This window comes from Pygocentrus nattereri, chromosome 9 (genome assembly GCF_015220715.1).
Source record: "Pygocentrus nattereri isolate fPygNat1 chromosome 9, fPygNat1.pri, whole genome shotgun sequence".
NCBI lineage: Eukaryota > Metazoa > Chordata > Actinopteri > Characiformes > Serrasalmidae > Pygocentrus > Pygocentrus nattereri.
In genome coordinates this window covers 22,874,348-23,018,526 of record NC_051219.1, presented here as the reverse complement: position 1 = coordinate 23,018,526, position 144,179 = coordinate 22,874,348, and the positions used below count along the sequence as shown (strand labels likewise).

Sequence of the window (144,179 nt, the reverse complement as noted above, 5' to 3'; positions counted from 1 at the left end):
AGGACAGGTGACTGTTACTATGAAGCTCACCACTAACCACAGGCACAAGTTCTACCCAATGAAGACAACGTAACGGAGTTAAAAATCAGCAAGCATATTACCGAAGCGAGCATGAAAAATGGATCATTGGTTTATGGACCATTTATATCTTACCTTTGATGGCACATTGAAGAATACCTTTACTTTTGCATTTTTTTTATATTCCTGGGCCAACATTCCTTGGCCACACCACCACCACGCCTTTTCCAGGGGACATCTTTTTTTTTTTTTTTTCACTTTGCTATTTATGTCACAACTCAACGTTTATTAATGATCATATAAATATATGGTGATGTGGCAGTACAACCACCCAACACTCCTCCAGACACCACCCCCACCCCCTCACCCACCCCCTGCTTTGAATGAAACAAAAAACTGAAATAACAGACACAAAATAGAAGAAGTAAAGAGAAATGATGAAATAACAGTAATAATAATGATAATAACAAGAATGATAACAATAACACTGAACACTTTCCCCTTTTTTTGATAATATTTTTACGTATATAAACGTGGGGAGTTATCAAATACTATGTAGGTGTTTTAACCCTTTCCTGATGAGTTTGGAATGGGAAATCAGCTCTCAATACATTGTAAAAAATTCAATCAGATGTTGAAAGTGAGGAAATGTCATTAAGTAGCACTACAATGGGACATAAAGGGATGACACGGCCCAAAATCTCTGACAGCCTGTCCATGACTTCTGACGAAAACTGCTGGATCGGGGGACAATTCCAGAAAGCATGATAGTAGTTGTCTGTTAAAGCTGGACAATGTTGGCATTTATCAGTGTGACTGAATCCCATGCGGTGTGGTTTAGAGGCTGTAATATATATTCTGTGAAGGGTTCTATTTTGAATAAGGAGTTTTGAAATGCTGGACAAAGAGAACATCACTTGACTGGATTTTTTTTGCCAGTTGACATTGCATGTTTCTTTTATATCTGAGGTCCATTTTTCAATTGGGAGTGAGATAGTGTTGTCCTTTGAGGCTGTAATATGTTTGTGATAACATTTTCTGAGGTTTAAGGGAGTGTAGTTTTAAGTAGAGGGGGGAGTGTTGATTGCAGACATTTTCACTATTAACTGCTTTCTTTAGAACATCTTTGAGTTGTATATACTGAAAATGACAATTATCTGGTATATTGTATTTTTATTTGATGTCATCAAAGGTCAGGAGCAAGCCATCAGAGAACAACTGTGCCAGGCTGGTTATTCCTCTCTGTTTCCAGGCTGAGAATATAAAAGATTAGTTATTTATTAAAAAATGGGATTATTCCACAGAGGAGTTTGACCGGGGGGGGGAAGTGTCTGTAAGTCTTGTAAGTCGCTCTGGATAAGAGTGTCTGCTAAATGCTGTAAATGTATTTAAGAATTTTGTTTGAATTCCACCACGCATTCAGGGTGGTACTTATTGTACTGTATTTATAAACTTTTGCTTTTGTTATAGCTTTGTCTATGAATGGAATACTGTCAATATCCTGTTCTTGAAATAAACTTTCCTCAATGTCTTCATAGGGTTCAATATAGGTACTTGTCCAATGTGTAATGTAAAGCAATTGATATGATAGAAATAGTAGTAGAAATTTGGGGCTCCAAGTCCTCCAAGATGTTTAGTTTTCTGGAGGGTGGCTAACTTGATTCAAGGTGCCAAGATTCATTGGTGCCTCCAATAGAACTTAATAACTGCATTATCAAGAGAGGAGAACCAGCCTGATGGTGAATAAAAAAACAGATAATTGATTTTAGGGAGGATATTCATTTTAACTGCTGATATTCAGCCTATTAAAGTTAATGGTAGTGTATTCCACCTTTCTAGATTTTCCTTTATATCTTGCACTAAAGGTATGTAGTTGAGTTTATACAAATTGTTTATATTAGAAAAGACATGAATACCAAGATATTTAATAGACTGTGTGATATGTTGATATATCATAGACCTTGTCATCCCAGTTGAATTTACTTACAGGCAGAAACTCAGATTTGAAACAATTAATAGAATAGCCAGACACTCTGCTATACTTGTTTATCAGATCATGAACTTTCAGAGAAGCCACAGTGTGATCTGTGAGTCTCTGAAAAGTTGGCCATTGATGTATAATTTGTCCACAACTAGTGAGACATGTTTGCCAGAGAGTTGTGTTCCTTCATAAGGGGATATAACACCTTGCACTCATTTATCTCCCAAGGAAATTGGTCATTGATACCAAAAGTTGTTCCTTTTAATTCTATTCCATTGCTTTTTACAAGCTCTTTCTGTTTATAGTGTTTGAATTTAGTGATTATCCATTAGGGGTTATCCATTTCGTTTTCAGGTATTCCAGAAAAGATGAGATTGTCTGACATGTTTCTAGTCTGAATGTCAAGAATAGTTTCTTTCATTTCTTTGTTTTCCTTTTTGATGAGCTCGACTTGCGAGGTAAGTAATGCCACAGAGTTTTGAGTTCTTTGTTATTTTATTGGAGGTCGTTTATCTGTTCTTGAGAAAATTCTAATCTGGTTCATAGGTCTTTCACATCCTGATGCAATATTCCTAGTACACTGGTGCTTGAAAGTTTGTGAACCCTTAAGAATTTTCTATATTTCTGCATAAATATGACCTTATACATCATCAGATTTTCACACAAGTCCTAAAAGTAGATAAAGAGAACCCGGTTAAACAACTGACACAAAAATATTATACTTATGAAAATGATCCAATAGTACATATTTGTGAGTGGCAAAAGTATGTGAACCTGTAGGATTAGCAGTTAATTTGAAGGTGAATTTAGAGTCAGGTGTTTTAATCAATGGGATGACAATCAGGTATGAGTGGGCACCCTGTTTTATTTAAAGAACAGGGATCTATCAAAGTCTGCTCTTCACAACACATGTTTATGGAAGTGTATCATGACCCAAACAAAGGAGATTTCTGAGGACCTCAGGAAAAGAATTGTTGATGCTCATCAGGGAAAGGTTACAAAACAATCTCTAAAGAGTTTGGACTCCACTAATCCACAGTCAGACAGGTTGTGTACAAATGGAGGAAATTCAAGACCATTGTTTCCCTCCCCAGGAGTGGTCGACCAACAGAAATCACTCCAAGAGCAAGGCGTGTAATAGTCAGCGAGGTCACAGAGGACCCCAGGGTAACTTCCAAGCAACTGAAGGCCTCTCTCTCACACTGGCTAATGTTAATGTTCATGAGTCCATCATCAGGAGAACAACAATGGTGTGCATGGCAGGGCTGCAAGGAGAAAGCCACTGCTCTCCAAAAATAGCTCTGCAGTTTGCTAAAGATAACGTGGACAAGCCAGAAGGCTACTGGAAGAATGTTTTGTGGATGGATGAGACCAAAATAGAACTTTTTGTTTTAAATGAAAAACGTTATGTTTGGAGAAAGGAAAACACTGCATTCCTGCATTCCATCTATGAAACATGGTGGTGGTAGTATCATGGTTTGGGCTTGTTTTGCTGCGTCTGGGCCAGGATGGCTTGCCATAATTTATGGAACAATGAATTCTGAATTATATCAGAGAATTCTAAAGGAAAATGTCAGGACATCTGTCCAAGAACTGAATCTCAAGAGAAGGTGGGTCATGCAGCACGACAATGACCCTAAGCACACAAGTCGTTCTATCAAAGAATGGTTAAAGAAGAATAAAGTTAATGTTTTGGAATGGCCAAGTCAAATTCCAGTCCTTAATCCCATCAAAATGGATCTGAAACGAACAGTTATTGTGAGGAAACCCACCAACATCCCAGAGTTGAAGCTGTTCTGTTGAGAGGAATGGGCTAAAATTCCTCAAAGCTGGTGTGCAGGACTGATCAACAGTTACCGGAAACTATAGCAGTGTGTACAGGATGACCCAGAACCAAACTTAAATATCCAAGGAGTCGGATGAGGGCCACAATTTTGGGCCGTAGCAAACTTCTTACTGTCTAGCAGCAGGACGAAGCCATGTTGGATTCACCTTGGATTCACCTTCACATCGGATTCGGATGCTGCTTTCACATTTTGACACAGCCTATTTGGGGGACAGTACCAGTTGCTAAGTGGTGATTGGAGGGCTGGGAAAATGTGACAGAGCTTGAGATTGGTCAAGTGGATTATGGCTTGCACATCAAGAATTATGTGGAGAGTGTAATGATTTTGATTAAGAAAATGGTTCTATATAGACGCAGTAACATTCAAGGTACACTTTGTATGATTAAAGGGCTCTTTGCATTTTGAAAGGGTTCTCCAGACTGATAGAGAATGTGCTGAAAATTGTTCTTTTAAGCTTGTAAAAATAGCAGAACCCTTTTGGTGCTATATAGAACGCTTCTCACATTCTCCATCAATCTGAAGAACCATTTCATAATGCAAAGAAACCTTTAAACATGCAAAGTGTTCTTGAGTGTTCAGGGTTCCTTATAGAACCATTTGTTTTCATTAAAGAACCCTTAAAGAACAATTTCTTTTTTGGTCTTGTTATATCAACCAGATCCATTGGACACATGTTGGTAATTTACAGTGTTTATTAACCCGAGCTGCAGATACTTTTAAGCTGTTAACCTTTAGGGCTGACGCATAGCACGATCTGATCCTCCATGGGATGCACCACTGATCCATCCCAAACAGCTTATAGAGCTAATTTTGGAGCAAGTTTACTGCCATTGGACATAACATTTCACTGCAGACATTTCAATTACCTTTGATGTTCCAATCACCTTTGATCTTCCACACAAGCAAACCAGTGAAAGAATGTGGAAGAAGCTATTTGTGGCTTTCAGGGAAAGTTTCAGAGGTTCAGGGATTCTGGTTTGGCCTTGTGCTGTCGTTTCCCACAGACATTTATACTGTTATTGTCAAAAAAGGTTCACATGAGAAAGTCCACTTTCAGCGAGTCCATGCCAGAATTGTTGAAGATTACTCAGGGAATGTAATCCATAACTGATTACAGATTATATGGCTACAAATGTCTTGAAAAACAATCGTATATAATTAACAAACTGAAATCTAATCTGATTACATCTGGGTTAGAGTCTTCTGATATACAACCTCATTTTCAACAAAGTGGGGACGCTATGCAGAACGTAAATACAAATAGAATGCAATGATATACGAATCATGTAAACCATATTTTTAAAGGGAAATACTACAAAGGGAACATATGAAATGTTGAAACTGAGAAATGTTATTGCTTTTATTTATTTATTTAATATATGCCCATTTTAAATTTGATGCCAATAAGACATTCCAAAAAAGTTGGGATGGGGTCATGTTCACCACTGTTTCATCACCTCATTAGTGAAAGTGTTTGGGAAGTGAGGAGACCAGTTGATGTCCTTTTGAAAGTGAAATGTTTTCCCATTCTTGTTTTATATAAGATTTAGGCTGCTCAACAGTTCAGGGTCTCCTTTGTCATGTTTTTAATTTCATAATGTGCTGAATGTTTTCAGTGGGTGACAGGTTTGGATGAATACTGGCTTTTGAACTGTGCACTGATAACAAGCTGAGTTGTCTTTAGCCCGGAGGACACAGTGTCCATGATTTCCAAAAAGAATTTAAAATATTGATTTGTCAGACCCCCCGCGACCCTGAGGGAGAAGTAGCTTAGAAAATGGATGGATGGATTTGTCAGACCCCCCGCGACCCTGAGGGAGAAGTAGCTTAGAAAATGGATGGATGGATTTGTCAGACCACAAGACACTTTTCCACTTCCCTTCAGTCTATTTCAAATGAGCCCAGGCCCAGAGATGGTTGCAGCATATCTAGATACTGTACATGTATGGCTTCTTCTTTGGATTGTACAGTTTAAACTTGCCTTTATGGATGCAGTGACAAAGTGTTTTTATATGCAATGATTTATATGCAGCGATTTCCACTATGGAATCATATCTGTTTTTGATGGAGTGTCATCTGCGGGCCCAAAGATCATGGCTAGCAAATACTGGATTTTGGCCTTGTCCCTTGCAAACAGAGATTTCTTCAGATTCTCTGAATCTTTTAATGATATATGATTGTACCATGGATGATGAAAAGCAAACATTCTTTGCTATTTTATGTTGAGAAATGTTATTTTTGAATTGTTGCACTATTTGCCCACACAGTCTTTCACATAGTGGTGAATCCCTCCTCATTTTTACTTCTGAAAGACTCAGCCTCTCTGGTATGGTCTTTTTTATTCCCAATCATGTTGCTGACCTGTTGTCAATCAACCCCCAGAAGTTTTAGCATTACATGACTTTATCAGCCTTTTGTTGCCCCATCCCAACTTTTTTGGAACACGTTGTTGACATCAAATTCAAATGGGCATATATTTTTCAAAAAACAATTTTCAACATGTTGTCTTTATAGTATTTTCTTTCAAAAATATGGTTTACTTGATTTGCACTTCATTGCATTTTATTTTTATTCACATTCTGCACAGCTTCCAAACTTTTTTGGAAATGTCCTGAAATATTGTTCCTTACTTTGGTAGGAACTTTTACAGATGCATCTCAGTCTGCATGCTCTGGATGCTCAAACTGGATTTCAATGTCTTTTGCATTACTTAGAACACACACAACAATGATGATGTCAAATTCAGAGTGACGGAGGTGCTGAGATTCAAAAAGAGCTCCAAAGATTTGAGATTATGAAGAGAATTCTGAAAAGTTTGGAGGGCAAGATGATGCTCGTCCACTTCTCCTGCATCCACATTTGAAATCCGTTTCCAACGTTTAAGTAGTTAAATAGTTAATGACACCTACAATGTTACCGTGGCAACCCATGCAGACTGGTGATGTCTGGACTCACAACTCTGATCACAGAGCTCCTGCAGAAGATCGGAATCGTTTGACCAGCTCCCGCCAACAAGCAGCTCCATCAAGGTGAACTGACATTCGATATCTGACACTGCTGAAATAGCATGGCAGTCATGGTCATCAGGCTCATTGTAAGTAACTTCCTCAAATGCCATTTATACACCACTTAAACACAAAGCTAGAATTAACCAAAAATGGTTATTTTGGGTGTTTTGCTGGGCAGCAATACATATATATATATGTCTGTGTATGTCTGTGTATGTGTGTGTGTGTGTGTGTGTGTGTGTGTGTGTGTGTGCACTTCATCCAGCCCCCGCTTGCAGTGGGCTGGTCGTCTGCCCACTCCCATGCACAAAGTAATTCCTGCGCCACAAGATATTGTGGTGAGAATAGACCTCTAACTCACATGTCAGAGACTCAAGACTCTGAATGTGACTTGTGAACACCTCTGATAAATAAAAAATTAATGTACTGATTTATTCACGTTTTCTAATCAAAAATATTATGCTTAGTATATACATAGTCCATACATAGTCCATAAAATGCATTTAATCTGTTTACACATTTTCAGAAGTTTCCTACATGTACCTAATACTTTGTAACAACATTTTGCAGTCCCGACCATACACTGAAAAAAATGGTGCTTTGAATTAGCGTGATTTTTTTGCACATGAATAAAATTACCAAAACAAGTAAACTTAAATAAACCTTGTTGTTGTGCATGCAGTTTAGTACTGACCCTCTACTGTAAGTACCAAATACATTTAAAACAATTACAATGACTATTATCTGAGAATGCCTTTTAGGTGTGGACAGGTCCAATGCCAGTGCTACAGCACATCATCAAGAAAAAAAAGGTACTTGGTTTGAGATGAGGAAATTGTAACTGTCAAAAATAATTAAACATCAATTTAACTAACTTCAATTTTGCCCATAGTAACAATGAGATGTAGCATTCCAGAAGTAGCACATCTAACACTAACAGTCAGAGCCTGTGTAAACCTTGTATGAACACGTGTTTGTCCAGATTCTGTCTGAATAAACTTCAGCACGATTCAGTTTCACTTAAATGCGTCCCCAGTGTGATCAGATTCTGTTGGACTTCTCCAGCATAAAAAAACTATTTCTTCCATTTTACTTTTGTTTGCCTTTTTCTCTGTTACCCTAGTTAAGTTAAGCCTGACTTGGTTGTTCTCATCAGCCTGGAGTACATGAAGGCTGTTGGTTTGGGGAATGTTGCATATCCTCTGTCTTTTTTTTTATTTATTAACTTCTCAACTGTTTGTCAGCACTCAGTAGATACATTTCTGCTCACATAATAGTATATAGACAATGAAAGAACAAGCCTTGTAACACCTTATAACCTGGGATAGAACAACCACCTAAGAACACCTTTACTACTGCCTGGGATATCATAGTAATTGTCTAGCAACACCTCATCAAATGCCTGGGATACCTTAGCAATGGCTTAGCAACACTTTAGCAATCTGTTCATCTGTCCACAGTATACACATTTCTGCTCTGATAATTATATATGGATAATGAGAAACAATTGAGTAGCATCACCTTAGCAACACCTGACAACATGTTAGCAACCATCTGGAATAGAACACCAACCACCTAACAACACCTTAGCTATCATCTGAGATACCCTAGCAACTACCTACGAACACCTTAGCTACTGCCTGGGCTACCATGCAACTGCCTAGCAACATCTAAGCAACTATCAGAGTTGCCTTAGCAATAGCCTAGCAACACCTATGAAATGCCTGGAATACCTTAGCAATGGCTCAGCAACACTTTAGCAATCTGTTTGTCAGCCTTCAGTAGACATAATTCTGCTCACATAATTGTATACAGATTATGTATTCTTGGACTAGTAACATCTTAGCAACCTCCTAACAACACATTAGCAACCATCTAGGATAGTACAGTAACCAGCTAACAACCACCTAGCTACACCTAGGCAAATGCCAGGGATACCACAGCAACTGCCTAGCAACACCTTAGCAACTAATAGGGATGTCATAGCAATGGCCTAGCAATACGTTAGCAACTTGTTTGACACAAGAGACACATTTCTGCTGACATAATTGTATATGAATAATGAATTACAACGGACTAGCAACACCTTAGCAACCACTTAACAACAAGTTAGCATCCGTCTAGGACAGAGCACCAACCAGCTAACAACACCTTAGCTACCACCTGGAATACCATAGCAACTGCCTGACTTTAGCAACCTGTTTGTCAGCACTCAGTAGACACATTTCAGCTCACGTAATTGTATATAAATGTGGTGAAGATCCGTCTCTGACCCCAAGATAGAGGTTTGAGTTATCATAACCCGATCATAGTGTATCCTGGGGGTGTTTACATCTTTTTAATATGATCAAATGCAATCTGAACATGATACAGTCACCAAAAACATGTTATCGCACAATATAAACAGAATGTCAGATTTTTTTTTTTTAAGACTTTTGAAGAAGGCATCAATCCCACAGCCAATTGGGGGTTACTTTAAAATTTTTCTGTTAGCTACACAAGTTAAGCCAAAAATTAAGCCTGTCTAACAGGAGATATGCTGTCTGCATTGTAAACACATTCATGTGATGGCTTTAGTAACAAACTATATTACATGCAATATCATGAATTAATTAATAATCCATAGAGTTATAATTCTAAAAGTTGTTTTTCTTTTGGTATTTTTTTTTTTTCGGTTATATTATTTAAGTCTTCAGCACAGGGGCCTCTAAGCTGGAGGATGGTAAACATATGGAGGCTCTTGGCCCCAGGTTTAAAGGTTAAAATTACTGAGCTCGCAGCACTCCTTGCATAAACTAACAGTGGGAGGTGGGTTTATAGAGGAATCCTCTATGCTTACGATGATACTGGATACAGTCGCTCATGTGAACTTTATTAAAGCAGTCAGGCCATGAAGTATCATTCTCATGATATGTAAATGTGTAAATAATGACTTTTTATTGTACAAAAATGCCTTTTGCCAAAATGGCAAAAATGGAATTAATTTTCCTTAGTTAAACACAATAAACATGTTGGCCTAAGGTATGAACACTGCATACTGCTGAACATTTCCAAGCAAGGTTTACTTTAAAATGTAGACACATTCTGAAAACTCAGGAGGCCTGAATGTAATAAGATCTTTCACGTAAAAAGTTGCAGAAAATCTACTATAGCTCAACTTTAGCCAGCATAAACAAACAGTAGAAAACACAAAGTTTATGTCAAATAATCTAGTAGCCCATTGAGGACCATAGTAGTGAATGACTTAAGAAAGCTTTCAATTTAAATATGTGTAACTTTCACAGCCCTCAATACAAAAATCATATTTATATATTAGGGCAGCAATTATGAAGTATTTTGACAATAGTTGTTACAGTATCCACAGTGAAACAACATGTTCATGTTCTTTGATATGTTTTTCTTCTTATTATTATTCTATGCTATTTTGGTGCCATTTGCATGGGTTGCAGTTTTCCAGCAAGAACCACAAAAGTGCAATCATAGAGCCTAAACATGAATAGTGTGCTTGTGGTTTTGGGACCAACTGGAAGTGCAGGTTTCATGTAGCAAACAAAAATGATATCACAAAAGACTCTTTCACCATGCTCCTCAGATATTACATATTAGCGCACATGTATTTACACACATACTTGACACCATCTGGCATAGTATAACAATGACCTGCCAACACCTTAGTAACCACCTGGAATAACAGCAGCCTAGCAACACCTTAGCAACTACCTAGCAATCAACTAGGATATCTAAGCAACAAGCTATCAATGCCATAGCAACCACTTCGGATATTATAACAACAGTGTAACAATGCCATAGCAACCACCTGCGAAACCATACCAATATCTGAGCAACACCTTGACAACCAATTATGATACCATAACAATGACCTCGCAACATCTTAGCAATCGCCGAAGATACCATAGCAAAAGCCTAGCAGCACCTTAGCAACCACATAAGTTACCATAGCAACAGCTGTGGTACATTGTTAATAAACCAGCTCAAATGGTCCAGAATTACTTGAAAAAAATGATATACTGCCTTTCATCACAAGTAGAGAATGTTTTTTCCTTCTCCTGATTTATAGCTAGCTAACTTACAATCTGCAATGAAAAAACTGAGAAATTTTTGGAATTTGATTGCAGCAATACATTTCAAAAAAGGTTAAGATGGATCAACAAAAGGCTAATAAAGAACATCTCAGAGTGGCTGAGTCTTTCAGAAGTTAAGATGCAGAGGGGTTCACCACTCTGTGAAACACTGTGTGGGCAAATAGTGCAACAATTCAAGAGTAATAACTGGGGGATTTAATCAAACACAGCACAAAATATCATTAAAAGATTCACACAATCCAGAGAAATCTCTGTATGCATGGGTCCAGGCTGAAAACCAGTTTTGGTTAGCAATGATCTTTGGCCCCTCAGGAGGCACTGCATTAAAAACAGATTCTGCACTACACATTCTGTAAAGGAAATCACTGCATTGGCTCAAGAACACTTCCGAAAACCACTGTTTGTGAACACAGTTCATTAGTTCATTCAAGTTAAAAGTCTACTATGCAAAGAAGAAATCATATATATACAAGACTCATGCTGCCACATTCTCTGGGCCACAGTTCATTTGAGATGGACTGAGGCAAAGTGAAAAGTGTCCGGTGGTCTGACGAATCAAAATTTCAAATTCTTTTTGGAAATCATAGACACTGCATCCTCTGGGCTAAAGGAGATCAGCCTTGTTATCAGCTCACAATTCCAGTATCTGTGATGGCATGGAGGTGCATTAGTGAACATGGCATGGGTTGACTGGCACATCTGTGAAGGCACAATTAGTCCTGAATGACATATACAGGTTTTGGCAGCACATCTTGCCATTCAGGCATCTTTTTCAGGGAAGGCCTTGATTATTTCAGCAAGACAATTTCAAACTACATCCTGCACGTAATAAAACAGCATGGCTCTATATTAAAAAAAGCCTGCCTGCAGTCCAGACCAGTCATTCACTGAAACAATTTGGCACTTTATGAAATGAGAAATACAACAAAGGGGTCTCTAAGCAGCTGAAATCACACATCAAGTAAGAGCAGGAAAACATTTCACTCTCTAAACTGCAGCAGAGTCTCCTCAGTTCCCAAATGCTTGCAGAGTGTTAAAAGAAGAGGTGATGCAACACAGTGGTAAACGTGACCCCGTCCCAACTTTTTTAAAATGTGTTGCTTGCATTAAATTCAAAACAGACATATATATTTTTCAAAAAACAATAACATTTCTCAGTTTCAACATTTGATATGTTGTCTTTGTGCTGTCACCAAATGATCATTGCATTTTGTTTTTATTTTGCACAGCATCCCAACTTTTTCCAAATGTGGTTGCACTTAATCCAACAATTTTTTTTTTTTGGCACATCATGCTGATCTTACACTGAATCAGTTCCCTGCTAAAAAAAAAAAAAATCATTAAAAGTTCATTAAACGTTTCTGTTGTTTCCTTGTAGTGTCTCATAGTAACTACTGGAATTTTCTGTTTGTCCTGATGGGTTAGCATCACAGTAAGTTCACTTACTTGCACTTAATAATCCGATAAGTGCAGTATATCAGATTTTGCCAGTAACACACTTGTTTACACACAATGGAGTAACCAGTTAATGGTAAAACTCCTGGTCTACATGAATTAGACAGTAATTATACTTCTGCATCTGCCCAATAAACTCACAGAAGAAGACGTGACATTAACGTAAAGCCATGCCACAGCTTTAAAAAAAACATTTGACAACTTTATGTATAATATGAATATACATCATCTAGAAGATGAAGAATATTTAAACCCTTCATTTTGTCAAGCATGTAGTCAGTTTCAGTGTTGCTCTAAAAGTGTCTTGCTGTGTCTCATGGCAACACTGCTTGCTTATCGCCGTCTGTTTTCACACATGCGCAGACTGAGAAATCAGAGGAAGAGTTTACATCCACTGAGAAATCTAATTACTGAGCTAAATCTAGCCTCTTTATCGGATTTCTTAATCTGTTTTCTAGACCTTATTCTGATCTAATAAAGTAGAGTGTGCTGTTTACATGAACTTTTGCATAATCAGTAAATGCAGAGATCCAATTATGTTCAGATTATTGAGTGCATGTGAAGCCAACATGCGTAACCATTAAGCCAATTCCCATTGGAAAACAAAACCACCAGGTTTTAATTGTAATAGTTCTAATGGTCTGTTTTTTTAGCAGGGCTGTTCTAACATTTATTTTCTTAAAACTTTCATATCTTCTCACATTCCAATCTACACCTAGTCGACTTCCCACGGAGCTTCGCGTCATTGATATGATGTGAACTGCGAGCTAAAGTAGATGTTCCAAAACTCCTTGAACTGATTTCGAAATCTCAGCCATCTTTTTGAAACACAGGCGTTTCGAAACTGCAGGATATATAAGATCACTGGACTTCAGCTTCGCTATAATCACTCACAGCTGCATTGATTCTCTAAAGCACAGATCATATAGTGCACATCCTCAGTGCTGGCACAGATCAGGACTTCGTTCTTCATTCTTCTCCACTGGAGAGAGTTTTAAAGAATGACAGACACTTATGTTGATTTATTCGGACCCCAAAAAGCCCGAGAGTGCTAATTTGACTCAAAAAATTTTATGACTAAACAAAACATCCTGATTAAGGAAATTAACAGCAGCTGTGTGATTGCTTTCTCTCATAGCTTTTTGAAAAACCTGGATAGGACAGAAAGTCAGGCTTCAAGGCAGCTGCTATTGGTTTTAGCTATGCCAATGCACTTCAGTCTATATTTATAAATATCTGTCATACTGGGTTGGAAACTATGTAAAGTGTATGAGTGTATGAGATACTGAACAATAACATAGGTTATGATTTAGACATGCAGTTAGCACCAGGCTAATTGGTAGGGTATAACCTTCCATCACATGTTAGCTACATTGGTCTCATAGCATCAAAGGAGCAAACTTCACACAAGAGACACGTTCTGGCAGATTGACTACATTTGAGGACCAATTTTATGACTAGTATCCTGATTCAGTATGCTCTTCAGTAGGTCCGGGTGATCAGATGTAACTGGAAATCAGTGATGATTGAGTGGAAATCCATACTGATTAAGTGTTATGAACAATTAGGATAAGATAGAAATTTCAAATCCTGCCTTCCGCCCGAAGACTGCTAGGATAGGATCCAGCTTCCCCCGTGACCCTGACGGAGAAGCGGCTTAGAAAATGGATGGATGGATAGAAATTTCAAAATATAACCCCCCCCCAACATCACATGTAATTGTGGATGTGGCTTACATGTATATATACATGTATGTTTAGTAGTCTTTCACTGCAAAAAATAGTATCTTGTAAGAGAAATTATCTTAATTCTGGTTGATTTACTTAATATTTCTTATTTTGAAATGATTGTGCACTCATTATAAGATTATCTAGCTTTTATTAAGTAAAATTATGTCACCCTATTGCCAGATAATTTTGTTGGTTTCAAGCACATTTCTTGAAACAAGCTAAATTATCTGCCACTTTAGTAAGAAGAAATGACTTAAAATGACATAAAACAGGTAGAAATGGTCAGAAATAAGTTAAATTACCTTTAAAAAGCTCACTTGAAATGATATAATTGTCTTGCAGTGTATGTACTCTGTGTGCATCATTTAAAGAGAAGAAATGGCTGTGAACCCACACCAGCAGGAGCTCACAAAGATATGCTGCTTTCAAAACAAGTTGTGAAAACATTTATTATAAAAGCTGCTGAATTACTCAGAATAAAGATATGTAATTAATGGTTTCATCAAAGGTTTTCATTGATTCCGTTAATACACAACACAATGGAATAAATGCTTACTATAGCATAGAAAGTAAGCCAATAATCTCAATATTTTAATAGTTATAATATGGTATGCTAATTGGTTTTAGATCCTCTAGACTCACTGTTTTGTTATAAGGCTGGTTTTCTGGACCACGATACACCTTAATCTTAGACGTTTCAATGTTAAATTGTAACCATTAATGTTACAGTTTAGTCCTGTTCAGGCTCCTCATAAAAATGGGATTTCCATTGTGTCTTCACTGGGGTAAAGTAAAGGACAGGCCAGATTCCTAGTGACCCTTTGGAGAAATCTACAGAGCCTTTTTATGGAGCAGTCCCAGCACTGAAAGCTGGAATGTCCAGGAAAGCACCTGCACAAGCTCAACACGGCCTACACTTTCATCCATTTCTTACACTGACAACTGCAGGCCATTTTGCAGAACAGCATTTTCACAGTGCAGTGTGTTGGACAGAACCTTCAGCTGGCGGCTTCACAAAGCTTCAGCCAATCACAGCACTAGAAGAACCAGGGCTGCTTTCCATCTGTTGCGTGGAAATGGATGGACGCCAGGGTCACCATGAAAACTTTCACTGGCTCCACATCACCATCTATCCTTGGAACACTCTTCAAAATTGAGGGTTTTTTGGAGGGATACTACAGATGAACCACATGTGTTGCCAAACTTTTCAATGGACCATTATTTAACAAACCTGTGACTGAAATGACAGTGAAAAAACTTTTGAAGAATCGTCTACTTAATGTAAAGGAAAGCCAGCATTACCACAGATTAGATATCAGTCATTTAGAATGAGGTGCTAAAACACAACCTCCAGTAAGAGAAGCAAGCTTGGAATAATGATACAACCAATAAAACTACTAAACTACATATTTCAGAAGTGCTCAGTTAGGAGGCAACACCTTCAGCAACAGAAGAGCTAAGCTAAACTACAAGGCAGATAACACAGGCCTTACACCTGTTTTAGCAAAACTCATTGGCAGCAATGCAAAGGATACATGCATGTGTAAATGTGGGAGTGTGAATCTGTGTATAAGCAGGCTCAGTGATGAGGAAACATGAATTAGGTATGTGAAAAAGGGAGTGGTTCTACCCTATGTATATATATACAGCTTATTATATATCTTTACAGCTTACATGTCATAAAGAATTGCTGTGAGGTAAATGTATCAAAATATAAAACTTTATGGTTTCATACAAGCACCAAATTTCAGAATTCGTCTGGAAAACCGTAAAACACCAAATATGTAAATGTGGATGTGGCATTGGAACTCACTCATATATGTCTGTAAGATAGCACAAAAAGTAGGTCTTAACTGTAGTAGGCTGTGTTTTTGCAGTGGGTATGGGGCAATATAATCAATAACCTCAGCATTTTAATAATAAAATATCACGCTAATGAGCTTTAGATCCTAGCTTTCATAGGGCTAAGTTGAAGATGAGCAGGAGTGATCCAGGACTGACCATCCAATGTCAGTACTTGACCTCACTAATGCTCAATCAAATCCTCACAGCAATCCTCCAACAAATAATGTAAAGCCTTCCCAGATCAACTCACAACTAACACCTGCAACAGTTCTGAAACAGAGAACATGAAGCCTTTCAGATGTTGATACCACGTAAGCAAATCTGTATGAGATTACAATTCCACACAGTTTGAGGCTTAGACAAGCAGTTAGCACCATGCTAATTGGAGACATATAGGCTTACATTATTTGCTAGCTACATTAGTGCCCCAGAGCAAAACTTAAAGAAACTCCAGATACTAAACCGCATTGACTGGTTAACTAGAAGCATGCATGTCCTGAAGAAAATGCTAAGTGTTTTGAGAATGGTTGCTATGGAGTTGCCAGGTGGTTATGATGGTATTCTACTATGCTAGGGTGTTGCTAGGTAGTTGCTATGGTATTCCAGGTGGTTGTTATGGTGTTGCTAGGACTTTGCAAAGGTGTTGCTATTCAGCTAGTAAGGTGTACCAGGTAGTTGCTAAAGCGTTGCTAGGTGGTTGCTAAAGGGGGCTAAGCAGGAGGTGTATGTGTTGTTTACCGAGTGGCTGTTTGGTGGCTGTCAGCAAAAGAAACAATTATTTGTGTTGAGGTGACAATGAATGGGAGTATACGTGAGGAATGAAGCATGAAAAACACAAATGATTGTGGATCAGAACAACATTAAATTCGTGCTCTGGGACCTATTCTGAGATATTGCATATGCAAATTGGTGTCTTTTGGTTGAGCAGAAGTATGGGGGAAGGCGTAATTTATTAAAGATTTCATGAAAAATGTACATTGGATCAAAAAGCTGTACATAAGCATATGCCTTGGCTGGTTTTTAATGTTTGGGATAAATGGTGGAAACTGGGTTAATTTGATTTTTTATCAAACTTTCACATTCAGGAAACCAGAATTTAACCACAAGCTACACACCACATGCAGCCTTTTTACAGTTTGACAGTTGGAATGCCATGCAGATTAGCTAGTAGAGAAGCAATGACTCGCTTCTAAAGCATGGAAGAATTCATGCTGATGTCACAGTGTTGGAATGAGTCACATTACACACAACCACAATGAATGCATCAAAGGACATAACTCTGTTCCTGTTCTCTGAGCTGGGCTGGCACAGTGCACACCAGTAATACACAGATCTCACTCTTCTTTTATACAAGCTTTCTGTCTAGAACTCCCAGATTTGCCCTGGTATAACCTCCATCACCATGCTATGGGTAATCAATGTGTAGGGCTGGAATCTTTACAAGCCAATAAAATGAATGAACATAGCCATTTTTAGTATTCGGTGCGTTCATTAAGGAAATGCATAGACGTCATCCATTAAACTTGAGTGCCCACTGAAAGCTGCTTCGGAACACCTAATGTAAGCTTCGCCTAGCATAAAAGCTACAATTGGATAAGATTTATGGAGTTGCAGTTTGGTAGATGGGGAGATTGCAGATTATGAAACGCTTTAAAGGACTTCCTATTTGACAAACATCACAGATAACCAATCAAAACAATCATAAATATAAACAAACTGATTACATGGAAATATGCTGAGGTGAACTGCAACACTTGCTCACATGCTCAGGCAGTGAATGTCAACATTCAGTTATAATGTTATTTCTGTTAGACTACTACTAATAGTGCTTTGGTGCTAAGCTAACACTGGCACACATGGACATTTTTGGTTATTGTGGATTAAACATTGACAGTTGAAGTTTTAAAAGACATTCAATATGTTTTATCTGAAGGTTTTAACAGACTTTATTATGTATCTGAGCTTGTATGTATCAGTTTTACAGAGAGTCTTTCAATAAAGAGTCCTGACATAGACCTGCTGCCACTGTTTTCCATTCCTAACAACTAACCAGAACCTGCTTAGACTACTCTCAAAAAATGATTTATGGCCATCAAAAACATTAAGCAAATGTTTTACATAAAACTTACTCAAAAAACATAAAAATATACTTGTCAAGGTGGATATGAAATGGCTATTTTTATTTTTACAGTCTCCTGCCATCCTTTGTTATACAGTGCAACTGCAATGAAATAGTGAAACACATTAACATAATTTGTGTTTTTAATGTTTTTGACAATATATTCATGTGTCATTTTGCTTATTTTGAGAGATACTCTAGACAATGCCAGTGAACTAGTGAGCTAGCAACCTTGCTAGGTCTGCTAGCATTTATTGTGAAGCAGAGTAAAGATGTATTCGGTTTTTGTAACTGTAGGTGACCTCAACATATTAGCATAGAATTAAGTGACTGATAGCGTAGACTGATAGCTAGCTATGTTACATGATGATTAGCATGAAGGTTGCACCTCAATAGGAATGTTGTGCACATAAACTTTTGCTTTAATTAGTAGTTTAGTTGAGAGTGAATAGAAATTCTAAAGCAGGGAATTTGATCACAGCTGAAATATATAAAGTTGTGTTTATTTCTTTCACTGTTATGATTGGCCTTTCCCAGTCCTGCCCACATGCATTTGTTTTGTTTCTTCCCGGTCCTGCCTTCTTGTTTCCAGAGCCTGCCCCTGATTGTTACCACCTGTTATCCACCTGTCCCTCATTATCTCTGTTGTATTTAAGCTCCTAGTTTGTCCTGGTTTGTTGCTGGTCTTTGTTTGAATTGTTAAGCAGTGTCTGAAGTGTATTGTCTGTTGTGTTTATCCTGTGTTGTTTATCATGTCTGTACCCCAGTCTGTCCATGTTGGCTTACTGACCCTAGAATGTCTTGACCCGGAGTATGGATTTGCCCATAATAAATCTCTCTTGTCTTCGCACATGCGTCCGCCTCCTCATCTCTCCACAACGTTACAGAAAGACCAGCCGACCAAGGACACAGCGAGAAAGCAAGACTCTGGTATGTGGTTGTTTGGACGAAAGCGGACGAAACTCTGGCTGTTTTCAAGCAGCCCGAGTTAGACATGTCCCAATGCCTTGGTGCTGAGGGTACAAGAGTGTCTTGTTGTTCCCATAAGAAAGCTAAGGACAATCCCATCTTGTATTATGATGACGAGAGCTCAGGTAAGTGCCTTGGGTTCACTCGTCTTAAGCAATGCTGCAGGGAGGAGCCACCTGTAGCGTAAGACGAGGTGATGGATGAAACATGCAGAAAACCCTTTTTACGGCACTCGGCTCATTCTCAAGCACTACTGCAAGCTTCCCATAGCTCGAGTGAGCCTTGGGAGCGGCCGAGTGGGTTCAGTTTCTGCTTGTTCCTCCAGGTTGTTGCTGCAGTCTGTTCCTGGCATTGTGGACGCCGCCTGAGTTCCTGATACTGTGGCTGCAGCCCATGGCATGCTGTTCCCGTGGCCACTACCCACGGCATGCCAGTTCCAGTGGCTGCACCCCACAGCACTCCTGTTCCTGTGGCTGCTACCCGCAGCACGCCTTTTCCCGTGGCTGCGCCGCGGCACGTCTGTTCCACACCTCCAGACCTGCCGCCTGTCATCGCTGCCTCCGAAGATGTCACAGCAGGCCCACCTGCCTCCGAGGATGTCCCTGCAGGCCCGCCTGCTTCCAAGGACATTGCTGCAGGCCCACCTGCCTCCAAGGACATCGCAAAACCCTTTGTTCCTGCCCATCCTGCCCTTGCCTGTGTCTGCTGCTCCCCGTGGGCCTCCTGTTCCACCTGTGTCTGCTTCTGTGTCCCCTGTTTTTTCTGTTCCTTCGTTTTTGCCCTCCTCTGTTCCCTACTGTTGTGTCTGTGACTGTGCCTGTTCCTGTTGTGTTTCTGTCTGTTTGTTGGTTCCTGTGCTTCTGTCTGTTCTTGTTCCTATTTTTTTGTTTGTCTTTTATGTGGTGTGTGTTGTGTTCGTTTTCCTTGTCCTGTTGTTCCTTCAGTCATCCCTCGTTCAGTGTTTTCTGCTATTTCTCCTCGTCCTCCTTCCCGGCCTTTGTTTCGTCCTCAGTCTGTTCGTGTTTCCTCTCTTCCTGTGTCTGGTGCTGTCTTTCCTCTCCGGTTTCTGTGACTGTGCCCTTGGCTCCTGTTCTGCATTCTCCTCCTGTCTCTGCTCCGGTGTCTGTTTCTGTTCCGTCTGTTCCGTGTTCTGTGTCTGTTTCTACTCCTGTTTCTGTGTCTGTGCCTTTGGTTCCTGTTCTGAGTTCTCCTCTTGTGTCTGTTCAAGTTTCGGTGCCTGTGCCCATGGTTCCTGTTCCGCGTTCTCTTCCTTTGCCTGCCCTGTTTCCTGTGCCTGTTCTGTCTTCTGTTCCTCATGATTCATGTCCTGTCCCTGTCTAGTTCTGTCTCCGATTTTGGTCCCTTGTATCTGTTTGCTTACATTCACATTAGACTTTAAAGTCTACATGTGTCTGTTTAATACATTTTGGATGACAATAAATGTTTGTGAATTTAGCATGTCATTTAATACATTTACACAGTCTAAATAATAGTGCTGTGAATACAGAAAGTTCTATTAAGTCTTTAGAAATACATAAATGTTATGTAAAAGAATTGCATAAGTTCCACAAGTACTTCTAATTTAAACATTATTTAATTCATTCAGGTTTGTTGAACATGATGTAGAAACATAAATTATAATACCATTTTTTACATTGGATTCATATATTTAAATTGAATGGAAAATTAACATGTAATTAAAATACATAAGTTTTAACCTTTGGGCTTAAATATTTTTTGCATGCACGACTCGTGTTCAAGGCCAGTGTTGATATTTTTGGTCCCACCCAAAGTTAATGAAAGCTTGATTGGTTTATTCCTCTCTCACTTCCTAATTATGCTGGTAGTTAATCTATGGCATAGGGCCTAGAAGGCTATTGGAAAACTGTTGCAAGGTTGAAATAGTTTTATAGAACTCTCTAAAGATCCTTTTCAAGTGTTTGTTGAAAATGCATTTAGAGGTTTTTGATGCAGCTAAAATCTACGTAGCTTGACTTTAATGATAATGAGCAAGGCAGCTTGGTCTTACATTTTCTGTTTTGGCTATAATGCACAAAATGCAATGGTGCAAATGTTGGCAGATTTCAAACATGCTACAGGGATTAGCAGTATAGGCTACAAAGTTAGCCTAGCTCGCTATAATGAAATAGTATTTTGTTTGTTATCAGATGAGCTAGGGCTCTGGTGTCTCTCTGTTGTGTGAAATATTGTTGAGCTGTAAGTGAGCTGTTAAGGTGAGTAATGAAGGGTGAAAGGGGAGGGGTGGGAACCCCCTGCTGTGAAAAACTATTCTCCATGCTGAGATGAAACAGACAACTGCAGCTTTTTAAGCCTTTAAAGACAATAACAACACTTTTATGAATGCTGACCTAGGAACTCGCCTACAAAGAAGAAAATCTTTTGCTCTGGTTTTTCACTGCAATGGCCCTTCATGCCCTCTTATGAATCTCTGCTGCTGTACTGAATCAGTGCCTCTACTATATCACTCCTACACGTCACTTTATACATTATCAGTATTAAGATCTACACTTTCTACCTTGTACTTATTCTGCTGTGTTTCATGCTGCTGTAATTTGCACCTTACCATTTATTGTTTATTGTTCTTGGGAGTTTATTGTTCTTGGGAGTTGACTGGACCTTGAGTACACTATTTCATTCCACCTCATGTACTACGAGTGATGTGAATGACAATAAAGTCTTATCTTAATAAATTTTCATGAAAATATATTCCATTGTACTTGGAATTCTTATTAGCAAAAAAATCAGTGTCTCTGTTTATTAAATGATCACATTGGCTCAGCATAAAAGAAGAAAGTGCACATCAAAGTAGTGCACTTTGATTAACATAGAAGCAGGAAAAACCCACCGCTTAGTTCTATACTGAAGGCCAAGAGAGCAGGCAGGTCATTGATAACCACACACATCAACAGGAAGATAGGCACAAACACTGCACAAACTATCTCATAACCCAGCACAGAATAACACGACAGCCACAGATATACAGCGTGTAAGCCACAATTACAAGTCTCTCAACACTGCTATAGTGCACTGCACTTACTGCTCTTCATGGCCACGTCTCCTGCACATTCATAGCCGAAGAAGCCGGTAGTGGGATGCTACAAAACATAACTGGTTCAATCCAAATATACAACATCACAACAATGGCTATTATTCTATTATAACATTATTTACTTTGAGCAAACTACTGTAATAATAGCTAAGTCAGCTGCAGTATTGGAATGGGATGCGATTTCTTCAGGTTCTAATATTAGCCCTTTAGATGAACCCCTTTAAAACTCACCCAATACTTATTTTTCGGAACTGTTGTCACAGTGACTTTATCTGTACTTTTACTGACTAATGTTTTGACTGTATTTATTCATGTTTGCCTGCATTAGACAGGAAAGCTACATCATCTGTTATCACTAAAAAAGTTGATTGTCAAAAAATTTTATTGAAGAAAAAAATGCATAGCTCAAGTGTGGAACCTCCAAAAGAGATGGAAATTGTATTTTATGGCAAGTTGAAATACATCAGGATTAGTCATGGCTCTTCTTTTAAGAGGTTAAACCTTCAAGTTTCCTATAAAGCCCTCATTTACACACCCACACACTACACATAGTTTTCATAATGTTTAAAGTTCACACACAGTTTACATTAACACTGAGACGAAACCTTTGATATTTACGCTCCATGTGTTCCATCCGCTGGTCTGAGCTTATGTAACAGGACTGATGGTTGTAAAAACCTACACAATCTCATTTGTACTCTTGTTTGAAGCAACATACAACTTCATTGTGACCGATCATGAACAGTTTTCCTGATCACAGACTGCTGTAAAAGTCTTAGAGGATCTGACCATTGGTCCTGAATCGCTTACATAGTCCAGGGAACACATCCACCGCATCAAAGCAGGGCTCATCTGTTAAACACATGTAGAACATAGAGCATCCATCAGCATGAAGTCTCAGGATGTGAACACTTTCACTACTGGAGGTTTAAAATTCTGCCCAGGTCAAGGGTATCTAAGCCTCTTGAGTTATTTCTTAAACTACCTTTTAAAGAAAACAAGAAAATATATTTATGGTCATATTCTCTCAGTACATGCAGGCTTACGGTTTGTGAATTTGTGACCTTATTGGTCTTTCTTCTGTAAATAATAACTACCTGAGCATGAGTGATACCATCTGAGAGAGTTGCAAATGGAAATTCCATGATTTTTTAATTATGATCAGAGTGGTTTGGTGTGAAATGGTTCCGGTGGTAGTGGTAGGAGGGCCAACACAAATATAGCCAGTTTTATATGGAATGTTGACTATGGGAAAATAGAACCACATTCACCAATGGTTTGTAATGGATTAACCGATGATGTAGAAACATAAATTATAATACCATTTTTTACATTGGATTCATATATTTAAATTGAATGGAAAATTAACATGTAATTAAAATACATAAGTTTTAACCTTTGGGCTTAAATATTTTTTGCGTGCACGACTCGTGTTCAAGGCCAGTGTTGATATTTTTGGTCCCACCCAAAACCATGTTCCCCAGCGGGTTTAAAAGATCAAGGCTTGCTAGGAACATGTTCCCCCACAGAATTAAAAATTCCAGCTTTGCTAGAACCATGTTCTCTAACGGGTTTAAAAGGTCAGGTCTTGCTACAACCACATTCTCCAACAGGTTTAAAAGGTCAGGTCTTGATCAAACCATGTTCCCCAGCAGGTTTAAAGGGTCAAGGCTTGCTAGGAACATGTTCCCCCACAGACTTAAAATTTCAAGCCTTGCAAGATACCTTGTTCTCTAACAGGTTTAAAAGGTCAAGTCTTGCTGGGACCACATTTTCCAACAGGTTTAAAAGGTCAGGTCTTGCTAAAACCATGTTCCCCAACAGGTTGTAAAAGTTAGGTCTTGCTAGGACTATGTTCCCCCACAGACATAAAAGGTCAAATCTTGCTAGAACCATGTTGCCCAACAGGTTTGAAAGGTCAGTTCTGCAATAGGTTTAAAAAATCAGTTCTTCAGTGGTATCTATAGGTCAGCTCTTGCCAGAACCCATGTCTTCAACAGATTTGAAAGAAGATGTTTTGCTAGAGCCACATTCCCCAACAGATTCAAAAGATCAAGTCATCCTTAAACCACATTCGCCAACAGTTTTTAAAGTCAGCTCTTGCCAGAATCATGGGACTATATTAACAAACATTGAGTAAACAAATGTTATTCACTACTGCCTTCTCAAGGTGTCATTAACAAACAAAATAAGCATAACAGCGCTGCCCTTTAAAGGTCTTATTGCACCTGTTAGTACTTGGTAAATGGAAATAATGTACAACTCTTGTTTCCAAAAAAGTTGGGACTTTATGGAAGAACATTTAAAAATCATTTAATCAAATCATTTAAACCCTTTATTAAGTGAAATGGTACAAATATATCATATCAAATGTTGAAAATGAGAAATTTATGCCCATTTAGAATTTTATGCCAGCAAGTTTGGACTGTTACCATTGTGCTTCATTACCTCTTCCTTTAACAACACTCAATATCCATGATTTCCAAAAAGAATTTCAAACTTTGATTAATTGGACCATAGGACACTTTTCCATTTTGCCTCACTCTATCTACAATGAGCCTGGGCCCAGAGAAGATGGCGGTGTTTCTGGATCCTATTTGTATATGGTTTCCTATTTATATACGGACTGTGACGAACCACCTGAGTGCCAAAAAACACAATATTTTATATCTTGTGACCTTCATTCATTTGTACAAATATATGCTGTCCATTTATCAGCACCCAAGACTAAATATTCAAACTGGTGCAGTTTTTTGCCACTCTTTTATTATACAGTGTTCAACTTCGTATTTTGAGTTTCACAGCTCCTATAATGAAGTTCTCATCTGACAACATGACATTACAGTATTCATTTATCTCATCCTTACTGGAGAACCAAAACTGAGAACTGACCTATGTTCCTATTTCATTTCATACCGATGAAAATCAGACTGGTAACAATCTGGATGGTCCTTCTTTGGCCCATAGAACATAATGTCTGTTATTTCCATAAATAATAAGGTTCACAGACCATAGTACATTTTTCAACTGAGCATCAGTTCATTTCAGAAGATCCTCTTCTGGATGCAGTGATGGACATTTTTTATTAACAATATTTTTCAACATTTTCTCAAGCCATTGTGATGATGTCATCACAGAAACATAGGGTTTTTTTAACATCAGTCTTAAATTTCTCCTGTCCAAACTTATTTGGAGTGTGTTGCAGGCATCAATTTCAGAATAAGCATACACTTACAATAAAACAATGAAGCTGAGAAAACATTAATGTCTTGTCTTTCTTCTGTTTTTTTTTTTTTTTGTTTTTGTTTTCGTTGTTGTTCAAATACAGGTCAAAGTATATTTATAGATCACTGCATTCTGTCTTTATTTGCAGTTTATCAACTATCCCAATTCTTTTGCATTTGGGTTTGTATTTTACTGCAAAATTAACTTAAAACAAAACTGATACATTACATGAAGAATGTTTCTTTTAAGATGAGAAATTTGTAGGCTTGGTGAAGCAAGATTTCCCACCTCTTTAGAATAAACTTCTTTATGTATAATGTAGTAACTTCTATTTTCAGTTAACAGTTACAGTTTTCATTGATTTCAGTGAATGATTTCTTTCATTATTTATATTTGATCCTCATGGGATGACAAAATTGGTCTTTGCAATCACTTCTGTCCTTCCTCCTTAGATTTCACCCTGGAAAGATGCAGATTTTGCCTTTGGGGAGAAGTAGAGGTTGCAGGTGTGAAAGAACTTAAACGTGGACATTTGTATATGTTTCCGCTGAAGCAGATGGCCAAAGCGTTGAAAGGCCGACTGCACATGGACGCCTGGGGGAGGAATACGCTTTCAAGAATGAAGAACATACCGACCCTTACAAAAGCCTCTCTCTCTTACAAGTGCATGCTGAGTCCCAGACGCGCACAGGCTCTAAAAGCTGAGTCAAACCATAAGGCACTCAGACAGAGTGCAAGAGATCTGAGCAGCTTCAGGAGAACAGAAGGTAGAGCGTAGAAGTGCTCGCTGCAATTAGTGTTAAAGTTTAGCCATGCTGTAAAGTCTGTGTGGAAACACTTAGCGGGTGACTCAGTGTATTACAGTAGACCCTCAGCAACTTTCTCTCAACCCCCCAGCGGGAAGAATATTGATATAAATTAGAAAAATATTGATTCAAGTCGCTGCGATTTGGGTGAAAATTCTGAAGCAACTCTATTACAATTGCTGGTTACAGTTGGGAGCATCCATGATGCTGTAATTTTGTGATTAACAGTAATGAGCCAGTTGAACCCAGTTATAAGGACTTCAGCCTGGTTTACATCAAAAACAGCAATGGAAAGTCTGTGTGAATTCCACTGTGGAGTCACTGCGTGAGATTGGTGCCAAATGTTCAAGCTAATTTGAATTTTGTTTGTGTCAGGAAATCTTTTGTATTTTCATTAACATCATATGCTTAAAAACACAATTTGTAACCATGGTTATTTTTTAGAAACAAATATGTTTCAATTCTCTGAATATTGCAAAAAAAAAAATCTAATCTGCGTGATAGAAGGACGTCATCTTGTCGGATGGAGAAAATATCGAATTAACATGCACTGCACTGTAGCACACTGCAGTGTTTGTCTTCTATGTGCTTTTCAGGTGGGGTGTAGGCCCTTTATAGCTACCAGTGAAGTCATCAAACTGGTAAGTGGTAATTATAATCATGAATGTCATTGTGTTTGATCAAGTTCATTTATAGCCTCTCAATTTATATATGAAAAGATAATGTATTATACTGTTAATTCTGCTTAATGGCTGTTCATTGTTTTTATGCAAGAACAATACAGATCTATCTATAAGTGAATGCTTTGCACTTCATTATGGGTTCTCAAAAGCAAGCAGGCTGGCCTAGAAGAGACATCGTTGCTCACTGACTGACAACTTTGTTGAAATGCTCATTCATGACATGTGAAGCTAGCTCTCAGTAGTTGGCGGTAATGTCCCCTTAGGTAGCCTGCCAACCACCATTCATCTGAAAGAAGAAGACTCGGGCACTGGTTTCTCATGCTACACAGCATTAGGGAAGCTAAGGCTAAGGCTGTTGTGTGTGTCCTTGCTTGAAATATTATGCTGTGGGGTGCTGCTGCCTTGTGCTTACACAAACTTTAGGGCAAGCTGATGGAGCTCTCGTGGCTCCTTGTCAGCTTTTTTTGGCCAATTCAGCATGTTAATTCAGCATTACTCGAGAGTGAGCTGTATAGAGTAACTGTAAGGGGGAGCGAGGAGGCGGACGCACACGCTGAGATAAGCGAGATTTATTAGGGGCAAATCCCGGGTCGTAGTCAGAACAGTCCAGGTTCATATAGCCGATGCGGACGGAACGGGAAGTAGACATGACAAAAACCAGAGCGACCAGCAAACAACCTTAAACAAAGACCGATACAGGGATACAGGGATACAAAGATACAAAGACTGGCAAACGCAAAGGGCAAACACAGGGCTTAAATACACGTAACAATGAGGGACAGGTGATAACAATCAGGGGCGGAGTTACAAGACCAAAACATGAGCACATGGACAGGACTGGGAGGAGCCAACCGTGACAGAACCCCCCCCCAAAGGCACGCACACCGGGCGTGCCACACAGAACAAAAACAAACCAACCCAACAAAAAGGCGAAACCCAGGGAAAGACAAAACTAAACTAAACAGGCACAGACACCGAAGCCAGAGCAGAGGCAGAAACGGGCACAGAGGCAGGAACGGGCACAGAGGCAGGAACGGGCACAGAGGCAGGAACGGGCACAGAGGCAGGAACAGAACCACAAGGCACAGGAACAGAACCACAAGGCACAGGAACAGACGAAACAGAACGAGGACAAAAAACGGAGGGAGGACGAGGAGGCACACCAAAAAACGACGCCGAACGAGAGACGACCGGAGACACAGGACGAGGAAAACAAGAACGAACAACAGACCACGCAAAAGACAGGGGAACAGGCACCAAGACAGACACAGGAACAGAAACAGGGACAGAAACAGAAACAGGAACAGAAACAAAAGGAGACACAGGAACGGGAACCACAACAGGAACGGGAACCGAGACAGACACAACAGTAGGGAACAGGACAAAACCAGGGACTGAACAAGGCAGAAACAAAGGAACGTAAACAGGCACAGGAGGCACAGAAGGACCACAGGGAACAGGGACAGAAACGGAGGGCCCAGGGGGAACAGACACTGACGAGGGCGGGATGGGAGGGAACAAAGGGGATGCAACGTCCACGGAGGCAGGCGCGGGGCCTGCTGCGACGTCCACGGAGGCAGGCGCGGGGCCTGCTGCGACGTCCACGGAGGCAGGCGCGGGGCCTGCTGCGACGTCCACGGAGGCAGGCGCGGGGCCTGCTGCGACGTCCACGGAGGCAGGCGCGGGGCCTGCTGCGACGTCCACGGAGGCAGGCGGCGGGTCCGGAGGCGCGGCGACTGGCGGCGGGTCCGGAGGCGCGGCGACTGGCGGCGGGTCCGGAGGCGCGGCGACTGGCGGCGGGTCCGGAGGCGCGGCGACTGGCGGCGGGTCCGGAGGCGTGGCGACTGGCGGCGGGTCCGGAGGCGCGGCCACGGGATCAGGCGTGCCGCGGGGTGCGGCCACGGGATCAGGCGTGCCGCGGGGTGCGGCCACGGGATCAGGCGTGCCGCGGGGTGCGGCCACAGGATCAGAAGTGCCGCGGGGTGCGGCCACGGGATCAGAAGTGCCGCGGGGTGCGGCCACGGGATCAGAAGTGCCGCGGGGTGCGGCCACGGGATCAGAAGTGCCGCGGGGTGCGGCCACGGGATCAAGCCTTCGGGCTGGGGACCTCTGCTCCAACCTGGAGGAACACACAGATACTGGACCCACTCGGCCGTTCCCAATGCTCAATCGAGCGATTGGCAGCTCGCAGTGACGCTTGCGAACGAGCCGAGTACCAAAAAACGGGTCATCTGAATGCTCCTGCCGTCTGACACCGTCTTGCACTGCAGGTCGCTCCTCCCGGCAGTGGCGCTCAAGACGGGCAGACCCAAGGCGCTTACCTGAGCTCTCGTCGCCCGAACACAAGGCGGGAAGGCCCTACGCTTTCTTGCGGGACCGACGAGACGCTCGTGTTCCCTCAGCGCCAGGGGATTTGCTGTCTCCGGCTTGGTGGCGTTGGGACACCGCGAACTCGGGCTGCTTTAAAACAGCCGGAGTTTCGTCCCAACGGAACAACCACATGCCGGAGTCTCGCTTACCTGCTGCGTCCTGTGGTGGCCAGTCTTTCTGTAAGGGGGAGCGAGGAGGCGGACGCACACGCTGAGATAAGCGAGATTTATTAGGGGCAAATCCCGGGTCGTAGTCAGAACAGTCCAGGTTCATATAGCCGATGCGGACGGAACGGGAAGTAGACATGACAAAAACCAGAGCGACCAGCAAACAACCTTAAACAAAGACCGATACAGGGATACAGGGATACAAAGATACAAAGACTGGCAAACGCAAAGGGCAAACACAGGGCTTAAATACACGTAACAATGAGGGACAGGTGATAACAATCAGGGGCGGAGTTACAAGACCAAAACATGAGCACATGGACAGGACTGGGAGGAGCCAACCGTGACAGTAACAGAGTTTTAGCACTACGGATGGGCATTTGTTATTTTATTGTTCAAAAACACAAAACTATTTGAATATTAGCAAGAAAACATTTTCTTTTTAGCTTCTTATCTAAAACAGTGCATACAATTTAATTAAACAAAGCAATGCAGACGTAAACAGGGAGAGTAGTTCCATTATTAGCTATTTAAGCACACTTTTAATGAAAAGTAGTTAGTACTACATTCCCTTTAAATGGTCACTTAAGTAGCCTTCTTTCAAACCCAGTGGTCAGCTATTTCAGTTTTTCACACTGGAGCTTCTGAGATGGTCAAATTATTAAAATTTACACATTGCTACAGATTTAACATATATTATTATATGTTTGGGTTATATACCCAAATTTGCAAAGCATGCAGCTTTTGCTTCCAGCAAAACCGGACTACTCTCATTTGTATCAACACTAAAAACTGTTTGGACTGTCAGGTCTATTAGAAATCCCAAATAGATATGCATTTGTTTATACGGTGGTACAAGGAATGTTTATTGGCTATGTCTGCAAACATCCAATAGTGGGTGCTCTTGCTGGTTTTACTCAGGGAGAGAACACAGCCACATTTTAGTTTAATTAGAACAGACTTCACCTCAAACTGACATCTTGGATTATAATGAACCTTTTAATAAATGAAATTTAAGTGTACCATGACTTACTAGAAGATTGCACTGTTACTTCTGCCACACACTGACTGGATCTGCACTGTACATGAATGTGAATTCTGTACACCTGTAAGTATATTTTCTGTAAATCTGTAAATACAGTTTTGCCCAAAACTGAGTGAAAACCACATAAAGAAATGCTAGGAATTAACATTAGCATGTCATTATGCTAATACCAATCTCCTTCAGTGTGGTAATAGACATATTATAAGCATGGCAAAATAATTTTAGTTTATGCATTTCCTGAAGAAAATGCAGTGTATTTGTGCAGCTTAAGCAATTCTCACATGGTTGCAATGGTTTTTACATGGTTGCTAGGGTGTTGTTAGGTGTTGGGAATGAGCGCATGTTTGATGTGTGTGGAGAGTTTGCTTGTTTGAGTTGTTTTTGGTGTGTGATGATGATGGGGAAAACCTTTTGAAGAAATGAGTGTATAATGATGGTATGTAGAGCATGATCATGATGTAAGAAGACTTCCCAAAAAACATTTGACTACAAAGTGTATACTGACTGAGGTGGTTGCTATGGTATCCCCAATAGTTGCTAGGGTGTTGCTAGTTCACTACTATGGCACCCCAAAAGTTTAACCAAAAGTTGTTTCTAATGGACTTCTTTCATCGAAATATAAGCTGGGGAAGAAATGTTTTGCACCTCATTCATTTCTATGTCTTTTAACAGCAATTGTATGAAAATCAAGAAGCTGTATGCAAGAAATATCATTCCTCATCAGAACAATCAGTCCAGAGTTGGAACGGTTGGAAAAAAAATCCGGGGGAAATATGAGAATAAATAGAAGAACAAAAAAAACTGTCAAATTGACATTTATCATTGTGATTTGCAGATTTTTGTCCCCTTTTCTGGTGTATTTTGTTATAGAGTGTCTCTGTGGTTAGTGCTGTCATTGTTTTAGTACCACATCCATTCAAATGGCAACAGCCTCAGTGCAGTGTTTACTGTGTTCCCTCTGGCCTCTGTTTAGCTTCAGAGTTCCAGAATATTCCATTGTAGTGTATCTGGCACCTATTTCAGGTTGTGTCGGAGTTCAGCTTTACAGCCAACTGAAACAGTACAGATATGAAGCCTTCCCTCATGTACCTCTTTGAAAAACAAATGGATCTTAACAAATGAATAAAAGCAAATTGGTTTCATGGAATCCAATTTTGATCGTAGACCAAAGAGAAAACTGGCCAATTAAAATCCAATTTCCCTCTTCTTGTATTTACATCTCTGCCAAGAAGCTTAAATAATGTAGGAGAGTGATTGTTGGAACATTATTAGAGAACTTTTTTGGTCTTCTTTGGATAATCTTGGACGTCACTTCTTCACAAAACAAGGCCGCTGGTTTCCCTTTCAGTCAGAAAGCTCACAATGAAAGGCATTTTCACGTTCTCACGCTTCTGCACATGTGAGCAAGAGTGCTGCAGATTTTTCCAAAAATCGGACTTTGCCATCATATCCCGTAAACCCCAATTAGTCAGCAGATTTTTCCCCCCAAGAGGAAATCAGCGTCTGGTCTTAAACGCCCCCCTTTCGCTGTTTGTCATCAAGCTGAAGAGAAACCACTGAAAGTTCCTCATTGACATGATAGTCTCTCTGAGACAGAGAAACAGACAACTGGGTCAAAGTGAGCTGAGCTGAGAGCCAGAGAGCGAGTGCTTCTTCAACTAGCAGCAGCTTTTCTTTCAGTGCTGGACAAGATGTTCAGTTGAGAACTTTCCAAATGCAGTGATTAACTAAACTGCACTGTTAAAAATCCAAATGAAATATGTTGATGTGTGGCACTTTTAGTTATCTGATCAAAGAATTTAAGAAATATTGGTTTAAAGTTTAAATAATATTTATAATAGGAACTTGGAAAACATTGCAGGTGTAGAACTATTTAATCTTGCAAATGGTTCATTGGCAGTTTGTGGTTCTATACAGGGCCATCATCTTTATTAAACAGTCTATTTAAAGAGTGTAGTTAATTTTGAGGGAAACAAAATCATACATGAAAAGAAATGTTGCAAAATTAGTGACAGTGCTATATTTGCCATAATGTCAAAGGCCACAGCCACTTTCTATACTTGTTGTGATTAGAGTATTCAAACATTTCACTGCTTTTAGACCAAAGCACTTTCAGTGGGATTCTCAGAAAGGATTTTTAAATCCCCCAATAATTGAATGAGAAATGGTTCAGATTTCTTTACAGTGGTGGTGATAGGAACCAGGGGTCGCCATGACTACAACACAAATATAGACATTTTATTTACGATCCAAAACCACATACACGTGAACCTACACATGTCGTTTTTATGGAATGTTTTATATGGAATGTTGATGATGGGAAAATAGTGGAAACTCTGATATAATAAGATTTCTTTGAGGACTATTTTGCCTCACAGCACCCTGCATATTATGTATCCGTACTATTGTAACTATCATAAAACAATTGTAAAACAATGTCTCAGTCATCAGACAGTGTATTCATAACCATTTCATGTAATAACTTTCTGTGAGGTAGTTTGTAGAGGTGGACGTGTGGTTTTTATCACCACCGCTATGAACAATTCTGACTCCAAACTACTCTGAATGACTTTATTTATATATTAACCTCTGAATTATGCAGAAAATTCCTCATTGAAAGAACATGGTCAAATCAGTATACAGGGCAAAAACACTGCTTTTAGTTTTAGTGACAGTAAAAGAAAGCAAAGGCTGCCCAGGCTTTTGTACTCCAGCCTTTGGAGAAGCATTCACAGTGCTCTCTGTGACTTTCTCCAGACAGAGCTGTTGTTTGTAAGAGTGAGAATGAGCTGAACTCCTGCCAGAAGTGCTGCTGAACAACACTCAGATTGTAGAGAGTGATTTCCTGAGCTTCACTATAAAAGGCAATCAAATATAAAATCCAGACTTGTGAACTGTGCAACAATCTGCAGTTGCGTCCAAAAATCTGACCATCAGAGCCATTTGAGGTGGAAGCATGTTAAACGGACCTTCTCTTGGACTGGACAGTTTTTCACACGACACCAAGCTAATTTCCTTCCTCGGACCAAACACACCATCACCCTTCAAAGCCTGAGCAGCTGCTGGAGCTGGATTAAGCTCGTCGTGGAGGGGTGCTGAGGGTGGCAATTGGTGGAAAAGTGTATTTGTTCCTGACAGGTTCTTCTGGACCTGTGCTTTGTCACTGAGCTTTGCTTATCCTGAAAAATTGCAGAATCATTTGAACTTTTAATTTAGGTGAAGCATCAAACTCACAAACTCACAGACACAATGCTTATGTTTAGGCACCTGAGCAAGGAAACACACCACATTTTAACGCATCTCCTGATGTTCTTTAAACATTTACAATGTTCCCTGAAGAACATCTTTCAAATTGCAATATAAAGATGGAATATAAAGATTAAAAACAGCCATTTCTAAACTGTTAAAGACAAAATAAGCGTCAGAAAGTTCTTTAGCTATCAAACATCCAAAAGATTTCATTTTAATTAATTTGAAATTATGAGATGTAAATATTTATATCTTGCAAACTTTAATTTAAATAATTCTCAAAAGGTTAATGGGGCCCTACAGTTCACAAAAACTATTAAATAAACACAAACTAGCAATGAAAAAATACTCTATTTATATAACAATGTACTTTATTTTTGCATTTTCAATTCTTCTCAGCTAATCTATAAGCAGATTCATTCTATATGGGTACTTTGAGTTAAGTGTTCTTAAATAAAGACAATGGTTCTGTATAGAACCATTAATGTCAACAGGAGATATATGGTTCTTCAGATTAATGGAGAAAGTGTTGTAGGTTTAACACTGAAAAGGGTTCTTCTATTGCTATAAGCTTGACATCATCACAATAACAGAACCCTTTGATGCTATATTTTCAAAAAGGTTCAATATAGAACCATCTACAACATATTCTTTAACAATCTGAAGAATGATTTTACCATGCAAAGAACCAACCAAGAATGCAAATGAGTATTATAGTGTTCATGGTTCTATATAGAACCATTATCTTTACTAAAGAACACTTGAAGAACTATTATTTAAGAGTGTAGTTTAGCAGACTGTTCTCTCATGCTAATTTAAAATTTGTTCACATGGCAAAATTCTCTTTTTTCATACTGTAACAAGGAGCAAGGTAGCGGACGCATGTGCGGAGGTAAGTGACTTTTATTGAGGGCAAATCCAGGGTCGTGGTCAAAACAGTCCAAGGTCATAGAGCCAATATGGAGAAATCGTTGGGTAGACATGACAAAACCAGAATACAATCAAATACACAGAGAAAACATCAAACATAGGCCAATACATCAAACAGAGACCGATACATCCAACAAAGACCGATACAATCAAACAGGGCAAGGACAAAGACCAGCAAACACAGGGCTTAAGTAACAAAGGGAAAACGAGGGACAGGTGAAAACAATCAGGGGCAGAGTCACGAAAAGAGGGGGCAGGACTAGAAAAACCAAAACAAATACACATGGGCTAAACCAAAACACGAACACATGGACAGGACTGGGAGGGGCCAATCGTGACACATACAAAATGTTCAACACAATGCTGAAAAACAGAACTGAGTAAAAACTAAACTGAACCTTTTGCTTCTCAGAAACCAAAACCAAAACTATTAATGCACTTTTAAAGCTAAATGAAGCTAAATGAAAAATAAGACTGATCATTACACGCTGTGTCCTACATAGCAAAACAGGGACATACGAATGTTAAATATCTTTGCTGTTGGAATAATACCTTGTATCTCGTTTCTATTTCTGTCTGCCACTAACAACACAAACAGTCTAAAATTCTAAGTTATAATAAAATCTTGTAACATAAACTGACATTTAGAATGTTTTTGTCTTCTTCTGTTAGTTGATATTTATGAGATACACAATAGGCAAGGCACTTTGAAACAAAATAGTCCCCAAATAATTATTATTTCATGTTCCACTATTTAGCCATCATTAACATTCCACATAAAACTCAGAAGACATGTGGAGGTTCTCTGGTGGTTTTGGATCATAAATAAAATGTCTATATTTGTATTGTAGTCACGGTGACCCCTGGTTCCTATCACCACCACTAAAGAAATTTGAACCATTGCACACCAAGCCACTCTGAATCACTCTCTACACATCTCACATACTCAGTTATAGAGGAATTTTAAGTAAATTAGTGGAATTCCCCTGTAATGATGCAAATTCAGATCTGATTCTTTCATTTTCTTTAAACCAGCAGAAGCTGAAAGCGCTTTGAAAGTCAGAATGACTCATGGCTCCCTCAGGGTGAATAATGTGTCACACTGAATTCCAGAGTTATGAAAAGGAAGCTGGATCTCGGATGTGGGAATTCCTTTCCCTGATCACTGACATTAATAATAAATGAATAAATCTTTTAGACGTCATTATGGTTTGAGTGGGATTCTCCACTTTATCTCTGTCTGTGAGAAAATATTGAAACATTCCACACGCAGTAAGAAAGAAACATCAGAGGACCATTTGCTCTTTCCCCAACCACAACCAGGTTAAAACAACCACCATTTCCAATCAAAGCAGTCATTAGGAATAAGTTATCAATTTTTCAGAAGATGCTAGTGATGAAATCAGATATCAGAAAATCCATTTGCATAATGAAGGAGAGAGTCAAAGAGAAAAAACAGGAGTTTCCAAAACTGAAGTTTCCAAAACCGATTAAAAGCTACAGAGAAAATGAGACTCCTAACAACCACCTGGAAGACCTGGGAGACACCAAAACTGTCCCCATCAGATAAATAGCACTTAAAGCTTTCATCTTCGAGAGAGAGGAGGAAATCAAGCTGCAGTAACATTGCAGTATTGTCATTAGTTTTCCTGTAATTAAGAAGTGAAATACAATACAATTTAAATTCTTCAGTGTTCAGTGCTGAGTAAAAGTCAGAGACCCCTTCATTAATTAAATTTCCTATTAAAGATGAGTACAAGATAATCCACTTGCATAAAGAAAGTCAAAGTGAGAGTTTCAAAAACTGATCAAAAGCCACAGAGAATAAGACTCCTAACAACCACCTGGAAGGCCTGGGAGACAACAAAACTGCCCCATCAGACAAACAGTACTTAATGCTTTCATCTTTGAGAGAGAGGAGAAAATCAAGCTGCTTCAGATCTGAAAACATCCACAGGTGTTTCTGTCCATCCTTCCACTGAGAAGACGACTCCGCGCTATGGGTCTTGAAAGGATGTGTAGCTGTCAAGAAGAACCTGAGAAACCTGTGAAAAGGAGACGGACACATCAAACAACGAAGCTGAACCACCCAGGAGTCCAGACCTCAACATCACTGAATATGTTTGATTACGTCAGAAAATGAACAAACTTCTAAGACTGAACTTTGGAATTGTGTCTACAGATTCTATGAGAGACTGAAAGTAAGTCCCCTGAAATGAATGGAAGCTGTAATAAAGGTACACACTGAACACTTGAACAGCTGAGATTTGATTTAGCTGTTGTGTCATTTTCTGTTGAATATGTTTTCTGCCTCAAATTAACACTATCTATGTTTACTATATTTCACACAAAATATCATTCTAACAATTGGACCTGAAGAATAAGTCTACATTTTACATGTACATTCATAACATTGCACAGCTCTCCCTAATCAAAACAGAAATCAGCATGGCTCTCTAAGCATTTGCTCTATCATCAAGAGATCCGAAGTTTGATCACTGGTGATGCTACTGTCGTCCGTGGGTTGGGGTCCAAGACGGCATGACTGGCCTCACTCTCTCAGTTAGCATTCTCCTCCAAATGTTCCAACATTTTCCAATGATGGTTCAGTTCAAAACAATGTGGTGAAACTTCACAGGTCTCAGAGGAAAACTGTGTTTTCCTTTATCCTCATAACTCCTAACTAATGGGTGGAATTGAATAAAACTGATGTGTCCAAGACTTTCTGTTATGCTTCTCATCAACGACATGACTTGTGACACTCGTTCCTCCACCAGCCAGCTCTGTTGAGTCAATGGACTCCATTTCCTAGGATTTCTGGGGAGACAAAAATCCACCTGATTGTTCTTTCCCCAGGAAAGAACCTCTATATTTCACAAATTGTTTATAAATAGTAAAAGAGACATGCATAACACTTTGTAAAGCAAGAGTATTTAACTTTAAAATGTCATGTTTCATAAAACATTATACTTGCTTATAATAATAGAGTAAACATGAATGTTGTAATGTAATACACTAAAACAAGGTCATGTTGTACTTTCTGCATCATTGCAGACCCAAGTGTACATCCATGTCAACATATCACTGTTGTGGGAAGAAAACCTTGTTTCTCCAAAATGGTAACTTTACAGGAATGAAAAACCTACTTTAGTGTAATTCAATGGAATACATTTAAAAAACCTGAATAATTAAAAACTTTGCATTACAATATGAGTGTTTAAACTGTACTTCTGAGGAGATGTGATTTTATTAAGTTATGTATTCTGTGTTATGCATGTAATTAAATCTACTTTAAAACCACTTTTGCAGGCTTATGCTCTGCATTATAAGGCATTTTGAAAACAGGATTCAATGGAAGTGTTACCAAATTCACTCCTAGACCATATGTCTATATTTCATACTTTGAAAACACAAAAACTATCATTTTTTCCTTTATAATCCTTTCTAGTTTAGATCTAGCTGCTAAGATTGCCTGGAGTATTGTAGAGTCATAGAGGACCTTTTACATTGTCTACAGAGTTTCCCATCAACCTACTGTACAGTCCGAAAATAGACAAAGAATAACAGAATTGCGTCCTGCACAAACATGAGCAATATGGAGAAAATCATCCAGTGTGACAGAGAACCACACCGGCGCAATTTACAGGAATCAGAATGGAAATAAAAATAAAGAAATTTGCCGCTTCTTGCTTCATATCTGAAGATGTTCCAGTTTTTTTTCAGTCTGGATGGTCAGTTGAGTGAAAGCAGCTCCATTTCTGCTGCCCATACTCATATTCTACAGCAGACTGCTCTTTAAATGAGAGATTATAATTACTCTTCACCCTACCAGCATTTGGATTTTAATGAGCATTTCACTCAATGAACCGTATCCCTCTAACAAAGATATTATGTATTTATGATTGTATCTATGATTTCCCAGGCGGTTGCCTTGGTATTCCGGATGATTGTTAGGATGTTGCTATGCTTTTGCTAAGGTATTATAGGTGGTTGCTAGAGAGTTGCTAGGTGCTTGCTATGGAATCCCAGGTGATTGATAGTGTCTTGCTATGTGTTTTGCTATGTGGCTGTTAGGATATTTTAGGTGGTTTCTAGGGTGTTGCTAAGTGGATGCTATGGTGTCCCAGATGATAGATAGGGTGTTGCTAGGTGGTTGATGTGGTATGAAGCCAGAGCAGATAACTGTATAGAGTCAGGTTTCATAATATGTTATATCATCTGTTCATAAGAACACTGTGAAAATGAATGGTGTCATGAACTATAATACAGTACAATCAGAAATAATATAATTAGAAATATACGTTTGTTGCTAGGTGATATCTGTGGTATCTCAGGTGGTTAATAGGGTGTTGCTATGTGTTTGCTAATGTATTACTATTGCTATACTATACTATAGTATCCAAGGTACTTGATAGGGTTTGCTGTGTGGCTGCTCAGGTATTTCAGGTGGTTGCTAGGGTATTGTAAAGTGGTTACTATGGCTTCCCAGGTGGTTGCTAGGGTGTTGTTAGGTGGTTGATTTGGTATTCCAAATGATTGATTGAGTTTTGCTATGGGTACTCCAGGTGGTTGCTATGGTGGTCAGGGTGTTGCTAAGTGGTTGCTGTAGCATCCCAGATGTTTAACAGGTTGTTGCTATGTGGGTGTGCAAGTACTTCAGGCGGTTGCTAGGGTTTTATTAAGCATTTACTAAGATAATCCAAGTGGTTGCTAGGTGGTTGCTATGGTATCCCCAGTGGTTGCTATGGTATCCTAGGTGATTGATAGGGTGTTGCTATGCAGTTGCTATGGTATCCCAGGTAGTTGCTAGGTGGCTTCTATGCTATCCCTGATGGTTAATACTTTTTACAATGATTGTACAAAAATACACTTCAGATCAAAAAGGTGTACACAAGCCCACCATTACTGAACAGACTGAACATTCCAGAGCTGCAACACTGTCAATATCTCAAAAACCGCAGGACAAGTTAGTCGACAAAAATCCGGCACAAAAAAAAAAAAGAAGAAGAAAATTGTTCAATGACAATATAAGCAATGTACAATCTCTAACAAGGCTCTGGTATATTTTCTGCATGATGACAGACCTGGGCGTTCTTCCAGGTCAACATTTATTGAAAACAGTTTTTTCTGCTTTAAAATGCTATGGGAGAAGTTAGAGTATACTGTTTAATTTCCAGCCATACATTGTGTAGTAGTGAATACAGAAACTCCTAAGTTGTATGTTCTGTAATTATCAGTTAGATGTGACTGTCTCACTTCATTGAAATCATGAAAAAGCACTTATAATACTTTATAATGTATTATATATTGAAATGCCCTTAATATTTAACCCCTTAAAACCCCAGGCTTATCGCGTACTAAGGCTTATTACAGTAATTACAGTGACTTCAGTGCAAACTGGCTGAACTGTTCTTACATTATAGAAGTGTGTAATGAAACCTTTAAGCCATTTAAGGGGTTAAAAGACATCTAAGAAAACTTCACTTAAGACCTGTTACCACCTGGCATAAAGCTCCATAAAGTGTACAACAGAAGTGTGTGCAATGTTTTTATAAACAGATGCTATAATGTTTTATGGAACTGTTCTGTTTTCTGCTTTTCTCTGATTCTGGGAAGTGGATAACTTGTACTTGATTGTTTTGACTGCAGACTAAATAAATTAAGGGGGTCTTTGATTTTTGTGTGGCCCTGTACAGTGTTGCTGATCAGGCTAATAAATGGATCATGTTACTGAGTTGTGTCTGCATGTAAAAGACATTTCCTGCTGTTTTTTTCACTGTGTGGTTTGAAAGTTAATGATGCAGCAGCTTCAATTTCAAAACCACATGCTTCACTTTTATGACTTTATGTTGATTCTGTCTGAAAGTGTTTCTGATAGATTTGACATTTGCAGGCTGTGGCTCTCTGTGATGCATCCATCAGTGGCAGTGGTGAGACTGTGAGTGTAAAGCAGCGTCTCAAGTCATGCAAACAGTTTTCAGCTTCAAAGGTGCTACAGCTGTGCTCCCGAGAGTTATACATGTGTGAGAATTTTCAGAATTGCTCAATATAAGAAAGTGCCTCTTTAGCCATGTAGCTGCTCAGCATGATTTGGTTTCATTTTGTGTAAAAAAATGAAAAGAATACATGCAAAAATCCAGATCTTTTGACCCCTTATCAGTGAATCACTCTTAAAGGGACAGCTTTCCATGCAGTCAGCCATGGAAATGTAAAACATTGTAAAAGTAGATGGTTTAGAGTAGAAGGGCCCAAATGTTTTGTCTTAAGGGGACCAAAGTATAATGTTTGTAGTGGCTTGATGGCCAAAGCAACAAAACAAATAAATTTCAAATCAGATTTCAGGTTTCAACTCAAAGTTTTAACAAATGTCATGTGTTTTAGAATATTACACAACATTTTGTTACTAAAATACTTTAAAAACATTTTAAAGCTAAAATACAAATTTAATGAATTATAATATAATAATGTTTGTCTTCTATTTGGGTGGAGGGGGGTGGGTGTAATCCTCACGGGTCACAATTTGGGCAGCTGTGTCTTAAACAGACAAGCTCTTGCTTGGTTTTGGTCTTACTTGTCAGACTGCTTCCAACTTGTCGATGCAAATGGGGAGTTTTCTGAACATAGAAGAATGCAATATGGTGTCCCACAGGGCTCTGTTTAAGGGCCTTTACAGTTTCCCTCAAATTACAACCCCTTTGATACATAAAGTTGCCTTTCAATTTGTGTTGTTGATATGTCAGTTTTACATTTCACCTCAGCCGAATTCAGTAACAGTTACACAGACGTGGGTGACAAGACAAAAATGTAACATCATGATGATTATATACATGTCACAAAATGTTTTTTTTCTTAAAACTGTTCAGTTGAAACAGATGTAGTAGTGCCACAATTAAAAATGGCTATTAACTAAATTTTAGATGACATTTCACACACTGTGTAACTAAATCCAGTTAAACAGGACTAAATATGCTGTTTTTAATCAAACATGCAGTTGGTCAGTGTTATTTAAGTACTTGTGAAACCATGAAATTCTCATAAAAGCACATTGTGGTGTATGTTATCAACAAGGATTAATATTTTCATATTGCCCAGCTCTTAAGATAAATAAATTACTGGATGACCATAAAACTCTTGTTAAACTAAAATAAACTTAATTAAATTCAATTATTGCTGTCATGTCCTAAGTATGCTGAAAATAAAGCTACAGATTTTAACCTTGACTTTTGTGGTTTTCAGTGCCACCAAAAGCTTCAGTTAAAGTTCTTGGAGCTGGTTTCAGTTCTGTATCACTGATATCTGCATGTTCTTGCTTCAGAAACGTCCAAAATAAGACATGCTATTCCTACAAGATGCTGTGAAACAGTTCATGCCTTCAAAACTGCCAGTTTAGACGTGTTCCTGGCTGGCAGCTCTGCTGTCTCTTTAAATCAGCTCTTTAAATCTAGTTCAGAATGCAGCAGCCTGTGTGCTCATCAGGAGAAGAACATCTGCCCAGGCTGATTCTGTTTACTCTGGCTTTCTGTTTAGTTCCACATTGAATATAACATCTTGCTTATGACAGTTAAAGCTCAACATGGTCAAGCTCCAGTGTATCTTTCTGATCTGATGAAGCATCCAGACCTGATGATAGCTGTCCAAACCACTTCTCTCAGCTCCGATAGTGTTCGATCATTTTCTTATAGAGCTTCTAAACCCTGGAACATCATAGCATTTTTATACGTCCAATGTTTTAATGATTTTCCTGTGTAAAGGAATAGTTATAATTATAAAATGGATAGCTTCGTTCCTTAAATATGATTGGCTGAGCTGCATTCAAAGCTGTTGTAAAATCCACAGTATACGCACAGCCTTAACTGCCTCACATTACTATGCCACAGCACAAAAAAAAAATCCTTGTGCTTTTAATGGAATAAACTTTGACTTTCATGCTGACTTTCATGGACCACTGAGTGTACTGATCAAGTAAGAATTTTTGGTTTAAACTGAGCTGCTGGTACCTCATGTTCTTAACTAGAACTAGGCTGGTCAACTAGCTAAAAGGCTAAAAGATAGCAAACATGCCAAACAACTCCAACATTAATATTACAAGCTGAATTAAAGTATTTACAGTATGATTTATTGTTAAGGGGCAATATAAAACACTAAAAAATTTCACTTGAATGACTTACATGCTTTAAATGTTTGTGTTTCAGTCAGAAGTCACATCAAACCCATACTGAATCCCAAATGGCTCCAAACAATGTGGTAGCTGGGAAGGTTAGAAATTCTAGTTTCTACAGCCAAATAGTGCATCATTTATCTAGTTTGGATGTGCCAAATGGATATCTCAAATGACAATTTCATAGCTGTATTTTGCACCACTGGGATGCAGGATCCAGTATTTAAACGCCTAGGTAGTGCACTATGTAGGGAGCAGGAAGCTGTTTGAGATTGAGCCCCAGCATGAGAAGAGGGGCGCCGCTGGATCGGTGCTAAAAAAAACTTGATGGTGATTTTGTGACCAAAAAGTACTTTTAAAGTGAAAATTTTGCATTGAACAGTGCCATGTTCTCAAACATTCACTGTTGTATGACAAAATGTTGAAAATAACTGCAATATCCTCATTCAGTGGTCCATGGCTGCTTGGCAACAACATCATATGTTAAAGGAACTACATTTCTTGGTGGAATAATTGTTTATGACGATTATTATTAATAATACATTATTTTCTGCTTCATGTCATGCCTAAGAATACTCTTCCCTGTGATAAAACCGCATGCACTGTTTTGCTTTTATATTATTATTCTTTAGCTGCATAACTACAGTAATTGTCTTGAAATCATCATTAAAGTGGAGAGAATGGAATGCAGAAATAAGACAACAGGCTAAAGTTAGCCACATTTACCTTCCCCCACTTTGGCTCTTTTTCTCTGACTGAAAATGTCTCTGGAGATATTTTAGTGTTGAATAAAGACAGAATCACTGTTTGCTTTATGACTCTGCTTTATGACTGAGCTGAGAGTCACACCAACACTTGTTTGTATTCATTAGCCTATGTCTCAGTATCTAGAAGTGGTTCGCTGGTGATTCTGTGACTTTGGTCATTTTCGACTTCTTATTCATACATTGGTTAAAAGGTAGTTTGTTATGCATAACTAAAAAAAAATTTAAGAATGCACATCCAGTCAGGATGCACATCCTCTACACTGAGGATGAGTATGTTTCACTACAGCCTACATGGACAACTACTGTGGGCAGATTTCAATGAGTTTAATGGTTACCCACCATATGATAGGCAAGACAGGGTTAATGCTATTGGTCCCAGCGGTTATTGCGCAACTTACATTTTACTACATTTTCAACTGTGCTCTGAGAGACTTCAGGTAGGTCTTGCATACTGAAGCTGGTCAGCCTACATGTCTAATGGATGGGTTTGATTGCATACATGTGCTGAAACCTTAGTGTTGTCATAACACGCTATACAGGAGCTTTAGATCACAGGCTGCTATTTCCTCTCTTGGCTCAGTCCCAGCTCCCAAATTCATCCAAGATGCCACAACCCACCAACTGCTCTTTCTCAGGGAAATGTTATTCTTGTTTGTTAGAATCTGAGAGTTTGTGTCTTTGTGCCAAAAACCAGTCTCGTTGGCAGCCATTATGAAGCATTTTAGACCTTGGGAGATGTCCTTTAGGGTCCAGAAACACTCTGGCTCCTCTGAGAGCTCTGCTTTCTGTTCTCTGAGAAGAAACGTCTCTGTAAGAGTTTGAAGAATTCTCTGTGTGGAGTATCTGCCGAGATAGGAACTGAAGATTTTATCAGTGCTGCTCAGGACAAAAGGTTCATGGTGGAAAGTCATAACTTTTGTGCAAAATTCTTTGGCCTGCAGATCAAATTCAATCTCAAATCCAGAGACATTAGCTGGAGGCCTAGCTGATCTTTAGCCTCATTGCTAGGACATGGTATCATGACATCATCACTCTCCTTTATAATAATGAGCACATTCTACAGATATGCTTCAAAAACTCTGAATAACTGAACCCTTAAAGGTCTACAGCCTTTGTGCCATACCTTTCATTCACATTACATGCTAATTTGCATGTAATTACATCATTAATTACATAGTAATAACAAAGTTATTATGTAAGCATTGCACATCCTCAGGTTTTCCACTTCGTTTCAACATCCAAAAATGATAAACATTGCAAAAATGTAAAAACCATTCTGAAGGCAAGGCAAGTGTATTTATGCATTACCTTTCATAAACTGCTGTCATTCAAAGTGCTTTACAAATGAAAAAACACAGTCATTTAAGGTAAACAAATTTTAAAATTTCTTTAAACATGATTAAAACAAGATGATTTAAGAGAAAACCATTACATTAAAAATTAATTAGACATTAATTAGGATAATATTTTTTTTATAAAAAAATTGAAATTAAATTAGCATACTAAAAAGCTGTTAAAGAAGTAAAGAGTCTAGAAATGCTAACAGTGTTTAAATTGAGCTGAAAGCTGCTCAAATAGGAACATTTTCAGTCGGATTTAAAAGTAGCCAGTGTCAGGGCTCTTCTAATTCTGTCTGTCCACTGGGTCCATTGAAGAGCAGCATAGTAGCTAAATGCTGCATCACCAATGTTTAGTCTTCACCTTCAGCAGGACTGACTGACTAGTTCCTAATGATCCGAGAGTTCTGCTTGGCTCATATCACTGCAGCATATCAGATAAATATGCTGCTTCTGCACCATTACGCCATTTATAGAGTGGTAACAGCACCTTAAAGTCTACTCTGGAGCAGACTGTTATCCAGTGTGAGGGTTTAAGAATGGGGGGGTTGTGTTCCTTCTTTTATTCCTAGTGAGACTCTGGCAGCTGCATTCTGAACCAGCTGAAGATGTTTGTTTGTATTTTTGGGAGTACAGTTTGGAGATCATTGCAATGAAAAGTCTTGCTAGAAATAAAGGTGTGGATGAGCTTTTCCATGTGCGATTTTAGTCAGAACATCTCTGATCTTGTTGGTAATAAAATGCTGATCATGACTGAGATCTGAGTACATTAGTGCACCAAGGTCAGGTACTGGGGCATTATGTTTTTAGGCACTTGGATTCAGATAGACAGCTAGTTTGTGCCTCTTATTATTATTTTTTCTTTATTCAACTGCATGTAAGACAGGGTTAATGGAATTTCTATTTCCACAGCCTGGGAATGCAGTTGCTGTTACTGTTATACAGGGGAAAAACCCTTCATGATTAGGTGTGTCCAAACTTTTGACTGCTGTTGTATAGCAGAAATGTAAAGAGGTCTGTAAGTGCTCTAAATGTCAGCCTGTAATCTTCATCTCATGACATCAGAAAACTGCTATGAGCAATGGAGTGAAAGTCTTTTTTCCATCCTCATTCAGAGCTTGGGGTAAAGCAGTGTGAAAAAGAACTCCCTATATGCAGCGGAGGATTGTGGGTTGAGCTGGCATTTCAGGAATGTGTCTAATTGCTGTCACTTTGACTCTGCTCGTCTGTATCTATATAATTAAATACGTCTGAATAGCAGCTCTGTGCGTGACTTACACACACAAAAACACAAGGAATAACTGCCAATAATCACCCAAATTTTCACTTTATGCAAGTCAATCAATTACAGAGAAAAGACGATTCGTAAGCAACTGCCAATCACACTTGAATAAACCAATGTCATTTATATAGCTTCTTCTATATAAACATAAAGATGATTTTCTTTTTCGCTGGAATAATTTGAGGTTTATACTTCAACTGCAGTTGTTCTCTACTGCAATCTATAGCTGCGTCTAGACCATGAGTTCTTTTTTTCATTGATTATGAAGAGTTTAGTAGTATATATACATTTATGTGCTTTTTGGCATGTCACACTTCGCAAACACACAATGAAACATTCTAATTAAATTTCTTGTTATATTTCTTTATAGAATTTCATTATTTAAAGATTATATGAAATCAAAATGATTATTTCCACCAGGATAATTTGAGATCATCACTTTTACTGTATGTTTAAACAAAACTAGGCTAATAGTATGCAGTTTTTGATCTAACCTAGAAGAACCTAACCTAGTTTGGTGTGGAGGAGCTCCAGTGGCCTGCACAGAGCCCTGACTTCAACCCCACTGAACACTTTTGGGATGAACTGGAATGTCAATTGTGAACTAGGCTCTCTCGACATCAGTGTCTGACCTCACAAAGGACACATATCACCTCACACATGTCGCCTCACAAAAAGACACCAACTCCATATTAATGCCTATAGTTTTGGAATGGGACGTTCAACAAGCTGATACAGGAATGATGGTCAGTTGTCCACATACTTTTGCCCATTTTTTGTAATTTTGTAATTGTAATTTTGATTGTTAGAACATTTTAATTCATGTGGCTTTGTAACATTTCAGCGTTAAATAATCCTTTGAAATCATTCAAAATCAATTTCTTTGAACCTTTACAGCACCAAAGTAACAATCAGCATTAAGGATATTAACTGATTAGGAGGAAAAATGACAGAAGCCATTATACATTATACAAAGACTTCTTCAGGAAATTTCCTTTTCATTTTTTCATTCGTGTGTCTCTCTTTTGTGCTGTAGTTGTGTTTACCCTCTCTCTCTCTCATCTGCCCATCCCTGTGCCCTGAGGGTGGATGTTTGCTCGGTTCAGCCGGCCTTGGCAGGACAATAGCGGTCCTCTGAAGCACCATGCGGTGGGAGGATGGAGCTGAGGAGTGAATGAATGAAGAGGAGGCAGCCAGATGTCAGCCATGAGTGTAGGAGGCTGAGCAGAATCACTCAACAATGGCGTCCGGCGAGCCCATTCTTTCCTTCAGAATGGGAAAGTGAGGAGAAAAGGGTTATATAGAGGTTTGCTTCATAGGTCAGCAATCATGGTCAATTAAAAAAAATTACACATGATCTGTTTTCTTTTATTTTATTCAGCCTCCAGCTCAGGTTCTTGAAGACACTTTTTTGATTGAAAATGAAGTAAGAAGTCCTTTGTATCTTCAGAATGAGAAGAGATCAAAAAGAAACGAGATGACATCATGAGCAGATGCTGCATGTGTCATCACTTTAAAGACTGTTAATGTAGGTTACTTCAGGAAAGTTTTTATATACTGCATGCTACTCAAACATTAACAAGTTAAAATGCAATTTAACACCAAGTTAAACATTTTAAATAAACTCAAAATAATAAGTTTAATCTCTTTATGTCCATCATGTATGTAATGTGTAGTTAAAACAGCAATTACACATAAGTTATTGATTTTCAGCATCACACTGCAAAAATTATATCTTAGTTTATACACCATAAATGTCATCAAAACATCTAATATTTCTCTTCATGCATTTTTTTCCAGACACCTTTTACTTGTTTAAAGTAATTTTATCACATTAAAGTCTCTTAATGATCTGCTAATGGAATAAGACTCTTTCACTGATAAGATTATCCAAAACAAGTATAAATGCACAGAAACAGACCTTATAATATACTTATAACAGTCTCTGAATGAGAAATATATTGGCTATATTGAGAATTTTTTCACTTGCTAACATATTTTCATTTCAGGAAAATATTGAATACCCATGAATTTCATATTTTCAGTGCAGGAAAACAAACAAACCATATAATTAACAGAAAATGACACAGAATCCTAAACCATTAAATCTAATCAACTGTTTGAGTGTTCAGTGAGTCACTCTTTACCTTTATTACTGCTTCCATTCTTTCAGGAGATTTACTTTCAGTTTCCTACAGAAATCTACAAACACACCTCCAAAGTTCAGTCTTAGAAATTGGTTGATCCAGCTGTGTGCATTGAAATGTGTTTGCACCTCTGAGCATAAATGGTGCCTTCCATCAAAAAGAAATGAGCAATAGCAAATGTTGCACTAAATCTCCAGACTTGCTCTAATCTTCCTAATTGCTTGACTGATAGTTCGAGGAGTCTTTCATTGTTGAAGTGTACTGCTATTCCCAAAGATCTCAAATTTAGACACATCGGGTCATAAAGCCTCACTCCATTTCACACCTCTAATGTCAATGTTCTTGTGCAGATGTTCTTGTCTGTCTCCTTTTCTTAGTGAGGTTCTTCTTGACAGCTACACATCCTTTCAGACCCATAGTGCTGAGTCATCTTCTCACAGTGGAAGGATGGATAAAAAGACCTGTGGATGTTTTCAGATCTGAAGCAGCTTGATTTTCTCCTCTCTCTCAAAGATGAAAGCTTTAAATACTGTTTTTCTGATAGGACAGTTTTGGTGTCTCCCAGGTCTTCCAGGTGATTGCTAGCCATCTTATTTTCTCTGTGGATTTAATCAGTTTTGGGAACTCCTGTTTTTTCACTTTGATTTTATCTTTCTCCTTCTTGATGCAAATTGATTATTTGATCTCCTTACAAATATCTCCTAAAAATCAGTTTGTACCTGACTGTTTTGGGTAGATTTCATATATGAAAGGTGGGCTCTGACTCACACAGTACTGCATTTTAAACACATAAATTAGAGAAAAACTATTTCCTGCCAAACACTGACAACACTCTGAAAACCAGCTGTTACCAGACAAACCTCCTCATTCTCAAGGTTAACCTGCATAGCATCATGGGATCTTTCAGGGTGTGTCATAAACACTTTCTCCCGTGTTTGGAATTGTAACCATAGCAACGACACTGTCTGACGCACTTCTCCACACTGTACTGATGAAAGATCTGATCAGGTCACACCTACTCACAGCATGCCTAGCAAACCAGGAGATACCTAACAGGCAAAACAGTCAGCAGGCAAATAGCTGTTTGAATGAGCTCTGAATGAAAACTGCTTTTTGAATTTTCTGACATCAAACAAACAGAATTGCAACATGAGTGTAATTCACTAGGTTTAATTCTTAAAATACAAATAAATGATAACAAAAGCATGGTGTTTTTTTTTTTAGAGCTGCATCAATTTAATGCAGTCAATAAAAATTGCCCTTTGATGTGGAACTTTATTGTTAATACACTCAGAATGAGAGTTGTAGAAGTGTAGGGGGCAATATGGCTTCCACTGTTTCCTTTAAAAAGCACTCTATAATGTTCATACGATGCCACAGTCATTCTGACAGACTGTAATACACTACATGAAGTGTAAGGGGCGATATGGCTTCTACTGTTTCATTTAAAAAGTGCTCTATAATGTTCATACGATCCCACAGTCATTCTGACAGACTGTAATACACTACAGGAAGTGTAAGGGGCGATATAGCTTCTACTGTTTCATTTTTTAATAATAATAATATAGATACATACACGCAAACAGCTCAAATTGCTTTACCACTTAAGAGTAATAAAAGCACATAACCAATAAAAGCAAAAATAGGAACAGAAAGAATTGAATGACAAATAAATAAAGTAATAACAACAGTACTTTAATTAATAACTAGGTTAGAAAGTCACATTTTTAAATTTAAAAATTGTGAATTCAACTGAATTCAGCAGAAAAAGAAACAAATTAAAGAAAATTACAGTGATCATATAATATGTAAGATATGATAAAATAAAATGACAAGCAAATAAATGTATGCTAAATAGAAAATTTAGTTTTCAAAAATATGAACTGAACTTCACTATCTAATTTTAAAAGATGAGCTCCACAGTTTAGTGCTATTTACTGGGGTGTTTATTGTTGTATATGCAGGTTTGTTTTATAAAAAGAAAAAAAAAACACGCCAATAATTTCTATGATCACCATGCTTACAACAAACTACAAACACATTGAGTGTTATAATGCATTCCTTTGGTATTATCAATTTGACTATAAATAGTTATGCAAATGTATTACGCAATAATCCCTTTGCAAGAAATGTTCCAATATAGATTTAAACATTTACAAGCAATTATTAACTGTACTATAGATAATTGTGTATCAATTATTCCAGATCAATATAATTTATAAGTAAGGTCTGATTAAGCATGTGTTTATGAACATTATGAGCACTACTTAAGTATACTGCATTAGTATTAACAGCTTATAGAGCATAATAAACATGGCTATGAACTAATACATTTTTATAGTCATAGCCACATGTATATTCATTCACATCTTTTCCACCTTAAATTATAGGAAGTACCTGAAAATAAACTTATTATGAAGTTTATAACTGTTCTGTTTAAAAAATAAACTTTCACAATGCAAAGAACACTTTAATAATGCAAAGAGTGTTCATGGTTCCATTTTCAAGAACCATTTTCTTTTCTAAAGAACCCTTGATGAATTATCTTTTTAATGGTTTAGATAGATAGATTTACATTACATTTATGGCATTTTGCTGACGCTCTTATGCACAGCGACTTACAATTTCATCATTTTACACAGGTAGGCCAAGGTGGTGTTAGGAGTCTTGCCCAAGGACCCTTATTGGTATAGTGTAGGGTGCTTGTCCTGGTCGGGGTTTGAACCCCAGTCTACAGCGTAAAAGGCAACCAACCACTATAGATAGATAGATAGATAGATAGATAGATAGATAGATAGATAGATAGATAGATAGATAGATAGATAGATAGACAAACACAGCAACACAAAGTACAGTAAAGAGTAAAACAAGAAGAAACGTATTGTCATACACTGTTATACAGATGCATAAATAGAAGGAGTAAATATATATAATAAAATATTCTTAAACAGCCATAAAATGTAATGTGCAGTAAAAAGGAATAATGTGCAGTGTACATGAAACTAATCTGCAATTGAGCTGCATGATGCATTAATGCTATCAAATAAAATAACATAATTTCACTGGAAAAAATAATGACACTGACAGCTGGAAAAATGCAAATGAATTGCTTTGTGTAGCTGGCATGTTGCCTGTAAACAATCCTGTATGCAATTCACAACATGAAAAGCAGCCTAAGGCATAAAGTGAGGTTGATAGTAGGATGTACTTTCTGTTTATGTCTGTATATGCCCTACTAGACCTCAAGCTCAAGCCGCACAAATCTGCAGAAATCCATCAAGAGCAGCAAGAAAACCTCAGAAACCTTCACTCCACTGCCTCCAGCTGTCTGGGCCTGGTGCCAGCCAAGAGAAGCAGAAAACATCAGAAACACCTGGGGCTTCCTCCGCTGGCTTTGAGTCACAGGGCCGGTATCACCACACCCAGATGACGTAGCAAGTGCACACCGGCAGTTCCACCCACCGGCTTCCAGTTCGCAGCTTCCAGTTCGCAGAGCGACAGGAGTTACAGTGCAGCACTGCGATCGAGCGTTTCGAGCTAAAAGACCCATGAACGCTATAGGAATCAGGAAGACCTAACGAACCGTCACGTAAACATTGGTCGGCATGTCGAGAGAATGGGGTGTAATCAGGCCTGTATATCCTCCAGCTATAGCAACCTTGCCCACATTATTCAAGACAACCTGTCCAACCACTTTCCCTAGTTGAAGATCTTGATGGAAATGAATGCAAGTGCAGATTAGTGTGCACACTGTAAGACGGGATAACAGAGGACTTTACTATCAAAGCCATTCTGCAGAAATACCCATGTCCACTTAACTTTGGTATGGTGGCTCCTGTTCAAACAAGGCGATCAAAGCAGCGGCAGCTGGCCGCAACGAGGAATAGGCAGCTCGCTTTAGAGAGCTAGCATGTGTAACCGCAGATTCTGTCCCAAGATAAATGTTGCTGCACGAGAATGTTCCCATAGAGACAGACCTCATGCTTGTTGGCGGCAGGGTTGGGATAGCTACTGAAAAATTATTAGTTAGCTACTTTGTAGCTACCTTTCCAAAATTTGTAGCTAGCTACAATTAAGTTACTTTTCCAGAAAAAGTAGTGGCTTTTTAGCTACTTTCAAAGTGCGATTGTCAGCATGTTTGTGAATCTCCACCTGACACACCAAACAAGCCCAACTGATCACTGACCCAACATTTAATCATGTGCCTGAAAGAAACATACAATTGAAAAAGATCACCAAAAAGTTAATGTTACTAACAATCAAACTTACACAACCAAAGGTAAAAGCAAAGTCAACCATTCCTTGTTTTTCCTAACAGAAATCAACAAACATGACTGAATACAAACCAAACAGTTTTTGTCAACACATTTCAGCAAGATACATAAGACATGTCCTTTGTTATACTTCAGTAACTCTTTAGCCTCTTATCAGTGACCCTGGTTCTGTGCAGTACAGTTAGTAATAGTCTATTATAAAAACATTTTGTCTGCTTTAACGGTTCTGCCCTGTTGCGCTGTTTGGGTTTTTAAATGGGTCTTAATATCAAAATGTAAAGGAAAATAATGGATCCTGGTTTAACAGGTTAACAATGACTGATTCCAGATGCATTTGACGGTTTCCTAATGGTATCTGATGGCATTCTCCAGGAAACTATAAAAATATATAATTTAGATTTCTATAGTTATAAAACTATATAAATCTATCTACTATAAAACTATGATCTAAATTGGAAACCATGAACTCGATTGCCATTAGAAAGCAAAACCATTAAGTTTTAATCCTTATGATTTCTCATGGTTCCTTTTCAGCAGGGTAGACATTCACAGGGTAAATATAACTACAGTTTATGTGGCCTGGGTATAAGCTAATGGGTTTTGTAGACACCTCAAAATCTGACAAGAAACTGACTGGAGTGAAACTGCAGCTATAAATCTGCAGCTGTGCAGTCAAACCTTTCTCTGTTGTGGCTCCATAGCAGAACTAGATTTTTACGTAAAACAACAATCATCCTTTGCTGTAAAATAAAGCTCTGCTGATCGTTCTAAAACACTGGTCTTAAACACTGGAGTTAATGTATAACTGCTAATTTACCCTTTAACCCTGAAGATTAGCGCACAGACTGCTGGTCACACAGCAAGGCAGACAACCTCTCCTAGCTCGTAGCTCACAAAAAGGCAAAGAGAGAGATTTAAGAAAACATCAATAATTTGGAGACTAATAGACTGATTTGCATTTATAAGCACTCCTGACACATTAAATCTTAACAAGAAACTGTCAAACAATAAGTCGTAAAGTCAGATTCCCTTTCGTCAGCTTCTCGTTCAAATTTTCCCATTCTATCGTAAATGGCACACCAGTACATTCTGTTGCATTAGGCACCATTTAAGGTGGAACGAGACTAAAAAGAGAAGCTGGTGTATGAGAAGTGACTTCAGCCTCAAACACTTATAGAAATTTTACAAGAAACTGCACATTCATGGATGTTTACTGACTGCAGTGCATTCTTGAGGTGCATGAAAAGCAGCTCCAGCTGAGCTAAAGCTTAAAGCAGTGCAAAATAAGTCTGTGTTTTCATTTATATTATATTTTAGTCTATACTAGGACATCAGCACATACTGAGACATACTTACAACCAAGATGGTAAAATGGGCAAAAAATATTGTGGCTCCCAAGGTGGTTTCCTTTTTGTTGAAAGGAAAGAATGGCTGTGAAAGGTGAAATGGTTCTTTAGATCGTATATGACTCTATAGATTGTATATGACTCTAAAATGTATCAGTTGTATCATGAAAGGCTTATGAAGAAAGTGCTGTAGATGACTGTATATAGAACCTTTTTGAAAATGGTTCTCTATAGCACCCAAAAGGGTTTGTCTATTGCTATGGTGTCAAGCCTTTTCAAAGAGGCTCTATATCTTCTACGTCCACATCTAAAGCATATTCATGCACATTTTGTACCAATCCAAAGAACTATTTCATGATAAAGAACTCTTGAATCAAGCAAAGGGTTCTTTGAGTGGTCAATGTTCTATATAGGACCTTTTTCTTCACTCAAGAACACCTGAAGTACCATGTTTTTAAGATTGTAGGTGTAGTACCGGGCCAAAAAGAAAAAAAACGTAGCTCTCGCTCCCCAGCTGGCACTTTACACCCTGTCAGGAGAACCTGAAATATGGGGACGCTTGACCTCCAGAGACCCCCTCCCAGACGAAGACCAGTTGGAAGGGTCATAGGCCTTAGAGCTGAAGGATCACATTCTAACTTGACACCACTAAAAGGCTAGCCTGGTAATAAGCATGGCCTATTGATCATGTAGTGGACGTGTTCTTTAAAGGCTTCACTCCATGACCACACAGCACGGTTCTATGTTAAAGACGAGGTGTCAAGAATAGGTGTCAAAAATTTACTGCCTGCACAGAACTGATGTAAGTTTAATGCAATGAATTATTTAGAGCCAGTTGTTGTAATAATGCTGAGATACGGGGCAAAGAAGTAGCATGAATTAGCTGCACTTATTTGCAAAGCATTTTGGCAAAGCAGCCCTTTGAGCAATCTTGCAGCCTGGCTCTGAATATTGCAGTATCAGAGGCAGGGGTTCCCAGTATTGCTTACAGCATTGTTAGTTTTTGTCAATTGTCAGTTAATTTTACAGAGATACATTTCACATTGTTGTTATTCCAACCATGTTTCAATTTACTACACTTTTAAAAAAGATCGCTCTTCAAGGATTCTTTACTGAAGCAGTGGTTCTATATAGAACCATTAACACTAAATAAATCATTTGCATGCTTAAGTGGTTCACTGCATGGTGAAATAGATGGACGGAGAATACGTTGTGTATGGTTCTAAAAGATATGCTGTAGATGGTGTGAACAGTTCTATAGAGAACCATTGTCTTTACTAAAGAACCCTTGAAAAACCATGGTTTTTTTTTATGAGTCTAGCTCATTATGTAAAGATATTTGGTCATTGCTGTCATTTCTGTACTCTTAACTATTGGTTTGAATGTATGTTCCTGCTAATGGTGATATTCAGTTGACAAAAAGTTCAACATTTTGCAAAAAATTGCATGATTGTGCTTTATTTAACAGTATGTATGAAGATACATGCATTTGCTCAATTTAAACCACATAGTGTTTGGATCTCATTCTAACTCTAGAAATCATTCTAACACCTTAACATTCAAGCTTTATTACATACTAAGGCATAACGGAGGTATATAAAGGTATAATAAAACGGTAGGCCTGCCGGTGGGCTTATAGCTTGTTAAATGGATTCATTTCAAATTAAATGAATACTGAACAGCATCTTAAATTTATATACCTATGTTTGTGTCGTTCTCATAGTAAGTTTTGCATTGATTATAGTGACATTGCAATTTACCCGTGTTGTGTAGAAAAAATAATGTTATATATGACCATTAACAGTTTGGACATAATGAAACTCAAATAAGACTTTCTGAGTGAACAAAGAGGCTCAGTGTGAATGTGAACTTGCCCAGTTGAGAAATGCAGAGTAAATGCAGAAAGCTCTGTGCTGCGATATATGAGCAGAGTGGCCTGGTTCAGCTGGGTGTGGTGAAACAATGGGGACAATGTATGGACATGTATTTAAAGGGAACTATACACTCCTAAAAAGATGGTGCTTCAAGGGTTCCTTAGTAAGACAAAATGGTTGCATATACAACTACGAACACTCAAAGAGCCCTTCTGGGTGCTATATAAAAAAGGTTCTAATTAGAATCATGTATAGCACATTCATGCACATTTTCCATTAGTCTGAGAACCCTTTTATCATGAACAGGGTTCTTTGCATGTTCATCGTTCTATATATATATATATATATATATCTTTTTAAGACTGCACATTGTAAAAAATGTCATATTTTTTAGGTTGAAATGACGAGCCATTATTGCTTGGGTGCGCTATGGGAATTTCCCATTTGACATTTTTGAAGACACATTTTGCTTCTCTGTAAAAGCAACATTTTATACTGCATTTAAACTCCACTTTCTGGCATTACATTCCCTGTTTAACGCTTCTTCACAGCGGCCATTAAATGTTTCCTGCCTGTTTTGGAGCCCTCCAAGTCTTTGCATTTTTCTTTGTTCTTTTGTGTTCTTTACATGCAAATTTGTATGAGAAACCCATTAGCTGAATTTTCATTTTGTAGATGAGTCAGCGTTTATAAAAGTGTAATTATTGTGTTTTAAAGCTGTGTGAATGGTAATCTGCTGTTATCTGTCTTTGTGGGGAGGGGTGAATTATTTTTCTCTTTTCACCCCTCATTGCTCACTAGCAGCTCAGCAGAGTTAATAGAAGAAATGTTCTGTTTGATTCTGTTGATAAAAAATAAGTCCTCCTGGTGGAATGGCCTCTAGAGGGCACTACAGAAAGAGACTACGTGGTCTCTAAATTTTCTGGCAGGAGCATTTGCAGCCCATGTTCAACTTTACTCACTACAGATATTTTCTTTTTTACACACACTGTCAGTTTCCTCCTTACAATCACTTGCTACTGCATTAGGAATTAAAAAAATATTCTGAGATGAGTATTTTTAATTATAAAAAAATACTAAATATTGAAAACCTAACTGGCACTTTTAAGCCCACAAAGTTTTATTACACAATTCTATAAGATAAGAATAGCTCAAACACTTTGCATTGAAGCCCATGAACACTCAGGTCACTGTCAGTGGGGCAGTACCCCTCTTGTCACTTGGGTTGGAACCACAAGGGTACATTTCAGTACATTTAGTCAGGGAACATAACTGCACCATAATCCACTGAAAGGATATTTTCTAAGTTGTACTGACTCCACAAACCCCGTCTCATATCCAGGCTTATTTTATTGTTCTGTTTTAAAACTTTAGATTATGAAAAGGTACAAATGCAAACTTTTCACCTGGAAAACATTATTTGAGGTGTACAGCTAGCCCTCAAAACCTTTGAGGGAAAATTTACATTGTACTGTTACTGAATAATATGCCTTGGTATATAATAAAACTGGAATTTCAGGGGGTTAAATGGTGTAAAAATATAAAAACAACAAAAGTTCTTAATCCAAGGACTTCTAGTAACAGCAACAACCTAATTTTCCTGTGGTACCTCTTCATATATGACCAACTACTTTGCATTTCAGTTCTTAGGAAAACCATTTAGGCTAACCCAAGCTAATGCAGGTGTAACAACATCGGTGACTCGGTGGGAAATGTCAAGTGCATCAATCCCATGAATCACCCCTTCAAACCTAAACAAATCTCCCCTTTACTCCACTACCCTTGGCTCCACACCACTGGCTTTTACAGCCTATAAAGCGGAGAGGAAGGTGGGGCTGGACAAGAGACGGAGAGAGGGAGCGAGAGAGAGAGAAATAAAGAGAGGGAGGGAGGGAGGCACTAGGACCTGCTGGATAACCCAGGGGAAGCTGAGGGAAACAACTGTAGGACTCAAAAACTTTCAGAACAATCAATTTTCCTACAGGGGAGAGTGGGAGTAGAGTGGGGTGAGCGGCACACAACCTGGATAAGTCATCCTTTAAAAAGCTGACGGGATAGGGCTTTCTGGGATAAAAAAACCTGTGAAAGAGCTGGACTACCACCAACTTTGGGTTTTGGGACCTTTTTTGTGGTGAAAGACGAGGAGCTCTGAGGGAGAGGAAGAGGACAGGGTTCCAAAGGTGAGTGAAAGGGTGCTGATCTGTGTGCGGGTGGAACATTTCAGGTTATGTGCGCATGTTCATGTTGGGACATACCTGTCAAGTCAAAACGAGAAACGTTCCCTAACCTGAACACATGCTGTGTTATCAGGAAGACCTGACATGCAGCAAGAATACAGACCCTGCAACTATTATAGTTATATATATGACCTCCGTTAGAACAAACCTTTATATTTCCAAAGTGTATCTTTACAAAAATGGGGTAAAATGTTCTTAACTTCTGGAATGAGTTATACTAACAGTGTTTTATTGTAAGTAATTTGACTAATTTTAGTGTAAAGGAGAGCTAGTGTTTTGAAAACTGTGTTAAAAATGTATAAAATGTCAAAGTCTTGTTCTGAAAGTGATGCTGAAAAGTTGATAAACTACACAATGAGTCGGTGGAAGGAAAAAGTTGACAGCATTCCCAAAACCACCAAATATTCATAGATGAGAAACATCTGATATGAGCAGCTGAACATACGAATATATAAACATATGAAGAGGAACATCTGGAAAAAAAGTAACAAAAAGCAGTTTTTAAGTGTGTTTATTTGAGTAATTTGAATAAACTCCTGTGGTTTAGACAAGAATAAACTGCGGTCTCATGAAAACTCCCTCAAATATTTGAGCCCTGCTGCTGTATGTGTGCGCTGAGAGCAGAGATTGTCCGCAAAGGTGAAGGGGGATCTTTTCCTCAAAAGTTCAGGGAGAAATCATCCAAGGAAGTGTGAGACATTCCACTGTGGCAAGCACACACAGTGCAATCCTGTTATAATTTGAATTTGATGAAGTTGTTTTGTCTTGTTTTGTGGAAGGAAAGTGGTTCTATTGCATTTTTTAACTGTTTGTCAAATTTTGACATCGAAACCAAAACAAAACAAAAGGGGTGAAGAATCAAATATGCAAACTGTCTGCATGTGAAGAGAGGAGCGTCTCTGCCTCTCAACCTTCTCAGAGAATTTTTTGTCCCTCTACTTTTCACCCCCGAGGGAGAAACCCCTGAAACATCAGCTCTCACTTTCTCTCACTTTCCTCAACCCCCCATCTCTCTCTCTCTCTCTCTCTCTCTCTCTCTCTTTCTCTTTCTCTCTCTCAAACACTTTCTCACTCCCTCTCTTTTTCTCTCTCCCTCTTTTTCTCTCTCCCTCTCCATCTCCTCCATAAGCTGCTCATGTTACACAACCAGAGGGGCCTGCTAGCACTGCCTTGTTCCTCCTGCAGACACGGGACACGTTACAGACGTTTATCATTTTCATCGGGGCGGGGTTAGCGTGGTTAGCATGTCAGACACCGAGCAGCAGGCAGAACCCAATACCAGTAACGAAGGAGGAAAACATTCAGACTCACTTCATTCTGATGGTACCCTGAAGCTCAGCTGGGCAAAAGATCAACCTGTAAACAAACTGTCTGGTGAAAAATCCCCTGTGTTGACCCGACACCTGCGAATGAATACATTCTTTAAAAAACACAATGGGTTTAAGTGTAAGGAACCTCTTAAATGTACACTCTTTTGTACACTCTTAAATGTACACATTTTTTTTTTTGGTAACAAAGCAATGGTTCTATACTAAAGTTCAACTGTTGTCTTGTCACTCAAAGAACCATACAACCATGAACAATCAGAGAACCATGTGCATGCTTAAAGGGACCTTTGCATGGTGAAATAATTATTCAGAATGATGGAGAATGTTTTTTGTTTATATGATTTTTATAGAACCTTTTGAAAAGGGTTCTATGTAGCATCAAGCTCGTAACAATAGAAGAATATTTTTTGATGTTATATAGAACCTCATACAGCACATTCTCCATCTGTCTAATGAACCATTTCACCATCCAAAGAACAATTTAAGCATGCACAGGGTTCTCTGAGTGTTCATGGTTGTATACAGAATCATTCCCTTTAATAAAGACTTCTTGAAGAACCATCTTTTTTAGGAGCGTATGAGATAATATAAATGTTCGTAACCCTTTCATAAAGGCAGATGTAATTGTGACAAAATAATTTTCTTCTATATAATGGAAAACTTGTATCTGGATTATTAAAGAACATTTAAATAAAGGGTTCTGCTATTGTTACTAGTCCAGTTATAGGAGGTTCTCACATTAAGTGATTAACCATATGAAAGTTAAACTTTTCTGCACTCATTAAAAAGAAGGTTCCTTAAGAGTTCTTTACAGGTTATTTAGAACCAAGAGTTTTATGTTGAATGATTTAATGCTCAAATGGTTATTTGCATTGCAAATTGGTATAGCATGTTGCATTATGTGGAGGTTCTCTAAACTTTAAAATTGTTCTTCACACTCACATCTCATTTACAAAAATGCTTGGCTCGTGAAGATGTTTCATATAACCTGCCAGAAAGTTGCCTTAATGTCACCCAATAAGAGGACATACTTTATACTATGTACAAACTTTTTAAATTCTGTATTTTTTTAGTTGTTTAGCAACAAAATATAATCTACAAAATAGTGTTAAAGTGCTTGAGGTCTACTCACCTATAATAATAATGATAATAATGATGATAATAATAAGTTACATTTATATAGTGCCTATTTATTTTCTGTTTTGCCCTATTGGAGCTGGATTACTTTGATCTAATCTGTAATATGTGCAGGATTTAACTGGATGATTCATACAGGATAAAACATCTGTATAATTTCCCTAAATTGTCTCAAATAGCCTGGATCCAAACATCACTGCAGACATTTACATCATCATGCATTGTACTGAACCACTAACAATAACCGACCATTAGCAAAATGCTGTGCAGTTGAATGATACAGACTAGAATTAGACTAGTAAAGTGGGTTCGTTCAGCTCACCAAACACTGGTTTTTGAGATCACTGATGAGGAGATGAGGCTAAAGCTATGACCACAGCATCATATATAAGGTGAAACTTGAAATATGAGTTGTCCGACTGTTTTACAATTTAATGTGAAACATTTGAACAAGAAGCTGGCAACTTCAGCTTTATAGAAAATTTAAGTCAAAGCAGAAAAATTAATTTTTCCATTCCACCTTAAATGGTGCAGCAACTACATTCTGGAGCTTTTTTTTTTTTTTTTGCTGCAACATTTAAGGTAGAACAAGAAAGCTACATTCTCATTACATTCTGACACCTCAGTTTTCCCATTCCACCTTAAATGTTACAGCAGTTACTGAGGTGATAGAATTTAACTTCTGCACCAGTTAAGATGGAATGGGAAAATTCAAACAAGGAGCTGGTGAATAAGAAGCCGAAGTAGAAAGATGAATTTTCATGTTCGAACTTAAATGGTGTAACAATTCAATTCTACCACCTCAGTAATTGCTGTAACATTTAAGGTGGAACAGGAAAACTGAGGTGAACCGGTAAACTAAGATTCCAGAATGTAATTGTGTCACCATTTAAGGTTGAACAGGAACATCTGAACAAGTAGATGGCGAGTAGGAATCTTCATCCATTTTCTATTTTATATTACATTACTGAGATGTGGATTGGAGCAGGACTGCTGTTACTAAGGAAATCTGAGTTTGAACAATTATAGGCAGTAATTCATTGTGGAATTATTACCAAGCAGACTGTGAAAACTACAGACATGGCAGATTCATACTGGATTAAAATCACGGATCACTCAGCTTGAGTGATCCTTTGCTTTTGTTTCTCTCTTATTCCTAGCTCTCTCTACATTTGGCCCTCAAGACAAAAAGTCTTTCTTGGTCTAATACAATATAAAGAAGCATTTTTGGCACCTATATTTTATGGATATATTAATATGACCATAAACCCAGCTGGAGACAAACTGACACTAAATATTAATTCCACAATTGGGATTGTATCATAAAGGGTTAGGGTTAGCAATTGGGTTTATGTTTTAAAGCAAGGCTACATTGAAAGATGCTCAGTAATGCCAACAATGTGAGCATCTAGTGGACCATCCAAGCAAAGTGCTTTTAAAATTCACAGTAACAGCACGTCCTGTGCAACTGAAAAGAAATAAATAAGTCTGGCTTGAAGGTTTGGCCTCCTAAGACAGTAGAGCCCCAGCAAACAGGCTAAGAACAATTCAGCCAACATCTGTAAAGTATAAAGCGTCGTGAGTGGCAGTGAGTGCAGAAGTTTATGGGGATTTCTATCCTGTAAAAACTGATGATGGTGTTTTTTTTTTCCCACTTACACGTACACAAGCACACTTCTCAAAATGGTTTTAATAAACCAGCAGTTTGTAATGCGTTAACTTTTCCAATGAAAAGCTTTTAAATCTTGACATTTTTGCTAAAAGCCCTACCTTGGGAAGAAATGCCCATTTTCTCCCCTTCTTGTAATTTCATACTTTGAACCACTGTTGGACCAAAAGAGAATTAAGTTCTAGATCCATTTTCATGCTTAAATGTTTTTTTACATGGTGAAATGGTTTAGTATCTTGATGGAGAATGTGTTGTGTATGGTTATATGTCCAAAAAGGGTTCTGCCAGAGCTTTACATCAGTAAAGTAAATTAGTGTTATACAGAACCCTTTTCAAGAGTTATTTATAGAACCATATATAACACATGCTTCATCAATCGAAAGAACCATTTTTAACATGCAAAGAACCTTTTAAGCATGCACATGTTTTTTTTGGACAGTTCATGGTTCTGTATAGAACCCATTGCCTCTGTTCTGACATTCTGTATATGAACCCTTAAAAAAACAACTATTTTCAGATTGTACAAGGAACCATTGCTATGCTTAAATAATTCTTGACATGGTGAAATGTTCTTAAAATTGATGGAGGATGTGTTGTATATGGTTTTATATCGCACCAAAAAGAGCTCTGCTATTGTTTTAAGCTTGACATTGTCACACTTGCAGAACCCTTTTTGGTGCTACATAGAACCCTTTAAAAAAAAAAAAAAGACATTCTCCATCAGCCTGAAGAACCATTTCACCATCCAAAGAACCCTTAAAAAACATGAGTTCTATATGCTTAAATGGTTCTTTGCATGGTGAAATTTACTTCAGATTGATGCAGAGTGTGTTTCACCATGCCAAGAACCCTTTAATCATGTAAATGGTTCTTTGAGGGTTCACGGTTCTGCAAAGACACATTTTTCTAAGAGTGTGCGGTAAAGTATGAATGATTCTGCTTACTTGATTAAAAAGCAACTGTTAAAAAGGAAAACATTTCCTGCAGACTTTCCAAAGAAGTTGCCATGAAACTGTTCTCCAGTTCTATGTAAAAGCTTGCATAAGGAGTTCAAACCTTGGTCTCTGTGACTGCCCATGGCTGCTGTTAGGGTAGCATGCAGGGAAAGCGAGTAGGACTCTTCAAATTGCGCCGATGCTCTCCCATACGGAGGCAGATGGACAGTGCTATTTTCCTCCTATACAATGATGTCTGCTGTTATTATTCATGAGGTGTCTCAGGTTTCCCTTTGAGCCTGAATTAAAGGTTCCTCTCTGTAGATGTGTGCTCACACAGCGTAGCATGCTGCTGCGGTAATGAGAGGTAATGAGGTTCTAATGAGGGCAGGTGGGACATTGCCAGCAGCTCCCCCGAGAGTTTAAGCCATGCCAGGTTACACTACACCATCCTGAAGCCCATTTACCTGCAGCAGACACATGTTTAACACAAAGTCCTGAAACATTAAGCACCAATAGGACTGGATCTGAACTTTATTCCTTATAGCGAATCTAGGAATTCTCAAAAAACTATGTAAAAACGTACTATTCTGAACAGCATGAGGGTTAGAGTTAAGATCAAGATCAGGATTAGAGTTCGTTTTGTGTTTTAGGCTGATGGGAGGATTAAATTTAGGATCAGCACCAGGATTAGAATTGGTTTGCAATTTGGGGAAATTATAAGATGAAATCAAAAGATATTAGATATTATAACATCAACAGTGGACAGTTCTAAACCATGTTTTGGATAGTTTGGCCAATATTTAATTACAAATTACACTTTTATTACACTGTTATAAACACTAATTATGCAGTTACTACTATGAATTCAGCATTTAATTTGAATTATTCAGTATGTAATATGTATTATTTAGTATGTAATTTAATTACACATTAATCACCATGACTTTTTAGTATCTAATAGTAATCCATAACAGATATTAGTTATATAGTATGGACTTTGAAATATTCAGTAACTACTAAAAGTTTTTCAACACTAAACATTACTCAGCATCTAACGTGAACTATTCAGTATCGATTATGAATTATTCAGTAGCTATTATGAATCCTTTAGCATCTACTATCCATTATTAGTAACTACTATAAATTATTTAGTATCTGATATTATTTATTCTGCATTTGCTATGAACTATTTAGTAATTATTATAAATTGTTCAGTATCTACTATGAATTATTCAGTAATTAAAATGAAATGTTGTGCATGTATTCTATATGATTCATTTGCTGCTATTAAATATTCTATACTTATTACAGATTATTCAGTATTCATTTTGAAGTATTCAATATATATGATAAAACTAATATATAAATCTGTATTAATGAAAGTGAGGTACTGAACTGTGAACTCTGATACAAAGGGTTAAAAAGGCTTCAATATTATTGCCAGTTTTTCTTATTGATAACTTCCCCAAAGCATAACAGCAGAAATATTATCCTAAATGTTATTTCCTGATGTTTTTGTGAAACTGTGCTGTTCACGTGTTTGAACAGCCGGACAGACACAGATCCTCAGGAGAGCGATTGAAGCTGCTATTGATGTACAGCCCAAATGGCCTGGAATATTCGGTAGCTAATGCATTTGTGGGTTTGGACAGTCGTTGGCTGCAGGGAGCCAAGCTGAGGCAGTTTTACAGTTGTTTGGGTTTGTTTGGAAGCGTTCTGTTTAGGATGAGCTTGCGGTGTTTGTGTTGGAGGGACTGACCTGACATGAAGTTCACATCAGGGAGGATCTATCGAGCCTTCTGGGGTTAAACAGGAGCACTTATTCACAAACAGCCATGCGGTTCTGTTGGGAAAAGAGAGAACAGTGAATTATTATTAAATGAGAACTGTAAGATGTATTAGCTTAGGAATCTGTCTCTAGCTCTACATAAACAAGTTTAACACATTAACAGAGCAGAATGGAGATTAATAAGTGCATCATCTATATTAGCTACAGACAGGGCTTGATGATATATCAATATGTTATTGTTATTGTGATGAATTCATTGTGATATGAGTAGATGATGTGAACAGTCAACCCTTCTAGAACATTAGACAACTGCATAGACCACAGTATAAATGCAGTATAACTGCATAAACTGCATAGCAACGGGTAGCTGACTGGATGGCATCTCATTATGGCATTATTCTATGTTATTTTTACAAGCTATTTGATTTTCCTTCTATTTCTTCTTGAGTATTGCATTCTGCCCTTGTCTAACTAAGTCTAGTTTTTCATAGCCAACACTGCCACTCAGTAACATATACCTAGTGGAGGACAGTAACTAAATAAATGTAATTTGTTACTGTACTGAAAGTTTTTTTCATGTAGCTGTACTTTACTATTAAAGTACAAGTATACGCATTTCCATTTTGGGCAACTATTTACTTTCACTCCACTACAACTCAAATATCTTACTTTTTACTCCACTAGATTTTGCATCTGTTTTTAGATCTGTCATTTCTTTTGGTTTATGTGTGTAGAAAAATGTAACATGTAAAAATAAAAGAAGCAAGAAGCAAGAACACCAATCAGGGCACAGCACGCACTTTGTTTTGAGCTTGTTTTGACCTGTTGGACATATCAACCCAGTGCAAGCACACGGCTACGACAGCATTTCAGGGCCACTGTTCATAAACATAAAAATAGTGGACTTTGAGAATAAAGTAAAAATTTTGAGAAAGAAGAACGTAATATTTGGAGGATAAAGTAGGCTAACTGTACAGGGCTGCCAATGTGTTGGGGTCTCGGTTGCTGTCCTGGCCCCAGAGGTCCACACACTCCTGTCTCTTTGTGGATCATTTTGATAATCATTCTCACTGTCTGTGAAACTTCATGCCCTCCTTGAATGACACATTGATGTAGCCACTGATAGCCGTGTAGACAACCCTGCCTGCGTTTCTCCTTCAAAACAGACAGACGTTTATCAGCCATTTGTTATACTAATAACAGCCTGCTGCTGATGTGTCAGGAGAGACAGGGAGTATTTATTTATGGGTGAAATCAATATGAAAGTATGACTCCAAACAACTCCTCAACACCCCTCATTTTAACACGAGGAGGTGCTGCCTTCCCTTTGCAAAGCCTTTGGCTATGATATTGCAACCTTTTTTGGTATTAATGCCATTTTAATGTCATTCTAGGAGTTTTTTCTCAAAATATTACATGCTTCTTCTCAAATTCTACTATTGTTATTATTATATATTAATTATTAGTATAACAGTGGTCTTAAAATGCCATTGTATGGTTCAATGTCGTTGCAGCAATGTAAAATTTTGGAAGTATTTAACCTAACCTAACTTTGTGTAAATAAACCACAATATAGAAATATGTACACATGTACACATATGTAGTCATGACTATTTTTTCTGAATTTATACAAACACAATTTCATTTCATAGTACATTTGTTTTTGCTAGTTTATGTTTATGAGCAGAGACCTACAGATGCAATATAGTAAAGGAAAACTCATTTGTGAACCCATGATTAAAGCAAGTTTTTATTAAACTTAAACTTGTAACTAAGCTGCAAATAAATCAATAATAAAAAGTTATTTCAGAGCCACTCGGTTCTACCTGATGGAAATTGTTTGCCTTCAGTGTTTTGTGCTTAAGATAATTGTCATAGACATCAGCATCAGACTAATTAATGACATTCTATTAAAATATTGGTGCTACAAGAGTGACACTGGAGTATTTTCACCAAAAACGAGTTAATGAAGCAAGAATCTTGTTATGAAAGTGATAATAGGATGTTTAAACCATAATTAATCTTTAAGTACTTTTACTTTCAATAATTTAATACCTTTGATGGCAAATACTTTTGTACTTTTACTCAAGTGAAGGTCTAAAGGGAGGAACGTCTACCTTTACTGGAGTAATATTTTACCTTGGGTAACCCTACTTTAACTGAAGTACATTTGTGTACTGAAGTAAGTTTTTGTACTTCATCCTTCACTGCATATATCTGTGCGGCAGCGTTGATGTTTGCAGTATGTACGGAGTGAGGATGTGCAATGGCACACCATTGCTGTTGACGTGTCAGTGCTTCTCCTTCCTTCAGGTTTTGGCTCTTTGTCAGTGTAAAGATCATGCAGAGTTCTACACTATCTATCTACACTATATTTCCAAAATTATTCAGTCACAAATCCAAATCATTGAAGTCAGGTGTTCCAATCACTTCCATGGCCACATGTGTAATATGAACCCAAGCTCCTAGGCCTGCAGACTGCTTCTAAAAATATTAGTGAAAGAATGGGTTGCTCTCAGGAGATCAGTGAATTCCAGCATGGTACCGTGAAAGGATGCCACCTGTGCAATAGGTCTAGTTGTGAAACTTCTTTGCTACTAAATATTCCATAGTCCACTGTCAGTGGTATTATAACAAAGTGGAAGCAATTGGAAATGACAGTAACTCAGCCACGAAGTGGTTGGTCATGTAAAATGACAGATGCTGAGGCACATAGTGCGCAGAGGTCACCAACTTTCTGCAGAGTCAATCACTACAGACGTCCAAACTTCATGTGGCCTTCAGATTAGCTCAAAAGCAGTGCGTAGAGAGCTTCATGGAATGGGTTTCCAAGGCCGAGCAGCTGCATCCAAGCCTTACATCACCCACCGCAAGGCAAAGCATGGAATGCAGTGGTGTAAAGCGCCACCACTGGACTCTAAAGCAGTAGGGACATGTTCTCTGAAGTGACGAATCACGCTTCTCCATCTGGCAATCTGATGGATGAGTCTGGGATTGGTGGTTGACAGGAGAACGGTACTTGTCTGACTGCATTGTGCCAAGTGTAAAGTTTGGTGGAGGGGGATTATGGTGGGGGGTTGTTTTTCAGGAGTTGGGCTCGGCGGCTTAGTTCCATTGACAGGATCTATCTATCTATCTATCTATCTATCTATCTATCTATCTATCTATCTATCTATCTATCTATCTATCTATCTATCTATCTCTAAATTATTTGTTTATTTAACAGGCTTGTTGTTTTCCTCCAGACTGAGTAAACAGTTTTACTAAACAGTAAGGGCAGCTTTTAAAGATGTTTTGACTTGCAAAACTCATTTTCTCATCATAGCTCTCTGAATGTTTCCATGGAATGCAGATCACTGTTCAACAGAAATGAGTTTCCCACTGCAGTGAATGTTGTTTTACTTGCACTGGATTGTCAAATCAAAGAGAATATAATGAGAAGATCCTCACAGACTGAAGATCAGGAGTTTGCAGAAAGGTTTTTTTTCCCCTGCTCTCATATGCCCATCAGCTGCATGACTCGAGGCCAAGTGGACTGTTCCAACCATGTGACTTCAATTTAGATGTAGATGCCCTTGGAAAAAAAAGTATTTACAAATGAGCACAAATCCCTGTTCTCTAAAACTACACTGGAATAAAAATGCTAAAAATGCTTCATAGCCAACTCAACATTAAATCCCCCTGAAAAGACTGGACAGTTTAATAAGCTCAGCAGTTTTTGCAGCTTTGCGAAACATAAACAAATCTCATGTTTGAATCTCATGAGGCGCCTGTGAAGGAGCAGGCGTAACTGATTTTGGGGCGAATGTGGTGGGCTTGTTCACATTCAAAGCTATAAAATATGTGGTTTCATGCTTGCAGTTTTAATCATCAGAATCTTTTCCAGGTTTATATGCTCCCTCAGTGGAGGGATTCGATTTTATTGGCACCAATTCACTCTTTATGTGTAGGTGTTTGAATGAATGGCGTCATGTTTTTTCTGACTGCCAAACTCCTGAGAAAAACCACACATGTAGACTGTTTCTCAGAACTGCTGGGCTCCATTCAGATGCTGCACCAGCTCGTCTTGGACATTCATTCTGCAATGAAGCGACTGATCAGAGCACTGATATGCAATGCACTCCACACATTTGGAGACGCCTTACTGATTGATTTTCACTGTTATTAAAAAAAATTAGAAAAAATTCTCTATTTTATAATCCTCTAAGTTCTACGTATTAGCCAGGTAAGGGCGTGGAACAAACTTCATAGCACCAGGCAGCTATTTTGGATAACACTGGAAAGTTATGGGATATTTTTATTAAATTACACTCTCAAAAAAGATCCTGAAGGGTTCTTTAGCAAAGAAAATTGTTCTGGATAGAACCATGTACACTCAAAAACCCTTTCCATGATTAAAGGGTTCTTCACATCATGAAAACACTTCTCAGATTGATAGAGAATGTGTTGTATATGGCTCTATATAGCACTGAACAGAACATTGTTACAAGTTTGAAATGGTCACAATGACAGAACAAATTTTGTTCTATGTAGAACCATATACAACAAAATCTTCTTCAATCTGAAGAATTATTTCTCCACACAGAGAACCACTAAGCATGCAAATGGTTATTTGAGTGTTCATGGTTCTACATATAACCATTCTTTTTACTAAAGAACCCTTGAACAATCATTTTGAAAGAGTACTCAAAGTAAATTTCACAGCAATCTTGCAGGAAAATAAATGGTTAAAATCTTTATGCAAATGTTAAGCTTCCAGTAAAATCACAGTAATCGTCATTGTTTTTTTTTACAGCCCCAGATTCAGTTTATCTTATAATAAACAGATTCATACTGTAAGACACTGAACTGCTCTTTTCACCCCATATGACCACATTGTGACTACAAAGTAATTTCTGTTAAAACAGTACAGTGAATCTGATGCATGGTTGTTCTTAATTACCACTTGTTACTCTAAGTTATTGTCCAAAAATGAGATATTTTACTTCAAACCCATTTCGAAATAAGTTGGGTTCCTCTGCAAAATGTGAATAAAAATAGAATGCAAACACATGCAAATCACTTAAACCATATATTGAAATAGAATAAACACAAAAGCAAAGTATTAAATATGTGTATTCATACCAGCACACATATCAAAAAGGTTGGGACAAGGCAAAAAAAGAAGTCCTGGAAATTTGTGTAATCCTGAAAAAAAGCACCTGGTGGAAAATCTCACAACTAATGTTTGTGACATTAACAACTAGGTTCACTGACAACACTAGAGTATAAAAGAGTATAAAGAGTATAAAAGAGAGTATAAAAGTGCATCGCAGAGAAGTCTTTCAGGAGTAAAGAATGGGAGGATTCACTACTCTGTGAAAGCCTGCACAGGCAAATAGTTTTTTAACATAAAATACTAAAGAACTTTTGGATTTTGTCATTTAATATACATAGTTTCATTAAAAGATTCTGTGAAGGCACCATTAATGCTGAATGTTATATGCAGGTTTTTGAGCAATGCATGCTGCCATCCAGATGACATCTTTTTCAGGGAAGACTTTGCTTATTTCAGCAAGACAAGGTCAGTTCTTAATAGTAAGAGTCTGGGTGCTTATCTGGCCTGTCTGCAGTCCAGACCTGTCACCCACTGAGAACATATAGTACATTATGAATGACCTTGAACTGTTTTCGGGTGACTTTTTGCCCTCAATTGTAAAGTTATCAGTTTGGAGATTTTGGAGATTATTTTTTTGGACAGTGACAGTATTTTATATATTTTTATCAGACTTTATATTGACACCTGTACTAAGAGAATGTCCTTTGGCAAATCTGATTCTGATTCAAATTATTTTCCTCAGAATAAAGAGCAGATTTAGTCTAAAGAATTATTTTGATTTTCCAAAACTACATTTAAAAATCTCACATTGAAACCTATTTGGTCCAAAGGTGGTTTAAACATGGGAAAGATTTTGGTGCTGACATCACAAAAAGGGGATAAAACAAGTAACATTTAGGCATTTTGTCATTACAAGCTAATCCCCAAACTTTTGACTGGCCACAAGTAGAGCACTCTGATTAATGGCTTCTGATTTGGTCAGTGATCATTGCTGGACCAACATTCCACTGTTTATTTAGCAGATGTTCTTTGTCTCTGTTAATTCCAGCAAAGCCACAAAGCAGCTCTCACCCGCCTGTCTTCTTTTCTTCCCTTCTGTGGATAGATGACATGTTTTGCAATGTTTGCCTCTACACGAGGCTGCCTCCAAAACATGTGACATGCAAGTACACCTGAATGTGAGGTCAAAACGGGGTTTTCTTTCCCCCTGGTGTGTCCTGTCAGGGTTCCTCTGGATGAATAGACATGTAGTTTCATGTGCAAGAACGTCTAGGAGATTTTTCCATGACTCTGGTTTCTAGCAATTCTGTCTTCTCTGAATAGAAAACAGCAGAGAAATCTTCAGTAGAGAAATTTGGTTGGGTTTAGTTGTTGTTGCTGCAGAGGGACAAGAAAGAAGGAAAAGTAAAAATAGTGCTGCATTAACAGGAATTGAACTTATTTTAATATACATCTTATGAGAAATCTATTGTGAGATTCAATTTGAGAGGAAAACCAAATGTAGCTCTTGGAGATTTTAGCCTAAAATATTACCCATACATTGTGTGAAATAAACCTGGTATTCATGGGATCCCATGTTGGCTGGCTACTCCAACATAGGAGGGCTGCTAACCCACTCACTGTAGCAACACTAATGACAACAAAATATGTGTTTTGTCAGCTCTTCTTCTGTAAATGCTCTGCTCCTAGTGAGGTAATCCACTCTTCCTCGCGTTAACTGAGATTTTCACCTCTACTGTCTTCAGTGTGAGAAATGAGGAACTCTTTATACTAAAATCTTGGGAAACTGGGCGAGTTTTCAGATTTACAGATCTGCTGCAGCACATTGTAAAGTTTTTCAGAGGAATCCAGGCAAAATTACAGTTTCAGGGCTATGAAGGACCAACTGGGTGCACCCGTTTGTTACAGCGCCACCCTGAGGCAGAGCAGTGTTGCAGCTCTAGTAAATTAAGAACTCCAAAGACATATAGAAAAACAATGAGCTTTGCTGAATCTGTATTTAACTGTCTGTTTTCCTCTAATGGACAGCTTATTGTCATAAGTTTGTTTTCAGGGACCCCCTTGATTTTTTTGAGAAAATCAAGGATCTAAAGGGTTAATTACGGGGTCCCAGATCTCCCAGAACTCCCTGTTTTTTCGCACCTTGCCCATACTGACCTCTCTAGTGTTCAGGAACAGAAGATTATCAACTATTCTGCCAAATAGCTATGAATACTGGAGTTGCAGCTAAGGATGAGCAATGTAACAATATATCATCATTGCACGATAAATGACATCAAAATTTGTCTGAACTTAAAGAGAACTGACTAACTGCATGTTTCATTACAAAGAGAGCCTCATTAGTTTGGTTTAACAAGGTTTAGTGCAGTACAGTAAGAAAAAACATTGAATAGAAATAATTGCATTCTTATTTAAATGCACTTTGGCTTTTTTGTGTATTCCAAATAATCAAATCTGATATTATATCTCAAGTGATAGTATGAGACATGAACTATCATACTACTCAGAAATATAGCAATATTAGTTCCCTGAAAACATTTCAGAATAACATTTTCAGAAAAAAACATCTTAACAAATTAAAAGAGCAGGTCAGTTGATATTCAACTTAACTTAATGTAAGATTTTTAACAGAATGTATGGGACATATTCTAGACTGTACAAGGTTAACCTTAAAAGTGAACCTGGGTGCTAGAACTGCCCTGATGAGGGTACATTAACTTGCATGCTGTTGAGCTGCCTCAAAATATGGCAATTAATTGTATTCAGAACAAGCTGGGCTGGAGACTGTTCATCCAACACTGGTAATAGCTCACACACCGTCAATCACAGACTGTACTTACTTGTACTTCTAAATTTTTACCTCATTTTTAGTTAACATCTTAGTTTGAAGTTGTATATGTTTACAATGTTACATTCTCCTTGTTGTATGTTTGTTTACATCCTTTTGATCTAAATTACAACAAAATGTTGTCTATTGTGTATTGTGAAAATATCTCCAAATATTGTGATATAATTTTGCCATACCACCTTTTCCTATTTGCAACTCTATAATAGCTTAACAGAGCCTCGCATTAATGCTGCTATCTTACAAAAACTGAATCTTGGCTTAATGAATTATCAGGGCTTATCAGTGTTTTTTCAGCAGCACTTACATCTCTGTTGTCATTGGCATCCATGACAGGTCGAAGATGATTGTAGCTGACCAAGAGGGCACTTACAATCTGTGCAGTTCTGCATGGCTGCAAATATCAAGGCTTTCATTGCAAAAATCTTCAGACAGAACAAAGTGAGGCAAAACAACATTTGGCAAGTCCATAGTTTGTATAACAACTGTATTACCTAGCACAAAAGCTAACCTATCAGAAGCTTAATACATTTTAAAGTAGCATTATGTGATAACAGGTATTTTTAGCTCTTGGACTCCCCCTAGAGTTGCAGAGTATATTTCACTTTTACATCACTGCTCTAAATACAAATCATGCTTTGAGTGCCCTCTCATGGACAGCAGTACAGGTGCATTTGTGGGGTTTTTTTGTTTTGTTTTTTACTCAATTTAGTCGTTTCCAATTCCACCTGCTAGTTAGGACTCCCCCAATCACACGCTTACACAGCATCACTGGACAGCGGAATACGCTCGGAGGAAAGTGCCAACCAGCAGATCTGTTACATCACCTAACAGATGCCTGTGCTGACTAGCATCGCGTTGAGTGGTGGAAGGTGAAAGAGGGCCATCCTAACCACCCAGAGAGAGTGAGGACTCTTGGACTCCTGGCTACAGATGGCTGTAGCATCACCAGGGATTGAACTCATGATCTCCTGATGATAGGGCCAACGCTTAGATGTCCATGTCCATACATGTGGACGCTAGAATTTACACTCGAATTATGTTTGTTTGTTTAAACAATTGAAATCACAAGTGTAATCTTTCCAGATCTGAGGTTGGATGGTTTCTGACATCCTTAAAAAATTCAGTGAAACAGGGATAATGACTTCCATAAACCATTATGCAGTTCTAGATCTCATGCTGCTCCTCCAAAGTTACATAGCATTATAGCAGGCATTCCTTCCCAGAGTGATAGCAACAGAGACACCATTCCCACTATTACAAGACAGTGCAGCACAAAAACAGTGTTGAAGCTGTTATATTGAGGTACAACTGTTACATAACACTTCTTTAAAGGAATATGATCTATATCTTATAAAAACATCAGCTAAATTAGTTGACCATTTCAGCTACAATAGTGCGTTAGTTAGCACACTTGCTTTCCAAACTACTTGCTAGCCAAGTGTTTCCAGATGTTGTTGCTGTCTTTTGTGTTCATTTCATCCAGAAGGCACCAGCTGTTGAGATTTTTAGGCCTCATTTTCAGGAGAGCCCTCATAAAACATTGAACCTATAAAAACGGATAAAAACATATTTAAAGTGCAATATTAATATACACATGGATAACAGACATATACAAATGATAAACGGTGTAAAATGCAAATGTAAATCAATTCTAACATTCACATTTGTGTAAAAACATCAAGTAGAGCATTAAAGCTCAAGTTCAACTGAAGTATTTGATTGATTGATTGATTATTTAACTAATTTATTATAATTACTTTAACATATGAGGCACACTAAAAATTTATATATTAAAATATATTTCTCCTCTGATGTCATTCTTAGCACCAGAAGATATTCTAGAATCATGTGTGCCATCTATTCTCCCTAACAAGCTTAAGTAATTTTGCAGATGAACAAGAGGCATTTCAGATAATAAATAAATAAATAAATAATAGCTTCAAACTAAAATCAAACTAATCCTGACAATCCAGACTGCTCCCTGCTGAAAATAAACAGAAGTGAAGTGTTCACCATCTCAAGTTGTCCAAAAACTGTTAAAAACATTAAAGAGAACTGTTAATGATTGCTCTGAATTTCTCAGCATGGCTCTAATTAGGCTCCAGTTAAGACTTTCTTTATTGTGTGAGTGCTCTTACATAAGCTGTTGTAATGGATTGTGTCTGTGGAACATACATGACACGTGTTGGAGTCGTGTGTGGGCTGCGTGTGGGCGATCAGTAAAGACTTTTTTCAGCATATACCTTACCATTCATATGCATCCAGAAATTTCTGAAAATGCACTTTTCTTCTCCATTATCCTCCACTTTGACATGGCATATTGTTCATGGTTATGTCAAGTGCAATAATACTGAAATTCTCCATTAGCAGATCATTTTGCTTGTTTTTAGCATTATGTCTTAACAAACAAAATTACTAGTTGAATGAGAAAATATTAGCAATAAAGCTAACAGTTGTAACATTACATGGTCAAAATTATGAAGGAATGCTGGTGAACTCTGACAAAGCAAGCTAAAAATGCTTGTAAAGTAAAAGCAGTTTGATGTTTTTTGATAAACTATTTGGGTTCATATTCTAATTCCATATGGTTGCTAGGGCTCTGCTAGGCCATTGCTATGGTATCCTGACTGATTGCTAAGATATTGCTAGGCTGTTGCGATTGCATACCAGGTGATTGTTAAGGGTCTGCTAGGCCATTGCTATGTCATCATAAGTGGTTGCTAAGGTGCTAGCAGGCTGTTGCACTGGTATCCCAGATGGCTGCTAAGGAAATGCTAGGCCTTTGCTTTTGTATCCCAGGTGGTTAGAAATGTGTTCCTAGCCCATTGCTATGGTATGCCAACTGGTTGCTAAAATATTGCTAGGCTGTTGCTATTTTATTCCTAGTGGTTACTAAGGTGCCACTAGGCTATTGCTATGTTATCCTATGAGGTTGCTAAGGTGTTACTATTGCCATTGCCATGGCATGCCAGGTAGTTGCTAAAGTGATGTTAGGCCTTTGCTATTGTATCACAGTTTGTTAGAAAGGTGCTGCTAGGCCACTGCTGTGTTGTCCTTGGTAGTTGCTAAAGTGTTACCAGGCTGTTGCTATAGTATCTCAGGTAGTTGCTAAGATGTTGCTAGACTTTTGCTATTGTATCTCAGGTGTTTATAAAAATGGTGCTAGCCCATTATTGTTATATCACAACTGGTTGCTAAAATATTGTTAGGCTGTTGCTATTGTATCCCTGGTGGCTTCAAATGTGTTGCTAGCCCATTGCTATTCCAGGTGGTTGCTAAGGTGCTTCTATGCAGTTGCTGTGGTATCCCCAGGCAAGAAGAAGAAGAAAATAAACATCATGTTGACGTAAAAATATCCCAGGGTCTAAGCCATATGAAGTCACAGCTGGAGAGGCTCAATAGACGAATGGTCTATTAGCACATTTTTTTCTCCATAATGTTCCATCATTTGTGGTTCTTTTCCTCACACACATACCTCCATACGTTATTATCGTTATTATAATGATTATGGGACCAGGCTGGCTCCTGGGCACGCTGCTCAGAGGCTGAATGAAAAGTGTTAGTCATGCTGAATAAGCTCGGGAGCGGCCCACCCACTGCGGCCTGGGAAAGTTCAGCCATCGGGCTGGAGCACAGAGATGGAGTGGTGCCCTGAGACAGTGTAGTGACAAAAGGACCATAGCATTTCTATACTGTGTTATTTTAGAATGACACAGCAAAAAAAATTAGTCATCTAAAATCTTCTCTAAAATTTCTAAAATTTCTCCTTAATGAATTTTGGATGTGTGCACTTGTTTTAAAGGGTAACTCTACTGATTATTCAATATTTCAGCATATTTAAACCATAATTATTGTGATTTATAGTGGTTTGATAGGTATTGTGCCATATTCTTCATATTCCACTGGTTATTTAATTTTTTTAAGACTTAATCCTTGATCATTTGTGTAATTTAGATTCAGTTCATTTAATTTATTTTCATTATATCTTTTTTATGTCTTTTGTCTGTGGCTGTATTGCTCATTTCTTTGGTGTTTATTCTTAAAGTTACTTCTCATTTTTTCTTATTAAACATTTAGAACTTTAAAATTTTTATCTTCTGTATTTTCTCATCTATTTTCTTTTACTTTGCATTGTAAAGCACTTTGAGCTGTGTTTTCTTGTATAAAAAGTGCTATAGAAATATATTATTTATTACAAACAGATGTTATATGCTGTCATAACAAATTTTTGTCCAGTAATATATCAGAGTTATGATGCCATTACAGCTAATTATTATAACAAATGTCATAATGTGTGATGTCATAATGGCTAACCGGAGTACACAAAAATGATTAAAGACATAAACTAATGACTTCACACATTATGACATCTGCCGTAATGATTAACCGCAATGACAGCAATACACTTTTACAGGCCAATTCAGAATGTTTATAAACATAAAAGTGTGCTGTATTTCCAGGTGGATAATTTGAATCCATGAAAACAGCTCAATTTACGGCACAATTTACAACAAATACAAACAGAACTGATTAAATTTTGGCAATAACTGTAAATGTTGTTAATCTTGTTGTGTTTCAGGCTGTAATGTCAAGGTCACTGTAATGTAATGGATTTCACTGATCTTAATGAAGTTTCCAGCTTTGAAAAACAGGTAGCGCTGCTATAAGCAGTATTAACCTCACTGTGATTAATCTTCTAGAATTTGATATAGTGCTATTACATCACCAATAAGTGTAGCAGAATGTAAATTAGTGGGGAAAGTGCAACTTTTCAAATTATTACTTTGTATAATTTGACATAAGGCAACAGTCTAGAAGCAGCTAACACTATTAGCATATATGTTAGCAGCCACAAAACAAGTGTTTTTGTTCCATATTTTTAGACTCAACGAAGAAAATTTGAAGCTTTGTTCGATTTTATACACAATTCTGTGCTATTGTACATATTTGTGAGAATGTGTTGGCAGAATAGTGTAATATGTAATTTTATATCAGCCAATAAAGTAAGCTAACTAGCAAACAAGGCCAAACTAGATGCTTTTAGTTACACATAAAGACCAAAAAGACCATTAAACTATGACTCATGGTTGGCATAAATGGTTCCAGCTGTCTTTTCAGTAGGTATTAAATGAACCAGAGCTGTAAGTTCAGTGGGTTCATGTTTGGGTCAGCTCTTAGGTCACCTTTACAAAACACAAAACCTTATAGTGAAATGTGTGGCTTGTATATGATCATATATGACAAAAATCAACCACAGAAAGTTGTGAAGTTCCCAGCTCAGGAAGATGAGCGCACCAAGCGTTTTTTTTTCAATATCTTGGATAAGACTAAAATTAGTATCAGAGCAAAACTAGTGCATTATCCACCTGGAAGTATATTTTACTAAAGTGTTACATCAATTCACACTAATTTTGGTAAAATTAAGTTAAAAAACATCTAGAAGTAAGCAAGGTAATTTAAGGATCTCAAAGTAAGAAATATTAGATTTCATGCAGAGATTAAGCCTCATCATAGATTACATTTTCCCCTCAGTGTAAAGTCAAAGTGCTGCTCAGTCCAGACTAGACTAAATCCCCATCTGGGAAACCGGCCCACAAGGACTGGATTTAGATGATTTCAGACACTGCCATGTTTTGCAGTGTGTGCACAGTTGCAGTGAAAGGTTTGGACCCACTTGAAAGCATGCTCTTCATAATCTGACAACCTGATCTAAAGGTCTATGACTAAAACTTTGACATCAGTTGTATGTGAAGAGTTTCTTTAGGAAAGCATAATAGACCTTTTTGATTTTTTTTACTTTTTTTCCTTAATACACATTGTTTGGAGAGGGGTTTACGACTCAAGAAATATCAATGCTATATTAAAGTTAATATCACCCTAATTAGAGACATAAAACTGTTTTCTGTTGTGTTTTTGAATGACACTCTTCTTGTTCTGCTTTTTTAGGCTGATAATTTTAAGATATCACTGTGTACATCATGTTTATGCATCTTAAAATTCAGCACTCCCAACTCAAAAAACCTTTCTGAATCCATGTATATGCATAAACAAAACATTCCTTTCAAAAGCTCTGACCTGCTGTCTTTTAGATGTGTGAGGTTCTAGACAGCAGAGGCCAAAACTTTCTGCCAAAGAAACAGCTGCTTCCTGCCAACACTTTCACCTCAACATGGTAGTTCAGGAAAACAGCAGTCAGTTTGGAAAGTTTACAGATAAAACAATAATTTGCCAAAATAACAAAAGTAGTCAATCTGCAAATTCTTCTAATAAGCAATGGAGGCTTGTACCCCACCAATTAGCATGGTGCTAACTGCAAATTTTCAGAACCTTAGTTCAAACTGTGAGGAGTTGATCAGTAATTTCTGATAGATTTGATCATGTGGTTTCTGACACAGACATCTTTAAACCGCCTCTTTAAATAACAATGTGCTGAAATATTTGTTTAAAGAGAAATTCCATGACAAATTCCATGACTATTTGCCCCACAACTCCCTGCAAATTATGTATCCCTCCATCATAAATGAATTTTAAGGTCAAAATCTACTCAAAACTATCATAACATAATGTTATCAGGCAGCTTTAGAGGTGGACACCTGGTTCGTATCACCACCACTTCTGGTATCACCATCACACAATTTTGACTCTGTACGTTTCTGAATAATGATAAACTGGCAAAATTCCTCTTTAAGGACTGTGTGTAATGTCTATAACATTGGAACACCTGAAGGAGAGTATTTTGGACTTTCATGCACAGACTGTACGTATGTTTTGTGGTGGTTATTTACATTAAGGATAGTGCAGACAGCTGAAGGTCAGGTTTAAAACAGCAGCTGTGAGCTGAGCCCACCATACTGAGAGATGTTAAAGCCATCAAAGTGAAGCTGGTGCAGCTCCTCAAGACTCTGAATGGCCTGTGAATGGCTTCCGGCATCCAACTCCGCAGTAAAAAATCTAATTCTCACCAACAGAAAATACAGCACAGCATTAGCCAAGCAACTAGCTGGCTGTGAAGAGAACACAGCTGAATGTCAAGGCCATAAAGATTTAGTGTCCTGGAAAACGCGCTGGCCTCATCGTTCAAGGTCTTCCACCCACGTTCAGAATAAAAATAAAAGAGAAAAAGAAGGAAATGGCACAGTTAGGCCTGAACTGGAGATTTTTCCAGGTCACACAGTGCAGGTACTGACTCCTTTCTGGCTCAGAGCCACCGCAATGAGTCTTTCAATATGAGGTCATTAAAAACAGTCTCACTTTTGAAATTCCGCCAGATGAGCCATTTCAAGCCTGTAGGGATAAAAGTGTCATGGAAAGCCTGTTTCCACCGGACAAGATGGACTTACTGACAGAGATTCATTCGTCTGAAATGCTCACATCAGAGGAAGGGCTGTGTTACTCACTACTGATGGCTACAGTCAGGAAAGAAGTGTTCAGACAGATTTAATTTTGTTATTTAATAAACTTCCAGTCAGAGGGGCACAAGTTCCTCACTCAATTAAAAATATATATAAAAGCACAGTCTCCTAGATGTAGACTCTTAAGAAAGAGTTAAAGAAAACTTTCTCTTTTTGGCCATGTTTTGGAACATGTTTTGTTAATCTCATTATTAAGAATTCAATTCTACACTCTCAAAAAGATTCTTCAAAAGTTCTTCATGAGTTCCTTAGTAAAGACAATTGTTCTGTATAGAACTATGAACACTCAGAATTATTCTCATTTTCATGTTTCAAGAGTTTTTCATGTAGTTAAATTGTTCTTCAGATTGGAGAAAGTGTTGTATATGGTTCTATACAGAACCTTTTTGAAAATGGTTTGATATAGCAGCAAAAAGGGTTCTGCTATTGTTACAATGTCAGAATTTTTTTTTTACAATAGATGAACCCTTTTTGGTGCTATATAGAACCATATACAACATTTACTCCATTAAGAATCACATAAGCATGTAAATGGTTCTATACACACTCTTAAAATATATGGTTCTCCAAAGGTTCTTTAGTAAACATGACGGTTCCTAATAAAAAAAAATGAACCATCAAAGAACATTTCCATGCTTAAATGATTCTTTGGATGGTAAAATGGTTCTTCAGATTGATGGAGAATGTGTTGTATGAGATTCTGTACAGAACATTTTTGAATCTTTTAACAACCCCCTCCCCCACCCTGCCTTTGGCAAAGCTGATCACACCTCTATTCTTCTCATCCCTGCACACAAACAAAGACTTAAACAGGCAAAACCAGTTCTCAGATCAGTCTATCAATGGATAGAGGAGGCCATCTTCACACTTCAGAACTGTTTTGAATCCACAGACTGAAAGATGTTCCGTGATGCAGCTGGCACAGACATCAATGAATACACTGATTCCATCACATGCTACATCAATAATGCTCTGAAGACGTTGTACCAAAAATCAATGTCAGATCATTTCCCAACCAGAAACCCTGGATCAGCACTGAGGTTCGAGCCAAACTAAGAGCTCGGGCTGCTGCCTACAACTCTGGTGTCCTGGCTAGCTACAAGAAGGCCAGATATGACCTTAAGTGGACCATTAGGCTAGCCAAAAAGAGCTACAGGGATGGAGTGGAATCCAACTATCTTGACTCTGATCTCAGATGTATGTGGAGTGACCTGTGCACCATGACTGACTACAAAGTAGGTGTGATCTGTGATTGGGGCTCTTCCTCCTCACTTGCAGATGAACTCAATGCTCATTATGCTTGTTTTAAGGCAACTAACACCTCACCTGCTGAGAGACTTCTAGTAGATGAGAGCTGTGCTCTAGCCATTCCCCTGTCTGCGGTGGTGAGATCCTTCAGGGCAGATAACCCCCGCAAGGCACCCAGTCTTTAACCTCTCCTGAAGACTGCCAGTGATTCCCAAGTGCTTTAAGGAAACCACAATTGTTGCAGTCTCCAAGAAATCATCTGTCACCTGCTTGAACGACTACCGCCCTGTTGCTCTGGCATCTACAGTGATGAAGTGCTTCAAGCAGCTGGTCAAAGCTCACATCTGCTCAACACTTCCAGCCACCATGGACCCTCACCAATTTGCATACCACTCCAACAGACCTACAGACGATGTCATTGCACTAACAATAAACACTGCTCTCACACACCTGGACAGAAAGAACCCATATGTAAGAATGCTGTTCATAGATTATAGCTCAGCATTCAGCACAATCATCCCTGCCAAACACATTCCTAAGCTCACAGACTTGGGCTTGAACTCTCATCTCTGCAACTGGATACTGCACTTCCTGACGAGCAGACCCCAGGTGGTGAAAGTTGGAAATAGCTTCTCTTCCACACTGATTCTGAGCACAGGGCCTCCACAGGGATGTGTGCTCAGCCCCCTCCTGTACTCCCTGTATACACATGAACTGTATAGCCAAACACACGTCTAACATCGTCTTCAAGTTTGCTGATGACATTACCATCCTAGGCCACATCACTAATGGAGATGAAACAGCCTACAGAGATGAGATCAGCGCTCTGTCAGAGCAGCAGAGTCACTCTCCCTTATTCATCAATGGAGCTGAAGTGGAGAGAGTCAGCACTGTGAAGTTCCTCGGCGTACACCTCACTGATGACCTCACCTGGTCCCTCCACACCAACACTATTATGAGATCTGCCCATTAGCGTCTCTGCTTCCTGCGTAGGCTCAGGAAGTTTGGTCTGCCTCCTCAGATCCTCACCAGTTTCTACAGATGCACCAGGCAGGAGATTTCACAGTATACAGGCTAGACAACCTGGGTAATGAACAGTTTCTACCCACAGACTGTCAGGCTTCTGTGAAGCTGCGGGTCCTTCCTCAACTGCCATTTCACTCAGTCACTCTGTTAGCATTATTATTATATCATATCATCTCTGCTATGGATAAGAACACCTTAACACTAAGTCACTTTAAAGAACAGTAACACTGAGTCACTTAAGTCACTTTGAAATGTATATTGTCTCTATATTTTGTGTATATTTCTCTATATTTTGTGTATATTTTGTGTAAATGTAATGTAATGCAATTTGTTTTTTATATTTTACTTTTACTTATTTACTTTCTGTAGAGTGATTACCTGAGCCTCACCACAAGCATTTCAATGCATAAATGTCCTGACATGTTGTGTGAATGACAAATAAACTTTGAAACTTGAAAACAGCTTGATATAGCACCAGAAACGGTTTTGCTATTGTTAAAATGTCAGACTTTTTGCAATAGAAGAATTTGTTTTTGGTGCAATATAGAACACATTCCCCATTAATCTGAAGAACAATTTCACCATGGAAAGAACCATTTAAGCAGGAAAATGGTTCTATATACTCTTAAAAAATATGGTTCTTCAAAGTTTCTTTAGTAAACATGATAATTCTATACAGCACACTGAACACTTGCGTGCTTAAATGGTTCTCTGCATTGTGAAATAGTTCTTTTGATTGATGGAGAATGTATTGTATATGATTCTCTTTGGAACCTTTTTGGTTCTATATAGCTACAAAAACCATTCTTCTGTTGTTACAAGCTTGATATCATCACAGTAGCATAAGGCTTTTTGGTGCTATAAAGAATCGCTTACAACATATTCTCCATCAATCCGAAGACCCATTTCATCATGCAAAGAACAGTTTAACCAACCAAGTAACCAAGTTCTTCTAAGTAAGCAGCCGCTTTTACTTTCTTTGGCTCTTAGGACTTCTCCGTCTCTTCTGCTGCTCCTCTTTTTGTCGTTTTCCTATGTTTTTGGTATCAGCCAAACACAGGGGACCTGTAGAAATCTGGAGATATACTTAAGAAATAGAACACAAGACGGAGTGTGTTATCACATTTGGATATCACAAATTTGCTTCTGGAAGAATTGTCAAAAATTCCCATAAACACACTCCTAAACCTTGTGGAAAGGCTTCCCAGAAGAGTTGACGCTGATATAGCTGTAAAGGGTTGGCGACATCATATTAAACCCTAGGGATTAAGAATGGGATGTCACTGAAGTTCATATGTGTGTGAAGGCAGACGAGCAAATACTTTTTGAAGTATAGTGTACCTACAGCAGGGGTCGGAAACATTTGGTTCTTTTACTGCCCTGTTGTGGCTCCACAGCAGAATTAGATTTTTAGGTAAAAATAAAATAATTCTCATTTACAGTAAAATAAAGCTTTGCTGATCAGTCTAACACAGTTTTAACAATAAACTGTTTTAAATACTGGTCATTATAGTTGCCTATAATGGTGCCTGCTGCATCATTTAAGATGGAATGGGAAAATTCGAACAAGAAGCTGGAGAATGAGAAGCTGACTTCAGCCTCAAAAAATTCAACCTTAGCTTGAAAAACTGAAGGCTGAGAGACATTTTACAAGAAACTGTTGTATGTTTGAGGAAAAGTTCCCTGCCACAGATAAAGCACCTATAGCTGACCTAAAGAATAAAGCAGAGCAAAGTAAGTCTGTCTTTTTGTTTATATTATATTTTGTAGCCTGTACTTGTACATTAACATATTTCATATTTACATATTTGCATATTTACAGCCAAAATGATAACATGGACAAAACATGTTATGGCTCAAAAGGTGGTTCTGTACAACTGTCTGTGATTGGTAGTTACTGGGCTTGTGACTGTGCCATCAGAACCAGATGAATCATGGGGCTGGAGTTCACAGGTCAGTTGCAGACATTGGAGGAATCAGGTAGTGTGACAGAATGTGCCTTAAACTTGCTACAGATGTGAGAGTCTTTTCACCACTTTTATTTCTGTATTTGCAGTTTTTTATTTCCTTTCATGCTCTCAGTTTTGGAGGAACAGTTTATACTAGATTGCGCTCAGAGTGGGGGTCAAAAAAATCGAACATGATTGAGAAACTCTGACTGATCTGAAGTGCGATCAAGCAGCAATTATTCTGAGTCTGTGCCCACACAATATTCTCTCCAACTGTCCCACTGACCCAAAATCTACAGACTAGAGCCAACTAGCTCAGACTCAGACTGAGAATCAGGGCTAAAATCGGGGGAGAAGTTGTGCAGTGTAACCCCAGCTTTAATTTCATTATCATTGATCTGAGTGACGTCTTGCATGGCACAACAGTCAAAGGATGACTTGTGGTTCCAATTGCATGCTATCAAGCCAATTTAACTGACAGGGATGTTCAAGGCATTTGCTACACTCTCAGAAATAAAGGTACTAAACTGCCACTGAGGCAGTGCCTTTCTTGTCACTGGAGTGGAACGAAGGTTCATCTCAGTATGTTTAGTGAGGGGAAATAATTGTACCATAATCCATTCAAATGATATTTTCTAAGATGTATTGACTCCACCCACCCCATCTCATCTACAGGCTTTTTATTTTATTGTTCTGTTTTAAAACATTAGGTTATGAAAAGGTGCAAATATGTACTTTTCAACTGGAAAAAGCTTATTTAAGGTTCACAATTGGACCGTAAAACCACTGTAGCACATTTGAGGTGCACGGTACATTGTTTGTACCTTGATGAATGAAAAATGTACCTGCAGAGAACATTTATTTCTAACAGTGTAGCAAATAAAAAGGTCCCACAAAAGGTTTCGAGCAATACTGTAAAAGAACCATTTTAGTTATCTGAGGAACGATTTTGTAGGTGGGATGTGTGATGGTGAAGAACATTATTAGCTTTTGCTCCTTGTTTTCATTACACTACATTGCACAATGCACTACACTGTGCTAAAAATTTGCAGACTCCAGAGTTTCATTTGAAAGGAAAGTGTTAATAGTGAGTTTGTGCTGCAGTAACAGCTTCTGCTCTTCATGGAAGGCTTTACATTAGATGTTGGTACATTGCATTAAAGAAATTCTTTGACAAAAGATAAATAAAATACTTTAATTATCTAGTCATACAATTTTTGGCTATGATTCTGCCATAGAATAACCACTTTTTTGTTTCAATTTGTGGATGTGTGAGTATGAGTGTGAAGAACCAATGTATTGGTTCTTGGAAACCTTGGAAAAAAGGTTCCAGTTGATTCCAAATATAATCTAGTGTATCCGTGTGTTTCCATCAAAGAAAAAGCAAATTAATTCAAATATTAGCGTGTTAATTTTTTATATACTGTTTACAGTCTTGAAAGTTTCTGTCTCATGTAGAATTATCAGCACACTGCAAAAAGTGGCATATCTGGAAGTAAAATGATCTTAAATCTAGTCTATATGTGTATTATTTCTTATTCTGAGATTGATGGAAGTTTAAAGAATTATTTAACTCATTTTCTAGAATTTTTTTCTTGTTATTGTAACATGAAGAAAAAATATCTGCCAATATAATGAGATAATTTCAATTTAATACAAATTACTCAAATTACTCAAAGTAATACAAATTATTAAAAAAATAGAAATAAGTTAAATGATCCTGTAATAAGCTTACATACATTTCAAAGAAATATTAATGTAACCATTAAGTAGAATCCAGACATGTGCGGATAAAAGGGAAAAAAAGTTTTATTATCATAAGGCTTAAGCGTAGTCAAGTAACAAGCATGGGTCAAAACCAGGAGGCGGAAGTAGATCACAATAGTGATCATAACAACTAGCAGACAAAACAAAAGGGTTAGACAGAAGACGTGGTCAAAAAACAGGCCAAGGTTCCAAAATACAGGTCAAAATGTCCATGGCAACAGTACAAAAGGGGCAAGCAAAATCAAAGAGAGATACACTTGCAAAGGTCGGATAATCAGTAATAACAATCATAATAAACGCTCAGCAAGTCCACAAAGAAACAATACCTCGCACTGACTACTACTAAAGCCCGGGCTTATATACTATCTAGTAAAAGATGTGACATATGAACAGGTGATCCCTCTCAATGATCAGGGGATTGTGAACGCTGATAGGTTTGCAACCAAGTGTCAGAAGTCACGTGATCCCCAGTAGTATTCTGAGTAGTGTAGTCAGTCTCAGAGTCCGAATCCGGAGGAAGCTAAGAGGTAAAACCTCCCAAAGTATTCTGAGAAATGTAGTCAGTTTCCATTCTGGAATCTGTCTGAGGCGTGACAATTAGACATACTGACTGCATTTAAGATTATTTCAGTTGCTATTTTTTTGCAATCCACATTAACAGGTAAGCAGATACTATCACTAATTCGATATTTCTTACATTTTTTTTGCATTAGTTCAGAAGCAGTCAGCACATCTTCCCCCACATTATTACTACTTTATAAAGCAATAATGTACAGTATTTCATGAGGAATGTTTCTTGCTTTTAATGAGATATTATTATTTTAATTATCTACTTCTAATCTCTCCATGTTCTAAACTCAGCACAGCCCAGTCAGATCACTCAGACTGATTGCATTATTAGTTCTCGTGACAGCCATGACTCATTGAATGTTCCATGTTTTTTTTCTTAATAATTTCTTAATTTCACAGAATCAGAACCTATTTCAGGCAAGGCTCGCAGGATGCACATTCCAAATGACATCAGCTCATCAGCCAGTATTTTTCAAGGGTGGTAACAATCATACTCTTATCCCTCAATGCTGGACATGCTCCTAAATTCAGCAGACATGGGAATTGTTTGGATGGGATGCAGACGCTTTTGGCAGTGTCTATTTACACTGAGAGAAAAAAAAACATTAACCATATTTACACCAACTCTGACTAAAGAACTTTCCATAATAAAGAAAGGGAGATATCATGAATAAGGTTAATTAGAATTAACAGGAACATAAGTGAGTCAATTTTTCATTCACTACACAATCAGAATTTAACAAATAAATATGAAAAATCCCAATCCAACAATCACAATATCTAAACAATGGTTAAAATCTGATGCTGACTGGTATAGTGTAGTGGACATCACCACTGCCCTTCAAATGTGACACGTTCCCCATTTGTACAAAAAGGGACTTTGCACACTATTTTCAATAGTCATTTTTCAGGCATCATAATTTGGAAGAAATGTAATTCAAGAGAGTCCAAGTAGATGTGTTATTATGGCAAGATGTAATATCAGTCTTTTATGCTAAACAATGTGTCATAATATTTATTTTTTTCTGACATCTAATAACTTGGAACAGAAAAAGCAACACCATATTTTAAAAATACTTTTAAAAAATTATGAATTACTACATACCATTTTACACACTGTGCTGCACTAAATCCAATAAACAGGGCTAATTATGATCTCTTTTTAAAATAACATGCAGTTGGGAAGTGTTTTAAGTACTGATCATATCCTCTATATGCTAGTAACCAGAATGCGGCAGCACGACTCGTCTTCAATCTGCCCAAGTTCAGCCACGTCACCCCATTGCTGCGCTCCCTTCACTGGCTTCCTGTAGCTGCGCGCATCAGATTTAAAACCCTAATGGTTGCCTACAAAGCCAAAAATGGACCAGCCCCTACCTACTTGATGGCAATGGTGAAATCTCGAACTGTCCCACGAGCCCTTCGAGCTTCGAGTACAGCTTGGCTTGACCCGACATCCTTCAAGGTGCACGGAAGACAAGCGTCGAGAATGTTCTCTGTACTGGCACCCAGGTGGTGGAATGAACTCCCACAGGCTGTCCGAATAGCAGAGTCTCTTGCTGTCTTCAAATGTAGACTGAAGACTCATCTCTTTACACAGCACTTAAATGAGCACTGAACTATAAGCTGCACTTATTTTATTGTACTGCACTCTGTATTGTAGTTTATTGTATCTTATTGTTATTTTATTGCATTGAATGGCACAGAGTTCTGCGTTCAACTCTGTTTCTTTTTCTCTTGGTGTCTGCAGTGACATATTTGTTTCTAGCTGTATCTGAGCTCAGGACTGTCTTTTACTCTAAGCTATTGGTAACTAGCAAATATACTTTCTCTAGATTGACAAAGCACTTCTTGTAAGTCGCTCTGGATAAGAGCGTCTGCTAAACGCTGCTGTAAATGTAAAAATGTAAGCATATTGTCACATAATGTGATGCAATAACAGTAACAATAGATAGTCATGTTGCCCAGCTTGTGCACATCTCCTGTTTATAAACTATTATGTACTGTCCATAAGTATTATCTTAAATACATTATTTAATTACACCTTCAGGAGTCAAATAGAAGTATTTTTAATAGTCATTTGGACAGATTTGATTGTTGCGGATGTAAACCCAGACAAGAAGTCTACAAACACCCAAGTTACCAAATGTTTCTCAACTCAGAGCTTCCAATAAGAAACAGTCACACAGGGCTTATAAAACTTGAGGCACTTAGCTCAAAAAGAGTACAAACTGTCTCCCTTTCATTCAAGTAAAGGAAAAACGATCCTCAGTGTTCCAGAAATGTGGTCATTGTGAATTACCACCCACCCACAGAGCCTGATCTGAGGGCGGATACAATCACCTTGATCAAAACAATTGACAAAAATATGCCCCCCAGATTTACATTCCCTATGGATGAATGTCATTATATGAATTATTATTCATGAAAGCTTATACTGCTACATATATATCCACTTCCTTGTTTCTACACTCAGTGTCCACTGACCATATAGAAGCACTTTGTAATTCTATAGTTACAGACTGTAGTCCATCTGTTTCTCTGCATACTTTGCTACCCTGTTCTTCAGTGGTCAGGACCCCCACAGGACCCTCACAGAGCAGGTACTATTATCTTATCTGAGAAACATGATTTTGTTTTAAAAAACAATCAAAACATAAAAAATTAATGAACTGCATATCTCAACCCTCTGGGGTCGATGAATGCATCAGCACGTCAATTTGGATTTTTTTAATACATTTCTATTAATATCTTTAATAGAGTTGCTCTTTCCATTCCATCTTATCATGGATCATACATGACTCACAACTGGAGTTATGAGCCTATGAAGAGGGGCTGAGATACACATCATCTGACTATGACCATGTGGAACTGGTGGATTCCTGTGTCCGTCTACATTTTGTGTAAAACTGACCAATGAACACTCAGGAAAATCCTTCATTCTTCATTCAGTCCACATCAGACACAGCCACAAATGGTGTGTAAGAAGATCATAGTCGCTGAAGTTAGAGAGCCTTTATCTACTTTTTTTTCCCACTACTTTTGTGATTCTAAGGCTTTGGTAAACACATTTCAAGCAGAAAAAAAATTGTCCATATGAGTACAGTTACTTTTTCATAAGAGATATTAAGATTTTCTAAAACTGGAAGGAGTGCTCCAGATCAAAAGGGCCTCATTATAGAGTGAGCTAAGATTTTTATGAATATTTTTTTATATTATAAGATTGAGTATCATGTCATATGTAAGAGCTGTTAAAGGCAAATTTAAGACTAAGTGCAAAAATCAAGAAAAACTCAGAGGGTTAATAATGCAAAGCACAGAATAGGCCCATATCCAATCAGTCAAAATTTTAATTGGTATACATTTTTTTCATGTTCACACGTCATATTCAGTGGAGACCCATTGGCAAAATTCACAATCTCAAAGGCAAAGCCTGGCCTGGACTTTCTTGGATTTATCAAGTGTACATATGTCTGCAACAGATGGATGTCATTGTTATTTATGTGCTTTTTTGATTGTACAATAATATCAACAGAATTAAACAACTAAAAAACATCTAGAAATAGGAAAAATAATCTCAATATTAGCACAACAATCTCAAAATTAGAAATATTACATATTTAGACTAGATTTAAGATGATTTCTCTTGTTAGGATATGATTTTGTAGTATTTTACATTGAGTATTATGGCCTCCCTCACAATAAAATAAAATCTCTGCAAAGGAGAAGGAAACAAGAGGATTTGGCAGGTTTCTAGCAAGAAAACAAAAGAGCTAATGTTCCCATAGCTTTCTCTGCTGGCTCTCATGCAGTTGAGATCATTGCTATGTCAAGTGTCATAAGCAGAAGTTGCTCAGTGTGTTTATTTGTTCAGTCTGATCGGGGAATGGTTATGCAATTTCCAAAAGCACCCGGTGACTGAGATTGATTATCCTTCAGGGACGCTTGCTTTGCACCACCTGGATGAAGTACAGAGTCTGTCCACTGTCCTCCATCTGCTTTCATTGTTAAGCAGGAAAACATCTCAATGATCTTAGCAGTCCAGCCATCCAGGAAATCTTCACTGTCTTTGAGTAATGTGAAAAACTGCTAGACAAGAGTTCCATCCTGTACACACGGCAGTATGAAGATGTACTGAAGACTGAAGACATATTTAATTCTAATCAATATATTTAACAGAGACTATGAGGTTTTAGTCTGTATTTTATAAGTCTAAACTTCATTCTATCAAGACAAATGATATTATATGGGAGGATAATTCAGCCTACACCACTTTAGTCCCGCCCATTAAGCCTACAGCACTTTAGCCCCACCCATTCAGCCTATAGAAGTTTATCCCTGCCCATTCAGCCGACAGCACTTTAGCCCCCATCACACTGAAGTTATACGAAGTGTTTCAGCCTGGATTGTTTTCTGAACAAGTCAAAATACAAGAGACCCAGATAGAACAGAGCTCATTTACATATATCAGATTTTAAAAAGCACAGGAACAAAAGCAGCCAGTTTTGTCACAAGGGATAAAGAGAGAAAATGATCATTTAAAAGTGAATTATGGCACAAAAGTGGGCCTCAGGTAGACAATATGATTAAAAAGAGGCCTGTGAAGGGCAAACAATAACACTTTTCTAAAAAAAGAAAGGTATGATGTACAGGTTGAGTTTGATGAGGTTAAAGGATGCAGAATGGTAGCAGCTGCTGCTGAGGAAATCTACTGACCACCTCTGAGCACATAAAATTACTACCAAGTGTCAAATATTTATTCCAACTCACTTGAATTTTATCCCCTCCACTTCATTCAGATACCCTCACTTAAACAGCTTTCAGTGCTAAGGTTGGTTCTCAGAGCACATTAGAGAATGTTTCCCATGTGCCAGTCACTGCTGGGAAAACTGGAGATTAAACTGAAGCTATTTCTTGTAAATGACACATTATTTCCAACCGTAGAGCTTTGCTGCACCCAGCTGCTGCATCTGACAAAAAATGTATGCATCCACATCCACATATCAAATCACCAGCAAATCTGTCTGGTGAAAATTCCCTGGAATGGAACAGATACTGAATTGTGAGAAAGGTATTGTTAAGGTCTACAGTAGATGCTCAGCAGAAGAACTAACAATCAACTAAATATGTAATAATTCAATCGAATGTAAAGGGGGGAATTTACCTTTTGGGATACATAGAAATGTGATGATCCAGGATAGAAATACAGTTTAAATGTTTCCTGAATCTTCCTGAGATGCCCCATCCATTCCATCTTATAGCAAGATCATGCATGACTCACATCCAGAGTTATGAGCCTATGAAGTGGGGCTGAGATACACGTTATCTGCTTCTCACCATGGTGAATTTATGTATCTACATCTAGATTCTGTGTGAAACTTACCAATGGACACTCAGGAAATCACTAAGCATTGACCAGTACTGACCCATCATGCCAGAAATCCCTTCATTCTTCATTCAGTCCACATCAGAGACACGTGTGAAATGACGTGCAGAGAGTTTACAGCAGCTGAAGTTGCTGCAGCAGTTTTGGAAAGTAGTGATGTAAAGTAGTAACAGAGCATTTTCATGTGAAACATAAGAGGATCATGTTATATGAAGAGCCTTTAAAGGAGAAATTAAGGAGATATGAACAAATCAAAGAGAATGACCTCAGAGTCCTTAACTTCAGGTCAAATCTTAATCCATTGTTATTTTACAATTAATACTACCTTAAAGCTGGAGTGGGTGACTTTGTAGAAACCAAAAAGTTTAATTTAGTTTCTGAAAAAAATCAACCAAGCCTCAGCGTCACTTTCAAACCTTTCAGCTCCCTCAGGTCTCTCACTGGTGGTCACTCTGGTTTGACCTCTTACCTTATTCAGCATATTTCTCTTTGAAGCCTTTTCTGATTCTGTCTTTCTTTTCTTTCTTTCTTTAGAGAAATACAAAGGTGTGTTCCTTCATATGCTGTAGTTGCCTTTGAGAAAGTGAGCTGCAAGGCTCTCCTGAGCTCTGAAGACTATTTCCTACTCTCTAAAAATGTTCATAGATGATTTATACAGTGTTGGACTAAAACGGATGTCCTAAATCATAACTCTGGATCAGAAAATGTGTGCATGGTTAGATCGATCAGATCTGAAGACTTAAGTAAAATAGAAAATACAAGTCTGTTTGTTTTATATTTAATAGAATCATTATGCTTGTTGTATTTAATCTCTAGAATCTTGAAACATCCAATAGAAGATTGTCCAGTTGGGATTGTGCTCTATGTGGTATCTAGGTAAACAGAGCTGAGCTGCTGTCCCATTGGTTAGAACTTCAGGAGCTGGACTGAAGGCCTTATATGCTAGATTAACGACCAACCTAATCAGGAAGAGACAGAGGAATCAACCAATCACACAGTGATTTACAATAGGTTGGATCTTAAAATATTCTGGAGGTTCTAGATGCATCACTGCCTGTGAATATGAGATGTAGTCTAAGCAGTTAGTTTGTTAGGAATGGAAAACAGTGTCAGCAGGACTCCTTACTGAAAAAGTCACTGTAAAACTGGTGCATACCTGCTCAGATATTTGATAATGTCTGTAACCCTCAGATAAAACATATGGAATGTCTTTTACAAGCTTCAAACATCTGTGTATAATCTAGCACCCAAAAATATGTTACCACATACACTACTGTAATCATACTGGCACTAACAGGAATTAGCATTATCATAGAGAAGAGGGTTTTTGACTGCATTGTCATTGATAGTTTTGTTTCATTACTAGATTGAGTGTTTTTTTTGTCACAGTAGAATCACTGTAGATGTTTAATGTCTGTTTCTAAACTGGAATAAAATTCCCATTTGCAGAAGGAAACCTCACAGTCCAAATTAGATCCTGAGAAGCCTCTGACATTTAGTAAATTAATCATTATTAAATCAAAGTGTGCCTGTCTTACTCTTCTTTTGTTGTTATGTTTTCTTAGGCATCACAAACAAAAAATCACTTAAAGGACTTTTATTGTAGCATTGTCATTGTGGCAGTGGAATTTCATGGTTGTGCCTAAGACTCCAGTTTTATACTTTTTTCACAAGTGAAACTACAGTGATGGTGATAGGAACCAGACGTTCACCTCTAAAAGCTCCCTCACAGAAACTTACTACATGAACTGTTTATAAATACACTGCTTGATGACTGAGACATTGAATGCATTTACATGCACTCAATAATTCAATCATAAACGGATTTCTGCAGTTATCCGATTATTCAAATGGTCATGTAAATGCCATACTCTAGAAACCTAATTAGGAAATTCAATAAAAAGAGCTGGATTTTAGCTCAGTGCACAGATTTCTGTGAGCATGTAAACTCTTACTCTGATTTCTTGATACTTGTTACTGATAAAATTTTCTGCAGTTATCGGATTTTTAAGTGCATGTAAATGCATTCACTGTTTTACGATAGTTTTGAGATCTAAACCTTCATGAGAGAGGGATACATAATACACAAGGTGTTGTAAGGCAAAATAGTTAAAAAAACGTACTGTTTTAGATTTTCCACTATTTTCCCATCATTAATATTCCATATAAAACTCTGACACGTGTAGGTTCACTGGTGGTTTTGGATCGTAAATAAAATGTCTATATTTGTGTTGTAGACATCGACGATGAGTCTCGCTCTCCTATGGCTATTTTCCTGTTAGCGTTCCTGATCAAGTTCTCACTTGTCTCATCCATCTTGGATTTCTGGAAAGCTGTTCTACTGTGTCTTTTCTGATGTCGAGTCTTGAGCCAAACCCATCACTGTCAAAGGAATGCACTTTCCCTTCACCTCACCACTGACACAGACATTCTAGAAAGCAGCATAACTTCTGCTCCCATTCTCAAACACCCAAAACCCACACTGTCATTTACAGCAGCATGGCTCCCCACCAAAATAGATCCATGTGTCTTTCCTGGAAATTCTCTCTGCACAGAGCACAACTGTCATGAACTGGCAACAGTTAAGCCAGCATTGAAGAAGTGTCATCACTGGCTTGTGGTGCATAAAGACTGGTGTATGGAACACATACAGAACACCGAACAGCTAAACCACAACAGTAAAAACAGTTGCTTAAAGATAGCTTTAAACATATGTGAATGCTTTAAATATGCATGATTTTTTAAACATGTATGATGTGTACAGTGGCTAGACATGAATTTAAAAAGGGACACCAACATAATTGCTATGTGTAAGTACTTTATTTAAGTTGTAACAAGCAGAAACGAGATTGATCTGACCAGACAACTCATTTCCAGTCATGAACAGTCCAGTTTTTGTATGACCATATGACCGTCCGCTTTGATACACCTGCATATTCAGCTACTTCCTTTGGTATGCCCAAATGCAATCATTCCTTTTAGGCAATCATTAAAATCTGCTATGTGACCCATTTTTTCACACATCGAACAACATGACATTCACAGCACTGTACCACCTCTTCTCAATTTATGAATCCTGTTGCACACCCTGCAGATATTTATAGCCTAATCATCCTCATGCAATACCATCTGCAGGAGCCTGAAATTACAATTGTTTTACAATAATTTGGAGATTTTGATCAACTCTGATTGAACAGTGGACATCAAAGTTAGGAAGCCTAGATGACAGGACCTACTCCATTTACCCATTGCCTTCAACCAAAAAAGTTCCATATCATAGCCACGTTAACATGCAGCCTGATAATCTGTTGATAATTCAACTAACAGCTCAATCAGAATAGAATACATCCATGTACTGAATGTGTGCATTTGAGTCATAGCAGGCATTTATAATGTTCAACATGGTGGGAGTCTGTAGAAGAGACTAAGTTTATTCTTCAAACTTTAAATTACTTTAAATAGTCAGCAGGATAGATAACCGTAAAGCTCACAATAACAAGCTGTTCAGACAAGTATATGATCGAATGAACGATATAAGCTAGAGAGCAAATTAAACATAGATGGCTTCTTTTTTGAAATCTGCACTTCAGTCTTTATCTGTAATTGTAATAAATTTAATCGCATTGGCGAATATCTTGTATCTCAATTTTTGCTTTTTTTTAACTTCTTGCTTAATTTGAAACCTCTAATTATCCTTTACACTGTGTTTATATTGCATGATGAATAGAACATAGAAATGTCTAACATTATATGGTAAAAATCCTTTTACTTTGACTTATATTAGAAGTAATCTGGGGTCATTTCTACTGTTCGTTTTATAGAATGGGATTAACATAATACAGGGTCATTTCTACTGTTCATTTTATAGTAGGAGATTAATATAATCTGGGATCATTTCTACTGTCATTTTATAGCACTGGATTAATATATCCTGTGGTTATTTTCGTTAATAGTTTTATTAAACAAGACAAACTTTTTAAAGACTTAGGAACCTTCACATAACATAAAAGTTTTCAAATTAACTCAAGGGTTCTACCAAGAACCTATGCATTATGTGGAGGTTCTGTAAAATGTAAACTTCAAAAGGTGTCTTTACACTAGCACATCTCATTTACATTGTTAAAAAAGGTTCTTCTTTAGTAAATGGTCTATTTAGAGCCATGGGTTCTATACATAACCATTTCATAATTAAGTGGTTCTCTGCCTAGTGAAATGGTTCTTCAGAATGATGGAAAATGTGTTGCAAATGGCTCTATAGACCACCAATTGTAAAAAGCTTCACTTTGAAACAAAGCAGAACGCTTTTGGTGCTTTTCACAAAGGTTCTATATAGGACCATATACAACACATGAAAACCATTCTCTGAAAACCATTGCACCTGACCTATGGAAGCACAGAAATCTTTCTTTGAAAGTTAATGTGTCCTGTATAGAACCCTTAAAAAAACTTTTTTTTAAAGTGTACAAGTACAAATAGTTTGTAAGAAATCTTGAGGAAATCTTTAAGAAAATTTCCCATTATAAATTATTTGAAGGCAGATGAAATTACAGTGATCTCTGAAACACAGATTAAATGCTGGATTATTACTTAGTTGTCTGTTATGCTCAGATTTCTCTGGTGAGCATTCGCGATCACCACAGTGAGCTTAAAACACTGATTTAAATGTTTAAAAGTTTACTTTGTAGGCATTAAGTCTCTGCAGGTCAAACTTTGACATTGTTTACAGTTTGAAGTGATAGATAGTGTATATGTACAGTATATTTCATGTGGTTCTTAAGCGTCAGATGGTTCCTAGTAAAGAATCTATAGAGCTTTATAAAACATTCTGCACATTCTTTTAAATAACTTGTGAACCATTGCAGCTTCATTGCACCAGAACGTTGAGCATGAGTGTAAAATAATTCAGTATTGGTTAATTCATTTTTATAACTATATGACAATAACTTTACTACTTTTGTATAAACTATTTTATTTTTTTATTTTATTTAGTACAGCACTTTCTTTTCCATGTCCAAAATATATAGTTTTGCCCTATAATTAATTATCTGGAGGTGTGTTTACTTTGCTTATTTGTTAAATTACTATTACAAATGCAGCAATGCACAGTATTTCTTGTACAATAATTAGTTACTGAGGTAAATCTAGTTAATATAAATTTGTTTGTTCATTCATCAGTTCATCCAACAGCCTAAAGAGTCTTTGCGCAAAAAGCATCCCAGCATTCTCTTGTAGTTTTAACTCTTATTTTCTAATTTATAAATATAATTCTCTTTGCAAAATGTTATATTAGGGTCAACTTGTACTCTCATGGTAAATGTAAAGTTTGTATTTTACATGTTGTTATCCTCAGCAACAGAAACATGCTTTGGTACTGAAGCCTCAGAAATGGCTGATTCTAGCCTGATATAAGATGTTATCCATTCTTAAATTCTCTTTTAAAGTCTATTCATATAACATGTTCTTCATATGTTTCATATCAAAATGCTTAGATTTTCTTCATCACTATTTTCCCAAACCGCTGCAACAATTCTCTGTAAACTGTAAATTCTCTGCAAGTTATTTCACATGTGTCTCTGATGTGGACTGAATGAAGAATGAAGGGTTTCCAGTGTGATGGGACAGTCTTTAGTCGCTGCCTGAGTGTCCATTGGTCAATTTCACACAGAATATAGATACACATGAATCCACCAGTTCCACACAGTGAGAGGGAGATGACGTGTATCTCAGCCCCTCTTCATAGCCTCATAACTCCGGATGTGAGTCATGTATGATCTCATGATAAGGTGGAAAGGAAAGTGGCTCTACAGATTCAGGAAATCTTTGAACTGTATTTCTGTGCAGGATTATCACAAAAATACAGAAACAGATAAAGAAATAGATAATTTGACTTGCAGGCGAGTTTGTGGACCCCAGAGGGTTTATATAATGGAGTTGTTTTAATTAATGCTGTTTTAACTGTGTAGTTTGTTTCTGGGTCAGCTTCTCAGCATTACACAGTATGAGGGAAGGCCTGAATCATGCTGGGTTTCATAAATGAAAAAGGCTGTTTTGTAATTTGCTCAGCATTTTGTTTGTCAGACCAGATTTCCTAGTCTAGTTATAACATTTTCCTCTGTGATTCATTCCCAATGATAAGGATGTCAGTTTTTTCTTCATTTAGTTTAAAAAAATAATAATGTTTCATAGTGATAACATGTATATTGAAAATAAAACCAGGTTTAATATGGAGTCCTGAGGCACACCATAAAGAATATCACACTCTTTAGAGCAATTTTCACCTAGACTAACAAAACATATGATGAACAAATGATCAGTTCACTTATATGGTCACACAATACATAATTTAAAAGTTTTACAACTCAGCTTTCAACCTCTGGACATCATTTTATGATACAACTATTGTGTCTCTACTTTTAAATACTCAAAGCAGGGAAAGCAGGTTACGATTCAATTACAAGTACCAAAATGTGCTTATATAAGCAAAACTTTAAGGTGCAGTCAAATGCATATATATCATGATAAATAAAAAAAACAATAGAACAATATAAGAACATAAAGAAGGGAAGAATGTAAGACAAACTTATAGTGACATAATAAATATATGTATATGTAAAATATGTGCAAACATATAGACTTACATATGTGTGTGTATATATATATATATATATCTATACATATACATAGATACATTTATTATGCATTTTGAATTGTTACCATAGTGCATTATAAGTGATGTTCATGACATGTTGTTATGTCCAAGCCTCTGTGTGCAGACTGTAATGTAAAATGAGATAGATGTTTATTTACTTTATAAGATTTGGGGCAGTCATGGGGTGGAGGTTAGGGATCTGGCCCTGTGATCGATCCCCAGGGCCGACAGTCCATGACTGAGGTGTCCTTGAGCAAGACACCTAACCCCCAACTGCTCCCCGGGCACCGTGGATAGGGCTGCCCACCGCTCTGGGCAAGTGTGCTCACTGCCCCCTAGTGTGTGTGTGTTCACTAGTATGTGTGTTCACTAGTGTGTGTGTTCACTAGTGTGTTCACTAGTGTGTTCACTAGTGTGTATGTGGTGTTTCACTTCACGGATGGGTTAAATGCGGAGGTGGAATTTCCTCGGTTGTGGGATCAAAAAAGTATCACTTAATCACTTAATATGCCCAGTATCTTGGTGTTGGTGCTGTTAGAGCTGCAGCTTTAGGTCTAAATTCCTGAGTATTCAGATCCCCTAGCAAGTTGTCCAGCCCAGTGTTATTACTACACTGTGCTTTGCTTACCCAGCACTCTCACTTTAAACACTACATTATATCACAACACACCAAGTACCCATCAACCCGTCTTCTGAAAGCCCTCTGACATCACACTGAGCATCAGGTCATTGTCAAGTGAAGGCATGGAGAGAGAGACAGGTTAGTAGAGTGCTGTAATTTGGTTCTAACATTAACCAATAGAACCTTCACAGTGTAACATCGCTACACTGCACTACAGTAATGCTCATTTTTGCTGCTGTTCTATTGGATGTGCAGTGTTAAGTTGGCTCTTAGCTAAAGGTGGTGCACACTCACTTTCCCACGTTGGTAAAACATGCTGATGGAGCTCTAGTTTAAACTCTGACATTTAAAGATTGTTAACTTAACTTTGTGTATTTTAGTTGTTTAACACGAAGATAATAAGAGGGATGGTGGAGTTTGAGTCTGCAGAGTCTGAGATTTTTAATACACAGTTAGAAAAGAAAAACATCTCACATGAAAGCAGCGTTTTACAGTGTAAATGAATTTATTCATTATGCTAGTAGTGAAATATGCTGCCTGACACAGCTGCCTAAACAACAGAAACGGACACGTAAAAAGAAGTTAGGACACTGTTGGGCTTTATCCTAAAGTTAGGACAGTATTTAGGATGTTTAGTCTAGTTTGGATGTTTGTGTAATGCTGTTTTCTTATCTGGAATGATGAGAAAATGAAGTTAAGAACTATTATTTTGTAATAACTACTGTCCTGAATTCAGTCCATACTGAAGTTGTTATGGAGACCAAACAGATCAGATTTCAGAGATTCAGATCAGATTTGTTTCTGAACAAATATTAGAGTCTTAGCCTTCAAAAGAGACCAAGATTATGGGTGTAGTTCAAAGGGTTTGAGAAAAATAAGCATTTTAATGAAATGAAGAGGGGTGATTGTTGAGAGGTTAGCAGAGTTTAACTAAATTATCCTGCAGTTATCTCTGTTCAGTTCTGTAATAAACCCTCTCTCTCTCTCTCTCTCTCACTCTCTCTCCTGTCTGATGATAGTGATGGGCCATCAGTTTCTAGCACCATTTCATAACCTCCCACTACTGTCAGCACCTGAGCGGAGGTGTGCACTTTGGCAAAAAGACAGTGTTGACACTCAGGACCAAATCATTTAACAAGCTTTTATTCTGAATGAGTTGCAGTGTACAGTAAAGCAACACTAGCAGGATGTTTTTCTTCCTGAAGGACGGGAATTTATTTAACACTTATAATGGTCTAGCACAGCATGCCTCACACAAATCATGATGTAAACCTATACAAAACTAGCTACACACTGAACACCAGCCAAAAATCCTGTAATTACATATGAAGTATTTCTGACTAGTAACTCATTGAACTGAGTGGAGAAACTGTGTGGAAAGTGTAGATTCAAAACTTTTAATTCATACCACGTTAGTGTTTGTAAGTAGTAGAGGAGACATTTTAAAAGAGGAGACATTTTACAATGAATTGAATTTTAAAAAGTATACAGTCTTGTTTCACAGAAAGGAAAAACATCCTTTATATGTCACACAAAAAATTTGGATAATCAACAGAGTATCACTAGAGAGTTGGTATGTTAATGGTCCCCCAATATTTGGGGATCATCCAAATAAAGACTTTTTTGACAAGTTTACAGCTGCTGAAATTGCTGCAGCAGTTTTGCAAAGTAGTGATGAAGAAAACAGAGCATTTTGATATGAAACATATGAGTATCATGTTATATGAGTAGCCTTTAAAGGAGAATTTAAGAAGATATAAACAAATCAACAGAATGACCTCAGACTACATAGGGTTAACCTGACTATAAATCCCAATTTAAGGAGCTACTTTTTTGTCTTCCTTTAGCTAAATACATGGGAAGTTAAAAACTTAGAAAATCTGCGCTATGCACTTTTTAGACGCTCCCTTAAAGACTTACTGTGTTTGTGAACAAGTGAAATGCAAGAGCCAAATATTTGCTCTGTTTTTCAGGAGTAACAAAATGTCAGTTTGATTTCTGGATATTTCATTCCATGAAGTATCCTTACTGAGCTGTTATAGATTTTTAAAAAACAGAGCCATAAAATGTGAATATCAGGTTGAGCTCAGCTTTTTCAGTGATTGACCAGAAGAAGCTGGATATGGTTTAGTTCCTGTTGGTCTCTAAAGTGTTTCATAGCTTGTCTTGTTTGCTGAATTGTGTTCTGTTGGTCTCTGGATGATTCTGGTTTAGGTGCTCAGCTTCTGAATTTGCATTTGTCCTATGCTCACCCTTTCTTCTTGAATCTGCCCAAATGAGCTGCAGGTCAGGTATCTTACATAAGTTATCTAATGTGTCTGTTTTCCATTTTTGTCTGTAGTAAATCAGAAACTATCAGATTTTACTGAGTGACCAATGCTCAGCAGAATGGGTAGAGCACTCCTCAATTAGATTACTATACAAACTATTGCATTGTGTAATTATGTATTATGGAATCAAGCATAAATTATTCTGCAATGTAAACTGAATGCATATACAATCATCAGCAACGACTAGATTTCTAAGGCGGGCTTTACTAGTTACATTGTGAGTTGCTGGCAACATAATTTTAGTGCAACTTGACAGTCACACAAAACAATTCAATGACAATATAATATCTATGAATTTTTCTTCACTGTATATTTCAGTGTTGTGTGTATGTTAAATTTGAAAATGTTTGTATAAACAGCCACTAAATATGTAGCCTACTGTGCGCATTCTGTCCTAGAAGCACAATAACTTTTCAACTGCCCAACAAACACTTGTGTTTTATTTTCTTGTCCATTGAGCTGGAGAAACCAATGGTTTGAAGTCATGTCACTCAGCATGATCACATGATCTTTTTTGATTTTTTGATTGTGAAACAAGCTTTACAAAAGAAAGTCAAGATGTCACAATGTTGTAGCTGAGTTTCAAATTGACTTGCAGGATACTTTACATCATACAACTCAGGAGCAATTTAGCTTCATATACACTCCAGAGCAAAAAATATGGGCCAAACTCAAAATATAATGGCTGTTACTTCTGGTTCTGGCTGGCCAGAGTCCAGATTTAAACCCTATAGAGAATATTAGGCTCACATTAAATACAAACTAGCTCTACAATGCTTTTCTGCTGTTTGAAACTGTCAATGCTGAATGGATAAATATTGACTCTTCTTTCTATAAAAGGCTGTCTGTACATTTCCACACTAAACTTCAACATTTAAAGAAGTCAGAGTGGAAAACTCCCCCATGTTAAGATACTTTAATTGTATAATGATTTGTTGTTGAGATCCTCAAATGCTTAATGTTTTGCCATTTTGGGCTTAGCCAAAGTTATTCACAGTGTTCAATTATGTCATTAGGAAGACCTCATGTCCATGTTGGTAGGTGAGCTGTAACTGTGACTGTGCTCTGATAGAGCTCATCTTATCACCATTACTGTAGGTATAGTTCTGCAGGTGAATAACCACCAACACGCTTGTCACAAGAACTAAGATCTACTGCTCAATTCAATATCATGCTGCTATAGCAAACTTGCACTCTGGACCTCATATTGCTGCTAACTGCCTACTCTCCTACTCTCCCTCTCTTGTGTTATTTACCTTATATTTATCTATTTTAATAACAGCTCTTGGGTGTAAACTGGACCATGAGATCTTAATTTCGTTCCACCTCATGTACCATGTGATGCGAATGACAATAAAATCTCCTTGAATCCTTGAATCCTTGAAGAAGAGTCAGTTGAAGCCGCGACTCTTTATTGAGAAACCAGGCAGAAAAGGGGCATAGCCTACACTGTTAAAAAGTGGTTCTTGAATTCTTGAATGGCTCTTTAATAAAGAAAATGGTTCTATATTGGGACTATAAACATTCGAAGAACAATTCACATGATTGCATGGTTCTATGCAGAACCTTTCTGAAAAGTGATCCACATAGTAACAGAAAGGGTTATTATTACTATTATTACCATGTCAAGCTTGTAACAATAGCAGAACCCTTATGGTGCTATACAACATATTTTCCATCAATCTGAAGAATGCTTTCACAATGCAAAGAACCATTTTATCATGCAAAGCATTCTTTGAATGTACATGTTTGTATGGTTTTGAATGTATTGTTTTATATAGATCCAATTCCTTTACTAAAGAACCCTTGGAGAACCGAATCTTTGCATGTATACAGCAAACCCGAAATACACAATAACACATAACTTCACTAAACAACAGCAGCATTGACAATAATAAACAACATGAATAGTACCTTTTTGTAAACTGGGACCTGCATTACACTGAGGTGCCTTAAACGTATAATGAATTTCAAAAAATAATTTTGCAAAAAAAAACAAAAAAAAAACAACCTCTTTAAATCAATAAATGTTCCTTAACCCTTATATGGCGTTCATGTTTTTGTTTTACAGTGGTCTGTTGGACCCAACACATTATGTTTTTAGATCAATACAGCCCTAACAATTTATCTAAAAATACCAGATGTTTAAAATATCACATGTCATAGGGGACTCTTTTAGCAGCTGTAGCCAGTCAGCAGTCTGTCTATGTTGTCCACCCTCACACACAAACACATACACAAACACACACACATATACAAACACATACACACATAGACACACACACTAACAGCAGGCCATGTAGGAGGAGAACAGAGTGAAGGACACAGCGCCTCCACACTTTTACTCCCAATAGGGAGCACCTCCACACTTTTACTCCCCCCACCCCAACACCACATGTGTAATATAAATGTGTGGGGAGTGCAGAGTGCAAAGACACTAAAATTGGGTTATTTTATATGTTCTTCATAGAACATCTGCAAATGCCAAGGAATCTTTGGTAAACATTAAAAATAGGTCCCACACCAACACCACAAAATGGTTAATTGATAAACCCCTCAAACTTTCTCTTAGAGGTGAGAGCAGCTGTTGAACATGTCTCACTGGCTGATCTAATGGCGTATCCCCAACCACACACTTCTATTCTTCACCTACTACACTAATGAGTGCACTTCTAATGGGATATGCATTAATTTTACACACTATTTCAGGGGCTAGTACACTGTTAGAAATGAAGGTTCTGCACAGATAAATTTTTCCTTCAAGGTACAAACAATGTAAATGTGCTCTCAAAGGTACAACAGTGGGTTTAAGGTCCAATTGTGAACCTTAAATACGTTTTCCAGGTAAGAAGTACATATTTATACCTTCCATAACCTAATGTTTTAAAACAGAACACTAAACGCCCCAGTGACATTTTAATATCTTTATTTCTGAAAGTGTATGTGGTTTGGGATGTGGCAATAGTAATGCAGCAGGAAATCTAGATTTCAGCTTTTATCACTACAGCAACAATCAAATAAAATATATTCCTTAAATATAAAACACTCAAATGCTTTGGTTAATAAGCTTTAAAAATGTTTAAACTGATTGTTTACTACCTTTGCTGGACCACTTATGGCTCTGTTATCTCATAAGTACTTGAAGTTGCCTATTAAAATGGTGGCAGCACAACTGTGTGACATCAGAACATTATGGATAAAAAAGCTCTATAAAGTCTCTCTGGCAGGCTTTCCTGGCACTGTTTCCACAATCACACTCATATTAAATGTTGTGGGCCACAAATATGGCTCAGTAGTAAGCTAATAGCAGTAAATTCAAAAGTAATGTCTCTAGACATCAATGCAAACTTCTAAAAGTGCCTGAAAATCAAGCATCAAGCTTTAGTTGTTGAAAAAAAGCCGTTATCTTTAAAGAACAGACAAAATGTATAGATTTCATGGCTAAGCGTGTATCATGCAGTGATTAAAAAACAACAGAAGACAGTCTTACTTGTGTATGGGATTGATTGGTGGGGTATAAATTGCTAATCACTTGAAACATATTTTGGCTGATTCGGTACATTTAGGTTATTGTTGAAATTAAATTTGTGCTAAACTCTTCCAGTAAAGCTCTCATTCTTAAACAAGTAGGATTCTTCAGTAATGGCAGAATCCTTCTTCCAGCTTCTGCTCTTTACAGGAGACTCACTTTCAGTCTTTAAAAGAGCCTGCAGACACGCCTTCAAAGTTCAGTCTTAGAATTTGGTTGATAAGTTCTGAAGTAATCAAACACATTCAGTGATGTTGAGGTCTGGACTCTGGCGTGGTCAGTCCATTGTTCAGCTTCTTTGTTGATGTGTCCGTCTCCTTTTCTAAGTGATATTCTTCTTGACAGCTACACATCCTTTCAGACCCATAGCGCTCAGTCATCTTCTCACAGTGGAAGGATGGACAGAAACACCTGTGGATGTTTTCAGATCTGAAGCAGCTTGATTTTATCCTCTCTCTCAAAGGTGGAATGGAATAAGATGCTTCTGCTTGGCAAAATGACCTAAAACAAGTCAACAAAATGTCTAGAAATATGTTAATAAAGCAATAAGTCACAAGAGGCTGTGAATTGCTGCAATTTTATTACAGGAAGGGTGTTCTTATTATTAATCATTGACATAAACATGTATTCCATCAAGAAATGTAATTCCTTTAGCACATGGTATCATTACCAAGGCGCCATGCACCCCTGAATAAGGAGATTATTTGGTCACCCATTAATGTATGCTGCAGTCATTTCATGATTCTTTTTACTTCTTGTCATATAACAATGACATATGATAACACAGCACTGTTTAATACAAAAGGTTCTGCTTTACAAGCACTTTTTTGTCACCAAAGTACCACTGCACGTCTTATTTAGCACCAATCCAGCAGCGCCCCTCTTCTAATGCTAGGGCAGAATCACAAGCGGCTCCCTGCTCCCTACATGGTGCACTACATAGGAATTTAAATCCTGGATCCTGCAACCCAACAGAGAATAACATAGATATTCAGGCACATCCATACTTGTTATGTAATGTACTGTTTGGCTGTAGAGGCTAGAATTTCTATACTGTCATAGCTAGCATACTATTTAGGGAGTGCAGAGCTGTTTGGGACTGTCTGGGTTTGATGCGAATTCTGACTGAAATATGAACATTTGAAGTGTGTCAGACATTCAAGTGACATTTTAAAACCTATTTACTGCCATTTTACAGTTAATTGTAAGTACACTAATTCAAGCCTGTGATATTATATGATGGCATTATTAGGCTGTTAGCTATACGTTAGCCTGTAGATAGCTGACCAGCCTAGTTCTAGTTAAGAACATTAGCTGTCAGCCCCTCAGTTTAAACAGAACTGGGTTCTTACACTTGGTGCTCCACGCAAGTAACATTAGAATCAAAAATTGTTCCTTAACAGCACCAAGGTTTTTTCAAGTCATGCCACAGTAATACACAATTTAGTTGTTGTGAGACAGTTAAAGATGTGTACATATCATGGATTTTACATATTTGAATGCAGCTCAGCCAGTCAGATTTTAGGACCAACACAATCCATTTTGTAAATATTTCTATAATATAATATTCTTAAAACAGTATTATAATGAGAAATATTAGACATATTATCCACATTCAAGATGTTTTTACTTGAAATGATATCACTTTTTACAGTGTATAACAATTTGCCATTGGAGTTTAAATAAATGAAGGGTGGTCTCTGACTTTTGCCCAGCACTGAAGAGCCTGTGTGTGAACTTAGCAACAGGTACCAGGCTGTATCTGTGGCTGTGTTTTGGATCAGATGATGGATGTAGCATGTTGGGGGGTGTTGAAAGAAGCGGTGTGCTCTTTAATTCCTTAAAATCGCAGGGACTTGCTAAACCACTTTGACCTTTGGTGGCTGGGACGTTCCATGTTTATGCAGGTTTCACGGAGGGGAGCACAAGGAACATATTTTTAGCATTAAAATCCGAAGCCCACTCAGCTCAGAGTAAATATTCGCTTCTCTCAGTCAGCCTGTATCAATCAAGTGAGTGTCTGTTTATACAGGCCACACATGTGCTGCAGGGTGGGCTGTGTCAGCTGTGGGAGAAACGGGGTACAAGAAGTGGCAGTATGCTTGTAAATGGCACTAAAGAAATATGTGCTGTGTATTTTATTGTTTTGGTGATGGTTTTTTGATGTTCAGAACATATGAGGGAGCTTAGAAACATCCTGTGCTGCTTTTTTTCCAGCAAAACTGATTGAATTCAAGTCTGTTTTTTTCCTGCACTACAGGGATCTAATAAAATACACTTTAAATATCATATGCTATTGAAATCAGCCTTGCAATACTGATATGCAAAACAACATATTGACCAGTCTCTGTTCCAGATGCACTTACATAAATGAAAATATTCATATAATCCAGAAAAAGTGGATTATTATTGGTTGAATGGTTCAGTGTCTGATGTAAACAATTTCCTTTACAGTGGTGGTGCTAGGAACCAGGTCACCATGACTACAACACAAATATAGACATTTTATTTACTGTCTAAAATCACCAGTGATCCTACACATGTCTTCTGAGTTGTATACGGAATCTTGACTATAGGAAAATAGTGAAAAAATCTGAAATAATAAGTTTTCTTTGGGGACTATTTGTGCCTCACAGCACCCTGTATATTATGTATCCCTCCACCATGAATGGAGATAAAGGACAAAATCTTCTCAAAACTATCATAAAACAATGACTCAGACATCACGCAGTGCATTCCTAAAGATTTCATGTAATAACTTTATGTGAGGGAACTTTTAGAGGTGAAGGTCTGGTTCCTATCACCACCACAGTAAGTTTCTCTAGAATGGAGAGAACACTCTGACAGACTGTTTATATCTCAAACTTTTAATCACACATAATTGGTGGCTTGTATATGTATATGGGGCAATAAGGAATATATATATATATATATATATATATATATATATATATATATATATATATATATATACATATATAAGCCATTATTTTCTACTTTTTCTATCCTCTATAGTTCTTCTTGGCTTTCTCGGAAGTATCAACAGCTGTGAGATTTACAAACACTGTAAATTTGCCAGAGTAAGTGAGTGTAACACAGTTTACCTGATTTGTAAAGAAAAGCCCAAAGTTTCTTCGGTATCATGACAACTGATAAATACAGCAGCCATGATGTCATTTACAGATGCTGCTCATACTGTTGTATATAAACATGGACTAAAGTATGAACAAAATTCACACTTCTAGGGAGCTGCTACTGTTTTTAGCTATGTTAAGGTGGGTGATTCCATAATTTTGTCCACCTTTTGGAGGACTTCCGCCTTTTGGGGGACTTCCGCCTTTTGGAGGACTTCTGCCTTTGTAACTTTTATCATCATTTCTACACTGAACTTAAGAAAACATGCATATAGAATTTCTTTACTGACCGTGGCTTAAATGAGTAACTGCATCATAAAATTAACAAACACACAAAAATGTGTTTAAATAACACCCAACACCAACGTCCATACTATAGGGACATTAAGAACACTTAATTTACTTAAAATGCTAATTTTGAGGAATCATTTCTTTCTAATCATAATTTCAACTGACCTCTCAGAGTGATAGTTAAAATAACAACAAAGAAATGAAAACAAATAAAAAAGAAATAAATCTGTTTCCTTCCCCTCATTTTCAGGAAATTTGGATGGTACAAATTCCTGGTGAATGTGTTTTGAGAGACTTATATTTCAATATATACTCATAATGACAATGCACGAAAAAGGATGTTTCCAGCATATGTTGTATGAATTCTCACTTTAATGCAAAAATAATTATTTTAATAATTATTTTAACATTTTAAGACAAAGTGTAGTTACTTAGTAATTTATAGACACAGGTTGATATGAAGGACACTTCAGTTGTGTTTAAAATGTCTTTATCTTTACTGTGCATATATGTTTGTGAACGTATCTCTGTGGGACACAAATCATGAATCACCCTGTACTTCAGTCCATGCTTATAGATAATTTGTATAGATAATCGCATCTATTAGAGATGCTCAACAACTCCAGGGTTGCAGTTAGCACCATGCTAATTGGTGGGTATAAGCTTCCGTTCCTTGTTAGCTATATTAGCCTTGTAAACTAAACAAGCAAACTTCCACCAAACGTGTGTTGGCCAGTACTGGTGTAGTTACTCAAGGTATTCATTGCAAATTACTAGTAACTTAAGTCAGACTGTAATTTGATTACTTTACTCATCACTTTCTATTAAAAGTAATCTCACTACTCATTACATTACTCCTGAGTTACTTTCTAAAACCCACTTATACCCACTGAACAAGGTGAAACTTTGCATATGTCTTCAGTGATTTAATTATAAATAAATATAAGCATCATATAAAGTTACACTTTGTAAGTGTACACTTTGGTGACCTCTTTGGTGGACATGTGTAATTGCAAGCAGCATGCAGAAGACCATTTGGTTGCATGGGTCACCATATTTTAGTCTGTTTTTATTCACTAAGTAATTGTCATTTTATGCAGTTTTAAATGCTCGGTCAGTGTCACAGCCCTTAAAAAACACAGTCAGGCTTAAAGCAGCAATGTAAGATTCAGGAATTTGGAGACTTCTCTGGTGGAAATATGTAACTGCAAGCAAAACAAGCAGATAAACCTGACAACTGGAGGAGGATACAATGTCTAACCTTGATGAAGGACACATCTTCAGTGGATGTGGTCATTTAAGGCCTAAACATCAAGCCAGACCTTCTTTTTGAGTCTGTGTGTGACATGAATACGTGAAGACATATGACGTGGTGTGAAAAACACAACGTCTACAACTTTTAAATGATTATTTCAGGCTTTACAGGGTGACTCGCAGCAGCACACACTTACCCGATTTGAGTTTTTACTCAATAATGACACTTTGGCTAGAGCAGCTTTAAAAGCTCAGACAGATTACATACATAGATAATCTATATAGAGGAAATGTATGAACATTGTATGAAATTAAGCAGTAACTGTACTGTGATGACAGAAGTTTAAAGTGTCACTTACGTTGTTATATGCATAGCTCAGAGTTCTAATAACAGACAAATGAACAATGCATTCATCACCTGGCATCCTGAGCCGAACCGCAACACTGGCAACATTACTGCTCTCAGAACAGCAGCTGTGGAGTAGAGAGTGGCAGATCATTCCTCTCTCTCTTTTCCTCTGTATCTCTCTTTCCATCCCTCTTATCTCTGTTTCTATCTCTGCAGTATCTCACAAAAGTGAGTACACTCCTCACATTTTTGTTAATATTTTATTATATCTTTTCATGGGACAAAACTATAGAAATGAAACTTGGATATAACTTAAAGTAGCCAGTGTACAGCTTGTATAGCAGTATAGATTTACTGTCCTCTGAAAAGAACTCATAGCCATTAATGTCTAAATAGCTGGCAACACAAGTGGGTACACCTCACTTAACTGAGCTCACTGAACGTGTACAAATTGTGCCCAATTGTGTCGGTGTCCCTCTCAGGTGTCATGTGACTTATTAGAGTTACAAGATTCCAGGTGTGAATGGGGAGCAGGGCTGTTAAATTTGGTGTTTTGGGTTTAAATTCACTCATACTGGTGTCTGGATAGTCAACATGGCACCTCATGGCAAATAACTCTCTGAAGATGTGAGAAATAGAATTGTTGCTCTCCACAAAGATGACCGAGGCTATACGAAGACTGCTAATACCCTGAAACTGAGCTATACTTGGCCAAGGTCATACAGCAGTTTTCCAGGACAGGTTCCACTCTGACCAGGCCTCCCTACACTGTTAGAAATAAAGGTACCATACAGGTACATGATTTGTTCATCAAGGTACAAACAATGAAATTGTACCATCAAAGGTGCAGCAGCGGTTTTAAGGTCCAACTGTGTACCTTAAATAAGTTTTTCCTAGTGGAAAAGTAGACAATTGTATCTTTTTATAAACTAATGTATTAAAACAGAATAATAAATGTTCACTGACTAAAGGTACTGAGATGTACCCCTGAGGGTACCACCATAGTGACAAAAAGGGTACTGCCCCAGTGACAGTATCGTACCTTTTTTTCGAAGAGTGTAGGGTTGACCAAAGAAGTTGAGTCTATTTGTTCAGCGTCATTTCCAGGGGTTGGCTTCAAAAAATAGACATATGAGTGCTGCCAGAGGTTGAAGAAGGGGCGGGCAGGGGGGTGGGGGGGTCAGCCTGTCAGTGCTGACATGTACTGTGTGTACTATGTGGAAGAGGATTCCAGTAGCAAACTGTGCAGTTCTGGTGAACTCCAAAAGGGTCAAGGCAGTGTTAGATAATATGGTGGTCACACAAAATATTGACATTTTGAGCACAATTTGAACATGTTCACTGTGAGGTGTACTCACTTGTGTTGCCAGCTATTTAGACATTAATGGCTGTATGTTGAGTTATTTTCAGAGGACAGTAAATCTATACTGCTATACAAGCTGTGCACTGACTACTTGAAGTTATATCCAAGTTTCATTTCAATAGTGTTGTCCCAGGAAAAGGTATAATAAAATATTTTCAGAAATGTGAGGGGTGTACTCACTTTTTTGTGAGATACTGTATATTATTGTATCTCTCTATTTCCATATCTCTCTCTCTCTCTCTCTCTCTCTTGTTTCAGCCTTCAAAGAGAAGAATACTTTCAGGGCTCAGAGATGAAACTCTCTATATCTGGATCACACTGATCTGGTCCAGGTATGTAGAGAGAGAGAGAGAGAGAGAGAGAGAGAGAGAGAGAGAGAGAGAGAGAGAGAGAGAGAGAGCAGAACAGAGAGCAAGACAAACAGCGAAAGAATGAGAAAACAGACAGAGAAAGAGAAAATATGAACTTGAGAGGAAGACAGAAGAGAAAGAAAGAAAGAAAGAAAGAAAGAAAGAAAGAAAGAAAGAAAGAAAGAAAGAAAGAAAGAAGCAGACACGGAAGGACAGAGACACAGAAAGAGTAGCAGGAAGGAAACATAAATAAAGGCAGAAAGAACAGAAAAGAAAAGGAAAGAAAAGGAGAGAGAAAAGAGAAAGAGAAGGAAAGAAATGGAGGCAAAGAACAAAAAGAGAGAGCAGACCTGCCTGCTCAGTTTCAGTCAGGCAGGTGTAATATTTACTATACCATTAATTACAGAATATTACAGTGACAATGTTGTCTATTTCAGTGTAATATGATGTAATTGTGAATAAGCTGATGAACCACATTGTAACTGGTTATAAATACAATTCTTCTCATTCACACTTCTGGATTGTATTTAGTGCTTCACTGCCCTCTACTGGCCGTACACTCTGATCTCTTGTACAAATTCAGTCATCTCCCATCTTCAAGCCCCCCTTTTCTCCATCCCCTGTCTCTCTGTGATACACATTTACACAAAGTAAAGCACTGAGTGAGCACGACAGTTCATGCAGTGGTCAGTTAATAAAAGAAGTTTTTAAAAAATGGTGTTCACTAACAGTAAGTCTGAGAAAAAACACACTGACTAATTTGAAAGGGAATTCATTGACTTTTTCTTAATGAACGATTTGCATACTTAAATGGTTCTTTGCATGGTGAAATGCTTCTTCAGATTGATAGAGAGTGTGTTACATATGGTTCTATACAACACCAAAAAGGGTTTGTCTAATGTTATGTTAAGTTTGACAGTGAAACATTAGAACCTTTGGTTTCGTCTGAAGACTGTCTTTGGTCTGTGGCAGAGTATGGCAGTGTATGGCAGTGTATGGCAGTAGATTGTCTTTGGTTTGTGACAGTGTGTGGCAGTGTATGGTAGTCTACATTTACATTTACAGCATTTAGAAGACGCTCTTGTCCAGAGTGACTTACAAGTGCTTTGTCTATCTATCTAGAGAAAGTATCATTGATAGTTACCAATAGGTTAGAGAGAAAGCTAGTCCTGAGCTCAGATACTGCTAGAAACAAAAAGTCACACATAAGTGCAGTACAATACATTACAATCAATACTTAATTCAGTGCTCATTTAAGTGCTGTATAAAGAGATGTGTCTTCAGTCTGCGTTTGAAGACAGCAAGAGACTCTGCTGTACAGACAGCCAGTGGGAGTTCGTTCCACCACTTGGGTGCCAGTATGGAGGATATTCTTGATGCTTGTCTTCTACGTGCCTTGAGGGATGGCAGGTCAAGCCGAGCTGTACTCGAAGCTCAAAGGGCTTATGGTACAGTTTGAGATTTCACCATTGCCATCAAGTAGGCAGGGGCTGGTCCATTTTTGGCTTTGTAGGCAAGCATTAGGGTTTTAAATCTGATGCGTGCAGCTACAGGAAGCCAGTGAAGGGAGTTGCAGCAGTGGGGTGACATGGCTGAACTTGGGGAGATTGAAGACAGGTTGTGCTGCCACATTCTGAATGAGTTGTAGAGGCTTGATGGCCTGCATGGGAAGACCAGCCAAGAGCGAGTTGCGGTAGTCAAGCCTTGAAATGACAAGCAACTGCACTAGCACCTGGGTGGCCTCTCGACTGAGAAAGGATCTGATCCTCTGGATGTTGTACAGGGGAAACCTGCATGACCGAATTAGGTTCGCAATGTGAGTCGAGAACAATAACTGGCCATCCAGAATCACACCAAAATTTCTTGCCTCTACAGACAGAACAATTAGAGAGTTCTCGAATGAGATGGCAAGATCATGATGAGGACCTGTAGTTGCAGGGATGAAGAGCAGCTCAGTCTTGCTAGGATTGAGCTTCAGATGGTGAGTTGCTATCCATGAAGAGATGTCAGACAAACATGCCGAGATGTGACTGGAAACCAGAATGCGAGAGAGAAGCGTTAGTTGAGTGTCATCCGCATAACATTGATAAGAAAAGCCATGAGATGATATTACATCATCAAGTGAGCTAGTGTAAAGAGAAGAGAACCCAGCAACGAGCCTTGTGGAAGATCAGTGGAGAGTCTGCATGGAGAGCATGTGGACCCTGTCCATGTTACCTGATAAGAACAATCCTCCACATAGAACTTGAACCACTTCCAAGCACAGCCAGTGATTCCAAGGTTGGTGAGCATGTCCAGAAGGATTATATGGTTGACCATGTCAGAAGCTGCTGAGAGGTCAAGAAGAATCAGGACAGATGTCAGTTTGGCTGATCTTGCTGACTGGAGCTTCTTGGTCACTGTTACAAGAGCAGTTTCTGTTGAGTGTGCTGGTTGGAATCCTGGAGCTGGTTCTGTGTGAGAAAGAGAGACAGTTGATTAGACTGCACGTTCAAGAATTTTTGAAAGGAAAGGAGTGCTACCAGTCCATAGTTGTTGACATCAAAGCTGTCAAGCATGGGTTTCTTCAGGATGGGAAGTACTCTTGCAGTCTTGAAGTTAATGGAACTTCACCTGATGACAAGGACTTGTTAAGGAGAAAAGTGATGAAGGGCAGTAGGTCCTTGGAGATTGACTGGAACAATGCAGATAGGATGGGATCCAGTGGGCAGGTGGTTTGGTTACTGGATTTGATCAGTTGAAGGACTGCATCTTTGGAAAGAGAAGAAAAGCAGTTTAAGGATTGAGAACGAGAGGAGGAGGTCTAGTGGAAGGAGTGGGGACAGAGGGAAAAGACTAGTGGATTCTGTCAAACTTCTACTCAAAGAAGGTGACAAAATCCTCAGGTGTGAGAGAAGAGGATGGAAGGGGAGAAGGAGGGTTGAGGAGAGAGGAGAAACTGCTTAAGAGCTTACGTGGATCAGATGCTGATGCTTCCAATTTCCTTCTGTAGAAAGACGACATTGCAGCAGTAACTTCGAGTGAGAACTTGGAAAGGAGAGATTGGTAGGAGTGAAGATCTGAGTCGAGCTGGGATTTCCTACACCTTCTCTTAGCCTATAGCAGTAGATTGACTTTGGTCTGTGGTAGTGTATGGCAGTTTATATCAGTAGACTGTCTTTGGTGTGTGGCAGTGTAAAATGCTGTTAGACAGTAGACTGTCTTTGATCTGTAGCAGTGTACGGCAGGTTTGTCTTTGGTCTGCAGCAGTGTATGGTAGGTTTGTCTTTGGTCTGTGGCAATGTATGGTAGGCTATGGCAGTAAACTGTCTTTGGTCTGTGGCAGTGTATTATAGTCAAAGACATTAGACTGTATTTGGTCTGTAGAAATGTAAAGTGGTCTAAGGCAGTGTATAGCAGTGTGTGGTAGTAGAGTGTCTATCGCGGTAGTCTTAGGTCTGTCGCAGCATATGGTGGTCTATGGCAGTACACTGTCTTTGGTCTGTGGCAGTGTACGGTGGTCTGTGGTAGCATAGTCTATGGCAGTGTATGGTGGTCTATGGCAGTGTATAGCAGAACTATACTAGGATTGGACCCAGCACCACTGTTTTGATATTGAAATCCAGGCGTTTTGCTAATAAGGCTGACCCCAGAGTGGCGAGGTCTCCAGAGACTGTGGGGCAGGATGAGAAAGGCTTGAGCTTCCAGTAGTTAAGTTACTATGAGTGAGTTTACTGTATGAAAACAGCAGCAGTCTTTAGGAAGCAGGCTTAAACTGGCCTTGTGGCTTTAGCCATCCAGTTCACCTTTAGCCATCCAGTTCATGTGCTTTTTTTAATAAGCTGTATAATACGTTTTAGACTTTTGTATAAGAGTAAACTCTTCAGCATGCCAACATACTGAAAAATATATTTTGAAAAGTTTAATTTGAATGAAAGTCCATGTGGCTATTTTGCAATCCGATCAAAGACGTAAAGGAAAGAAATGTATAGTTTCTATCAGATTTCTCTCAATCACAACCAGCAAAAGTGTTTTTCCTAAAGGATCCATCTTATTCTGTACTCTCTCTGTTTTATTTGGAGCAGACTGAGCCCTGAGGGCTCCTTCCTTTGTAAATATACATCCATAACTCATGTGGTTTTGTTCCAATACATTTTTTGTGTTTACATGCACTTTGTGGCAGATAATGTGGAAAAGATTTGTTTTATAGCATCTGCATTCCAAACAAACCTTAACACAAAGCTGGCAGATGGTTTTGATGGGAGAAAATGTTTTATCACAAATATGTTTGTAATCTGGAAACAATAGGTCGGCCATTGACCCATTTACATGGACCACGTTATATATACTACATTAATCTAAAGATCAAAGCACATTTTATTTCTTTGTGATTAGTCTGGAATAAACACAATGCACACTGGCACTGAGATACATATTATTTCCAGCTGCATCCTTAATGCAGTATTACCCAGCATTCACACTAGGAGGTGACAACTCTCTGTTTTTTGAACACTTGCCATTTGGTCTTTTGTTTTATAGTCCAGTTTGAAGTCAAAAAATCACTTTTTTTTAAAGACTGTTATTTTAAAGATTGCACTTAAAGTGTAGGAAGATCGCTCCAAATACACATTCCAATCCTATGCCTTTTCACTGCAAGAAAGATGTTCTTATCATAAGTACCATCTTTCTTTAGAGCCCTGTACTGCATTCAGCCCTGACAGAACGTAGAAAAACATGTTTTTAAATGTAAATAACCAGTGGGGGACAAAGTACACAAACCATATACTTGAGGTAGAGTAACCTAAGGTAAAATATAACTCCAGTAAAAGTAGAAGTTCCTCCCTTTAGATCTCCATTTGAGTAAAAGTACAAAAGTATTTGCCTTCAAATGTACTTAAGTATTGAAAGTAAAAGCACTAAAAGATGAATTAACTTAATTCAACTTAGTTACAAGTTTAAGTTTAATAAAAAAAAAAGTCGCTTTAAGGTTCCCAAATGAGTTTTCCTTTACTTACTATAAAATTAAGTAGTCTTTGTATAAATTCAGAAAAAGACATGTCAGTCACAACAGCATGTGTGTACATATTTCTATATTGTGGTCTATTTACACAAAGTTAGATTAGGTCATCATTTATGTTGAATAGACTCTCCCAACATTTTACACTGCTGCGCTGACATTGAACCATGTGCTTGCGCTGGGTCTGCATGTCTAACAGGTCAAAACAAGCTCTAAACAAAGTGACCGCTGTGTTCTGATTGGTGTTCTTGCTTTGCGTTTCTTTTGTTTTGACATGTTACATTTTTATGTACACATAAACCAAAAGGAACAACAAATTTCACAAAATGTAGTGGAGTGAAAAGTAAGATAATTGACTTTGAAATGTAGTGGAGTGAAAGTAAAAAGTCACCCAAAATGGAAGAACTTCAGTAAAGTACAGATACACACAAAAACTACTTAAGTATATTAACAAATTACATTTACTTATTTACTGTCCACCAGTGGAAACAACACTCTGTTGGTATGCAAGCTTTACAACTATGGCAGCTGTCAATGCCATTCATGATGTTCATGATGAAAACAGTTTAAATACATCTTTAATACTTTGAAACTTTTTCTACCATATTCAGACTTTGCATACACCAAGCAGCAGCTGCGATATTTATAGAAGACTTCATTAGAATCCAATGTGTGCTGACTTTTTATTACAGTAGAATTCATATACACACCACAGCCGATTGGGTAACACCACTGACATGACTATCAAAAGACATAAAAAGCACCTCAAAGCCCGCTGGACACTGTTTTGCACCCACGAAACATGGGTGGGGAACATAAGATCCTATAAGAACATAGGGTTTATTAACGTAAGATGCTAAGTGCATTAGGCCCTGAAAAAATAAAATCTTATGAACATGTGGCCCTGGGAACATGGGCCATAAGAACATAACATCTTGAGAACATGGCAGCCAAGAAAATAGGGCCCTGGGAACATGAGATTTTAAGAACAAGGGCCCATGGGAACATAAGATCCTTAGAACATGGGGCCCTATGAAGATAGAACCCCAAGAACATGGGGCCCTATGAAGATAGGACCACAAGAAAATGGGGCCCTGTAAACATAAGACTCTTAGAGCATGGGGCCCTGGAAGCATAAGATACTTTGAATAAGGGGCCCTGGGAAAATAAACCCTAAGAACATGGTGCCCTGTGAAGATAAGACCCTAAGAATATAGAGCTGTGGAAACGTAAGATTCTAAGAACATGGGGCCCTGGGGATATAAGATCTTAAGAACATGGGTCCCTGGGACATAAGATCCTAAGATCATGGGGCCCTGGGAACATAAGATTTTTAAAACAAGAGGCCATGGGAACATAAGATCTTTAGAACAGGAAGATAGAGTCCCAAGAACAGGGGGCCCTATGAAGATAGGACCACAGGAAGGCATTAGCATGACTGCTACTCTGACTAATCTCATCCTCTCAGACATCCATTAGGTTCAATAATAAACATGAGTGCTTGAGTCCAGTTGAAACATATAGAACCTAGCACCATGCCAAAGTCTGACCTTCTGCGCTAACAGAGTGTGAGTAATGAAACACATACTGGTCAGTGGTGTTACATGGGGAAAGAGTCATTATGGGGTGAGAAATGTCACACTTCTCCCGGAACAAAGCTTGAAGTAAGCGAATCCATGAGACTTCGCCAAGTCACGTTTTTTTAAACAGTGTTTGTTGCTGCTACCATCTGTAAAGAGTGAGTGATAGCCATGAACTGGACATACAGATTCCAGGAAACAAATCTGATTTATTTCTTCAAGGTTGGCTTTTTATACTTCAAGGGCCATTTACAAAGACAACATTAAGTTTACACAATCCCCCCAGCCCCGCCACAAAATGCAGTTGATTAGCCAAGACATATTTGGTGTCTAAAGTAGAAAATAGAAGAACTCGTTTTGGTGCTATACAGAACCAACAAATTCATTCAAATGATTCTTTGAGCAATTATGGTTTTATATAGAGCTACTGTCTTTAATGAGGTGCCCTTGAAGAACCATCTTTTTAAGTGTGTAGAGCTAACATCCTGAATAAAATCATCAAATAGCATTGAGCTGATAAGTCATGAGCCTATTGGAGATTACTGAATGCCACAGCACAGTTTGAAGTGCATGTGTGACCATTATGATGAGACCAAGATGGCGTCGCGACCACACCGCGAGGCCCAGCGTCTTACCAGTTTCAGTAATATAACACTTATTTACTTAACTATTCTCAGTATTTTCGCTCAGATCGCTCGTGCGAACTACAGCTACAGCAGACAGACAATTTTGGATATCAACATTCACTGCACAAACATCGGATTTACACATCAGTTTGACTTTAACCAGCTTCCTCCAGAGTTGATCCGGACACCGGGACCTAGCGAGTCACTCTTGCCGACCGGAAGTGCCCGACGCCGGCGACGCCAGCGCAAACAACGACGGGGCAAGCGCGGAGGTTTGCGTGCTAAGCTAAGGCTAAACCCACACCGGCCGGTGTTACCTAGCGTTTTTCTCGCCAATGTTCGCTCGCTGCCGGGAAAGCTGGACGAATTAAAGATCTGGACCCTCACACAGAGATGGCTCAGGGACTGTAATTTGATGTTTTTCACGGAAACGTGGCTAAGGGGCGATGTGGCGGACAGCGTGGTGGAACTGGAGGGACGTGCGCTGTTCAGAGCTGACCGGTCAACCGCGACAACGGGGAAGACCCGCGGCGGAGGAACCTGTATCTACGTAAACAAAGCGTGGTGCACAGACTCTGTTGTAGTGGAAACCCACTGCTCTGCGGACCTGGAGTTCCTGACCATTAAATGCAGGCCCTTTTATGCGGCTCGTGAGTTTAGCTGCATCGTCGCTACTGTAGTCTATGTGCCTCCTGATGCTAATGCTTACTCGGCTATGGAGGCTCTCTGTGCTACCATCAACAAACTTCAAACTACATACCCGGACAGAGCCTTTATTGTAGCAGGGGACTTCAATCACACTGATCTAAAATCTGGATTACCAAAATTTTATCAGAATGTCTCCTGCACCACAAGGGGACAAAAAACTTTGGATAAAGTTTACACAAACGTGGCTGATGCATACAAAGCCACACCCCTCCCCCACCTCGGACTTACAGATCATCTTTCTCTGTTTCTACTCCCCAAATACACTCCAGTCATTCGGAGGATCAAGCCTACAACCAGAACAGTAAAGATCTGGATGGATGGGGCTGACTCCTTCCTTCAGCACCAGTTCCAGCACACTGACTGGAGCGAGTATGCTGCCCGGGCCACCACGGCCTCACACATCCACCTGGACACCTACACTAACTCTGTCCTGGAACACATCAACAACTGTGTGGACAGAGTGACAACACAAAAGACAATAATAATATTCCCAAATCAGAAGCCCTGGATGAACAGAGAGGTTCGCTCTCTGCTCAAAGCCAGAGATGCTGCCTTCAGGTCAGGAGACCGGGAGGCTTACAGCTTGGCCAGAGCCAATCTGAGGAGAGGAATATCCATAGCCAAGCACTGCTACAAACAGCGGATCGAGGAGCACTTTACCTCCTCTGACCCTCGGCGTATGTGGCAGGGCATACACACCCTGACAGACTACAAGCCACCGAGCACTGCGCCATCCACCAACAGTGCTTCACTCCCTGATGAGCTGAACCACTTCTACGCTCGCTTTGACCGGGGTAATAAGGTGACGTTTAAAAAACGATCCTCCACCAGACGATAATCCACTTGAACTTTCCATTTCGGATGTCAGTCGCATGCTGAGCAGGGTGAATGCACGGAAAGCAGCCGTCCCTGATGGTGTACCTGGCCGTGTGCTAAGAGCCTGTGCTGAGGAACTCTCGGGTGTCTTCACACACATCTTCAATGTCTCGCTGGCCCAGGCAGCTGTCCCATCCATCTTCAAGTCTGCCACCATTGTGCCAGTGCCAAAGCACTCAACTGCTTCAGCCCTGAATGACTTCCGACCTGTTGCACTCACCCCAATCATCTCCAAGTGCTTTGAAAGACTAGTTCTTTCCCACCTGAAGTTCTGCCTACCTGCTACGCTGGACCCACACCAGTTCGCATATCGGAGCAACAGATCCACTGAGGACGCCATCTCCACAGCACTACACACTGCACTGACCCACCTGGACTGTCAGAACTCATATGTGAGAATGCTCTTCATTGATTTCAGTTCAGCATTTAACACAGTGATCCCGTCCATGCTGATATCCAAGCTCAACCATCTGGGCATCAGCACATCACTTTGCAACTGGATTTTGGACTTCCTGACTAACAGACCCCAGTCTGTTAAATTAGGCAATCTCCATTCATCACACATCACCCTGAACACTGACGTTCCACAAGGCTTTGTTTTGAGTCCGATACTGTACTCCCTCTTCACCCATGACTGTGTACCTGTTTATGGCTCAAACACCATAGTCAAGTTCGCAGATGACACCACGGTGATAGGCCTGATCACAGATAATGATGAGACGGCCTACAGGGACGAAGTACAGCATCTATCCTCATGGTGCCATGACAACAACCTGGCACTCAACACGCACAAAACAAAGGAGATCATCATGGACTTCAGACGGACTAGGAACCAGGCTCACACCCCCATCTCCATCAGTGGAGTTGCAGTGGACCAGGTGTCCAGCTTCAAGTTCCTTGGTCTCCTCATCTCCAAGGACCTAACCTGGTCCTTGAACTCCTCCGTCCTCATCAAAAAGGCGCAGCAGCGCCTTTATTTTCTGCGGAGCCTCAAGAAAGCTCACCTGTCTCCCAGGATCCTGGTGAACTTTTACCGCTGTACCATTGAGAGCATACTCACCAACTGCATCTCTGTATGGTACGGCAGTTGCTGCGCTGCTGACCACTAAGCACTCCAGCGGGTAGTAAAAACAGCGCAGCGCATCACAGGCACCGATTTACCCACCATCGAGGACATATACCACAAACGCTGCATGGGCAGGGCAAGAAACATCATCAAAGATGTTACCCACCCAAATCATAGACTTTTCAGCCTCTTACCATCTGGCAGGCGTTACAGGAGCCTCCGCTCCTGCACCAGCAGGCTTAGGAAAAGCTTTTTTCCTGAGGCGGTTATCCTGACGAACGCTACACAGTCACTTTAAAAAACTGCACTTCTTACACCTTCTGCACTGATGATATACTTCATTCATACAACGTTCATTTGTATTGCTACTCCCACTGTACAGTATCTATTACATCTATATGTCTATATTTGTATACGTATGTGTATATAATAACCTACAATCATGTTACTGCATATCTCACTTTATGTATGTGTTATGTATTTATGTATATTATATACTATATATTCAATATGTACATTCCTGTATATAAACTTAATACACAGATATATAGATACATATAACATTGCATATATAACACTGTATATTTTATATTGTATGTTTCATATTTTATATTACATATTACATATTTCACATTTCACTTGTACACACATGTATATAACAGTTATATTTATGCACTGGTCACTGTTACCACCACACTTTATGTAAATAATGTTATATATTGCACTGGTTAGATGCTAACTACATTTCATTGGCCCTGTACTTGTACTCTGCACAATGACAATAAAGGTGAATCTAATCTAATCTAATCTAATTAGGCCTGCAGTTAGCACAATGCTAATTGGTGGGATATAAGTTGCAATTACTTGTTAGCTTGTAGGTACAGAGCTAAATCTAAAGAAGCAAACTTCAGTTTGAGTTAGATTTTCTGCTGAACTGTCTAACTGCTACATCTGTTATGTGTTATTTAATAACACAGTCCGTGTGTTTGTGTTGCAGAGAGAAGCAGACACACAGGCCAGTCCTGATGGCAGGCTCTTGGGGCTCAGCCAGCACTGGACACTGGCTCTAGGAGCCCACGGGGCCTTCGCTTCAACCAGGAACATTTCACAGGTCAGCCACGGCACCACAGCACTGTATACACACCATGCTAAATTTTTCTACATAAAGGTTTTAAAGAAATAGTGGGGATGCACTGATATGGGAATTGTGGGCCAATGTTGATTTGTGATTCATATATATATATATATATATATATATATATATATATATATATATATATATATATATATATATATATATATATGTATGTATGTATGTATGTATATATCTCCCAATACTAATACATAAACATAGTAGCTAATAGATAATACATAGTATTTTTACTAAACTGAGCAATTTGCATTCAGCTGCAGAGCACCAGTGAGCTGGACTTGCTCACTTGCTTGTCTCTCAGTCATTGTGAACTTAATCTTTTAGCCACTTGGAGGTACCAACTAGATATAGTTGGGCTCACTTCCACCCACAGTGTCGGCTCTGAAACCAAACTTCTTGATAGGGGTTGGTCCCTCTCCTACTCAAGGGTTCCACAGGGTGAGAGACACCAGGCAGGAGTCGCCAGGCAGGAGTCCCCGGCTGGTGGCCGTGTAGTTGGTGTTTGTCCTGGTGGATGAGAGGGTCACCTCAATGTGAATTAAAATCGCAGAGAGGAAAACTCTGACTGTTGTGTGTGCTTATGCACCAAACAACAGGTCAGAGTATTCAGCCTTCTTGGAGCAAGTGGGCGGGGTTCTGGAAAGGGTCCCCCCTACAGACTCCATAGTCTTACTGGGGGACTTCAATGCTCATGTTGGCAATGACTGGGAGACCTAGAGAGGCGTGATTGGGAAGAACGGCCTGCCCGATCTAAACCCGAATGGTGAATTGTTATTGAACTTCTGTGCCAGGCATGGATTGGCCATAACAAACACCAAGTTCGAACACAAGGATGTTCATAAGTGTACATGGTACCAGAGCTCCTTGGGTCAGAGGTCAATGATTGACTTTGTTGTTGTTTCATCTAACTTGGGACCGTATGTTCTGGACACTCGGGTAAAGAGAGGTGCTGAGCTGTCAACTGATCACCATCTGGTGGTGAGTTGGATCAGATGGCAAGGAAAACTGATGGTCAGACCCAGTAGGCCCAAGTGAACAGTGAGGGTGTGCTTGGAACAACTGTCGGAGACCCCTGTTCAGAGTGATTTCAACTCCCACCTCCGGGAGAGATTTTCTCGTGTCCCGGGGGAGGTAGGGGACATGGAGTCTGAATGGACCCTGGTCAAGCTGAAGAAAGAGGCCTTTAGGGAATGGATGGCCCGAAGGACTCCCAACTCAGCAGAGAGGTACCGACAGGTGAAAAAGGTGGCAGCCACAATGGTGGCAGAAGCAAAGTCCAGGGCGTGGGAGGAATTTGGCGAAACCATGGAAAAAGACTTTCCAGGCTTCAAGGAGGTTCTGGACAACTGTCCGGCGACTCAGGAGAGGTCACGGTGGCTGCGCACAAGCTGTATTCAATAAGGGTGAAGATACTCTGACTTCAAATGAGGATATTGTCGGTCGGTGGAAGGAGCACTTTGAAGAGCTCCTTAATCCGGGAGACATGCCTCCCTCACAGGAGTCAGGGCCAGAGGCCTCTGGCATGTCAAGCTCCATTTCCCTGGTAGAGGTCACTGAGGTAGTGGGCAAGCTCTTCAGTGGCAAGGCACTGGGGGCGGATGAGATTCATCTGGAGATGCTTAAGGCTCTGGGTATTGTGGGGCTGTCGTGGCTGACGCACCTTTGCAATATTGCATGGACTTCAGGAACAGTACCCTTGGACTGGCAGACTGGGGTGGTGGTCCCCATTTGGGTCTGTGCCAACTATCGGGGTATCACAGTGCTCAGCCTCCCTAGGAAAATCTATGCCTAGGTGCTGGAAAGGAGACTCCGACTGATAGTTGAACCTCAGATTGAGGAGGAACAATGAGGATTCCATCCCAGCTGTGGAACAATGGACCAGCTTTTCACCCTCTCGTGGATTGTTGAGGGGGCATGGGAGCTTACTCGGGGTTCCCCGCGATATCTTGTGGGAGGTCCTCTGAGAGTATGGGGTACCAGGGCTACTACTCCAGACCATTCGATCTCTGTTCTCCCAGAGTGAGAGCTGTGTTCATATACTCAGCATTAAGTCAGATCCTTTCAGTATTAGCATTGGGCTAAGGCAGGGTTGTGCCCTGTCTCCAGTCCTGTTCATGATATTCATGGACAGGGTGTTAAGGCATAGCCAAGGTCAGGAGGGCATTATGTGTGGAGGACGAGGGTGGCATCTCTGCTGTTTGCAGACGATGTTGTCCTTTTGGCTGAATCGCATGTTTGCCTCCAGCGCTCACTAGAGTGGTTTACAGCTGAGTGTGAAGCGGTTGGTATGCGGATCAGCACCTCCAAATCTGAGTCCATGGTCTTAGCCCGGAAAAGGATGGCATGCCCACTCCAGGTAAGGGGAAAGGACTTGCTCCAGGTGGAGGAGTTTAATTATCTCAGGGTCTTGTTCACTAGTGAAGGGAAGAGGGATCATGAGATCGGTTGCAGGCTGGGACAGGTGGCAGCAGTAATGCGGTCACTGTACAAGACTGTAGCGGTGAAGAGGGAGCTGAGCCAAAAGGCAAAGCTCTCTGTTTACCAGTCCCTCTACATCCCGACCCTCACCTATGGTCATGACCTGTGGGTAATGATAGAAAGAATGAGATTGCAAATACAAGTGGCGGAAATGAGCTTTCTTCACAGGGTGGCGGGCTACACACTATTTGATAGGTTGAGGAGCTCAGCCATCCAGGAGGAGCTCAGAGTAGAGCCGCTACTCCTCCGCATTGAGAGGAGCCACTTGAGGTGGTTCAGTCATCTGATTCGGATGTCCCCTCGACGCCTCCCAGTGGTGGTGTACCAGGCATGGCCTACTGTGATAAGGCCCCAGGGTCGTCCTAGGACCCGCTGGAGGGATTACATCTCCAAGTTGGCCTGGGAGTGGCTTGGCGTCCCTGGGAATGAGCTCGAGGAAGTTGCAGGGGACAGGGTCATCTGGGATTCTCTGCTCTCCCAACTGCTACTGCGACCCTAGCTGGATTAAGCGGTCAACGACGATGATGATGATATATATCCTGATACTAATACATAAACATAGTAGCTAATACATACAACCCCAATTCCAATGAAGTTGGGACGTTGTGTAAAACATAAATAAAAACAGAATACGATGAACAGTTCGTTGCTCCATCTACAAGTGCAATTTAAAACTCTGCAAGCCATATATCATCAACACCCAGAAATGCCACCAGCTTCTCTGGGCCCGAGCTCATCTGAGATGGACTGACGCAAAGTGGAAAAGTGTCCTGTGGACCAATGAGTCCACATTTCAAATTGTTTATGTAAATCATGAACGTCGTGTCCTCCGGGCCAAAGAGCAAAAGGACTGTCTGGATTGTTATCAGGGCAAAAAGTTCAAAAGCCAGCAACTTTGATGGTTTGGGGGTGTGTTAGTGCCCATGGCATGGGTAACTTGCTCATCTGTGAAGGCATCATTAATGTTGAAAGGTACATACAGGTTTTGGAGCAACATATGCTGCCATCCAAGCAATGTCTTTTTCAGGGACATCCCTGCTTATTTCAGCAAGGCAATGCCAAGCCAACATCATGGCTTCGTAGTAAAAGAGTACAGGTGTACTAGACTGGCCTGCCTGCAGTCCAGACCTGTCTCCCATTGAAAATGTGTGGCGCATTATGAAGCACAAAATACGACAGCGGAGACCCCGGACTGTTTAGCAACTGAAGTTGTACATCAATCAAGAATTCCACCTACAAAGCTTCAACAATTAGTGTCCTCAGTTTCCAAATGCTTATTGAGTGTTGTTAAAAGGAAAGGTGATGTAACACAGTGGTAAACGTGCCCCTGTCCCAACTTCAGGCATCAAATTCAAAATGAGTGAATATTTGCAAAAAACAATAAAATGTATCCGTTTGAACGTTAAATATCTTGTCTTTGTTGTGTATTCAATTGAATATAGGTTGAAAAGGATTTACAAATCATCGTATTCTGTTTTTATTTATGTTTTACACAATGTCCCAACTTCATTGGAATTGGGGTTGTAGTACATAGTATTTTTACTAAACTGAGGAATTTGCTTTCAGCTGCAGAACACCAGTAGCTGGACTTGCTTGCTTGCTCGTCTCTCTCAATCATTTTGAACTTAATCTTTTAGCCACTTTCAGACAGCCTGTCACTGTTTTAGTTGAGTTTTTCTGTTCTTCTTTTTATTTTATTTTATTATATTTTTTATTTCTAACCATTTTATTATTTTTTTTATTTTACTGATTAAAATCTTGTTTTTTATTTAATCTTAGTTGTTTTCCAACCTTTTCCAACCTTTTATCCAGTTGCCTCAAATTCTAGCTTGCAGTATTTACCTTATGTTGAAAACTATTAGCTGGTTTTAACTACTATATCTTTGTTTTTTTCTTTTTCTTTTTCCATTTCTTAATTAGTTTATTCATAAGTATTCTCTTTTTTCAGCTGTTAATGCTAGACTATATTGAAAATGAGGGTCAACCCATGTATTCCTGGGTGAAAATAAATGATGATTGATAAACATTTATAAAATTTAGAAACTGGGATTGAGTTTAATTTTTTAATCATTACAGAGAAATATAACTTATTTCTGTAGAGTTGCAAATGTTGTAAAATGAACAAAATGCAAATATTCTATTGCAGTAAGCCAAACATTCCGCTCTTCTGGATTTCAACAAATACATCAGCAAATTTGAGTCAGCCAAGTCTAAACATCTATCCGGTGCTGATGATTTCATTTGAAATGAATTGAGATTATCATGCAGTCCTTAAGAAATAGTTTAAATTTGTCTTACATAAAAATTACAATACACTGTTTTTCATTTTATCAGCACATCATATGTTATGGTTAAATATCCTATTTTGCAAGTCCAGACCACAATTTCAAAATATGGCTGTAGTACAAAGATAGACTGTATGGCTTTAGACTGTAAGGAGAGGAGAGAACTGGGGTCCCCCCCATGATTGAGTTTTTGAGAAGTAAACAGAATGATTCAGAGTGGTTTGGTGTGAAATGGTTCAGATTTCTTTACAGTGGTGGTGATAGGAACCAGTGGTCACCATGACTACAACACATAGACATTTTATTTACTGTCCAAAACCACCAGTGAACCTACATGTGTCTTCTGAGTTTGTTATGGAATGTCGATGATAGGGGAAAAAGTGGAAAATTGAAAATTATTATACAAAATAGGACGTTTTCTCTGGGGACTATTTTGCCTCACATCGCCCTGCATATTATATATCCTTCCACCATGGAGTTTAAATTCTCAAAACTATCATAAACAGTGTCTCACACACAGTGAATTCATGACCATTTCATGTAATAACCTTATGTGAGGGAGCTTTTAGAGGCGGATGATTGATTCCTTTCACCACCACTGTGAACAATTCTGACTCAGTAAGTTTCTCCAGAACAGGGCATTTCACACCAAACCACTCTAAATGACTGTGTACATCTCATTAACCACTTCCACCATTTCTGGCTCTAATAATTTTGACTCATTTACACTGACATTCTCACTGCAGATTCGTTCTGAGGAGTTCTGCTGAAATTTGCATGTTATGTACTTATTGGTCCTACAAAAGAAACTTGTCATTTTGTGATCTAACAATGCCTACTCTGTGAGCAGCACAGCATCACCAGCAGAGCTGCATCACGTAGGGCATTGGGGGGTTAGGTGCCTTGCCCAAGAGTACAAACAGGTATACCTAGTCAATCCTGGGATTTGAACCCACAACCTTCCGACTGTTTGCTCACCAACAGATTTCCAATTGCTTCCTAACTGTAATTTCTAAGCATAACAACAACATATGGTTGAAGTACTGGGAGAGGTTTTTTGATGGAAGAAGGGGAAAGGACTTTGCACTGCAAAACGTTATATCTGGAAACATCTTAAATAGAGATTATATATTCTGAAATTGTTGTAAGAAAATTAGGTTATTAAACTTATTTCTAGACATTTCACTTGTTTGTAGTAATTTTATCAAGTGAAATCTCATTCCACTGCAGATCATTTTACTTATTTCAAGAAATTATAAAGATTATTTTACTTATTATAAGAACTAATGATTAAAACAAGTGAAATCATCTGCCAGTGCAATAAGATAATTTCATAGGATAAAATAAAGTAATAAAATTAGAAATAATTAAAATTATATTTTATTCTTTATTATAAATTATAATATTCCTATAGCAATCTCAAAAGGAGAAATAGTAGTTATATTAATTACTTTTAAGATGCTTACACTTGCTAAGATATAATTTTGTGCAGTGTGGGTGTGGGTTTGTAGATTGGTCAGAGATTTCAGCTCTGCTTCACTCTCCACAGGACGTGTGCCCATGAGGTCGACGACGCTGGTCCTGCTCTTCCTGATCAGCGTCCAGGCTGCACTCAACACGGGGGGTCACAAGGTCCAAACACAAGGTCCAGCCAATCAACACGCAGGAATGGATCGCTCAGTCAGGCCTTCTTCTGGACAGTCCCAGCAGGATTTGACCCACAATGACCTCATCCCCACCATTGACCCCAAACTCTTCAACAAACGTCGCTACCGATCACCCCGCGTGCTCTTCAGTGATGTGGCGCCTTCTGACAATGACCCGGTGGGATCCAGAGGGCCTCGTGTCCGGCGGAGGGCCACAGAGTTCTTGCATCGTGGGGAATATTCGGTGTGCGACAGCGAGAACCACTGGGTCGGCAACCTGACCCGTGCCACAGACCTAGCGGGCAATGAGGTCACAGTGCTGCCCGATGTCCGCATAAACAACGTGGTGAAGAAGCAGTTGTTTTATGAGACCACGTGCCGCATCAACAAAGCCAGTGACGCCCCCCGGGGGCGAGGGGTCAGCGGGATAAAAGCGGGAACATCCGGATGCCGAGGGATCGACAACAAGCACTGGAACTCATACTGCACCAACACGCATACATACGTGCGTGCTCTAACGTCTTTCAAGAACCAGATCGCCTGGAGGCTCATTCGCATCAACGCAGCATGTGTGTGTGTGCTGAGTCGAAAGTCATGGAGGCATTGACCCATCGATTCATTTCTCAGCAAACCTCTGTCCAAAGATTCACTTGACCAACCCCGCCTTCCCCCAAATAACAAACAATATACTGCCAATACAGTGTACCGGACTCTTCCCCTTATATCTTCACCCGACACCCCCAACCCAGCCCTGTCCTACCCTACCTCACACTGTAAATTATTCGTCTCTTAAGTTATGATGACTGCATGACATATTTATATAGTTTATACGGTCAAAATAAAAATATGTATGTGTATATACAGTATACATCAAGAAATGCAAGCTTATGTTGTGTTGTTGTTCATGCTGTTATTTATTAAACACTTCAGTACTTCAGTGCAAAACGTGCTTGCTTGTTTAACAACAGTTAAACATTAGTTAGCATCAAATGATGTGCAATGTGGGTCTGACTACACAATCAATTAGACAAGAGGGCAAAAATTACTGAGGGGGCACAACTATCCTTACCCAATAAACAGCTAGCAATATTAAGGTAACACGCTAATCTGTGTAGCTCAAGGAATCTAGTGTATATAAGTAAAAACACACATTTACAAAGCAATGATAATTATAAATTAACTAATGTTTAGTTATTTGACACCAGCATAAAATCTGCACTTGACATGCCTTAAGTAATATATAAAAGCAAAAAGTAAAAACAAAAAGCACCACTTAAAACCCATAGGCTGGCTTTACATGGGGAAACCTTTATACAATTAGTTGCATACTGTGAACTGTATGCAACATCATTTCTGGGTAACTTGGCAGTTACACAAAGCAATTCAAAACGTTTCTCACAATCAATTCTCTTAGGCAGGCTTTACCGGTGAAACCTTCATACAAGTAGTTGCACAATATAAGGTGCATGCAGCATCATTTCGAGGCAATTTGACAGTTACACAAAGAAAATACAAAACAGTTACACATATGACATTCTATTAGGCTGGCTTTACATGGTGAAACCTTCATACAAATAGTTCCCCAATGTGAATTGCATGCAACATCATTTCCAGGCAACTTAACAGTTACACAAAGTAATTCAAAAAACAAACTTGTACACACCAAGGCTGGCTTTACTGCTGAATCTTTAATGCAGGTTTAGTTGCTTAAAACTTTAACCAAACTAAATTGCATTTAAACTGTGTCATGTAAGGCATCCTGCAACTCAGTTAAAAATCAGGCGCAACAGTAGCAAGAGTCTCAACAAAACAGCTATTAATATACAACAGTATATTATGAACAAGACATCATTATCATAAAAGGACTGGTAAACATCTTTGGTTCAATGGAGAGCAAAAATAGAAATAGAAGATACAGTAGAAATAGAAGTTTTTTTGGAGACTCAAAAGGCACTGCTGACTGATTGCATACAAAGTTGAAAGTTTTTCATTTTGTCAGTAAACCAAGGGATGACTAAGGGCCATTTCTGTAACCAGCTGGGTTATCCAGCCTGCTAACACTAACAGCTGTTTAAATTCCTCTCTTTTCACTTGTTCAGGCCTTTTAGTTTATTTTTCTTTACAAAGCATAATTATGGCACTTCTACGCTTCGCTTTTGTTTCATGGTATGAAACTGCTTTGATGTGAAAGGGAAAAATTGTGTTCTAGAAGAGGCAGATAGACGTGAAAGAAGAAGAGTTTGGGAAAAACTACATCAGATGATAAAACAATTGAAGAGGCCATGCTAAACTGCTTAACATTAGCATGTGTATTTAGGATGATAGTGATGATCCAACCAATCAGCAGTCTGCAGTTTTTTTACATCACATTTCACATCATCGCTTGGAACCTCAACAAAGGTAATAACAGAAATAGCACCAGGGTCTAGATTTGCCTACACAATTAAAAATGATGGTGCTTCAACTGTTCTTTACTAATATGGTTATACATAGAACTTTGAACAGTCAATAAGCCTTTTGCATGATTAAAGAGTTCTTTGCATCATAAAGGGTTCTTCAGACTGATGGAGAATGGTTCCACATAGGACCTTTTTTAGACTGTAGCTAGCTGACCAGCCTGGTTCTAGTTGCCCCTCAGTTTACACAAAAAAATGGTTCTTACTCCAATAACATATTCAGTGGTCTAAGTGAGCAGCATGAGAGTAAAAAATTATTCCATTAACAGCACAAGGGTTTTTTTTTTTTTGAGGAAATGGAAATAATATAGGAATGAAGTTTGTACAGCTCACAAATCACAAACACTCGTGATGAAAAAAAGGACTTTTATGGTATAAAAAACAGCCATACACTCAATAAACAGTAAATGTGGAGAAACATCTGCTGTGAAAATTCACAAATGATGTTGTTGTGGCCCTGCGATGGACTGGCGACCTGTCCAGGGTGTATCCTGCCTTCCGCCCGAAGACTGCTGGGATAGGCTCCAGCACCCCCCGCGACCATGAGGAGAAGCGGCTTAGAAAATGGATGGATGGATGGATGTTGTTGTGGTGACACAACATGACCAAATACACATTCTATTGGAATCTCTTTAACTACATTAATGTACTGAAGAATACAGTTAGAAGTTGTGAAAATGGGCACTGGTCAGATTTATATTGTGTTCAACCCGGTGTGTTGGCCAGAACACCACTTGAGGCCTCAGTGAGTTCAAAGGTTTAATAGCAGGCATGGACATTGATGTTACATAATTGTGGAAGAGAGAGTAGACTCAAGATGATAGAGCTGTGAGATCGAGTCGGTGTCACCAATCTGTAATATGTTAACATTAACGCAGTCTCTGGTTTTACCACGAACAGTTATACTGTGTAAGTAACATGCAGCACCATCTGCATCCTACCAGAAATGACGTCTGACATAAGCAGCCATGTGACCTGTACCTTCAGCCATTCTTGCCGAAGCAACTGGATAATCGTATTACAAATGAACAAAACAATTTTCAAGTCTTTCCCTAAGCAGCCTAAATCTTCTTGCACTACTAGATCTTTTGAACAGGAATACATTTGTATGGAATACATTTGCTAACGTCAAAGGGCACTATGCAGGTGCAATACTGTCTTGATATTCATCCGAGGGGAGAGCTGGGAGAACCACCAGATGAGCAACAGGACGCGTATATGTTCTATCGTTCACCTTCACATCAGCAGACCTAATGTGCCCATCTTAACTGGGGTGGACCTTGATGACTCGCCCAATTGGCCAGAGAGATCTTGGCAGTTAGGGGTCTACAATCATCACTACAGAATCTTCAGTGAGGTCAGCTGATTTAGAGTGCCACTTCTGCCGTGACTGCAGAGTAGGTAAATACAGATGGATAAAGCAGGACCAGAAGTGGTCAGCTAGCACATGTGAATGTCTCCAACGATGGTGACTCAGGAGCTCATTCTTGGGATTAACCACCTGAGTTAGGGATCCATCGAGCCGCCCCATCAAAAGAATATTTGGTGTCACTGGGTCAGGGTCATTAACATCTGAAGACATATAGCCCAGTGGCTTTGAATTGTGGATTCCCTCAACTTCAGTGAGCACAGTCTGAAGGACTCTTGAACTGTACCACGAGCCCTTCGAGCTTCAAGTACATCTCAGCTTGACCCGCCATCCTTCAAGGCACGTGGAAGACAAGTGTCGAGAATGTTTTCTGTACTGGCACCCAAGTGGTGGAATGAACTCCCACTGGCTGTCCGTACAGCAGAGTCTCTTGCTGTCTTCAAACGCAGACTGAAGACACATCTCATTACACAGCACTTAAATGAGCATTGAATTATAAGCTGCACTTATATATTATATTTTATTGTATTGGACTGTGTTTTGTAGTTCATTGTGTTGTATTTTATTGTATTGCATTGCATTGAATGGCACAGAGTTCTGTGTTCAACTCTGTTCCTTTTTCTCTCTGTATCTACAGTGACTTTTTGTTTCTAGCAGTATCTGAGCTCAGGACTGTCTTTTTCTTTAAGCTGTTGCTAACTAGCAAAGATACTTTCTCTAGATAGACAAAGCACTTCTTGTAAGTCACTCTGGATAAGAGCATCTGCTAAATGTAAATGTAAATCAACAGAGGTCAGGATATCCAATAGTACAGCTCTGATGGTAAGACATTTGAATATTATTCCCCACTTCTTTTCGATGTCCCATCCCTCTTTAACCTCCAGTGGTCCAAAACAGTCCATCCCTGTAGAATAAAATGCAGGTTTGAACAGTCGAAGATGGACCACCCGGAGGTCAGCCATCTTAGGTACTCTGGGCCTGGCCTTCCACCGATGACAGGTAGCACAGGTACTTTGGCATCTGCGGATCGCTTCCCATCCTTGCAGGATCCAAAAGAAGTGCCAGATCTCTGCAAGCACTCGTTCCAGTCCTGGGTGCCGTAGACGATGGTCAAAATCTTGTATCAATAGCCTGGTTACTGTATGAGATGGATCTACTCAGATAAGCTCTACCTTCTCTTCAAACTCTGGAGGCAAAGTTACAAGTCGGCTACTCCTGAGAACAGGTTTACCGGCTTTCAGTATACGGAATTCCTCTGGAAAGCTGTGTAATTGGGTTCTGTGCAAGATCAATCTTTCTGCACTGTGGTAATGTTCGGCAGTAGGGCTGCTACCCTTGTTGGTCACATCATGCAACTCCTGCGCAGTGATCTCTAGAAGTTCCTTCCAGGTGTTACACTCACTCAGATATGTGATTGAAGTGTCTGGCACAGTAGAAGTGATGCCGCAGAGTGTAGTCTTGCATAGCTCTGTGAAATTGTCTTCTAGAGTATTTGTTGGATTCTCAGGCCACAGATCTGGACTCTGCAGAAGAAAAGGAGGTACTTGGCTCCACCTGTTGGGTTCTATGAGTTCTTGTAATGTTTTACCCCTTGTGATGTCATCAGCTGGGTTTCTGACATGACATACTGCCATGCATGAAAATCTGTAAGGTCACGGATTTCTGCTACTCTTTGTGCCAACAAAGACCTTAAAACGGCAAGATTCAGACTTCAGCCATGCCAATATGGTTGTTGAGTCGGTCCACAAGATTTTTTTATCTATGCTTAGGGTGAGCTCATTCTGCAAGACTTGGGAGAGTTCCAGCCTGGGCATAGAGTGCAGATGCTTGGGGGCGACCCTAGAGCAGGCCATCAAGAATGACAGGTGAGTTCTGCCTTGACCATCTACTATCCGCAAGTAGGCTACTGAGCTGTAGGCCTGCTCAGAGGCATCACAGAACACATTCATCTCTCGCCTGACATTAGACAGGTCTGCATCCTTGGGTAAGTATGGTCAAGGAATGACAATCTGAGGTAGAAACTGCAGCTCTTCTTTCCAGTCTTTCCAATGTTGCAAGAGGTCTGGAGGTAATAGTGGGTCATCCCAGCCTCTGTGTTTGTCCCAGAGGCATCTTACCAACATATTGGCTCAAGTGCTATAGAGCAAAATGGGTCTACCAAAGGGTCATACTTGCTTGCCAGAACCTTGTAGATGTTCCGCCTGGTTGGAGCACCATACTCTACTAGGCAATACTTATAGCCTAATATGTCCCTTTGGAAATGCCAGCTAAGCCCTAGAGTTGATTCAGCAGAGTCTGTCTTCTCATCAGCAAGCCAGAGCTCAGCACTGTCTGATCTTACTTCCTCAGGTAGGTGACTGATGACACCTGGCTTGTTGGTTGCCCACTGATGCAGTTCAAACCCAGCTGACATAAGAGGGATCTTAACTTGTCAACTAAATGTCTGGCTTCAGCTATTGTAGGCAGGCTCTGAAGATAATTGGCGATATAAAAACATTTCTCAACTGAGAATCTCACCTCATCCCCTGGTTGGCTGTTTTCTGTGACATGGTGTTGCAGGGCAAATGTAGCACAGCAGGGGCTACAACTAGTGCCAAAGGGGAGTACCTGCCATTCATATACTGCTACAGGCTCCTCTCAGGACATATCATGCCATATGAAGCGTAATAGGGAATGGTCCTCTGCATGTAAAGTTAGTCCAGGTGGCAAATGATCATTCATGTTTTGACCTCGGCACTGATAAGAACAATTGAACACCAACTGGTTCTTACGATTGTGGCTAACCATGTGGTGGGGAACATACCAAACCTCTTCCTCATCTGATAGCCTCTGAGGCTTGAGCTTGATCACTGATGTAGCCCTTTAAAAGGAAATAAATGAATAAATAATAAGGTCTAATACATAAGTTTAAGTTAATTATACTTGGGTTTATAGTTTTTTTTTTTAAGTTGACATGTTTTCTTAAAGTTAGATTGGAAGGTTTTAGTTTGCCAGGTGCTCAGTGCAACCAAGTCTACCTTGCGTGTCAGTAACCCTGTGTCTCACGCGATTGGAAGGACCCATGTTTAGCCTGTAAGAGCCCTTAGTGATTGGTTCTGAGGGAGGGGAAGGAGTGAGGGGGCGACTTGAAGGAAAAGCAAAAAACATTGTTTCCAAGGGTTTTGGAGAAAGATAAGTCCATTACCTGCCTGAAGTTGTTGGTTTGATTACCCATGTGTGAGTGGGTAACTGTGTATCTGCCAAATGTGGTCATCTAGATAACAGTTAAGCAGCATAGAACTGCTGTATATTTTGTCTATGAGTAGCTCAGCTTTCCAGTTTGTAAGCTAGCATGTTCCAGCACACCTCTGGTACAGTCTGATTAGCATTGCGATGCAAGTCAACTAAAACAGTCAGACATTTGTCCGTATCCAGTATTAAGGCCACCACACACCCAAGCCATGAAACAGGCCTGCAACTGGTTCAGACACTAAGCACATTGGGTTTTAGCCAGCATAGGTAGATGCATGCATGCTAGCTATATAGTACCAAAGATTTGTTTCATTGAGTTAGTACAACAAACAGGGAAAGGAGTGTATTTTTGTTCATCCTGGGAAGATATTTGAGTGTTTTGTGTAACTTGAATATTGTTCATATAATTGCTCCACTTTGTTCTGCATTGTTGAACAGACCCAAAAAGGGGACAGAAAATATTTAAACTCATATCCCTGCTAAAAACTAATCCAGAGAGAGCAAATAAGCAACAATAAACTAAATTGCAGTTTGAGTCAAGCTAAAACATGTAATATTGCCTTGCTGCCGGCTGAACCGATCTCCTCAATTGTCTATCATTGACTCCATGCAGGACCTGTAGATGTGTTCCTTGACATAGACTGCAAGGCTTCTTCAGATTATACTGTGCTGCCTGGTGTGATCGGGCACATCGCCGGCATCTCTTGTTGACATTTATCCAATCAGCTACTTGCTCTGTGGTGTGCTTGCACTGACTGAGGTAATGCTCTGAATTATCACAGAAGGGGATGTATGGATTGGCTTTCCCTTCCAAGGGGATATGTTTAGGGGCTGGTGTGACAATGCTTCGCCGAACTCCGTGAGGAGACACAAAGTCACTGGGTAGGTTGTAGCTGAATGGGTATGAGGAATGCAGATGCAGGCTGAAGATGGACCAACTCAGAACAATTCTTTGCAAACGGCATGATTTATTTACAAAAGTGGAAACACAAAAGAAAACTGTACAAACACAAAATAAACCATGGTTAAAATGTTGACCTGACTCAATAGCAGCACAGCTAAGTATAGGTAGTCTTAGGCCGCAAGGCCATAGGACTAAACTGTCAAGCTTTGCTCTACTCCTTTCTCCTCAGTCTCCTCACAGTCTGAGGTGAGTATCTTTGAGCTAGTTTTTGGGTACTACAAGCTGTTCGTACTCCCCCTTGATTCTGTATAGAAAGTTGTCTTTTAAAATGAACTGTTTATCACCTTCAGCTTTGGCTTCAGTACATTTTAAAAACAAAGGTTTCAGCATAGGATCTTCCGTTTGCTGTTTGGTTATGTCAGATATTAACCCCACTGCATCACGTTCTAGTGGCATTACTTGCTCCTTTATGGGTGTACCTCTGACTTTTTCTGCCTTTGGTGACTTCACAAAATGAGAGTTCCTTCATTAATGCTGCACTTTCTTGCCCTGCATTTTTAGTCTGTGCCTGGGTGATTACCATAGCCTCAGCTTTATTTTGCTTCTGAATTAAGAGGTCTACCAGCACTGGTATATCTCTGCCAAGGATTACAGCATAAGGGGCTTCTTGCAAAATACCCAAATTCAGTAAGTATATTTGTCCATTAACCTCAATGTTAACCTCTGCTGTTGGGTAAATCTGCTCCACCCCATGTATGCATTTAACTCTGAGCTCTCCTGTGTATTTTAACTATGTCTCTGGGAGACAGTCAGCTAGCACTAACGTTTGGCTTGCACCAGTGTCAAGTAGCGCTTTACGCTTTTTGCCTCCTACTTTGACTGTTTAAATCACATCTTTACTGAACTCTTTTGGTTTAAAACTCTCTTTCCCTGCAGGTGTATAACATAGCTGGTTAGTACTACTCTGAAGCTTAGGGCATGTGTTAGCTTTATGACCCATTTGATTACAGTTAAAACATCTGATAGTTTTATCTGGGCTGCATTTAATATGGCTAGTTCTGGCTTAATTTTTGGCTGAGCTTTGCCGGTAACCTTGTGTGGATGATCTAAAAACCTGGGGTTTAGAACCACTACCATAACCGTCCCCCAACTTACCGGGCTCACAGCTGTACCGTGGTGTGCTCAGATCTCCCAGCCAGAACTTTCCTTCAGCTTGTCTTGCTGCGATGTACGCTTCTGCAAGTGTGACTGCTTGATCTGTTGATATTGGGCTGCGTTCGATGAGCCAGCTGTGGAGCTCAGGGTTCACCATCTTGAGATCCTGTTCCATGATAATGGTGTCACCAATCTGCTCTTTGGTTATTTCACGTGGCGTCATCCATTTCTCATACAGTCCCTTCAATCTGGTGTACAATTCCCTGGGTGTTTCATTCGCTCTTACAGCACAGTCTCTGAAACGCTGCCTATAAGTCTCTTTGTTAATTTCATACTTTCTCAATACTGCACTCTTTACTTTCTGATAGTCACACGCATCCTCAGCATCCATTGCAACATAAGCCGCTCTTGCTTTGCCTTCTAACAAAGGAATCAGGTGAAGTGCCCAGTTCTCTACAGGCCACTGCTCAGCTTGTGTTAAGCGTTCAAATGTAGTCAGGAAGTGTTCAATGTCATCAGTCTCTTTCAAAGTCGGCATTCTAGGAGCTTGCCATACCATTTGCGCTGTAAATTGCTCCTCCTGTCACTGTCTTTGACTCACCGCTGCTATTTGTGAAGTCCTTAAAATCCTCGGTTGAGGTTGCATACTCTGGACCTCGCTCCTCGCGCCGTCCAGACACGCTGCAAGCTGGCTTTTCTGGACTTCTCCTTGTAAGAGTCCAAACTGATGCTGAAGTGACCGCCATCTTTGCTCCTGTCTTGCCATTTCGCGGTGTACAAGCTCATCTTTACTCCTGTTTGGTGATGAAGCCCTGGAGTAACTCACAGACTTGCTCAAGGCTCGCTGTTGTACTGCTGGCGATGGACTCCGCTGATATCGTTGGCTGCTGCCATTGCTCTCTCGCGCACTCATTCTGCTCCTCTGCATGAGAACTCGCTGCCACTTTCTTTTGTTGGCATTGTTTTTCCAGATATGCCTCAGAACTACACCTCTTCTTCTTCTTCTTCTTTCGGCTGCTCCCTTTAGGGGTCGCCACAGCGGATGATCTGCCTCCATCTTGCCCTATCGACTGCCTCCTCTACTTTTACACCAACCATCTCCATGTCCACCTTTACTACATCCATAAACCATCTCTGAGGTCTACCTCTTCTCCTTCTACCCTGCAGCTCCATCTCCAACATTCTTTGACCAATATATCCACTATTCCTCCTCAACACATGTCCAAACCATCTCACCCTGGCCTCTCTGGCTTTATCTCCAAACTGCTCCACCTTCACTGTCCCTCTGATCTGCTCATTTCTAATCTTGTCCATCCTTGTCACTCCCAACGAAAATCTCAGCATCTTCATCTCTGCCACCTCCAGCTTAGCCTCCTGTCTTTTAGACAGAGCCTCAGAACTACACCAAAAGTCCTTTATATACAGTTTCCTCAATCCTTTGTCACACCGTTCGCGGTCTACATGCGTGACACCATGTTTGTTTTTTCCGACTCCCTTGTTTAGTGTCATCTTTTCTCAATTGCTGTGCTCATTGCAGCCACCAGTGTGAATTGCTGCGGCCACTTTTCTGTCACTCCTCCTGCTATAAAGCGATGAGCATCGTGGAAATCTTACTCTGCTGTTGTCCTTATATGATGACCATCAAGGGCAACAGACCCCACCGCTGCCACCATAATGTGATGATGCTTTGCCGAACTCTGTGAGGAGACACAAAGTCACTGGGTAGACTCAATAGCAGCACAGGTAAGTATAGGTAGTCTTAGGCCGCAAGGCCATTGGACTAAACTGCCAAGCTTTGCTCTACTCCTTTCTCCTCAGTCTCCTCACAATCTGAGGTATCTCTGAGCTAGCCTACCCCAGTGTACACATTTGCTACACTGTCTTATTCCGTTTTCTGTGACCTAGGTTACAGACATCACACCTCTCATGAGCTAGCCGTGGGCCCTTCAGCACGTTGATGAGTGAGCTCTTTCTGCTCTGCCTCCCTTTTGCTGCCTCTGCAAGGTAATCATGTAAAGCCCTTAACATCCACTCCCAAAGCTGCTACAGACCCCCCACGGAACACTGAAAACAGTAGGGCCACTGTAGAAGGCACAGACTGTATTCATGATATTAGTGCCCAAGGCACTTCACCCATTCTCGCAGTCCCTGCTGAGGTGCAGAGGGTAGTTGGACATTGTCAAGCATGGCCCAGAACTGAACACACCTACTCAAAGAAAACTGAGGCTGTTTTTGGGTAACTCGCCCAAACCATCAAATGAAGTGGAGTTCAGCATTTGGCGGTTACATGCCAGACAGGTGATTAATGATGTAGGCTTTTCTGTAAATCAGCAGCGGCAGATTTTAATTGACAGTTTGTTACCACCTGCTCTCAATGTAGCTCTCTGTGTGGGTGAAAATGCATCACCAAAGCAGTACATCCGAGAGTTAGAGAATGCCTATGGCAGTGTAACTGATGGTGAAGAATTATACATACAGTTTTTGGAGACTCACCAAAGCAGTGGTGAGAAGGCCTCAGCTTATCTGAGGAGACTCCATACTGTCCTTCAGGAAGTGGTGGAAAGGAATGGTATATCCAAAGGAAATACAGATGCGCAGCTAATAAAGCAATTCATTCGAGGCTGCTGGGATGATGCCCTGATAGTTAAACTTCGTCTGAAAGAGTCTCTGTGTGACCCATTATCAACAAACACGACTTTCTCTGAGTTGCTTATGAAGATAAGGTCTCATGAACAGGAAATTCTCTTAAAAGAGATGAGAAAGAAACGATACACAGGGTGTGGTTCTGCCAAAGTGCACACTAAAACACATGTGAAGATTGATGCAGTCCAAGCACACAATTCACCACTTTCGGCTCTTACAAAGGCAGAGTTAGAGAGAGAAGAGAGAGTTAGACATCTTGAAGCAGAGGTAGCAAAGACCAGGTTCCCTACCAAAGGAAGAACAGGCAAGACGGTCAAGAATGTAAAAGTTGAAAAGGAAATTGAGAAGTTGCCAACAGTAGCCACTCCCAGCCAGACAGACAGACGTCCTAAATCACAGAAATTTTGTTATCGGTGTGGTGAGGACTCTCATATGCTACAACTGTGCAACAACCCTGTGAATGCAACCTTAGTACAGCAAAAATTATGTGAGAGGCATATGGCAAGACAACTTCAACATTCATCTGTGTCCTCCAAAGAATTCCCTTTAAACTCATAGGAGCTCCTGCTGTGGAACTCTTTCTCAATGTCCAAGTTTCAGAAGACTGATGACAACTTTGTTCCTGATGGCTTACTGGGAGAATCCTGTGAAGGTACAGCTTGGCTGGGTGGAGTTCAGTGCAGTTGTCTTATCGACACTGGTTCACAGGTATCAATTATTGCCCAATCTTTCTATCTGCAACATTTATCCCATCGGGAATTGTGTCCTGTGAGTGACTTACTTCACATAGAGGGTGCAGCTAGCCAAACAGTGCCTTATCTTGGTTACATTGAGGTGGAGGTGCAGTTTCCCAAAAGCGTCTGTGGAACCAGTTAAAGATTCAATATCTTAGCACTCATCAGTCCAGACCAATCTTATAATGAAAAAGTCCCACTTTTGGTAGGCACAAATATCCTCAAACACCTTATAGATGATTGTAAGAAGAAAGGTGGTGTCCAATTTTTCAAGTCCTTACCAATAAAAGCTGAATGGGCTTTTGCTTATCTGGATTGTTGCCAAAAGATGGAATGTGAATCCAGAAAGGCATACACGCTGAGATTGAAGCTGAATAGCAAGTCATCTGTGCATATCAAGCCAAGTGAAGTCTGCATGTTAAAGGGAATCTGTCACACTAAATTTGGAGGAGGAAGATACAAGGCCATAATCAGCGAGCCCCAACAACACTCTGTCCCAGGCGGCTTAATCATTTTTGATCAGGTGGTTGATGTTAAACCTGTGTCTCATAACAGCTTCAAGTTAATTGTGCAAAATGCCTCTACAAAAGATATAACACTTCCACCTAAAGCGGTCATTGCTGAGTGTGCAGCCGTTGATTGCGCACTACCTCTCCCATCCACTACTTCTCAAAGGAAGCCTGCTCCAGTAGCTCAATCATTGATGGTAGCCCAGAGTGAGAAGCCAGTCTCCACAGACAGCCTGGGGTTCAGCTTAGATTTTGAGGGTAGTCCTGTGTCTCCAGAATTCAAAGCTTACATCCTCAATAGAATACAGTCTGAAGTTCCAAATGCCTTTGCTAGACATGATCTTGATGTTGGGACTCTTGCCGGTGTCACTCACCGCATCGAGCTTGAACCCCACATGCCTTTCAAGGAACGCACTCGACATGTGTCACCAGCAGACTTTGAAGATCTTAAATATCATTTGCAGGAACTGCTGGTATGTGGCATTATAGAAGAGTCCACCAGTCCCTTTGCATCACCAGTAGTTCTAGTACGCAAAAAGAACGGTGATCTTCGTATGGTGGTAGATTATCAGAAGTTGAACAAATTGACAAAGAAAGATGCATACCCATTGCCTCGCATTGAGGAGAGCTTTGCTCTCTTGTTGGGCTCAAGGTGGTTCACAGTGTTGGACCTCAAGAGCTGATACTACCAACTCGAAGTGGAGCCAGCTGATCGACCCAAAACCGCTTTTACCACGCCATTTGGGACATGGCAATTCTGAAAATTACCTCAAGGTCTCACCAACTCGCCTGCCACCTTCCAACGTACAATGGAACGAGTCATGGCAGGTATCAACCTGCAAGAGGTCATAGCATTTCTTGATGACTTAATCATATTTTCCAGCACTTTAGAGGAGCACAAAGAGGGGCTGATGACAGTGCTAAAACGGATCTCTGATGTGGGCCTCAAATTGTCACCAGCTAAGTGCAAATTCTTTCAGAAATCAGTACATTACCTGGGTCACGTCATATCGGAAGAGGGAATCCAGCCGGATCCTGGGAAAGTGTTCGCTATTAAGAACTGTCCAAAGCCCACAAGTGTAAAGGAATTAAGATCTTTTCTTGGTTTTGTGGGCTATTATAGAAGATTTCTGAGAGACTTTTCAAAGTTAGCCAAAGCTCTTAATGACCTGCTAAAGGGAGAGTTTTCTACAAGACACAAGAGTTCTGGCCATAAGCACAAGTCAAGCTCACAAGCTTTGGGAGGGCGGTGGACTCAGGACTGCCAAAATGCATTTGAAGTGATTGTGAAGAAGCTAACATCCGCTCCAGTCCTTGGATTTGCCGGAAGCTGCCGTACGTGCTTCAAACAGATGCCAGTACCATAGGGCTGGGTGCGGCCCTATATCAAGTACAAGATGGAAAGCCAAGAGTAATAGCTTATGTAAGTAGGGGCCTCAGCAAAAGTGAGAAGTATTACCCAGCCCATAAGCTAGAATTTCTTGCACTGAAATGGGCTATCAGTGAAAAGTTCCATGATTACTTATATGGGTCAAACTTCAAGGTTCTCATTGATAATAACCCATTAACTTATGTATTGACTAGCGCTAAACTGGATGCTACAGGCAATAGATGGTTGGCTGCCATTTCAATGTACAATTTTGCCATTCATTACAAATCAGGAAAGAACTATCTGGACGCAGATGG

General features: G+C 39.0%; 1 protein-coding gene across 1 annotated transcript; it reads left to right on the top strand.

Annotated features, from left to right (window-relative positions):
- Positions 1 to 57,801: 57,801 nt before the first annotated feature.
- On the top strand, positions 57,802 to 130,364 carry ngfa (nerve growth factor a (beta polypeptide)). Its single transcript, XM_017693279.2, has 3 exons — positions 57,802 to 57,985; positions 122,928 to 123,041; positions 129,396 to 130,364. Exon 3 carries the CDS (start codon positions 129,407 to 129,409, stop codon positions 130,097 to 130,099), a length of 693 nt encoding a protein of 230 aa, XP_017548768.1. The 5' UTR covers positions 57,802 to 57,985; positions 122,928 to 123,041; positions 129,396 to 129,406; the 3' UTR covers positions 130,100 to 130,364.
- Positions 130,365 to 144,179: the final 13,815 nt, after the last annotated feature.

What these genes read in the sequence shown, in the direction of transcription:
- ngfa (XM_017693279.2), top strand. Translation starts at nt 129,407, where the DNA reads ATGAGGTCGACGACGCTGGTCCTGCTCTTCCTGATCAGCGTCCAGGCT.